The 144,179-nt window shown below is 48.3% G+C and overlaps 1 protein-coding gene across 1 annotated transcript; it reads right to left on the reverse strand.

Moving 5' to 3' along the window:
* Positions 1-2,001: 2,001 nt before the first annotated feature.
* On the reverse strand, positions 2,002-69,422 carry zbtb2b (zinc finger and BTB domain containing 2b). Its single transcript, XM_038805412.1, has 3 exons — positions 69,137-69,422; positions 7,095-7,276; positions 2,002-6,482 (listed from the first exon to the last, which is right to left on the reverse strand). The coding sequence occupies exons 2-3, from the start codon at positions 7,265-7,267 to the stop codon at positions 5,081-5,083; spliced, it is 1,575 nt and encodes a 524-aa protein (XP_038661340.1). The 5' UTR covers positions 7,268-7,276; positions 69,137-69,422; the 3' UTR covers positions 2,002-5,080.
* Between the last annotated feature and the right edge of the window lie 74,757 nt (positions 69,423-144,179).

The following is a 144,179-nucleotide window of genomic DNA, read 5'->3' on the forward strand; positions in this document are numbered from 1 at the left end:
AGAGTCTGCACGTTCTCCCTGTGTCTGTGTTCTAAGTCTTAAGAACCAAGGCAGTGCAGAACACCTTCATGATGGCAGTTTTAAATATCTTCACTGGACCAGTAGAAGACATTTCTAGACTTGAGTATCATCCTGTATTGTGCATTAGCTATAAGCTGATGGGGAAGTCTTACAGAGTTCAGGTGTCGTAGAGATGTTTTGGCAGAAGCTGTACATTCGAAGCAAGTACAAATATACACAAACAGGACTGTTCTATTTGAATGCGATTGAATATATGAATTATTAAACATACACTATTTATATAATTAATTTAAGATTAATTAAATGATATAGTTATGTTTAATAATTCATACATCTTAATCGCATTCAAATAGAGCAGTCCTATTTGTATATATTTGTACTTTCTTTACTTTAATAAATAATCTTTAATAATTTAATAATAACTAGGCTGTTTATTCTCACTGGAGATTCACATGTCTTGTCCAAAACAAAACTGTACACTCCCACAAATCGGTGTTCCAAGTTGGGTTACACTCACAGACAATATCAGCGTGCTTCATGACAGTAGCCAAGAGGATACAATCTTCAGGAGGTGTCCCCTCCAATCTGATGTTCGTACCAGCTTCAGGATCATCAGTGCAGCCCTTCTGCATTGGCAACTGAGAACACTTTAATGTTGAGGTGCCTGCCTCAGCGGCACCCACTTACCCACATGGCCTGCAGCATTAGGGGCCTGAACACCCTCCTTAATAGGAGAGCATGGTGGGGCAGTGGTTAGCATTGCTGCCTCACAATGCTGAGGTTCCGGGTTCGATCCCGGCCCCGGGTCACTGTCCATGTGGAGTTTGCACATACTCACCGTGTTTGTGTGGGTCTCGCCCCCACAACCCAAAAGATGTGCAGGCTGGATGGATTGGCCAGGCTAAATTGCCCCTTAATTGTGGAAAAAAAATAGAATGGTATTAATTAGAAGATTGCCTCCCAGATGATTGTGCTGGCGAGAATTGGACGATGTTAGGAATTAATAACTACGCAAGTGCAGGGTCAGGAAAAATGGTGTGGGGGCAGAGAAAAATTATGTAATGTGATAGGGCAGGAGTCACTAAATAACAAAATGGATCATGATGTAAAGGTTCCAAGTACATGAACAAAAGATAGGTCCAAAATAGATATCGATTCAACAAGATCACCAAGAGGCAGGAAGCATGGAATATCTGTCAAAGAGCACGATCACTCCAGAGTCTCTGGGAGTGGCAGTATGGATTGGTTCTTAGGGTGGCGTTTCCTCCAGTCATCTATCTGCCTTTCTTCTGCCACATTCCAAAGTCAGAGGATTGTTCTAGGATTATAAGAATTGATAAAAGAGTGGGCAATGAGCAGCTATTAAGAATAGGGAGCATTGGGCAGGGAACTGAGAACTCTCCAGTGATGTAGATTCAGAAACTCCAAGTAAAATGCGACAATTGCATTTGATAATAAATTAGGAAGGATAGTGGAAGCAGAAGAGGTAGCTCAAAATTATAGAGTGAGTTGGCCAAGTTATTTAAGTAGACAGAACAATGGGAGGTGAAAATTAATGCAAACAAAGGCAAGTGCTACACATAGGAAACAAAATAGACATGCACTTATCAAGATATTTAAGGATGAAGATGAAAGAGACCCAACAGTCTTAGTAGACCTGATGCTCAACATGTCCACCCATTGCACAACAGTACTTCATAAAACCAATAGGACATTAAGCACAAGTCAGACAAGGTATAGATCAAACTTAATTTTGCTCAATCAGATTGCATATTGAAGGTTTTGCCAATTTCGATGAGGCAGGGTGAGCATCTCTCTGGATGAATCAATCAAGATGAGCATCACCTATAATTATCTTGCGATCTTGTAATGCCATTCCAGCTGTTATTCATATTGTGGCAGCAGATGTATCAGCAATAATCAAGCTGTAATCAGTACAATGTACTGCAAAAAGATTTCAGCAAGACAGCACAACAATGGTTCCAGTTCCTACCAAGCTCGTTTTATTCAAGTCTTTGGTATTGGCAGCGTTATATTACACATTATACAGTTAGTAACTAACAAAATTTTTGATTTAACAGTAAAGTTGTGGCATGGAATCAAGACAAATACAGGTGCAGTGTGTATTCAGTTTGAGTATTTAGGACTAAACACAATGGCAAGTCATTGAAAAAAGTAAGGCTCAAATTTAGGCCCGCGGCTTAGTCAACAAGGCATACACAACATTTTCTAACTAATCTGTAGTCTATTACTGTATACAGCAAGGATAAGTAATCTGCATGTATGCTTTGTCAAATAAGGCCCCAATTATACGGGTGAACTGGCTAGCTTTTGAGCAGCAACTTAAAAGTTACACAAAGAAAGGCAACACTGTACAATGCATTTCAAATTTTGACAATGCTGGTAAGGAGCAGGTATCACAGAAAACAATGCTCTTAATCTCTGCAATTTAAAATTCATGTAAAGTTCGACTTTACTATTATAAACATATTTTAAAACACGATCGGGAAAATCTTAAAAGAGTCATTGTGGGACAAAGGAAAACGTTTATGTCCCCAATTAACCTGGCCAACCCTCGATTTATTTTGGTCAAGGGTACTACAGTGTATTACTCATTGCTAACTAGAACAAAAGGAATGTACTTTCCTCATCTGGGACTCATTTTACCAGACTGAACTACATTATATTCTCTCTTGAAACAAGCTTTACAAAATACTGATTAAACAAAAACTACACTTTATTTGAACCATAATTAATGCAAATAATAGGTTTGACACTGAACATCATGGTTATGCTTAAGTATTTTAAGGCAGTTGAGCTTTATTTCAAATATTTATTCTGTCATAATAAGTCTATATGAAACTTGTAACAATGGAATCAATTTACATCCATTATTTCTTGAAATTTCATTATCACGTTTTAGGAATTAAAGTTTGCAAGTAATACCTTTGTATATCTCTGGGGGCTTACTGAGCAACAAGTGGTTAAATAACTATATAGACACAAAACTACAAATAATAAACAGTAAAACAAAATATCATGGGAGTTCAATGCTTCTTGTATCACTAGCATTTATAAGTAACAGTTCCAAATGTACCAGTCAGGTGTACCCTTTCATAATGTATTGATAAAATTAGTAAATGTGTTTGAGAAAGTATTATGTTTGTTCATTCTGTGTACTTCAGATAGTGGTTTTTAGTGCATGTCTACAATAAGAGTACTCTAACACTATTGGTTCTAATGGACCCCACTAGTATAGTTATGAAGTTAGCATGTGTACTAATTAACAAATAAAAATAAGCTAGATGGAAAAATCAATTTTCACAAGCACAATTCTTAACATTTGCTCATCTTCAATTAATAGGGCATTAAAAAAATTGCCATTTTGTTCCAATCAGGGTCACTGTTTCGCACATGCCACTTTGTGGAGAAAATTTCTACACAGCTAATTAAATATCTACAGGACAAGTGCTAACATTTTTGGTACATGTGCACAGTTAGTAAGTAGTTTGAGCAAGAAACTAATTTATTTTCAGGGCAACGACCCACTTTTCCCTGTCATTTTCTTTTTGCAGATTGTGAATCTCCAATACAGTTAATCTGGAAATTATGAAAGATAGATTTTTTTCTTTAAGGGTTGCTTCAGCTTAGATTGTTTCCAGTATTTATCAAGAACTCTAAAATGTATAAGACATACAATACTGAATAAAGAATGCATCTAGTATTTCTGTAAAACAAGTTAAAGTTACAAATACTACTACTGTATTTTGAAGTCAGCATGCATAGATGTACTTTTAAATCCCCCCATCCCCATTCTTAAAAGCAAATTATACAGACATGTCAAACAGCAAATTGTAAATAAATGAGGTAAAAGTGATATTCAGATTTACACTGAACAGATTTAAAAAACAAGATTATACAAGTGAATAGAGAAAACATGGAGCACCAAAGCACTACTTTGTTCTATCCCACTGGAAAACAGGTCTCGAATATCTAAGAAACAAAATTTCCAAATGTGAGCAATTTTTATTTAATACCATATCAAACTAGTTTTATCTGGGAAATATTTTTCATACATATGATTCACTCATTAGAAGGGTATTCTAGTTGACGTAGGAATTACTGCAATACCTTCACCCTCCCAGGTTCATCCACTTTTCTTTGCCAATATATTGACTGAACTGTTGTTCCACTTTTGAGAGAATGAGTCATATGCTGACTTCACCCAGGGTATAACCATACTCTGGATTCATTACTGGTTCAGCAATGCCACATTCCGTCTACATATTGTTTATTTAGGCCGAATGGCCTGCTCCTATTTCCTCAAGTTCCTTATGATTCGTCATTTGCGGCATTATACTACCAACAGATGGGCTGTACTCAGTGATCAGCTGATAATTAATGAAGAATAAAAACATTTATCAACAGCTCTTGTGTCGCTTTTGAGAGAACAGGAATTTTGTTTAATCACAAAATGTCAACTGTTGCACTCTGACCTCTGGAAACTGTCAGTCACTAATGCTTCATTCAAACTGGGTACAGTTTAGTTTGAGTACAAATCCTAAGCTCAACGGGAGTTTTATTCACTTGTTCTGAGAGTGGACTTGGTTCAGGGAGGCGGAGCAAAAAATTGCTAGTGAGGCATATACATATCATGATATGATGACTTCCATGCATTTGGAACAATGTGATTTACTTTCCTACTTAATCCACTTTCCTACTCAATCCACTTTACAAGGGAGGTACTCATCAGGCAACACCAGTACAAGTAAAGAACAATATACATCAGTTTCCTTTGTACTAACCTGGTCCCAAAGCAGCTCATGATTGACAGGGGCGAGTGTGAATTCTAGTGCAAACACTGACTGATACAAATATGCCACCTGAATTTTCCTCTTAAAAGTAACAAGATCCTTGGATAATGAATGACATGCTATTACCAAAGAAAGCTCAGATCTAATTTAGAAAATAAATTTTTAACATCCTCATATCTAACGACTATTAGTTTTGAATTGTACATTATAAGAAACACATTGAAAAGTGAGTAAATGAAGAGTTTTCATTCCACTAAAACGGCCTGACCATCCTCCACATTATGCCCGGTTTCTGACAATGACTGGCTCACTTCTGTCACTTCACAAGCTTCTGAAGAGCCCTCCCCTTGAACTGTTGGTTGGCCTTCCATCAAAACAAAGGTATCAGAGTTCTGGTTTTGGCATGAATGCCGAACAGCTTCACTAGCAGTTGAGAAACCTTTATCACACAGATTGCACTTGTATGATTGGTTTGACTGGTTTGTTGCTAGGTACACTGGATCCATTAGAGATTGACTTGTTTCTTCTGAGGAACCTTCAGTGAGCATCGCTTGCTTATTATCCACCATCATATAGGTATCAGAGTTCTGGTTAAGGCACACATGCCTGGCAGCCTGGTTGGCCCTACAGAATGTTTTATCACAAGTACTACACTTGTATGGTTTGCCTGTATGAATATACATATGCTCTCGCCAGTGACTTTTCTGGATGAATTTACGTCCACAGATGGAGCATTCGTATTTTCGCCTTTTTACCTCCCTATCTTGATCCCCTAACTCTATGTTGTCAATGTCAGCAATGTCTGATGGAGGTGGTGTTTCGGCTTGTAGTTGGCCATCTGCCATTGGTGAATCATTTTTCTGTTGTAGTTCACCATCACTAATTACTTCGGCTTCAGGTATTTCTTCAGGATCTTTTGTAGGTTTTCCAGGCTCTACCAATTGTCCCAGCATATTCATTCCTGTTGGGTTAGTAACTGGAAGCGACATTCCTGTGTGGAGCTGCAGATGCTCACGCAGGCTGCTTCGTAGAGTGAATCTTCTGCCACAAAGATGACAGACATAAAACTTTGGAAAACCACTATTCCTTTTCATAATACTGGGCTTAACGTGAGCTATTGCATGTATTCCTGGCTGCCCATCTAATAGGGGGATATTCTCACATCGTTCTTCAGCTGTTGGGGGACCAGCTGGAGAAATCAAGCCTTGTTGTGCACCTAAAGGTGCCACAGATGACTGCCCAAAATGCTGAGAAGGTTGGAGAATCTGTGCACCCTGAGGATGCTGCTGGTTACTTTCTGCACCTCGTTCTTGTTCCATCCGAGAAGGATGAGTATGTGACCTAGACTCTCGTCCAGACTTTTCTGCTGCTGTCGATAACCTACTCTGAGGTGTGGTTTGATTATCTGCAATCTGGATGCCATAGAGTGAAGATGTCCATGCAAAAACCTGATCAGGACGAGGAATCGCTCCATGGCTGGCTAAGCTAGCTTCCTGAACCAATGGGTATGCATGCAAGAACTTAATTCCCTGCTCGAGTCGGACAGGATCAATAATCTGGGGAGCCATCTTGCCAGTGTACATTAAATGCAGGAGGTAGCTAAAGATATCTGGCTGAATATCCGTTGGTTTCAGTCGGACACAGTCACTGTGAAAAAAATATTTAAAAATATTTTCAGATTAGCAGAGGCATAAAATAGAACAAATAGAATTGAGTAAACATAAATCACTTTTTTAAAAATAAATTTAGAGTACCCAATTATTTTTCCCAATTAAGGGGCAATTTAAATTGGCCAATCTACCTATCCTGCACATCTTTTGGGTTGTGGGAGTGAAACCCACACATACACGGGGAGAATGTGCAAACTCCACACAGACAGTGACCCGGGGCCGGGATCGAACCCGGATCCTCAGCGCTGTAGGTAGCAGTGCTAACACTGCGCCACCGTGCCGCCCTCAAAAATCATTTTAGATGTTAAACAAAACAAAGCACAGTTGAAGAGGGAGAGCTTTGTCACTTGAGGAAAGTAGTCTGTGGCAGAACACACCTTTCATGCTACAGGTGAGGTGGGTTGCAATCACATGACTGACAAGTTAGTGCCATCAATGTCAAAACATATCTGTGAATTTACAGGTATTAAAACATTTTTGTTTTAGGAAGCCCATTGGGGTAAGAAGATGGAAAAGGAAGAAAAATACATTTGTGCAAATCACAACAGATGCAATTATTTTTAGTTTAACATCTGAGTCAATGCATTACCTGGTTTGATGGATAAAAAGCATTTTGAAGTAATTGGAGAAAGAGGCAAGGACTGCTTTATGTGCCTTGAAATAGACATCACCTATAGCCACTGTGCAGTCACACAGGAAGCCAAATTCTCGCTGGGCATTTAGTTGTTGTAGCAGGATTAAACCATGATTAGCCAGTTCCATATTTAAACCCTAGAAAGTACAAGAAAGGAGCTACATTAAACACAAAATATGTAATAGCTGAATTGATAACCCAAAGCTGCAATACCTTGCATTCATTAGGAGTAATTTAAAGTTTCACAGTCCTCGACTATATACCAAGATCATTCTTATATTTTAATATTTGTTTTGTTTACATTTGTTGATATAATCAGCTGGATATCAAGTTTAAAATGTTTTTTACAGCAATTAACTTATTACACATAAATACTCAGAATTCAACAACTTACATTTCTAGTACTTTTAGCAGAGAAATACTATTCTTGGTATCACACAATAAGAAAAAACTGAATTTTAAAACAGACAATGACTTACCTTGATGGACTATTCCTTACTCTTAAATAACATTACCGTGCATATACCATATTCTACCAAGGATAGTATTTCTGTGCTAAAAGTACCATAAATGCAAGTTATTGAATTCTTGAGGGAAGGAAAATATTTTCATTATGTATAATTATTATTAGGCAGAACTGTGACATAGTGATTAGCACTGCCGTCTCACGGCGCCGAGGTCCCAGATTCGACCCCGGCTCTGGATCACTGTCCATGTGGAGTTTGCGCATTCTCCCCGTGTCTGCGTGGGTCTCACCCCCACAATCCAAAAAGATGTGCAGGGCAGGTGAATTGGCCACACTAAATTGCCCCTTAATTGGGAAAAAAAAATTGGGTACTTCAAATTTATTAGAGAAAGAAATCTATAATTATTATTCAGTGTTAATAATCACGAATTTGAATACAACGGGAAAAATGGTTGGAAATAACAGGGCTGGTGACTGGCAGTTGATCTTCAGAGGAATACTAAAGCCCAACTTCAAAGGCGCTTCAATGCGCTCATCAATTCCATTAATCGTTGTTTAGCACAGGAATTGATCAGTACAGGCAGTCATGGACTTGCAACACAATTGGTTCTTGAAAACTGGGTTGTAAGTCAGAAATGATTTTCCCATAGGAACAATGTTATAAATGGGGGATTAGTTCCTGAACCAAGGTACAATGCCCTATTTTCACTGAATAGTGCACTTGCCAATGATGGAATTGACTCGGTTCACATGGCTGTTCCTGTTCCATCAACTTGTGGCTATGACACCATGAACAGAGGAATAGAATCAGCCCTTTGTTATTTTGTACATTTGCTTCACTCCCTAAGGTTTTTCAAATGCACTGTACTTTTATCAGTGAATGGTCATGATGAGGCTCAAGGTAAAATGATTGGCATGCATATTCTTTCTCTCTTCTTGAATAATAAATCAGAGAAATTGGATCACCCAACCATAGAAAGCCCATCAAAGGATATGTGGTAAGCAAACTCAAACCTTTTGTAAAACATGCATCCAACCCACTTAGTTTCCACTAGGTCAGTTAGGTTTAAACTGGGGTTTATGTCACGATAAAGTTTGAGAAATCTTGCTTCAGTAAAATTGCCATTTTTTCCCCATGATATAACAGTATCTACACTTTCAAAGGCACTTAAATACTGTATAATGAGACGTAATTGGCCCTTTGAAGGGGCACGGTGGTGCAGTGGTTAGCACTGCTGACTCACGGCGCTGAGGACCTGGGTCCGAACCCACCCCCGGGTCACTGTCCGAGTGGGGTTTGCACATTCCCCCCATGTCTGTAGGTCTCACGCCCACAACCCAAAGATGTCTAAGGTAGGTGGATTGACCACGCTAAATTGCCCCTTAATTTAGCACGGCAGCATAAGTGGATAGCACTGCGGCTTCACAGCGCCAGGGTCCCAAGTTCGATTCCCTGCTGGGTCACTGTCTGTGCGGAGTCTGCACGTTCTCCCCGTGTCTGGGTGGGTTTCTTCCCACAGTCCAAAGACGTGCAGGTTAGGTGGATTGGCCATGATAAATTGCCCTTAGTGACCAAAAAGGTTAGGAGGGGTTTTGGGTTACGAGGATAGGGTGGAAGTGAGGGCTTAAGTGGGTCGGTGCAGACTTGATGGGCTGAATGGCCTCCTTCTGCACTGTATGTTCTACGTTCCTATGTAATTGGAAAAAAAAGAAGAAAAAGTAATTGGCAATTTGAGGTTGCGAAAGGTGGAACATAAAAGAAACATAATAGTTGGTAATGACCAAGGCCAGAATTTAGCAGCAGTGCTAGCCGTTGGCGTAAATCCCATCATGGCTGCTAAATCTCACAAAAGGATTTGTGCCAGTGAGAATCCTGAGCGTGATCTTCCCTGCCCACACTAATGATGCAATCAGGTCCGCACCCTTATCATTAGCAGATTGCCTAATAAAGTTAAATCTGATTAGCAGGCTAAACGCCATTATTTTCACTCCCACCATATGTTCCAACCCACCCAGTATGACATCATGCCTTTGCAAATCACTATTGGTTTTCAAAAATGAAAACCAGTTGTGATAACCATACAGGGGCACATAGTGAGATATAGCCCCTGTGTGGCGCAGGACACAACCAGGGCAGTGCTCCCTGGCACGTCTAACCTGGCAGTGCCAAGATTGGGCCCTCTGGGGAGCCCTATTTGGTTGGGGGGGGGGGGGTTTCCATATGTGCGTATGGTGGGGGGTGATGTTCGTGAATGGGGATGGGTTTGGTAGTAGGAGGGGGGGAGATCCCGGTGCTTGGGGGCAGGCAGGTTGGGCCACAGCCAGTGATGAGGAGGGGGGATGCTCCGGTGCTTGGGGGCATGGTTAACTGAAGTCAGAGATCGGGGCACCCTTCGATCTAGGGATTCCTGGCCTCGCTGGCTTCTTTAAGTCCCGTCCATCCATCTGACTATCTGATCTCGCTTCACCTTTTAAAATGCAGAGTGTTGTTCAATATCGTGAGAAAAGCTTCAACTTCACACGGGTTTTCTCGCCTGAGCCAACACTCTGTATATTTTTGGGAAGATTCCACCCAAACTGTTCGCCTGTGTCACGTTGTAAATTCGAAACAGGCTGTCAATTTAGAAACGTCGTAAGTGCCGTTTGTTGTAACTTGAACGTTGTCAAGTCAAGGACTGCCTGTACAATGCACTGGTATGAATCAGCTAATGATCTAACCGAATAACTGAATAGCTTCAAAGGACTAAATGCTTGACTCCTATTATGTAGTTACAGGTTGCGATTTTGAAACTTATGGCAGCTTTAACTCTGGTAAAATAGTATGATTTTTTCAGACATTCACTTGCAGCCGTGGCACTACATCCTGTTACAACCCCATGGGCTAGTGCGTGGTCAATTCCAGTCCCACTTGAACCGGAGTCACAATACAATTGAAATTAATAAATAATTCTTCGAAAAACACCCGAAGTCTTTGGCCTTCGGCTGTCCAATAACTACAGTCAACAGATTTGTAAAGTTAAACACAATTAATTTTATTAGTAACAATAACTACAATTAAATATGCAGCAAATACAACAGGTTAACTATTATCTAATTCCTAACACTTAAATTCGCCCCCATTCTCTACACATACCCATATACATGGGAAAAGAGGGGTGTAAAAATAATAAGTTAAAGGATAAGAGTCTTGTTTCAGATGGTTGTCTTCTGACAACCTTCCATCAATCTAGGCTTTCAGTTCAAAGTTTCTGCTTTCAGCCTGTAATGATTTTCACTGCAGATTCATTTAGGTCTCTGCAGTTTCAGAGAAAACACGAGAGAGAGCAGCTACTTTCCTCTGTGTCCAGGACCCAGCTGTGCATTCCTCATTCCACTCAGGTCGGACCTATCGCCACCTATCAAAGGGCAGAATACGGTTTTTGGCCAATTCACCAGCCAACCAATCGAACCGGGTCCCACCAATCTCTTGGGTGCCAAAAGGTCTGACGTCTGCTGTCCGAAGGCTAGTTGTACTATGTTGTAACTTTTGAGTCCCCCACTTCCTCTGCTTGACTTAAAGATATGGGCGCAGTTGCACAGAAAAATGTCCCAAGTGTGATAGTGAGCGGGAATTGCGGCGAGCTTCCGGTGCTCGGCCCAGCAAGGCTGACAACGCATTTCAACATTAATGAGTCCACTTTTGGGCAGCACGGTAGCATGGTGGTTAGCATAAATGCTTCACAGCTCCAGGGTCCCAGGTTCGAATTCCCGGCTGGGTCACTGTCTGTGCGGAGGCTGCACGTCCTCCCCGTGTGTGCGTGGGTTTCCTCCGGGTGCTCCGGTTTCCTCCCACAGTCCAAAGATGTGCGGGTTAGGTGGATTGGCCATGCTAAATTGCCCGTAGTGTCCTAAAAGGTAATGTTAGGGGGGGGGTTGTTGGGTTACGGGTATAGGGTGGATACGTGGGTTTGAGGAGGGTGATAATTGCTCGGCACAACATCGAGGGCCGAAGGGCCTGTTCTGTGCTGTACTGTTCTATCTATCTATCTAACTTAACGAAGCCCCACGGGCCTCTTGTCGCAAATGAAGGTTCGCCAGCTGATTCACCAGGACTGCGCTCACCAGCCCCCCGTTAACGAGGTCGAGCAGCACTTAAGCTGCGCTTGCTCAGCCAACCCCAGCCAGCTCGCAATAATGGCACTGAGGAGACAAGCCCCAAGATTCGGGAACGCAGATCTGGGGAGGCTGCTAGACATCATAGAGGCCAGGAAATATATGTTATTCCCCTAAGGGTCCCGGAGAGTCAGTCACAAGGCAGCCAGTGCTGCCTGGGATGAGGTGGCTAGCAGTGTGTCAGCTCGGGCAGTGTGACCAGGAAGACTGGCCCTCCAATATCGTAAGAAGATCCACGACCTACACCGGGCAACACCGACGTCGAGTAGACACCAATGCCCCCCACCACCCCAAGGGGCAATCACGTCCCAAATCCCATGTGACCCCAACCTCTCCCTCCACCCTCTGCCCATTTAACCCCCCTCCACCCTCCCTTCATACTCCCCCCTCCCACCACTTGTGAACCATGTGTGTGGCTAACAATGCCCTCTCTGGGGGGACCTGAAGGTCATGCAGTCAGGTAAGCCCCGGGGCTGGACGGGTATCTGGTGGAGTTTTACAAAACATTTGCCGGGATAGTGGGGCCGGTGCTGGTCAGGGTCTTTAATGAGGCAAGAGACAAGAGGGAGTTTACCACTGACGATGTCGCAGGCCACCATCTCGCTCATTCTGAAACGGGATAAGGACCCGGAGGCCTGTGGGTCGTACAGGCCGATCTCCTTGATCAACGTAGACGCTAAGTTACTGGCCAAGATTTTGGCGACCAGAATTGAGGACTGTGTACTGGATGTAATTGTGGAGGACGAAACCGGGTTTGTAAAGGGGAGGCAGCTAGTGCCCAACATTAGAAGGCTGCTCAACGTGATTATGATGGCCCCGGAGAGTAGGGAGGTAGAGATAGTGGTAGCCATGGATGCTGAAAAGGCTTTTGACCGGGTCGAGTAGGGTTATCTGTGGGAGGTACTAGGACGGTTCGGGTTCGGGGTGGGGCTCATCGACTGGGTTAGGCTATTGTATCAGGCCCTGGAGGCAAGTGTAAGGACGAACAGGACGACATTGGACTACTTTAGACTGCACCGTGGGACAAGACAGGGCAGCGCCCTCTCCCCACTGCTGTTTGCGCTGGCCATAGAGCCGCTGGCAATTGCATTGAGAGTTTCTAGGGGCTGGAAAGGGCTGGTCCGGGGGGGGGGGGGGAGTGGAACATAGAGTCTCGTTATACGCGGATGATCTGCTGTTATGTATCGGACCCAATGGTGGGGATGGACGGTATTATGGCAACCCGGAGGGAATTTGGCCGGTTCTCCGGTTGCAAACTGAACATGGCTAAGAGCGAGTTGTTTGTAATTCAGGCGAGGGGGCAGGAGAGTACGCTGAAGGGGTTGACGTTCAGGCTAGTGGGGGAGAGTTTCCGATATTTGGGGATTCAGGTGGCACGGGACTGGGGCAGGTTGCATAAGCTCAACCTGTCCCGACTGGTGGAATGAGTGAGGGAGGAGGTCCGGAAGTGGGATGCACTCCCGCTGTCATTGGCAGGGAGGGTGCAGATTATTAAGATGATGATTCTCCCGCAGTTCTTGTTTGTTTTTCAGTGTCTCCCCATCTTTATCCCGCGGTCCTTCTTTAAGAGGCTGAATAAAATTACTTACTCTGGGATTTGTACGGGCAGGGAAGTCCCCACAGGTGAAGAGGGTGATGCTTGAAAGGAGCAGAGGAGAAGGAGGGCTGGCGTTGCCGAACTTCAGCAACTATTACTGGGCGGCCAACATAGCAATGATAAGGAAATGGATGGTGGGTGCAGGGTCGGTTTGAGAGCGGATGGAGGCTGCTTCGTTCAGGAGCACTAGCTTAGCAGCCCTGGTCATGGCGCCTCTGCCGCTTCCACCGGCACGGTACTCCACCAGCCCGATAGTGGTGGCGGCTCTTCATTTCTGGGGCCAGTGGAGGAGGCATGTAGGGGAGGTAGGAGCATCGGTGTGGACCCCAATCTGCAGCAACCACCGATTTGCCCCGGGGAACATGGACGGGGGGGGGGGGGGGGGGGGGGGGGTATCGGCTGTGGAGGAGGGCGGGGATTGTGAGGATGAGGGATCTGTTCCTGGAAGGGAGCTTTCCGAGTATGAGGGCGCTGGAGGAGAAGTTTGGGCTGGCGAGAAGGAACGACTTTAGATACTTGCAGGTGAGGGATCTTGTACACAGACTGGTGCCATCCTTCCCACGTCTCCTGCCGAAGGAGAGGCAGGATAGGGTAGTTTCTAGGGGAGAGGTGGGAGAGGGTAGAGTTTCAGGCGTCTACAAGGAACTAATGAGTACTGCGGATACGCAGACGAGGGCCTGAAGCTTAAGTGGGAGGAGGAGCTCAGAGGGGAGCTGGAGGACGGTATTTGGGCAGAAGCCCTGAGCAGAGTAAACACGACCGCAACATGCGCCAGGCTCAGCCTGATCCAGTTTAAGGTCGTGCACCGGACTCACATGACAGTGGCCCGGATGAGCAGATTCTTCGGGCTGGAGGAAAGTGTGCTAGATGCGCCGGAGGGCCGGCTAACCATGTACACATGTTCTGGTCGTGCCCTAAACTCAGGGGGTATTGGCAGGGATTCGCAGATGCCATGTCCTGGGTATTGAAAACTGGGGTGGTAATGAGCCCGGAGGTGGCAATCTTTGGAGTTTCGGAGGATCCGGGAGTCCAGGAAGAGAGAGAGGCTGACATTCTGGCCTTTGCTTCCCTGGTAGCCCGGCGACAAATACTGTTAATGAAATGAAATGAAAATCGCTTATTGTCACAAGTAGGCTTCAATGAAGTTACTGGACAATGTCACTTTTTCTATATGCCTAATAAAATTGTTTGTTAAAAAAAAAACGATACCCTCTCTGTATTCTCTCAGGAAAAGCTCTCCCATGATCGTCAGGAGAGGCCCATATTGGCGGAGGAGTGCAGGACTTAAGAATCCTCATCACCTTCGAGGAGCGGCCCTGGAGGTGACTGAGTTAGCCAAGGACAGATCGGTCACCCACATGGAGGCTGGCGCCCATGCAGAGGTGAGGAACCACCGGGCTCCACCCGGAGGACCTGTCAAACGTGAGTTGTTATTGCTTTACTGACTGACCCATCCCTCCAACTGACCACAAGTCCATTCTCCCGTATGTCCTCCAGTCGAAGACACCAACCCATCCCGGACGACATCCTCTCCAGCCTACCAGGAGAACACCTCGGAGGAGAGCTCCGAGGATGGAACCGTAATCATGGCACAGATATCACCCCACCCTCCACCAGTGCAGATACACACACCTAGGTGGGAAATGTTAGTGGTCAGGCTTCAGGGGCACAATCTGGAAGCACCACACTGCTGTTGATGCACATCAGGTGGAACCCCCAGGCGCTAGTGTTAGTGGCTAGGGCACAGGTATATATCGCAATCAACACCTCTGTAGACGAACGTTCTCATCTGCCTCGGTGCTCTGTCTGCAGGATGTGAAGGATGGGTTGGGCTGGGAGCAGAGGGTGTGCCAGGTGAAGGGGGGGGAGGAAGCCGCTGGTGGGGGGCAGGGGCATTGGAGGTGGGCATGGGTCATGGCCCCGCTTGGACGGTGGAATGTGCTAGCGGGGGCAGAAGTCAGACTCCGTCCAATGATGCAGAGCACCAGACCTCATCGTGGAGGGGTCATCATCATCGTCCATACCATGGGCTAGACCTGTTGATATTGCTAACCCAGGGCCAACACCATGTAATGAGACAGGTATGGAGCACAGAAAGGCTACGGGCGCAGGAGATGGCACCGGCAATGCGTAGCACTGAGGCCAACACTGCTAGGGTGGCGACTGCAGTAGAAAGCCTGGTGCACAACATTGTCACCATTAGTGAATGGTGTCCAAGGTGTCGTGCCATCGTTGACGGGGATGGCTGAGTGTCTCGGCAGAACGTCCATCTCGCTGGGGATGTCACCATTACCAGGCCGATCTTGATGAGGTTCTGTGGGGCATGCTCTGCTCTCAGATGGGCATGGCAGAGGCACAGCGGAGCTTGTCCCAGTCGCACGGGGACATTGCTGTGGCACTGCAGAGCATGTCCCAGCTGAGGGGCATCGCTGAGGGCGTCGACACGATGGTGCAGACCATGGGGAACCGACACGGCCGGCAGTGCCAGATGATTTAGGGGCAACCGGGGCTCTAAACAGCTGCCCCTCCGTCCCAAGGTGGGGCACTGGCCAGGAGGAGGTGGTGCTGACCGGCTCCTTGGGAGTGGCGATGGTGGCCACTAGCTGCCCCGAGTTCCACCCCTCTGATGAGGCTGTGTCTCAAAGTCATCACATGGGACACGATGGCCTGGCTGTGCAAATGCCGCCAATACGTGTACTGGGGCCCTCCGGTCTCAAGAGCCCCCAGAGGACACCCGCCAGGGGCATCGAAGGCCACGGGACGAGGTAAGCAACTGGCTGCCGCCACATCAGATGTGCATCCTGGGGATACAGCTAGATGTAGTGTTAGAGCTAAGAGGGCCAAGCACATTGAAGATCACCGAGGGCACCGCTACAGAGGGTCCCCCACTCCCCAGCCGAGGGTCCCTCATGCCCCACTAAGCACTTGGGTGGAAATCCCAGCAACCCCGGGTTCTTTGTTTGTGACCAAGAGACTCCCCACAGAAGTTCTTCCGCTAGGTTCACATTTTTCAAAAGGATTACAAATCGGCGCCAGTGTGACCACTTGCTGGGGAGTACGCTGAATGACAAGAGGCCGTTGGATATGGGGTGGCTCCCATTAATTGTATGGAAATTAGGCTTAAGTGGTGATAATTGTTTTCTTGCCTTGCTACGGCGTGGTCCCGATTTCGCCCATGGGAGCGAGGCCATTGCATTGCAGACTGTTTGGCGCCTAGCCCGGTTCTCGTTTTTGGCCTCTCTCGCTATTCACCAGCCTCATTTTGCTTGAGAGAGCGCAACGAGGCCGGAAGATTAAGCATCCATGAATCAAAATGATAACAGCAAAAATAAAGAAAGAGGAAATAAGGGAATCAACAGGAAGGGCCCTTGCAACCAATGCAGTTTGTATTAAGAGGCCAGTGAGTTGGCAGTGAGATGGTGGTGTGGTGGCGCAGTGGTTAGCACTGCTACCTCACAACACCGAAGACCCAGGTTTGATCCCGACCTCGGGTCACTGTCTATGTGGAGTTTGCACATTCTCCCAGTGTCAGTGTGAGTCTCACCCCCACAACCCAAAGATGTGCAGGGTAGGTTGATTGGCAATTCTAAATTGCCCCGTAATTGGGAAAAAAAAGAATTGGGTACTCTGAATTAACAAAGAGCCCAGTGATGCATGATTTAATATTAAGTTAAGGTCTTCGGGTACAAAGAATACTTTAACTAAATGAAGATAAAACAAAAAGATGGTCAAAGCACATGAAATCTAAAAATGAATGTAAATAACTAAATTAATTGGAAAAGTAACTACAGAACTAAGAATCATTTTCTCAAACAGCAGGTTATTACCAAAGCATTGGATTCACTTGTCTGTATTGTCTAAGTAAATTCTTACTGTAATAATGTGTTTAATGTATTTAATGTAAATAAAGCAGTACTAATAGATGTACAATGGCATGGTCAAGAACAGTAATGGATATGGAGTTCATTTTCTGATGTTTATTTCGACATTTTTACAGCTTGAACCTATCTTTAATTAAATTATTTATTACGTATCTGATGAAGAGGATAACTGTATTACATTTTGGTACTGAAAGATAAAGGTATCACAAGTATATTATAGTGCTGTTTATCTACTATTTTATATATTTTGTTTAATATAAAATGCAAATAATTTTCTTTTTCCCTCCTCAAACTCTTCTGTTCATATCATAAAATATATATATACATACATATAATGTACATATTTAGTCCTAACAACCAGGGCAAATTTTCTGAAGATACAAGTGCTTCAGCCTTGAAACCTTCCTTCTTTAGGTACTTAGATCACTATCAAGAATATTTTTTCTTTCCTGTTCATAACTCAATGGAGCACTCTTTCCTCTCCAGTCATAAGGTCTGGGTTGAAGTCCCACTCCAGGTCTTGAGCATAAAATTCAGGGCTGACACCGGCAGTGCTGTACTGAAGGAGCGCTGCATTAAGTGCTGTCTTTGAGATGAGACTTTAAACCGAGGCCCATCTCCCCTCCCAGATGGATGTAAAAGATCGCGAGCACTATTTTCAAGTACAGCAGTAGAGTCAATGGGCAGGATTCTCCGTTTCAGAGACTATGGGCGGGATTCTCTGCCTGCCAATGCCAGAATCAGGAAACAAGATTGGGTGGACAATCACGCATCAGCCAAAAATCATTCCGGGGCCGCGCACCAAACAGAATGCCCTGCTCCGGCCCCTTGACAGCGGTGTGAATTCGTTCTATGTCGCACATCAGCATGGCCATTAAATTCTAAATTGTACAGTAACCACCGTTGGCACTTCATTTTTTTTTCTTTTAAATTTAGAGTACCCAATTCATTTTTTTCCAATTTAGCGTGGCCAATCCACCTACCCTGCACATCTTTGGGTTGTGGGGGCGAAACTCACGCAAACACAGGAAGAAAGTGCAAATTCCACACGGACAGTGACCCAGAGCCGTGATCGAATCTCGGGGCTGTGAGGTAGCAATGTTAACCTGTTGCCACATAATTAACGGGCCCACCCTGGTATTCTCTGGGCCTCCAGCGGTGCTCTGCCTCCACCAGGAGGAATTACCGACGGCGAGATTCACTTATGGTATATAAAAAACTTTGGAACATGTCCTACCTCCTCCCTCTCCCTCAGTGCCTGGCTGCTGAGGGAGAGGGAGGAGGTAGGACATGTTCCAAAAGGCGCAACTGTGGGTTGCCGAAGGCCAGGGGTGCGTTGCAGAGGGCAAAGTGCCAGGGGGAAACGGCTGGGGGTGGATGTGGTGTTGGGACTGAAGGGGAGGGTGGGAGGGGGACATGTGGGGGCAAGGGCTGCAATACAGGCCATGGCTCAGTGTAGCCCTTTGGATCTGATCGGGCACCATGCTAACATGACCACACTTTACCCGCTGCAGACAATGGATTTCAGCATCTAACCAGGCATTGTTGCATCATCCTAGCTGCTGAAACCCTGGCATATGCACTTAGGCTGTACGGGCATCTTGGGAGGACCCTACAAAACCGGAGCCTCTCCCAGAGGAACAGGGGTCAGCCGGTGAGGGCAGAGAGCCAACTGCCCAACAGGCCAAGGAGGAGGTGTGCTGGAGACGCCGCATCATGCCCCGTGTATATCAGCAGCGCCTCTCGTTTGAGGGCCTGCGGGCCGAATGTGTCGCCGAAGACTCCGCCTGAGCAGGAGGACCATGCAACATTTCTGCCAGATCATGGCACATCTAGCACCGTGGGTGTATGGGGGAGGACACACGCTCCTGATGGCAGTCAAAGTGATGGTTGCCCTGAACATTTACGCCATGGGGTACTTCCAGGCACTGAGTGGGGACCCGTCCGGGATCTCAGAGACCTCGGTGCACAGGTGGCTTTGTATGCCTGGTCAGCACAATACATTACCTTCGGCTGGGACCGAACCCATGAGGTTGTCCGGGCAGCGTGATTCAGCGGCATCACCGGAATGCCCCAGGTCCAGAAGGTGATCGTCGGGACTCATGTCGCCCTACGAGCACCAGCATATGAGGGGGTGGTCTTCAAGAACTGAAAGGAGTTCCATTTCATGAACGTGCAGTTGGTGTGACCACGAGATGCACATCATGCACTTCTGCGCCCGATACCTGGGCTGTGCGCACAACGCCTTCATCCTGGCACACTCGACGATTCCCAACACCTTCGAGGCACATCCCCGGGTGAGGGGTTGACTCCTGAGTGACAGAGGTTATCTGCTGCGGTTATGGCTGATGATGCCTATCCAGAGGCCACAGATCAACACGGTGACCTGCTACAATGATGCCCCTGCAACGACCAGTAGCGTGATCGAGTGGTTCATCGGCATGCTCAAGATGCGGTTCAGGTGTCTGGTCTATTCTGGAGGGGCTCACCAGTGTAGCGCTAGGAGAGTCTCCACATCGTGATAGCCTGCTGCGTTCTCTACAACATTGCGCAGCAGAGGTGCTGACATGCTGAAGAAGGAGGACGCCAGGCCTCGTCGAACGAGGAGGATGCAGAGGAGGGCCAAGATGGGCAGGGCATAGGGGTGGTCTGATCGGTGGGTCTGATGGGGTGGACAGGATTTCCATTGTGGGGCCCTCCGATGGACTTTTTGGGCACCAACGTTAAATACTCACCCCCGTAATCTCCGCGAGGTCCATCGCGTCAGGTCATGCTTCAAAACACTTGCACTAACGCACACCTGTGTAAATCACGGCCGAGAGGGCCGGAGCATTATGGAGGCATGGAGAATCAGGTGACCAGCCCATTGATCAGAAAAAATGATTCAAACAATCCATTTGCATCCTCCTGCCTGCACGGGCTGTGTAGCTCGCTGCCGGAAGGGGACCAGAGCATCAGAACAGGAATGCCGGCAATTCCAATTTGCCCAACGCGCGATTCTCTGCCGCATTGGAAACTCCACTACCAGCGACAGAGAATTCACTCCTATATTTATCACAGAATTGTTACAGTGCAAGAGGAGACTATTCGGCCCATCATGTCTGTGCCATCTCTCCAAACAAGCATCATGACTTAGTGCCATTTCCCTGCTTTATCCCCCTACCTCTGCACATTATAAATAATCATCTCATGCCCTCTTGAATTCCTTGATTGAACCTGCCTAGACCACACTTCCAGGCAGTGCATTTCTGACCCAAACCAGTTTTTTCTCACATCACATTTGTTTCTTTTGCAAATCACTTTAAATTATTCTTGATTGTTTTAAGAGTGGGAACAGTTTCTCCCTATCCACTCTGTCCAGCCCCCTCTTGATTTTGGACATCTCTATCAAATCTCCTCTTAGCCTTCTTCTCTCCAAGGAGCACAGTCCCAACCTCTCCAATCTATCCTCATAACAGAAGTTTCTCACCGCGGAAACATTCTTGTAAACCTCTTCTGCACTCTCTCCAATGTGTTCACATCCTTCCTATAGTGTGGAACCCAGAACCTGTACACAATATTTAATCAAAATCACAAAAAACTAATAGAATGGTCATCATACTGCTGTTTGTGTGAACTTGCTGTGCACAAATTGGTTGACTTATACTTCAGGAGTACTTCATCGACTGCGCAGTGAGAGATGGCTGGTGGCCGTGAATAGCAATGTATAAATTTATGCCTTTTTTTTGTTTCATTTCCTCTTATTTCCCTTAGTGGATTTAGAACAGACTACAACCTGAGAAGCACGGGGGAGAAGAGAGAGCATGGGGGGGGGGGGGGGGGGGGGGGGGGAAGAGAGAGCACGGGGGGGGGGGGGGAAGCGAGAACACGGGGGGGGGGGAAGAGAGAGCACGGGGGGGGTGAGCACTGGGGGGGGAAGGGTGAGCACTGGGGGAGGGGGAAGAGAGAGCACTGGGGAGGGGGAAGAGAGAGAACTGGGGGAGGGGGACGAGAGAGCACTGGGGGAGGGGGAAGAGAGAGCACTGGGGGAGGGGGAAGAGAGAGAACTGGGGGAGGGGGACGATGAGAGCACTGGGGGAGGGGGAAGAGAGAGCACTGGGGGAGGGGGAAGAGAGAGCACTGGGGGGAAGAGGGGGCACTGGGGAGGGGGAAGAAGAGAGAGCACTGGGGGAGGGGGAAGAGAGAGCACTGGGGGAGGGGGAAAGAGAGAGCACTGGGGGAGGGGGACGAGAGAGCACTGGGGGAGGGGGAAGAGAGAGCACTGGGGGAGGGGGAAGAGAGAGCACTGGGGGGAAGAGAGGGCACTGGGGAGGGGGAAGAGAGAGCACTGGGGGAGGGGTAAGAGAGAGCACTGGGGGAGGGGGACGAGAGAGCACTGGGGAGGGGGAAGAGAGAGCACTGGGGGAGGGGGAAGAGAGAGCACTGAGGAAGGGGGAAGAGAGAGCACTGGGGAGGGGGAAGAGAGAGTACTGGGGGAGGGGGAAGAGAGAGCACTGGGGGAGGGGGAAGAGAGAGCACTGGGGGAGGGGGAAAGAGAGAGCACTGGGGGAGGGGGAAGAGAGAGCCTTGGGGGAGGGGGAAGAGAGACTCCTGGGGGAGGGGGAAGAGAGAGCACTGGGGGAGGGGGAAGAGAGAGCACTGGGGGAGGGGAAGAGAGAGAGCTGGGGGAGGGGGAAGAGAGAGAGCTGGGGGAGGGTGAAGATGAGAGCGCTGGGGAGGGTGAAGAGAGAGCACTGGGGGAGGGTGAAGAGAGAGCACTGGGGGAGGGTGAAGAGAGAGCACTGGGGGAGGGGGAAGAGAGAACACTGGCGGGGGGAAAGAGAGAGCACTGGCGGGGGGGATAGAGAGATCACTCGCGGGGGGGGGGAAGAGAGAGCACTGGAGCGGAAGAGAGTAAGCACTGGAGGGGAAGAGAGAGCACTGGGGGGAAGAGAGAGCACTGGGGGGAAGAGAGAGCACTGGGGGGGAAGAGACGGCACTGGGGGGGAAGAGAGGGCACTGGGGGGAAGAGAGGGCACTGGGGGGAAGAGAGGGCACTGGGGGAAGAGAGGGCACTGGGGGGGAAGAGAGGGCACTGGGGGGAAGAGAGGGCACTGGGGGGGAAGAGAGGGCACGGGGGGGTGGAGAGTGAGCACTGGGGGAGGGGGAGAGAGAGCACTGGGGGAGGGGGGAGAGAGAGCACTGGGGGAGGGGGAAGAGAGAGCACTGGGGTAGGGGAACGGAGAGCACTGGGGGAGGGGGGAGAAAGAGCACTGGGGGAGGGAAGAGAGAGCACTGGGTGGGGAAGAGAGAGCACTGGGGGGGGAAGAGAGAGCACGGGGGGGGGGGGGGACGCGAGAACACGGGGGGGGAAGAGAGAGCACGGGGGGGGTGAGCACTGGGGGGGAAGGGTGAGCACTGGGGGAGGGGAAGAGAGAGCACTGGGGAGGGGGAAGAGAGAGAACTGGGGGAGGGGGACGAGAGAGCACTGGGGGAGGGGGAAGAGAGAGCACTGGGGGAGGGGGAAGAGAGAGAACTGGGGGAGGGGGAAGAGAGAGCACTGGGGGAGGGGGAAGAGAGAGCACTGGGGGAGGGGGAAGAGAGAGCACTGGGGGGAAGAGAGGGCACTGGGGAGGGGGAAGAGAGAGCACTGGGGGAGGGGGAAGAGAGAGCACTGGGGGAGGGGGAAGAGAGAGAACTGGGGGAGGGGGACGAGAGAGCACTGGGGGAGGGGGAAGAGAGAGCACTGGGGGAGGGGGAAGAGAGAGCACTGGGGGGAAGAGAGGGCACTGGGGAGGGGGAAGAGAGAGCACTGGGGGAGGGGGAAGAGAGAGCACTGGGGGAGGGGGACGAGAGAGCACTGGGGAGGGGGAAGAGAGAGCACTGGGGGAGGGGGAAGAGAGAGCACTGAGGAAGGGGGAAGAGAGAGCACTGGGGAGGGGGAAGAGAGAGTACTGGGGGAGGGGGAAGAGAGAGCACTGGGGGAGGGGGAAGAGAGAGCACTGGGGGAGGGGGAAAGAGAGAGCACTGGGGGAGGGGGAAGAGAGAGCCTTGGGGGAGGGGGAAGAGAGACTCCTGGGGGAGGGGGAAGAGAGAGCACTGGGGGAGGGGGAAGAGAGAGCACTGGGGGAGGGGGAAGAGAGAGAGCTGGGGGAGGGGGAAGAGAGAGAGCTGGGGGAGGGTGAAGAGAGAGCGCTGGGGGAGGGTGAAGAGAGAGCACTGGGGGAGGGTGAAGAGAGAGCACTGGGGGAGGGTGAAGAGAGAGCACTGGGGGAGGGGGAAGAGAGAACACTGGCGGGGGGAAAGAGAGAGCACTGGCGGGGGGGATAGAGAGATCACTCGCGGGGGGGGGAAGAGAGAGCACTGGAGCGGAAGAGAGTGAGCACTGGAGGGGAAGAGAGAGCACTGGGGGGAAGAGAGAGCACTGGGGGGAAGAGAGAGCACTGGGGGGGGAAGAGACGGCACTGGGGGGAAGAGAGGGCACTGGGGGGAAGAGAGGGCACTGGGGGGAAGAGAGGGCACTGGGGGAAGAGAGGGCACTGGGGGGGAAGAGAGGGCACTGGGGGGAAGAGAGGGCACTGGGGGGGAAGAGAGGGCACGGGGGGGTGGAGAGTGAGCACTGGGGGAGGGGGAGAGAGAGCACTGGGGGAGGGGGGGAGAGAGAGCACTGGGGGAGGGGGAAGAGAGAGCACTGGGGTAGGGGAACGGAGAGCACTGGGGGAGGGGGGAGAAAGAGCACTGGGGGAGGGAAGAGAGAGCACTGGGTGGGGAAGAGAGAGCACTGGGGGGGGAAGAGAGAGCACTGGGGGAGGGGGGAGAGAGAGCACTGGGGGAGGGGGAGAGAGAGCACTGGGGGAGGGGGGAGAGAGAGCACTGGGGGAGGGGGAAGAGAGAGCACTGGGTGGGGGAAGAGAGAGCACTGGGTGGGGAAGAGAGAGCACTGGGGGGGGGAAGAGAGAGCACTGGGGGGGGGGAAGAGAGAGCACTGGGTGGGGAAGAGAGAGCACTGGGTGGGAAGAGAGAGCACTGGGGAGGGAACAGAGAGCACTGGGGAGGGAACAGAGAGCACTGGGGAGGGAACAGAGAGCACTGGGGAGGGAACAGAGAGCACTGGGGGGGGTGGAGAGAGAGCACTGGGGGGGAAGAGAGAGCACTGGGGATGGAACAGAGAGCACTGGGAGGGGAAGAGAGCACTGGGAGGTGGAGAGAGAGCACTGGGGGGGGGAGAGAGAGCACTGGGGGAGGGGGTAGAGAGAGCACTGGGGGAGGGGAAGAGAGAGCACTGGGGGAGGGGGAAGAGAGAGCACTGGCGGGGGGAAAGAGAGAGCACTGGGGGAGGGGGAAGTGAGAGCACTAGCGGGGGGAAAGAGAGAGCACTGGCGGGGGGATAGAGAGATCACTGGGGAGGGAACAGAGAGAGCACTGGGGTGGGGGGGGGGGAAGAGAGCACTGGGGGAGGGGGAAGAGAGAGCACTGGCGGGGGGAAAGAGAGAGCACTGGCGGGGGGGATAGAGAGATCACTGGCGGGGGGGAAAGAGAGAGCACTGGGGTGGGGGGGGGGGGGGGGGAGAGAGCACCGGAGCGGAAGAGAGTGAGCACTGGAGGGGAAGAGAGTGAGCACTGGAGGGGAAGAGAGTGAGCACGGGGAAGGGGAGAGGTCATGGGGTCCGGAGGAGATCAATGGGGGGGGGGGGGAGCAGAATAAATTGGTCAAACATGATTTCTCTGTCCACATATTGACCGAGTATTTATGCCTTCAATTTTGCATCATACATTTACAGTAGACAGATTTGAAAGGAAATTGATATTAAAATTCTGGGGTAAACAAATAAGACCGTATCCTGGACTCTCAATGGTGCCAGCCTGGCACTGCCATGGTGCCCAGGTGGCACTGCCAGGGTGATAAGCTGGCATTTTGTGCACGCATGCGATCGTGCTGGCGTTGCAGACCATGGGTTTTGGGGGGCCGGGGGTCCCCTCCCATATTGTGGTCGGGCTGGGTGGGGGAGGGAGGTCGGGGAAGGGGGCCGCCATTTACAATGGGGAGTTCCGGCGAGCAGAGTTCCCGGTGTAAAAAACGGGGCTATGTGCGGCCTCGGCTGTGCGTTCCCCATTTAGGCCCCTTATTCAAAGCAGCAAGGTGCACTGTGGTTAGCACAGTTGCTTCACAGCTACAGGGTCCCAGATTCAATTCCCTGCTTGGGTGACTGTCTGTGCGGAGTCTGCATGTTTGCTCCGTGTCTGCGTGGGTTTCCTCCGGGTGCTCAGGTTTCCTCCCACAGTCCAAAGATGTGCAGGTTGGGTGGATTGGCCATGCTAAATTGCCCTTGGTGGGATTAGCTGGGGTCCCTGGGTTACAGAGACAGGGTGGAGGCATGGGCTGAAGTGGGGTGCTCTTTCCAAGGGCCGGTGCAGACTCGATGGGCTGAAAGGCCTATTTCTGCACTGTAAATTCTATATGATTCTATGAGTCGCATTGAATAGCCATGTGCTTCTCGCCACTGGGAGTGCCGGGAAACACGCAGCTAAACGCGCTCGGTCGGGAACTTTGTTCCCTTTTGGGAAGATCGCGCCCATTACCTAATTGCATATTAATTATGAAAAATGAAAATGAAATGAAAATCGCTTGTCACAAGTAGGCTTCAATGAAGTTACTGTGAAAAGCCCCTAGTCGCCACATTCTGGCGCCTGTCTGGGGAGGCTGGTACGGGAATCGAACCATGCTGCTGGCCTGCCTGGGTCTGCTTTAAAAGCCAGCGATTTAGCCCAGTGAACTAAACCAGCGCCCATGTTTAGTTCCATACAGTTGGTGGGCATTAACTGCAGTTTTACTTGTGCTCTTATAAACAGGAACAAACTGAATTCTGATCACCAAGTTAGGGGTGCATTTTTGAAATGTGTATCTCCATAAAAAGCTTATAAATATGTGTAAAGATTGACTCCAGTTCTATCTTTCACCAGCTGGCTGAGAGTAGGTTGAACTGGCAAAGAAAAGGAGGTAAATCAGGAAGTGAAGAATGATTTTTGTTACCTCACTGAAGGCAATGGAGCATTTAAGATGCCATTTAAGCACAATGGTGCAAGAGGATCAAGTTAGTAATGAATTGAAAGTTTGAAAACTCAGCTGAGATGCAAGCACAATGGCTCAAGTATTATTATGTTTTTTCGAAAATTGAAATACAGGATATGAGAATAAATATAGCATCAAGGATATCAAAACAGATACAGAGCTTCCCTGTGGAGCCAGCCTCCACATTACTGGAGGAGGTGCTGACGACAGGGGGACTGGAGAAGGGGATAGTGTCGGCGGTTTACGGAGCTATTTTGGAAGAGGAGAAGGCACCACTGGAAGGGATCAAAGCAAAGTGGGAGGAAGAGTTGGGAGAGGATATGGAGGAGGGGTTCTGGTGTGAGGTGTTCCGGAGAGTGAATGCCTCCACCTCGTGCACGAGGTTGGGGCTGATACAGCTGAAGGTGGTATACAGAGCACATCTCATGAGCTGATTCTTTGAAGGAGTAGAAGATGTGTGTGAATGTTGCCGGGGGGGGGGGGGGGGGGGGGGGGGGGGGGGGGGCTAATCACGTTCCTATGTTTTGGTTCTGTCCAAAGCTGGAAGATTACTGGAAGGAGGTGTTTAGGGTCATTTCTAAAGTGGTGCACGTGAAACTGGACCCGATTCCCCAGGAGGCCATATTTGGGGTGTCGGACCAGCCAAGGTTGGAAGGCGGATCTTGATAGGTTGGAGAGCAACCTCTCCAACCCTGTGCCCTGGCGTGGCAGGGGGACCTGTTGGAATTCTTGACTCTTGAGAAGGTTAAGTTTGAACTGAGGGGAAGGATGGAGGGGTTCTACAATTCATGGGCATTATTCATTATGCACTTCCAAGAACTGAATAACACTGAACATTAGTTGGGGTGGGTGGGTGGGAGGGTTGGGGGTTGTGTGTGTTGATGGCGACTATGGGTGATCCCTAATTCATTTTTGTCATTTGTTTGTGTGAACATGCGGGCTAATGTTTGAGGTTTGGTGGGAGGATGGGATCGTTGTTATTGATATGGGGATTGACATATTTGTTACTGATTATAGTTTATGGGTGTAAATTTGGGAGAAAACGTGAAAAAGGAGAATAAAAATATTTTTTAAAAAAGAATATCAAAACAGTAGGGGCAACACGGTGACGCAGTGGTTAGCATAGCTGCCTCACGGCACGAGGACCGGGATTCGATCCTGGCCCCGGGTTACTGTCCCTGTGGAGTTTGTATTCTCCCAGTGTCTGCGTGGGCCTCACCCCTACAACTCAAAAAGATGTGCAGGGTAGGTGAATTGGCCATGCTAAATTGCCCCTTAATTGGAAAAAAAGAATTGGGTACTCTAAAAAAAAATTTTAAATATCAAAACAGTGGTCAAATTTACAAAAACTTGAATTGTTTCATGATGAATCAGGAAATTGAAAGAGAAATAACAAAATGTCCAAAAGAGCATTCGTAGAATTGTTAGGAATAAAAATAACACTGTCCAGTAAGAATGGAACCTTTCTAGTTGTAACTTGAATGATTTTATTTGACCAATTATTGTCTGTGATTGCACTAAACAAATTAAACATTGGGAGCCTGTCACAGAAATTCAACTTGAAGAATCGTACTTATTAGCATCAGTAATACAGTTGGAATCTTTAACAAGTCTGACTTTAAAGCATTTCAGAAAGTTTACATTGTATTGGATAAAGCAGGAAAATCCTTTTTTTTTTAAAGTAACAATTTTCCCAACACCAAAACAGCACACATTTATTTCCTCTTTCATTACATCCTACTATCTTAGCTTGCTTGTTAAACAAATGTCGACTATCCTTGCAGAATTAGCAAGTTTTTACTTTAAATGTTACAAAAAGTCTTCCGTTAGGCAATACATGAAAACAATCAGGTGGGAGTATATTATTAATTGTAACATGTAATCAGGCATTTCTGATAATGCTACATTGATGAGCTACTTGAAATACATGCAATTTAGAGTCATTAAGGCACAGGAGGGCGGCATTTGGCCCACCATGTCTATATCGGCTCTCTACAGAACCACCCAGTCAGTCCCATTTCCCCACTCAATCTTGCAGACCTGCAAATGTATTTCCCTCAAGTGGCCATCCAATTTCGGTTTGAAATTATAGTCTGTTTCCTCCACCCTCATAGGCAGTGAGTTCAGAGTCATTACCTCTTGCTGGGTATAAACGTTCTTCATCATGGCCCTGCTATATATTTTTTTTTTAATGTTTTTATTCCAAATTTTTCAATAATGTTTTACAAAACACTACAAAAATGAGAATAATACAAAGAAAACAAAGCAATATATCAACAAAAACCACTTAACCCTCTATCCAGCTAAGAATTTAACAAACAAAACAAAACAAAATAGGGCAACTGCCCCCAACAAAAAAACGTGAGAACAGCCCACCCACCCCCCCTCCCCTCTGGTTTGCTGCTGCTGCTGCTAACCTCCACCTATCGTTCCGCGACAAAGTCACGGAACAGTTGCCACTGCCTGGAGAACCCCTGCAGAGACCCTCGCAAGGCAAACTTTATCTTCTCCAACCTGAGAAATCCCGCCATGTCACTGACTCAAGCCTCCACGCTTGGGGGATTCGCGTCCCTCCACATTAACAAGAGCCTTTCCGGGCTACCAAGGAGGCAAAGGCCAGAACTACGGCCTCTTTCGACTCCTGCACTCCCGGATCTTCCGATACCCCAAATATCGTTGTCCCCCAACTCGGCTTTACCCGAGTGTCCAAGATCTTGGACATAGCCTTTGCAAAGCCCTTCCAAAATTCTGTAAGTGCCGGGCATGCCAAGAACATATGGGTGTGGTTTGCTGGGCTCCCCGAACACCTCACACACCTGTCCAATACCCCAAAAAACGTACTCATTCTCGCCCCTGTCATATGCACCCGATACACCACTTTAAACTGAATCAGGCTAACCCTGGTGCAAGATGAGGAGGAATTGACCCTGCCCAGGGCATTAGCCCACAGGCCCTCATCCAGTTCCTCGGCCAGCTCCTCCTCCCACTTGCCCCTCAGCTCTTCCACCGAGATCTCCTCCGCCGCCTGCAGCGCCTGGTATATTTCCGATATCTTACCATCCCCAACCCACACACCCGAGACCACCCTATCCTGTATCCTCTGAGCAGGCAGCCTTGGGAATTCCCGCACCTGCTTTTTCACGAACGCCCGAACCTTCATGTACCTAAAGGTATTCCCCGGGGGTAGCCCAAATTTCTCTTCGAGCGCCCTCTGACTAGCAAAGGTACCATCAATAAACAAGTCCCCCATTCTTTTGATTCCCGCCCTATGCCAACTTAGGAACTCATCATCGATCTTACCTGGAACGAACCTGTGGTTGTTCCGTATCGGGGTCCAAAAAGAGGACCCAACCTCCCTCCTATGCCGTCTCCACTGCACCCAGACCTTCAATGTCGCTGCCGCCACCGGGCTCGTGGTGTACCGCGTCGGCGGAAGCGGCAACGGTGCCGTCACCAGTGCCCCCAAGCTAGTGCCTATACAGGACGACGCTTCTAGCTGCTTCCACACCGCCCCCTCTCCCTCCATTACCCACTTCCGAATCGTAGACACATTCGCTGCCCAGTAATAGCTGCATAGGTTCGGCAGTGCCAACTCACACCCCTCATGACTGCGCTCCAAGAACAGTCTCTTATTTGCCCACACAAATCCCGTAATACTCCTATTTACCCGCTTAAAGAAGGACTTGGGGAATGAGAATAGGTAGGCACTGGAAGGCGAACAGGAACCTAGGGAGAACCGTCATTTTTACGGACTGCGCCCTACCCGCCAGGGAGAGTGGCAATACACCCCACCTCCTAAAGTCCTCCTCCATCTGATCCACCAGGCATGGTAAATTGAGCTTATGTAAAACCCCCCAACTCTTGGCTACCAGAATACCCAAGTACCGAAAGCTCCTCTCCACCATCTTAAGTGGTAGCTCCCCCAATCTCTTTCCCTTTTCCTTAGCCTCGTTAAAGGTTCTCTGCAACAGCGGGCCCAACAGCTCCGAGAACTTCCTGTAGAACTCAACGGGGAACCAATCCGGCCCCGGGGCCTTGCCCGCCTGCATACTCCCCAATCCCTTAGCCAACTCCTCCACCTGCTATTTTTCTTGACAATCTTAAAATTGGTGTTCCCTAGTTTTGTACCATCATCTAATGTGAACAACTTTTGTCTACCCTATCTAAAATTGACATAATCTTACACACCCTTATTAAATCTTCCTTCAGCCTCCTGTGCTTCAAAGAGAACAACCCCAATCAAAACTTGTAACTGAACCCCACCCCCAGCCCCGAGAACCATTCTGATAAATCTCCTCTGCAACCCATCAAGGACCTTCGATTCCTTCCAAATGTGGGGACCATAAATGGTTGCAATATTCTAGTTGTGGCCTAACCAGAGCTTCATATTTTAAAAATCAGCATAATCTCTCTGCTTTTGTTCTTAATATCTCTATTTATGAAGTCTAAGATCCCATATGCTTTGCTAGCTGTGTCCTCTCTCATTATGTTCTGCCACCTTTATAGATTTAGAAAGCCATTAGAAATTGTGTTTACTGTATCTCACATTCCTGGAGAGAAACTCTGTATAACACATACAATCTTCGAGCCCAATTATGTTTTCACTTCATCTTCCTTTCCACTCAAGATCCATAAATGTGTCAACTCATTCTCATCTCTTCCAAAACTCCAGTTGACTTCAGCCTACACTTAGCTGCAAGGCTGCGATAGTTAATGTTATGAATTACATATTTGTAACTATGGTACATTATCCCTTTTCACTGCAATACTCAATAAAGTTGGCTACAGCATTCTCTTTTAAAACCCCTGTTATGCATTACTGCACTTACTTGATTGCATTCTCAATTATGCCAGTAAAACCAAAGCATCTCCAAGAATTGACACTTCTTCCCTCCACCAAGGATCTATCTTCAACCCCCTTTTTCCTTGACAATATTATTAGCATTATGAAGTTAGTTTTCATACATGTTGCAGACACACAGCTCTATACTCCCCCACCCCTTACTCCCAACTCTTATGCAGCAGATACCTACTACAATATCAATTCCTGAATCATAGAATTTAAAGTGCAGAAGGAGACCGTTTAGCCCATTGAGTCTGCACCGGCCCTTGGAAAGAGCATCCCACTTAAGCCCACACCTCCACCCTAACGCCGTAACCCCACCTAACCCTTTGGACACTAAGGGGCAGTTTATCATGGCCAATCCACCTGACGTGCACATCTTTGGACAGTGGGAGAAAACTGGAGCACTCGGAGGAAACCCACGTAGATACGGCGGGAACGTGCAGACTCCGCACAGACAGTGACCCAAGCCGGGATACGAACCTGGGACCCTAATTTTCTCCACAGAACATCATCAAGACCAAAACTATCATTTTCAGTCTGTGCCATAAACTCTTCTCACTTGCTGCTCTGTATCCTTCTCTCCCACCACTCTCTTGGGTCGAACCAGGTTGTTTACAATCCTTTTTTTTTAATTTAGATTACCCAATTATTTTTTCCAATTAAGGGGCAATTTAGTGTGGCCAATCCACCTACTCTGCACATTTTTGGGTTGTGGGAGCGAAACCCACGCCGACACGGGGAGAATGTGCAAACTCCACACGGACAGTGACCCAGAGCAGGGTTGTTTACAATCCTGATGCCTCTTCTTTTTTTTAAAAATCATTTTTATTGAGAAATTTTGATTTTATACAACATTGACGCATCTTAGTAAAATACCGAAAATAACAATAATATTAACAATCATATACATTCGCCCCATCCCCATGAACAACCCAGCATTTTAACAACAACGCATATTAACACACTATAAAGTTACAGAATAAACACTACAATAATGCACCCCCCCCCCCCCCCGGGTTGCTGCTGCTATTGACCCAGTTACCTATCTCTGAGCCAGGAAGTCCAAAAAAGGCTGCCATCGTTTATAGAACCCTTGTATTGATCCTCTCAGGGCAAATTTGACCTTTTCCAATTTTATAAATCCCGCCATGTCACTGATCCAGGTCTCCACACTTGGAGGCCTTGCATCCTTCGATTGTAACAGAATCCTTCGACGGGCTACTAGGGACGCAAAGGCCAGGACACCGGCCTCTTTCGCCTCCTGCACTCCCGGCTCTACCGCAACTCCAAAAATCGCGAGTCCCCACCCTGGTTTGACCCTGGATCCAACCACCCTCGACACCGTCCCCGCCACCCCCTTCCAGAATTCTTCCAGTGCTGGGCATGCCCAGAACATATGGGCGTGGTTCGCAGGACTCCCCGAACATCTGGTGCACCTGTCCTCACCCCCGAAGAACCTACTCATCCTAGTCCCGGACATGTGGGCCCGGTCTGATGCCTCTTCTGATCTTAAACCAAACCTCAATCTTGCATCTGATTATCAACAGCTCACTTCCATCATCACATTACCCGCCTCGCCTCAATCTCCATCACCTTTGAAACCTTTTGTTACATCCACACAAGCTTTTGTTACATCCAGTCTGACTACTTTATATGAAGATGTATCCCCCTGTTAAGGCTAGGCCAATTGAATATTTCAAAACTGAAGTCAAATAGATTCATGCTAAGAGTATTGCTACAGAATCAAGGGGTTTGTAATCAAATTTCTGGGGGATTAGTTTCTCAGGTGAACTTGAAGTTCAAACAGATTGTGGGAGCCATTCTCTCTCTTAGGGTCACTCGCTTTCAAGGTATTGGTGTTAATTACCTTGATGACTTGCAGCTACAGTACTATGATAGCTTTCTGGTGGAATTCTGTCTGCAATACAGCTTCTGGCTTATTTTAAAAGCAGACAGTAAAATGACTCAATCATCATGTTAATTGTATGACTGTGTTGTTGTTTACACCCTGACAATGACCTGGCACGGTAGCACAGCGGTTAGCACTGTTGCTTCATAGCGCCAGGATCTGCATGGGTTTCCTCCAGGTGCTCCAGTTCCCTCCCACAAGTCCCAAAAGACGTGCTGTTAGGTAATTTGGACATACTGAATTCTCCCTCTGTGTACCCGAGCAAGCGCCAGAATGTGGCAACTAGGGGCTTTTCACGGTAACATCATTGCAGTGTTAATGTAAGCCTACTTGTGACAATAAAGATAATTATTTTTTTAAATTATTAACACAATGGAAAGTTGATAGGGTCCATTCACATCTGTCTTACACACATGGAATTTTGAGGTTTCAGTTTGCCCAGGGTGAAAGAGACACAAGCTGGCTGGAAATTTTGTAGTCTTTTTGTGCTGTATCTAGTTTTAAAAGTATTATCTTTCATGGGATGTATGTGTCACTGGCCAGGTCGACAATTGTTGCCCATCCCTAATTGCCGTTGAACTAAAAGATTTGCTCGGCCATTTCAGGGGACTGACTGTTAAGAGTCAACCACATTGTAGGCATACAAATAAGGATATCAGGGGTGGGATTCTCCCGTACCCGGTGGGGCGGGGGGGGGGGGTTCCCGGCGGGACGGAGTGGCGTGAACCACTCCGGCATCGGGCCGCCCCAAATGTGCGCCATGGAGTGTTTGGCGCCCCGCCAGCCGGCGTGGAAGGCCTTTGGCGCCGCAACAGCCAGGGCCGAAGGGACTCCGCTGGCCGGTGCGGGTCCATGCATGCGCGGGAGCGTCAGCGGCTGCTGACGTCATCCCCACACATGCGCGGGGGGGTCACTTATGGGCCGGCCATCGCGGAGGCCCACACGTCCGGCACGTAGGAAAAGAGTGCCCCCACGGCACAGGCCCGCCCGCGGATCGGTGGGCCCTGATCGTGGGCCAGGCCACGGTGGGGGCACCCCACGGGACCAGATCGCCCAGGCGCCCCCAGGACCCCGCCCACGCCGCCAGGTCCCATCGGTAAGGGACCAAGTCCAATTTACGCCGGCGGGACTGGCATAGAACATCCGGACTTCAGCCCATCACGGGCCGGAGAATCGCCGGGGGGGCCACTGCGAGCGGCTATCGACCGACGCGGCGTGATTCCCGCCCCCGCCAATTCTCCGGGGCCAGAGAATTCGGCGGCCGGCAGGGGCGGAATTCACGGCGCCCCCTAGCAATTCTCCGACCCGGCAGGGGGGGGCGGAGAATCCCGCCCAAGTTTTCCTTCCCTGAAGGACATTAGTTGGGTTTTTACAACAATTTATAAGTTTCATGGTCACCATTGTTGTGTTCTCTATTTTGCTTTACCTGAATGGCTTGGATGCGTAGTGTTGAATAAAGAACACTTTATTAAATGAAATAAGCTTTGCTAATGAACAAAACTATAAATTTATTACACTACTAAGATTCGTTCACATTCCTAAAGTAGAACGTTTCTATATTAAACTATGCTATCGCGAATTACAGAACTCTCAAGTACAACTGCTCCTTGCTTCACATCTTCTAACACCTTCTAACACCCAGAATCCCCAAAGTCACATGATATATATGACTGTTGAGGGCAGCACGGTGGCACAGTGGTTAGCACTGCTGCCTCACAGCGCCGAGGTCCCAGGTTCGATCCCGCTCTGGGTCACTGTCCGTGTGGAGTTTGTACATTCTCCCTGTGTCTGCGTGTGTTTCACCCCAACAGCCCAAAGATGTGCAGGGTAGGTGGATTGGCCATGCTAAATTGCCCCTTAATTGGGAAAAAATAAATTGGGTACACTAAATTTTTTTTAAAAGTGACTGTTCTGTGGTTCCCTCTAGTGGCAAGAAGCATTATCATTAACTTGTTAACTCTTTATATCCCAGTCAATATACATAGCATTACAACCATTACGGAGGCCAGCTTTCAATTCCAGATTTTACGAATTGAATTCAAATTCTACCAGCTGCCTTGATGGGATTTAACCCATATTCTCTTGGCATTAGCCTGGGCCTCTGGATTACTAGTTCAGCAACATTACAACTACGGGTGCAATTCTCCCCAAAATTTTCTAAGTTAATTTGTGGCGGGTTTTTCAGCGGGTTTCCTGCCGGCTCTGTCGGTGAGTTCCCCACCCCTATTTAATGATACTTAGTCACTTTTTTGGGCCCGGGGAGTTTCTCACCGGTTTAGCCCACATAAGCAGAATTTAAGGGGGACCAGCACAGATCCCTAGGGTGCAAGCCACACACATTCCACCAATCCAAAAAGCATCCATTCATGACACCATTTTGCTTTCTGCTCTTAGCCACTCCCCTATCTATGTTGTTGTATTTACTTTATACTTTGCAAGTAAACAATCAAATGTAGTCCATCAAACAATTGCTTAAAATTCATATATACAATACCCATCATGTTTCCTTTATTTGAGGTTTTTGATAAAATAACAAATGCAATTAGTCAAACTCTTTTAAAATCATGTTGAATGGCTCAGTTAGCTCATGCAATAGTTAGCTCATGCATTTCTGTGTGTTCATTAATTTAATCTCTGGTTATGGAGATGAGTTGTTTGTGCAGAAGCAACAAGTCAGTGAAAATAAACTATCAAATCCAATGTCAAAAGAGTTTTTTTTGTTTCAAATTCATTTTTATTTTTAAAAGTTTAAAAGCCTGCTGTGTCGGACCATGCCCTTCCTAAACATCTGCTAAAATTTCAGCATGCTAGAAGTTCAACATACAACAAACAATAATTTATTTGGATTTGTAGTGGAGAGCAAATCAACCACTTGGGGGCATTGGAGCACAGAGATTAGAATTACATAACCAATGTTTAAGCACAAATATGTTAAATCACAGCAGCATGGCAGGAAGATAACTATATTTTTTGTGTGGTGATAACCTATAGAGGGTTATCGCAGTTTACAGCCCTTTGTCCATTAAAGCTAAAATGCTCACATATATGATTGTTTGAATAAAGAAAGACAGACTAGACATCTCAAAGCACTTTACAGATACAAAGAACTTTGGGAAGGATAATCACTGTTGTAACGTATGAAATGCAGCAACCAATATGCACTCAGCAAACTCCCATGAACAGCAATGTAGCAGTGGCCAGATAATCTGTCCTTTGTGATGTTGATAAATATTGGGCAGGGATAACTCACCTGCTCTTCTTCAAAATAAAGCAAGGGGAGGGCGGTGCACAGTGGTTAACACTGTTGCTTCACAGCGCCAGGGCCCCAGGTTCGATTCTCGGCTTGGGTCACTGTCTGTGTGGATCTACACGTTTTCCCCGTGTCTGCGTGGGTTTCCTCCGGGTGCTCCCGTTTCCTCCCACAAGTCCCGAAAGACGTGCTGTTAGGTAATTTGGACATTCTGAATTCTCCCTCTATGTACCCGAGTAGGCGCCATAATGTGGTGACTAGGGGCTTTTCACAGTAACTTCATTGCAGTGTTAATGTAAGCGTACTTGTGACAATAAAGATTATTATTATTATATCCACCTGTCAAGGCAGAGGGGATACAGTTTGATGCCTCATCTAAAAGACAACACCTCAACAGTATAGTGCTCCCTCAGTACCGCACTGGAATATCAGCCTTGGAGTACTGAACTTGGATCTTTGTTATTCAGAGTGCAAGGAATTCTGAATGCAAGGAACTGAACAACAGTTGTTCCTCAAATTTACATGGATCAAGGGCAGCACGGTGGCGCAGTAGTTAGCATTGTGACCTCACGGCGCCGAGGTCCCAGTTTCGATCCCGGTTCTGGATCACTGTCTGTGTGGGGTTTGCACATTCTCCCTGTGTTTGCGTGGGTTTCACCCCCACAACCCAAAAAGATGAGCAGGGTAGATGGATTGGCCATGCTAAATTGCCCCTTAACTGGAAAAAAATGAATGAGGTATTCTAAATTTATTTATTTTTTTAAATTTACATGGAGCATATGGAGTCTTCCATGTAAATGCTTAAAAAGCTATACAATAAAAATGCAAATAGCTTATTCATTTTTCTATTAACTCATCTCAGCCAATAGGAAAAGAAAAAATATAATTTACACAGCTAACAACATTGTTCAAGTTACAGTTTTATCACACCACCAGCCCAGATAGTGATGAAACACACTAAACAAGCTGATGTCATTACGTCTCAAGGCCAGGGACACTACCAAAAGAAATACGTTTACTTACTGGAACCATTCCCTGGACATGTTCTGCAACAATGACGCAATGTGACTTCTATAGCAACCAGAGCATGAAATACACATTTGTGCTTGTGTTCACATGATTTGAAGTTACTATTTAGGATTATCTAACTGCGCTCCTTTCCAGAATGACTGGGGTATAACCACTTTGCTGATCCCTGGATGCAGTATAAAATATCCAGCCCATTAGCTGTAAAAATATAAGACTGCCTCTTCTTCCTGTCTTCTTGCTGCATCCATCTATTTGCAACCAAGACATTGTACTTGATTCAGAGAGGAGCTTCAAACCACATATCTCCACAAAATCGCTAAAGCATTTTATTTTCACCTCCATGACATCATCTGACTATGCCTCTGCTTCAGCTCATTTGTAGCTGAAAGCCGCAGCCATCCCGGTGTTACCTATAGACTTGACTATTCCAATGCACTCCTGGCTAGCCTCCACCTTTCACCCTCCATAATCTCTGCTGCTCATATCCTAATTCTCAACAATTCTTGTTTGCCTGCCACCCTAGTTCTTGCTGGCCTACACTGGCTCCCAATTAAGCAACATCTTGACTTTAAACTTCTTATCCTTGATTTCAAATCCCTTTAACAGCAAATTCACCATTTGGTGCCAACATCCAGAAAGCTAAGAAAGACATTTAAAAGTGGGTCTGAAATGGATCCTTCTGTGACCAATTGCTATGTATAAGGCTGTCAAATAACATGGGATTCACTGATGTTGGCCTGGTGGGAGAGATGTAACTCTACTATATGTATCAAATTCCTGGTACGTTTCAATCAAGGGCTTACGGTTTTGTTATGTAACAAGCAGAAGAAACCATCCTCTGGCATGTTTGCAGTTTATGCAAAAGGGTGGAGAGAATGTCATTTTTTTGAGTAATTTTATTGGCAGATTTTAACCATCTTTGTCGTACAAAAAACCCCCCATCAATACAAAAATCATTCCAACCAAACACAGTAGCGCCACTTCCTCCCTCTCAACACTCAACGGTAAACAACTCCCAAAAGTGCATGATGAACAAACCCCAACAATTGTAGAACCCCTCACTCGCCCCCCTCAGCGTAAACTTCACCTTCTCAGGGTCAAAACGTCCAGCAGGTCCCCCAGCCATGCCGAGGCACAGGGTGGAGATGCTGTCATCCACCCCAGAAGACCTGCTTACACGCGATCAGCAAGGCAACGGCTAAGATATCTGCCCCCACTCCTGCTTGCAAATCGGGCCGGTCTGACACTCCAAATATGGCTTCTAGGGAACTGGGCTCCACGTCCACATGCAAGACCCCCGATACTGTACTGAACATCGTCCTTCAAAACCTTTCCTGCTTCGGGCAGGAACAAAGCATATGAACATGGTTCGCAGGGCCCCTCCCACATCGCTCACTGACATCCCCTGCCCCTTGAACAGCCGGCTCATCCTAGATTTTGTGAGGTGCACCCTGTACACTACCTTCAGCTGTATCACCCCCAACCTCACACACAAAGTCGAGGCATTTACTCTCGGCAGCACCTCACACCACAATCTCTATTCCAGCGCCCCCCCACTCCCCGCTCCTTCTCCCACTTAAAAAAAAAAATTTAGAGTACCCAATAAATTTTTTCCAATTAAGGGTCAATTTAGCGTGGCCAATCCACCGAGCCTGCACATCTTTGGGCTGTGGGGGCGAAACCCATGCAAACACGGGGAGAATGTGCAAACTCCACACGGACAGTGACCCAGAGCTGGGAACGAACCTGGGACCTCAGCGCCGTGAGGCAGCAGGGCTAACCCACTGCACCACCGTGCTGCCCATTCCTCCTCCCACTTCACCTTAATCCCCTCCATGGACACCCTATCCTCCTGTAGATTGCCGAAACGACCCATCTCTCCAAACCTCCTCCCCGCCGACAAAACTGCCTCCAGCAACGAGGAAGGCTGTCACTATTGGGAAGGTCAGGTAAACCTTTCTTGCAAAGTTCTGAACCTGCACGTACCTAAACCCTTCCTCCTGCACCAACCCATACTTCTCTCCCAACTCCCCATGGCTCGCAAATCGCCCCCCCCCCCCAATCGGAACAAATCCTTCATTTCCTTAATCCCCCTCATCCCATCCCTGAAACCTCACATCCATGCCCCCCGGCTCCAATTCATGATTCCCCCTGATCAGCATCCCCTCTGAACTTAGTTTATGTTTCCCATTTGACAAACTCAAGAATAGTAACAAAAACTTGGATTTATGTATTTATTGTATTTATTAATGTTGTAAAACATCCCACGGTTCTTCACAGCAGCATTATCAAACAAAATTTGATATCAAACCAAATGATCAGATGAAAGGGACAGGTTTTAAAGAGGTGGCGAGATGGAGCTGTATAAGGAGCAAATTCCAAAGCTTGAGGTCTGTGGCCGATGCCAGTGGTGGAGAGATTAAAATTGGGGATGCTTACCAGACCAGAAATGGTGGAGTGCAGATATCTAGCAGGATAATATGTTTGCAGGAGGTTGCAATGATAGGTGGAGGGGAGGCCCATAAATAAACTGCAATCATGTCAGAGAATGGTTTCTTCTGCTTGTTACATCACAAAACCTAAGCCCTTGATTGAAACGTACCAGGAATTTGATACATATAGTAGAGTTACATCTCTCCCACCAGGCCAACATCAGTGAATCCCATGTTATTTGACAGCCTTAGACATAGCAATTGGTCACAGAAGGCTCCATTTCAGACCCACTTTCAAATGTTTTTCTTAGCTTTCTGGATGTTGGCACCAAATGGTGAATTTGCTGTTAATTACAATAACAACTGTCTGGACTAGGCCATTCACCCCCTTGAAATGAAATGAAATGAAAATCGCTTATTGTCGCAAGTAGGCTTCAATGAAGCTACTATGAAAAGCCCCTAGTCGCCACATTGCAGCGCCTGTTCGGGGAGGCTGGTACGGGAATTGAACCGTGCTGCTGGTCTGCCTTGGTCTGCTTTAAATTTAGCCCAGTGTGCTAAACAAGCGCCCTTGAGCACAATTCAACCAGGTCATGGTTGCTCTGTACTTTAAATCCACTTAGCTTCCTTTGATCCTTATCCCTCAGTACCCTGACCCAATTAATCACAGTTTACTTTCATTCTAACTTTTTAATAAAAGTTTCAAGGTGAATTTCTGGACTCATTTACTTGAGCAATGTCAACGGTGGGGAAATAAAAGACCTTTGGGTAACCAATTTAGATTCAAACACATGACTCAAGGAGAATTTTCTGCCGACTGTATGTCAACTAAACCTCAGGACTCGGCCAATTGCACCAGAAGATTTTTTTCTCATTCCCCAAACCAAGCTTCCCTTTGGCCAATTTGTACTGGATATTGGGCAGTGTTTTGCTTTGAACTGATTCTTTTTGTAAAGAAAATATTCAGTAAGGGCAATTTAGCGTGGCCAATGCACCAATCCTGCACATCTTTGGGTTGTAGGGGTGTGATCCACGCAGAAACTGGAAGAATGAAACACGGACAGTGACACGGGGCCGGGATCGAACCCGGATCCTCAGTGCCGTGAGGCAGCAGTGCTAACCACTGAGTCACCTATACTCATTCATTAGGAACTAAATTGAGAGTTCAGAATAAAAGGCTTCTCATAATACCTAAACGTATTTTCCATAGGACCCTTGATAGTCCAAATAGAAATGAATAAGTACAACCTGATAGCTATTACAGAGGCATGACTACAGGATGACATAGATTGGGATCTGAATATCGAAGGGGTGGCTCTGTTAATGATGGTGCTCGCACATTAGAGAGGGTTGACCTAAATTCAGGATGTAGAAGCACTTTGGGTTGAGATGAGAAATTATAAAGGCAAGAAGTCATTTGTGGGAGTGGTGTACCTAATTGTAAGTGCGCAGTAGGACAGAGTATAAAAAGAGATCATGGGAGCTTGTCAGAAAGGTACAGCAACAATCATGGGGGATTTTAATCTACATATATATTGGAAAAATCAGATGGGCGCGGTAGTGTAAATGAGGAGTTCACTGAGTGTTTGAGATAGTTTCATAGAATAATACATTCTGGGGCCAGCCAGAGGGCAGACTATACGTGAGCTAGTATTGTGCAATTAAATAGGATTAATTGATAACCCCACAATGAAGACACCCCTACATACAATGAGCATAATACAATTGAATGTTACATTCAAATGGGGGAGGGAAGACTGTATCCCGACAATTAATTTAAACTTGAACAATGTCAATTATGAAGGCCTGAAAGCAGTGCTTAAGGGATAGATCAACAGATGTTCAGTGATGGATAGTCAAAAGCATATTTCAGAATACGATTTCAGGGTGGCATGGTAGCACAATGGTTAGAACTGTCGCTTCACAGCTCCAGGGTCCCAGGTTCGTATCCTGGCTTGGGTCACTGTCTGCGCGGAGTCTGCACGTTCTCCCCGTGTCTACGTGGGTTTCCTCCAAGTGCTCCGGTTTCCTCCCAGTCCAAAGATGTGCAGGTTAGGTGGATTGGCCACACTAAATTGCCCTTAGGTGTCCAAAAAAAGGGTAGGTCGGATTACTGGGTTACAGGGATAGGGTGGAGGTGTGGGCTTAAGTAGGATGCTCTTTCCAAGCGCCAATGCAGACTCAATGGGCCGAATGGCCTCCTTCTGCACTGTAAATTCTATGTAAATCCTATGAATACACAGAATAGACCATTCCAGTGAGAAAGAAAAATGTTAAGGGGAGGGCCTGTCATCTGTGGTTGCCTATAAAAGTTAAGGGCAGTATTAAACTTTAAGAAAAAGCATATATTTGTGCAAAGACAAGTCAGGTCAGAAGATTGGAAATAATATAAAGATCAAACAATGAGAAAAGGATTGATGAGGAAGGAAAAAGCTGGAGTACTAGTGGAAGTTAGCCAGTAATATAAAGGAGGAGAGTAAGCGTTTCTGTATATATTTAAATAAGATAAGGTTAACCGAGTGAGCATTGGTCCTATAGAAAATGCATCCGGAGAATTGTAATAAGAGTCATAGAGGTCTACAGCACAGAAAAGGCCCTTTGGCCCATCACATCTGCGCCAGTCAAAAACATATCCTAATCCCATTTTCCAGCACTTGGCCCATACCCTTGGCATCATAAGTGCAAATCTAAATACTTCTTCAATGTCATGAATGTCTCTGCCTCCACCATGCTCCACCATTCAGGCAGTGAGTGGCAGATTCCTACCACCCTCTGGGTGGAAAGGGTTTTCCGCATATCCCCTCATCTTAAACCTATGCCCCCTGTCATTGATCCCTCCACCAAGGGAAAAAGGTTCTTCCTGTCCACTCTATCTATGCCCCTCAATTTTATACATCTCAATCATGACCCCTCTCAGTCTTCTCTGTTCCAAGGAAAACAACCCCAGTCTATCCAATCTCTTCATAATTAAAACTCTCGGGCAACACGGTGGCGCAGTGGTAGCACTGCAGTCTCACAGCACCGAGGTCCCAGGTTCGATTCTGGCTCTGGGTCACTGTCCGTGTGGAGCTTGCACATTCTCCCTGTGTTTACGTGGGTTTCGCCTCCACAACCCAAAACATGCGCAGGGTGGGTGGATTGGCCACACTAAATTGCCCCTTAATTGGAAAAAATGAATTGGGTACTCTAAATTTAAAAAAATAAAAAATAACTAAATCTCTGCAGCACAGGCAATATCCTGTAAATCTCTTCTCCACCCTTTCCAGTGCTGTCATATCCCTCCTATAATGTGGATTCCAGAACTGCACACAATACTCTAGTTGCGGCCTAACCAACATCTTATAAAGTTCCAGCATAACCTCCCTGCTCTTAAACTCTATGCATTGGCTAATAAAGGTACTCTTTTTTTAATCCACCTGCCCTGCTAACTTAAGGGATCAGTGTACATGCACACCAAGGTCCCTCTGATCCTCGGTACCTTCCAGGGTCCTGCTGTTTATCATTGCATTTCCTTGCCTTCTTTGTCCTGCCCAAGTGCATTACCTCACGCTTAGCCGCGACTGAATTCTATTAGTTCATGTGGGCAGCCCGTCTATATCTTCCTGTGATCTAAGGCTATTTACCACCCCACCAATTATCGTATCATGCTCAAACTTATTGATTAACGCTCCTACATTCAAGTCTAATAACTTATATAAAGCACAAACAGCTGATCCCTGCGGGACCCCACTGGACATAGACATCAAGTCAGGAAAACACCCCTTGACCTTCCTGCCACTCAGTTAATTCTGGCTCCAATTTGTCAAATTTCTTTGGATCCTGTGGGCTCTTACCTTCGCTATCAGTCTCCCATTTGGGACCTTATCAAACGCCTTGCTGAAGTCCAAGTAGCCGTGGACTCATTGCCCACATCTACACACCTGGTCACCTCTTTGAAAAATTCAATACCATGCTGACTGTTCTTGATTAATCTCAGCCTCTCCAAATGCAGATTAATTCTGTCTCTCAGAATTGCTTGCAATAGTTTCCCCACCACTGAGGTTAGACTAATTGGCCTGTAGTTTCCTGGTTTATCCCTTTTTCCCTTCTTGAATAATGGTACAACATTGGTTATCCTCCAGGACCTCGCCTACGGTGAGAGAGGAAGTGAAAATTATTGTCAGCTCCCCTGCTATTGTTCCCTTGCCTCACTCAACAGCCTAGGATATATTTCACCCGTGCCAGAGATTTGTCAACTTTTGAGCCTGCCAGACCACTCTGAACCTACTCTTTGTCTATGTTAATTTCGTTAATTTTATCACAGTCCTTCTCCCTGATCACTCTACCCACATCATCCCTCTCACTAGTGAACACCGCCACCAAGTATTCATTTAGAACTTACCCAATCCCTCCGGCACCACGCACAAATGACCATTGTGGTCTTTAAGCGGCCCTACTTTTCCCCGAGCTATCTTTTTACCCTTAATATACTTGCAAAACAACTTAAGATTGTCCTTTATTTTACCTGCCAGTATTCATGTCTCCTTTTGCTCTCCTAATTTTGTTTTTAAGTTTCCCTCTTGCACATTCTATACTCCTCTAGGGTTTCTGCTGTTTTGAGCCATTGATATCTTCCATAAGCCTCTCTTTTTCTTTTTATCCAATGCTATATATCCCTTGATACCCAGTGTTCGCTGGATTTGTCAGTCCCACCCTTTTTACTTTGTTGGAACATGCTGGCCCTGTACTTTCTCTGTTTCCTTCTTGAACGTGGTTATTGGATAGGCACATGGAGTACACCAGAATGACTAGGAGTGGGATAGCTTGATCTTGGTTTCGGACAATGCTCGGCACAACATCGAGGGCCGAAGGGCCTGTTCTGTGCTGTACTGTTCTATGTCTATATTACTGTTTTGTCACAAATTTTTCAAATTAATATTTTTTAATTTTTTTAATTTTAGAGTACTGGCTGGCACGGTGGTGCAGTGGTTAGCACTGCTGCCTCATGCCGCTGAGGACCAGGGTTCGATCCCAGTCACGGGTCACTGTCCGTGTGGTGTTTGCACATTCTCCCTGGGTCTGCATGGGTCTGACCCCACAACCCAAAAAGATGTGCACGGAAGGTGAACTGGCACACTAAACTGCCCGTTAATTGGAAAAAAAAAATTGGGTACTCTAATTTTTTTTTTCAAAAAGAGTACCCGATTATTTATTTCCTATTAAGGGACAATTTAATGTGGCCAATCCACCTACTCTGCACATCTTTGGGTTGCAGGGGTGAGACCCACGCAGACATGGTGAGAATGTGCTTCTGTCACAGATTTACCCAAAAGTGTCTGCTCCCCGGTTCACTCTGGCCAAATCATATCTGATCTTTTAAAATCAGCCTTCCCCCAGTTTAGACCCTTCATTTGAGGACCATCCACGTCCTTTTCCATAAGTAATAGAAAATAGGGTTATGGCAAATTAGTTAAACAGGTATTTTGCATCGGTCTTCCTGCACAGAACACAAGTAATATCCCAGAAATAGCTGTAAATCAGGAACAGGATAGGAACTCAGGAAAATCGCAATCGACAGGAAAGTGGTTTGTTTTTTTTAAATTTAGAGTACCCAATTATTATTTTTTTCCAATTATGTCGGATAAGGCTCCCATCTGCAACAACCATAGGTTCACACCAGCACTGACTGACGCCACCTTCAAGAGGTGGAGGCAGGACGGGGGGACCTATACCCCCCGTCAGGGACCTATACACGGACGACAGGATCGCAACACTGGACGAACTGACAGAGAAATTTTGGCTAGCCGGGGGGAACGAGCTACGGTACCTGCAGCTCAAAAACTTCTTACGAAAGGAGACAAGGACGTACCCACAACCACCACGACAGACACTACTGGAAGACCTACTAGACGCAAGTATCCTAGAGAAAGGGAACTGTAGCGACATGTATGACCAACTGGTAGAAAGGGACGACGCCGTACTGGACGCAACAAGAATGAAATGGGAGGATGACCTGGGGATTGAGATAGGGTGGGGACTCTGGAGCGAAGCACTGCATAGGGTCAACTCCACCTCCACGTGCGCAAGGCTCAGCCTGATGCAACTAAAAGTGGTACATAGAGCCCACTTAAAAAACCGTATGAGTAGGTTCTTCCCAGAGGTGGAGGACAGATGTGAACGGTGCCAAAGAGGCCCGGCCAACCATGCCCACATGTTCTGGTCTTGCCCCAGACTTGTGGAGTACTGGACAGCCTTCTTCGAGGCTATGTCCAAAGTGCTGGGGGTGAGGGTGGAGCCATGCCCGATAGTGGCGGTCTTCGGGGTTTCAGACCAGCCAGATCTATTCCTGGGGAGGAGGGCGGACGCCCTTGCCTTTGCCTCCCTGATCGCCCGCCGTAGAATCCTGTTTGGCTGGCAGTCAGCAGCACCACCCAGAGCTGCAAACTGGCTGTCCGACCTCTCGGAATCTCTCCAAATGGAGAAAATGAAATTCGCCATCAGAGGGTCAGACGACGGCTTCCACAGAACGTGGGAGCCATTCGTACAATTGTTCCGGGACCTGTTTGTGGCCAACGAACAAGAGGAAGAATAGTCGGGTGGCCAAGAATCAGGGGAAAATGGACGGGAATCGGGGGAAGGTAGCCGGGGGGGGCTACGGGTTCGTTATGGGGGTTTGATGGCAAGCTAAGGCCCAAAACTAAACTGTAAATAAATGCCTATAAACATGCGCCTCGGCCATATTGGGGAATGTAAAATATGTATGCCGGCTAAAGGGGGCAGCCACAGTTGTTATTATGAAGATGCTTACCTGTAAATATACATGTTAATTTTTGTGTGTTTTTTTTCCTAATAATTTGTAATTTGTTGGATATAAAATATGAAAACTCAATAAAAAACATTTTTAAAAAAAATCTTTGGGCTGTGGGGGCGAAACCCACGCAGACACGGGGAGAATGTGAAAACTCCACACGGAAAGTGACCCAGGGCCGGGATTCGAACCCGGGTCCTCAGCGCTGTAGGCAGCAATGCTAACCACTGTGCCACCGTGCTGCCCGTGGAAAGTGGTATTGAGCAAATTGTTGGGTCTGCGGACTGACAAATCCCCTGGTCCAGATGGACTTTACCCTAAGGTCTTAAAAGAAGTGCCTAATGAGATAGTTAATGCACTGATTTAAATTTCCAAAGTTCCCTATGTTCTGGGAAAGTTCAAAAAGATTGGAAAATAGCAAATTTTTTATTCAAAAAGGGAGAGAGAGGCAGCATGGTGGCGCAATGGTTAGCATTGCTGCCTCACAGTGCCGAGGTCCCAGGTTCGATCCCGTCTCTGGGTCACTGTCCGTGTGGAATTTGCACATTCTCCCCGTGTTTGCGTGGAGTTCGCCCCCACAACCCAAAGATGTGCAGGGTACATGGATTGGACATGCTAAATTGCCCCTTATTTGGAAAAAATGAATTGGGTACTCTAAATTTATTTTTAAAAAGGGAGAGAGACAGAAAGCAAGAAACTATATTATCCTAACATCGGTCTTGAGAAAATATTAGAGGTCATTATTAAAGATGTTATAGCACACCATGTCAGCGATCTTGCACTTGGATTTGGAGCCTAGTCCCCTGGGGGCCATATTTGAAATGAAATGAAAATGAAAATCGCTTATTGTCACGAGTAGGCTTCAATGAAGTTACTGTGAAAAGCCCCTAGTCGCCACATTCCGGCGCCTGTCCAGGGAGGCTGGTACGGGAATCGAACCGTGCTGCTGGCCTGCTTTAAAAGTCAGCGATTTAGCTGAGTGAGCTAAACCAGCCCCTCTTGAGTGGTGTCGGACTTGCCAGAGCTGCTGTTAGGAGCAGATTGTTTGCAGGCGGATCCTGTTGGGGTGGAGGTCAGCCTCTCCGCCCAATGCCTCAGTATGGCATGCGGACCTGATGGAGTTCCTGTATTTGGAGAAGGTTACGTTTACCTTGAGGGGGGGGATTGACGTGTTCCACAAGAGATGGGGTCTGTTTATTCTTCACTTTAAAGAGTTGGTTACTGTCACATGCTCGGGGGTGGGTGGGTTAGGGATGGGGGCGCTACTCGCAGTTATTGGGTGAAGTTGGTAGAGTGGGGAGGGGTTTCTGTTGTTCTTGTTGTTTTGCATCGTTTTATTTTATGTATAAAATGTTAGAATCTGAATAAAAATATTTTCAAAAAAATGTTACAGCAGAGCACTTGGAAGAATGCAAGGCTATCGGGACGAGTCAACATAGTTTTGTGAAAGGGAAATCATGTTTAATCCGTTTATTGGAGTTCTTTGAAGATGTGGGAACCAGTGTATGTACTGTACTTAGATTTCCAGAAGGCATTTGATAAGCTGCAACATCAAATGTTATTGTGGAAAGTAAAAGCTCATGGTGCTAGCTGCAGTGAGCGACACTGTGGAGTCTCACTCAAAAGTGTGGGTGTTTAGGGAAGTAGGAGAGGGAGGTACTGCTGCATCTTGTTTCCCTTGATGCGTCCACAGTTCAGTGGGGGCAGGAACAGACCAAAGCCGGAGCGCTGGGAGATAAATTTCAGATGTCCTACAACACTGAGTGAAAATGCCTGTGTACTATCACAGGTAGGTTTTTGTGAGGTGAGTATTTCTCTCTTCGACCTTTTCGTACTTGCTTTGAAATTGAAGGCTAGGCTGAAAAGGTTAGTGTGAAAACTAAAGATCAGCGGTAAAATTAAAAACAAATTGAAAATCTAATTAAATAAAATAGGGATGGAGGAAAAGACGATGTGTTGTATCTGTTGGAGATGGTGGGCTCCATTGTGGTTCATAGTGACCACGTCTATAGCAAATATTGGTTGCTCGAAGAACTTCAGCTCAGGGTTAATGAGCTGGAGTCTGAGCTTCAGACACTGAGGGAGGGGAAGAGTTACCTGGACACTGTGTTTCAGGAGGCCTTCACATCCCTTAGATTAACTACGTTGAATTTGTTAGTGATCAAGGAACAGAAGGGTAACTACAAGCGAGAAAGGTAGAGGGATACAAGTAGCAGCACTGCAGGAGCCTTAGTCCCTGTCTTTGTCCGTCCGACAGTTTCGAGGTTCTTGTCCCCAGTGTGGACGAGAGCAAGGACCGAAGGGAGGATGAGAAAACTGACCATAGCACCATGGTAAAGGGAGCCATTCAAATGGGGAGATAAAAGAGAAAGATAGTCGAGGATAGTATAGTTAGGGAAATAGAAACTGTTCTCTGTAGTCAGGATCGAGAGTCCCAATGGCTGTGTTGCCTGCAGTTCCAGGGTTCGAGACATCAGCTCCGGGCTGGAGAGGAACTTGCAATGGGAGGAGGATCCCGTTGTCTTTTTTTAAAAAAAAGAGTACCCAATTATTTTATTTTTCCAATGAAGTGGTAATTTAGCATGGCCAATCCACCTAACCTGCACATCTTTGGGTTGTGGGGGTGAAACCCCCATGAGCAAATTGGCATTGGGTACATAAAATTAGAGAGATGAATATGTGCCACAATGGCTGGTATGGGAGCAGTGGATTTTGGTTTGTGGGACAGTGGCATCAGTACTGGGCTAAGTGGGGGCTATGCTGTTGGGACAGACAAAATCTGAACTGTGCTGGGACCAGTGTTATTGAAAACTGCATAACTCGGGAAGTAGAGAGAGTTTAAAAAACTAAACAGAGGAGGGCCCAGTTCTGTAGAGGGGATATGTAGGCTTACAAAGCAAAAGGATATGACAGCATTACAAGGAAGCTATTTAGGTAATGATACACAGGGTGTGACAGGAAGGGACAGAGTGTACAAACATAAAAAAATGCAATAGGGCCAAAAAGGGAAAAAATGGTCACACGGCAAAATTAATAGTTCTTTACTTAAATGCACGTAGAATTCGGCACAAAATAAATGAATTAATGGCACAAATTGAGGTTAATGGGTGTTATCTTCTAACCGGGTCGGAGAATCGCCGGGAGGCATGAGAATCGCGCCACGCTGCTCCGTCGCCGGGCCGTCGATTCTCCGGTCACCGGAGAATCACCGGTCCCCGACCGGTGCCCGCGAGGTCGTCACGGCGCCGGTCGGGGGCCGTTGAAAGCACCCCCCCCCCGGGGCGATTCTCCACGCCTCGACGGGCCAAGTGCCCGCCGGCGTGGGTTACATATGGTTCTACCCGGCGGGACCTCAGAGTTCTGGCTGCGGGGGCTGTCCTGGTGGGATCCGACTCCGGGGTGGGAGGAGGGTTCCACGGTGGCCAGGCCCGCGATCGGGGCCTACCGATCGGCAGGTGGGCTAATTCCGGAGGAGGCCTATGTTCCTCCACGCCGGGCCCCTGTAGGGCTCCGCCATCTTGCCCGGGGGCCAACGCGGAGACGGCAACCCACGTGCAAGCGCGGACCCTCGCCGGGCATGGCCCGCATGCGTGGACCTGCGCCGGCCGTGGCGCACCGGCTTTTGAGCGCCGGAGCAGCGGACAGCACTCTGGTGCTGTACTAGCCCCTTCGGAAAGGGTGAATGCCTGGGCCTGGAGGCCCGTTAACGCCAGAGTCGCTCACGCCGGTTTTGACGCCGGTGTCAACACTTGGCCAGGATTTCGGAGAATCCCGGCCATGGTTGCAGGGAGATAAAAACTGGGAACTAAATATTCAGGGGTATGTGACTTTTCACAAGGACAGACAGGAAGGAAAGGGTGGTGGGGTAGCTTTGTCAGTACAAGATTTAATAAGTAAACTGGGAGGAAATGATCTTGGGTCGGAAGATGTAGAATCCTTATGGGTGGAATTAAGAAATAACAAGAAGAAGAAGACACTGGCGAGAGTAGTCTATATGGCCCCAAACAGTAGCTGAAGGAGGACAAAGAATAAATCAGGAGTCAATAAAAGCTGCAAAAAAAGCTTTAATCATGGGTGACTTTAATCTTCATGCAGATTGGGAAAATTAAATAGAAAAGGTAGCCATGAGGAAGAATTCATAGGGTATTCGGAGTTTCCCAGAACAATATGTGTTGATCCAACAAGGGATCAGGTTATTTTGGATTTGGTAATGTGTAATGAGGCAGGTTTAATGTACTATCTCAAAAGTAAAATATCCCTTAGGAAGCAGTGACCATAACATGGTATAATTTGGCATTCAATTTGAGAGCAAGAAATTTGGGGAAGAAACAACTGTGCTACATTTAAATAAAGGTAATTTTTATTTTTTCTTTATAGATTTAGAGTACCCAATTATTTTTTTCCAATTGAAAATGAAAATCGCTTATTGTCACGAGTAGGCTTCAAATGAAGTTACTGTGAATTGGTGTGGCCAATCCACCTAACCTACACATCTTTGGGTTGTGGGGGTGAAACCCACACAGACACTGGGAGAATGTACGAACTCCACACAGACAGTGACCCGGGGCCGGGATCAAACCCGGGTCCTCAGTGGCGTAGGCAGCAGTGCTAACCACTGTGCCACCATAAAATAAAGGTAATTATAAAGGAATGAGGGGTGAGTTGCCTGGAGCGGACTGGGGAAGGAATTTAGCAGGAAAAATGGTTGATCAGAAATGGCAGACATTTCTGAAAATAGTTTATGACTCGCATCAGAAATATATCCCAGTGAGGAAGAATTCGAGAAAGGGGAAAAAAATCAACTATGGTTTACCAAGAAAATCAATGATAGTATTAAACGAAAAGAAAAAACATGTCATGTGGCAAAGATTAGTCGTAAGCCAGAATATTGTGAAAGTTTTAAAAACCAGCAAAAGATGACCAAAAAATAAATAAAGAGGGAGAAGATAAACTATGAGGGTAAAATATTATGTAAAAACGGACAGCAAGAGAAAAAACATGTCATGTGGCAAAGATTAGTGGTAAGCCAGGGTATTGTGAAAGTTTTAAAAACCAGCAAAACATGACCAAAAAAATAAATAAAGATAAACTATGAGGGTAAACTAGGATGTAAAAACAGACAGCAAGAACTTCTTTAAATATATAAAAAAGAAGAGAGAGACCAAAGTGAACATTGGCCCCTTAAAGAATGAGATTGGGGAGAGAATGAGACAGGGGAGAGAATAATGGAGAACCAGGAAATGGAAGACGGGTTAAACAAATACTTTGCATTAGACCATAAGACATAGGAGCAGAATTAGGTCACTCGGCCCATCGAGTCTGCTCCGCCATTCAATCATAGCTGATATTTTTCTCGTCTCCATTCTCCTGCCTTCTCCCCATAACCCCTGATTAATCAAGAACCTATCTATCTGTGTCTTAAAGACACACTGTGATTTTGGCCTCCACAACCTTCTGCGGCAGAGTTCCACAGATTCACCACCCTCTCACTGAAGAAATTCCTCCTCATCTCTGTTTTAAAGGATCATCCCTTTAGTCTGAGATTGTGCCTTCTGGTTCTACTTTTGCCTGTAGTCGAAACATCCTCTCCATGTCCACTCTATCCAGGCCTCACAGTATTCTGTAAGTTTCAATAAGATCTCCCCCTCATCATTCTGAACTCCAAGAGTGCAGAGTCCTCAACCGTTCCTCATATGACAAGCTCGTCATTCCAGGGATCATTCTTGTGAACTTCAGGACCCTTTTCAAGACCAGCACATCCTTCTTTAGATACGGGCCCAAAACTGCTCACATTACTCCATATGGGGTCCGACCAGATCCTTATACAGCCTCAGAAGTACATCCCTGCGCTTGTATTCTAGCCCTCTCGACATGAATGCTAACATTGCATTAGCCTTCTTAACTGCCGACTGAACCTGCACATTAACCATAAGAGAATCTTGAACAAGGGCTCCTGGGTCCCTTTGTACTTCTGATTTCCTAAACATTTCCCCATTTAGAAAATAGTCTATGCCTCCATTCCTCCTTCCAAAGTGCATAATCTCTCACTTTTCCACATTGTATTCCATCTGCCACTTCTTTGCCCATTCTGCTAGCCTGTCCAAGTCCTTCTACAGCCCCCCCCCCCCCCACCGCTTCCTGAATACTACCTGTCCCTCTGCATATCTTTGTATCATCTGCGAACTTAGCACCAATGCCTTCAATTCCTTCTTCCAGATCGTAAATGTATATTGTGAAAAGTTGTGGTCCCTGCACAGACCCCTGAGGCACATCACTAGTCACTGGCTGCCATCTGAAAAAGACCCCTTTATCTCCACTCTCTGCCTTCTGCCAGTCAGCCAATCCTCTATCCATGCCAGGATCGTACCCTTAACACAATGGGCTCTTAAATTATTAAAAAATCTCCTATGATGCACCTCGTCAAAGGCCTTCTGGAAATCTAAATAAATCACGTGCACTGGTTCTCCTTTGTCTAACTTCCTTGTTACCTCCTCAAAGAAAAACAGATTTTTTTTTAGACATGACCTCCCGTTGATGAAGCCGTGCTGACTCAGTCCTATTTTATCATGCACTTCCAAGTACTTCGCAATCTCATCTTTAATAATGGACTGAAATTCTTACCAATGACCGAAGTCAGGCTAACCAGCCTATAATTTCCCATCTTCTGCCTCCCTCCCTTCTTTAACAGGGGTGTTACACTGGCTACTTTCCAGTCCTCTGGGACCCTCCCTGCCTCCAGTGATTCCTGAAAGATCACCACCAATGCCTCCACAATCTCCTCAGCCATCTCTTTTAGAACCCTGGGGTGTAATTCATCTGGTCCAGGTGATTTATCCACCTTCGGACCTTCCAGAATCTTCTCCTTAGTGATGGCCACTGCACTCATCTGTGCCCCTTGATTCTCCTGGAGCTCTGGCATCCCACTGGTGTCTTCCACCGTGAAGACTGATGCAAAGTAACTATTCAGTTCCTCTGCCATTTCATTGTTTCCTATTACTACTTCTCCAGCCTCATTTTCCAGTGGTCCAATGTCTATTTTTGTCTCTCTCTTACTTTTATATATTGAAAAAAACTCTTATCATCTTCTACAGTGAAAGATATGAATAACATTCCAAAAATAAATAACCAGGGAGCAGAAAGGGGGGCAGGAATAAATGCAATAGAAATTACTGGGGAAACTAATGGGGCAGGCCAGTTAGCTTAACTTCTGTCGTTGGAAATATGTTAAATTCCATTATAAAGGATTTAATAGCAGAGCATTTAGAAATGCATAATAGGGCAGCACGGTGGCGCAGTGGGTTAGCCCTGCTGCCTCACGATGCCGAGGTCCCAGGTTCAATCCCGGCTCTGGGTCACTGTCCGTGTGGAGTTTGCACATTCTCCCCGTGTTTGTGTGGGTTTTGCCCCCACAACCCAAAGATGTGCAAGATAGGTGGATTGGGGCGGCATGGTGGCACAGCGAGTTTGCCCTGCTGCCTCACGGCACCGAGGTCCCAGGTTCGATCACGGCTCTGGGTCACTGTCGGTGTGGAGTTTGCACATTCTCCCCGTATTTGAGTGGGTTTCTCTAAATTTATAAAAAGAAAAAAAAATAACTAAAACTCTGCAGCACAGGCAATATCCTGTAAATCTCTTCTCCACCCTTTCCAGTGCTGTCATATCCCTCCTATAATGTGGATTCCAGAACTGCACACAATACTCTAGTTGCGGCCTAACCAACATTTTATAAAGTGCATAATATAATCAAGCAGTCAGCACGGCTTCATAAAGAGAAAATAATGTCTGATAAATTCATTAGAATTTGTTGAGATTTTCTCCCCCACAACCCAAAAATGTGCTGGGCAGGTGGATTGGCCACACTAAATTGTCCCTTAATTTGAAAAAAATGAATTGGGTACTCTGGGCGAAATTCTCCGCCCCCCACGACGGGTGGGAGAATAGCGGGAGGGCCTTCCCGACATTTTTGCCGCCCTCCCGCTATTCTCCCCCCCCCCCGCCGAAGTCCCGACCCGAATCGCTGCCGCCGTTTTTTTACGGCCGGCAGCGATTCTCAGCTGTTAGATGGGCCGAAGTCCCAGCCCTTTCCGCCGTTTTTACGAACGGCAAACACACCTGGTCTTGCCGTTCGTAAAACCGGCGTCACAAACTCGCTATTAATAACCATGGCACCGATTGGCACGGCCGTACCACGGCCGTGCCAAGGGCCCGCGATCGGTGGGCACCGATCGCGGGCAGCGGGCCCGATGCCCGCGCACTACTTGTCCTTCCGCCGCCCCGCAGTATCCATTCGCGGGGCGGCTGAGGGGCAACCCGGCCCGCGCATGCGTGGGTTTCGCGCAAAAACACGATGACGTCACACGCGCATGCGCGGGTTGGAGTCTTCCAAACTGCGCATGCGCGGCTGACGTCATATGACGCGTCAGCCGGCGCTAACTCCGGCAAGCGGGCTTAACGATTTTCGTTAAGCCCGTCTTGCCGGAGCCTACGGCGTCGGGCTGCTAGCCCCGACCGGGGACCAGAATCGGTCCCCGGTCGGGAAGGGGCGCGTTGCCGTAAAACCCGCCCGGGTTTTACGGCAGCTTTACGATTTCTCCCGTTTTGGGAGAATCTCGCCCTCTAAGTTTTTTTTTAAAGAATGTGTTGAGATCATTCCCATCCACACCAGTCCAGCACTCAACAGGCTTGAGTGGTAATAGCCACTCTCTGAACGTGGAACGAGTTAAGGCAAAACTTCGGCCTGACCAAAATTTCCACTATCTGCAACAATCACAGGTTTGCGCCAGCCAGGGCAGCACGGTGGCACAGTGGTTAGCATTGCTGCCTCACGCGCAGAGGTCCCAGGTATGATCGCGGCTCTGGGTCACTGTCCGTGTGGAGTTTGCACATTCTCCCCGTGTTTGTGTGGGTTCGCCCCCACAACCCAAAGATGTGCAAATAGGTGGATTGGTCACACTAAATTGCCCCTTAATTGGGAAAAAATTGGATACTCTAAATTTAAGAAAAAAAAAGGTTTGCGCCAGCCACAATGGACGCCATCTTTAAAAGGTGGAGACAGGGCACGGGGAGGGGGTCATTCACAGTCAGTGACTTTTACATGGACGATAGACTACCGGCTAGAAGTGCTGACGGAGAGTTTTCAACGCCCAAAGGGAACAAACTATGGCACATACAGATCAAAACCTTTCTCCGTAGGGAAATGGCGACATACCCAAGGACACATGGACACTCACTGACAGAAGACCTATTGGACGCGGGCAACTTAGGGAGGGGGCACTGCGGGAAATGTATAGGCGACTGTTGGAGGAGGCACGCTCTCCACTAGACGAGACAAGGAAAAGATGGGAGGAAGAACGAGGGATAGAAATAGGGTAGGGACTCTGTAGCGAAGCACTGAACAGGGCAAACTCCACCTCCACAAGGCTAAGCCTATCGCAGCTAAAGGTGGTGAGAGCGCACCTAACCAGAACCAGAATGAGCAGGTTCTTCCCAGAGGTGGAGGAAATACGTGAACGGTGCCAGGGATTCTCATTCAACCACACGCATATGTTCTGGGCATGCCCCAGACTTGTCGGGTTCTGGACAGCATTCTTCAAGGCAATGTCCAAGGTTGTGGGGGTGAGGGCGGAGCCAAGCCCAAATGTGGCAGGGTTCGGGGTATCAGACCAGCCAGAACTCTTTATGGGGGGGGCGGGGGGGCTAATCTTTGCCTCCCCAATCACCCGCCAAAGAATCCTGCTCGGCTGGCAATCAGCAGCACCACCCAAAGCTGCAGACCAGCTGTCCGACCCGTCAGAATTTCTCCAACTGGAGAAAATCAAATTTGCAATCCCGGGGGTCAGAAGAGTGCTTCCACAAGACGTGGAAATGTTCACCAACCTGTTCCAGGACCTTTTTGCAGCCACCAGTAAATGGGGGGGGGGGGGAAGAACCAACAAGGCAGGCAGCGGAAGACAGGAAATCCAACTACAAAGGAAGGACCCAAAAGCAGGGTCAAAAGGCTCCAGGGCAGAACAACGGTATATATACCCCAATAGAAATTTGTAAATATGCTTGGTAGATTAGGGTTGGACTATTGTTATGTACTATATGTTACCGTATGACCATGCTCTTCACAGTGTCACAGTGTGTTCCATACACATTGATGTAAAATAACAAAAAGCCAATAAAACATTCAAAAAAAAGAATTTGTTGAGATGGTAACGAGCAGGGTAGACGAAGGTGAACCAGTCAATGTAATATACTTTGATTTCCAAAAAGCATTTGATATGGTATCGCACAAAAGGCTACTTTATAATAGCCCATGGTGTTGGGGGTAGTATATTAGCATAGAGGATAGACTAACTAATAAAAGACAAAGTTGGGATAAGAGGAGCATCTTTAGGATGGCAACCTGTAACTAGTGGAGTGCCTCAGGGATCCGTGCTGGTGCCACAATTATTCACAATATACATTAATGACTTGGACGAGGGAAATGAATGCACCATTGCCAAGTTTGCATTTGACACAAAAAGAGGTAGAGTGGGATATAGACAGGTTAGGTGAGTGGGCAAAAACTTGGCAGATGGAATATAATGTCGTAAAATGTGAAGTTAGGCACTTTGGTAGGAAGAATAATGGAGCTGAATGTTATTTAAATGGTGGAAGATTTTGGGGTCCTCATGCATAAATCGCAAAAAGCTAGCATGCATGTTCAGCAGGTAATTGGGAAGGTAAATAATGTTGGCCTTTATTTCAAAGCGAATGGAGAATAAAAATAGGGAAGTCTTGCTAAAACTATCCAGGTTACAGCACACCTGGAATTCTGTGAACAGTTTTGGTTCCCTTATCTAAGGAAAGATATAATGGCATTGGAGGCAGTCCAGAGATGGTTCATTAGGTTGATCCCGGGTATGGAGGGATTTTCTTATGAAGAGGGGTTGAGTAGAATCGGCCTGTACTCGTTGGGAGTTTAGAAGAATGAGAGGTGACCTTATAGAGACATACATGATTCTCAGGGGGGTTGACAGGGTAGATGTTGAAAGGATTTTTCTTCTTGTGGGAGAGTCTAGAACCAGAGTGCATAATCAAAGAGTATGGGGTCGCTCATTTAAGATAGAAGTGGGAGGAGTTTCTTCTCTCAGAGGGTGGTGAATCTGTGGAATTACTTATGGCAGTGGGTTGTAGAGGCTGGATTGTTCAAGGTTGAGATAGACAGATTTTTAAATTGGTAAATGAATCAAAGATTGTCTTGATAAGGCGGGAAAGTGGAGTTGAGGATTATGTCAGATCAGCCATGACCTCACTGAATGGTGGAGCAGACTCGATGGGACGAGTGGCCTACTTCTGCTCCTATGTCTCACGAGGTAACATATTGTCATGGATTGATGATTAGCTAGATAACTGGAAACAAAGTTTGCAAAAATGGGTCTTTTTCTGGTTGGCAGGATAAGACAAGTGTGTATCACAGGGATCAGTGCTGGGGCCTCAGCTTTTTACAATTTATATAAATGACTTGCCTGAAGGGTATGGCTACTAAATTTGCTGATGACACAAAAGATAGTCAGAAAAGTAAATTGTGAAGAGGACGTAAGGAGGCTACAAAAGGACATACATAGATGGGGCTGTTTAGCACACTGGGCCAAATTGCTGGCTTTGATAGCAGACCAAGGCAGGCCAGCAGCACGGTTCGATTCCCGTAACAGCCTCCCCGAACAGGCGCTGGAAAGTGGCGACTAGGGGCTTTTCACAGTAACTTCATTGAAGCCTACTCGTGACAATAAGCGATTTTCATTTTTCAGATAGGTTAAGTGAGTAGTCAGAGGGGCAGCACGGTGATGCAGTGGTTAGCATTGCAGCCTCACGCCGCCAAAGTCCCAGGTTCGATCCCGGCTCTGGGTCACTGTCCGTGTGGAGTTTGCACATTGTCCCCGTGTTTGCATGGGTTTCACCCCCACAACCCAAAGATGTGCAGGGTAGGTGGATTGGCCACGCTAAATTGTCCCTTAATTGGAATAAATGAATTAGGTACTCTAAATTTATTTTTTAAAAGTGTGTAGTCAGAAATCTGACAAATTAGTATAATGTGGCATTGTCCATTTTGGCAGGCAGAATAAAAATGCTTATCTAAATAGTGCAAATTTAGAGCTCTGATGTGCAGAGGGATCTGGGTGTACTGGTGAATGAATTACAAAAGGCTAGTATACAGGTACAGCAAGTAATTAGGAAAGTTAATAGAATGTTGTAATAAATTATAAAACAGGGACTATGTGCTTCAGTTGTACAGGGCACTGATGAGACCACATCTGGATTATTGTGTACAGTATTGGTCTCCTTATTTAAGGAAAGACGTAAATGTGTTTTGCAGTTCAGAGATGGTTTACTGGACTAATACCTGAAATGGGCAGGTTGTTTTATGAGGAAAGATTGGAAAGGTTAGGTTTGGTAAGAGGCAGCTTAATCCTGAGGGGTATTGACATGGTGGATGTGGATAGGATGTTTTCTCTTGTCGGTGAATTGAAATACTTGTCACTGTTTAATATGAGGGGTCGCTCATTTAAGACAGTGGAGATTTTTTTTTTCTCAAAAGGGTACCGAGTCTCTGGAACTCTCTTTCTCAAAAGACAGTGGAAGCAGAGTCTTTTAATATTTTGATGGCAGTGTTAGATAGATTCTTGATTAACAAAGAGGTGAAAGATTTATCGGGGGAGGCAGGAATGTGGGGTTAAAGTTACAATCATGATCTTACTGAATGACTGAGTAAGATCGAGGGGCCAAGTGACCTACTCCTAATTCGTATGTGAAAGAACAAAGAAAGGTACAGCACAGGAGCAAGCCCTTCGGCCCTCCAAGCCTGAGCCAACCGTGCTGCTCATCTAACCGGCAGCACAGTAGCACAGTGGTTAGCATGTTGCTTCGCAGAGCCAGGGTCCCAGGTTCGATTCCCGGCTTGGGTCACTGTCTGTGCGCAGTCTGCACGTTCTCCCCGTGTCTGCATGGGGTACTCCGGTTTCCTCCCACAAGTCCCAAAAGACATGCTTGTGAAGTGATTTGAACATTCTCAATTCTCTCTCAGCGTACACGAACTGGCGCCAGAGTGTGGAGACTAGGGGATTTTCACAGTAACTTCACTGTAGTGATAATGTGAGTCTACTTGTGACAATAATAAAGATTATTATTACCTAAAACCTTTTACACTTCTGGGGCCCATATCCCTTTATTCCCATGCTATTCATGTATTTGTCAAGACGTCCCTTAAACGTCACTATCATATCTGCTTCCACCAACTTCTCCGGCAGCGATTACCAGGCACCCACTTACCTCGCACATCTCCTCTAAACTTTGCTCCTCGCACCTTAAACCTATGTTCCCTAGTAATTGACTCTTCAACCCTGGGAAAAAGCTTCTGACTATCCACTCGGTCCGTGCCCTCATAATTGTGTAGACTTCTATCAGGTCCTCCGTCGTTCCAGTGAGAACAAACCAAGTTTATCCAACCTCCCTTCATAGTTAATGCCCTTCATACCAGTCAAAATCCTGGTAAACCTCTTCTGTACCCCCTCCAAAGCCTCCACATCCTTCTGATAGTGTGGTGACCTGAATTGAATTATATTCCAAGTGTGGCCTAACGAAGGTTCTATACAGCTGCAGCATGACATATCAATTTTTATGCTCAATACACCGTCCAATGAAGGCAAGCACGCCGTATGCCTTAACTATCGTCTTCACCTGCGCTGCCACTTTGTGACCTGTGCACCTGTACACCTAGATCCCTTTGCCTGTCAATACTCCTAAGGGTTCACGCGGTGGACGAAGCCATCCCCTTTCAAATAGAAAGCGATGCATCAGACGTCGCCCTGGCTGCTACCCTCAACCAAGCGGGCAGACCAGTAGCGTTCTTCTCCCGAACCCTCAACGCCTCGGAAATTCGACACTCTGCAGTCGAGAAGGAGGCACAAGCCATAGTGGAGGCCGTGCGACACTGGAGGCACTACCTAGCTGGTAGGAGGTTCACCCTCATCACCGACCAGCGGTCGGTCGCCTTTATGTTCGATAACGCACAACGGGGCAAAATAAAGAACGACAAGATTCTGAGGTGGAGAATAGAGCTCTCCACCTATACGTACGATATTAAATATCGCCCGGGGAAGCTCAACGAGTCCCCAGATGCCCTGTCTCGCGGCACGTGCGCCAACGCGCAATTGGACCGCCTGAGAGCCATCCACGATGACCTCTGCCACCCGGGGGTCACCCGGCTTGCCCACTTCATCAAGTCCCGCAACCTGCCCTACTCCACAGGGGAGGTCAAGACCATGACTAAGGCATGCCAGATCTGTGCAGAATGCAAACCGCAGTTCTATCGACCAGACAAGGCCCGCCTGATAAAAGCCTCTGGGCCCTTTGAGCGACTAAGCGTGGACTTCAAAGGGCCTCTCCCGTCCAACAACCGCAACATCTATTTCCTCACCGTCATCGATGAATTCTCCCGCTTCCCTTTTGCTGTCCCCTGCCCCGATACTACCTCGGCCTCCGTGATCAAGGCACTGCGCAGCATCTTCGCTCTGTTTGGTTTCCCCGCTTATATCCACAGCGACCGGGGTACATCGTTCATGAGCGATGAGCTGCGTCGGTACCTGCTCAGCAAGGCCATCGCCTCGAGCAGGACGACGAGCTATAACCCGCGGGGAAACGGGCAAGTGGAGAGGGAGAACGCGACAGTTTGGAAGGCTGTCCTCCTAGCCCTACGGTCAAGGAGTCTCCCTATCGCCCGCTGGCAGGAGGTCCTACCCGATGCCCTGCACTCCATTAGGTCGCTCCTCTGTACGGCCACGAACGAGACCCCTCACAATCGTTTGTTTGTCTTCCCCAGGAAGTCCACCTCTGGAGTCTCGCTTCCACCGTGGCTGACGACTCCGGGTCCAGTCCTACTCCGGAGGCATGTGAGGAGCCATAAAACGGATCCCATAGTCGAGAGGGTCCACCTGCTGCACGCAAACCCTCGTTATGCCTACGTCGAGCACCCCGATGGCAGGCAGGATACTGTCTCCCTGCGAGACCTGGCACCCGCTGGCTCTCCCACCGACTCCACCGATCCTCCCACCGACCCCCCCCCCTTCTACCGACGCTCCCGGCCCTACACTGAACGCCGACTTCGACAGCACCCCCTCCATAGCGCCCCCTGCCCCCCAGCCGACACCGACCACCCTAATCACTCCTGATACCCCCCCCATCTCCAAGGCGGACAAAGCTTCAGTCAACCGTGCTCCAGGATAGACCACCATCGGAACCGACCGCATCCACGGCGCCACCACCGGAGCGGCGAAAGTCAGCACGGACTATCAGACCACCACAAAGACTGAACTTATAATTTAAAAACACTTCATCCCCGACGGACTATGTTTTTTTTAAACAGGGGGTGAATGTGATGATCGGAATACATTGCCCCTTTAAGAGGCTTGGAACCCTGGGGGACTCCGCCTCTGGCTACGCCCCCTGGGAAACAGTACTTAAGAGGAGACTCCATTTTGCGAGCACACTTCTCATGGAGGCTGCCATTGTTCACTGCTTATTAAAGCCTTTGATTACTGACCTAAAAAAAAATACTCCTAAGGGTTCTGCCATTTATTTTACATTAGATCTTCCAAAATGCATTACCTCACATTTATCTGGATTAAACTCTATCTGCCATCTCTGCACCCAAGTCTCTAACCGATCCATATCCTGCTGTATACTCTTGACAGTCGTCATCGCTATCCGCAATTCCACCAAACTTTGTGTCGCTGCTAACTTACTAGTCAGACCAGTTCTATTTTCCTCCAAATCATTTATATATACTACAAACAGCAATGGTCCTAGCGCTGATCCCTAATCACAGCCCTCCATTCAGAAAAGCACCCTTCCACTGCTACCCAGTCTTCTGTGACCAGGCCAGTTCTGTATCCATCTTGTCAGCACACCTCTGATCTCATGTGACTTTACCTTCTGTACCATGCTAACATGAAGGACCCTGTCAAAGGTCTTACTGAAGTCCATGTAGACAACATCCACTGCCCTACCTTCATCAATCATCTTCGTCACTTCCTCAAAAACTCAATCAAGTTAGTGAGACACGACCTCCCCTTCACAAAACCATGCTGTTTCTCACTAATATGACCACTTTCTTCCAAACGTGAGTAAATCCTGTCTCGGAAAATCCTTTCCAATAATTTCCCAACCCCTGATGTAAGGCTCACCGGCCTGTAATTTCCTGAATTATCCTTGCTACCTTTCTTAAACAAAGGAACAACATTAGCTATTCTCCAGTCCACTGGGACCTTACCTGTAGCCAGTGAGGATACAAAGATTCCTGTCAAGACCCCAGCAATATCCTTCCTTGTCTCCCTCAGTATTCTGGGGTAGATCCCATCAGGCCTGGGAACTTATCCACCTCAATGTTTTTCAAAATGCTCAACACCTCCTCCTTTTTGATCTCAATGTGATCCAGAACATCTACACATCCTTCTCCAGACTCATCATCCACCAAGTCCTTCTCTTTGATGAATACTGATGCAAAGTACTCATTTAGTACATCGCCCATTTACTCTGGTTCCACGCATAGATTCCCTCCCCTATCCTTGAGTAGGCCAACCCTTTCCCTGGATACCCTCTTGCTCTTTATATATGTATAAAAAGCTTTGGGTTTTTCCTTAATCCTGTTTGCTAACGACTTTTTGTGACCCCTTTTAGTCCACCTGACTCCTTTTTAAGTTCCTTCCTACTTTCCTCATGGGCTTCTTCTGTTCCCAACCTTCTAGCCCTTACAAATGCTTTATTTTTCTTTTTGACTAGACTCACAATATCCCTTGTTATCCAAGGTTCCCGAAACTTGCCATATTTATCCTTCTTCCTCACAGGAATTCCTATCAACTGACATTTGAAAGCCTCCCACATGCCAGATGTTGATGTAGCCTCAAACATCCTCCCCCAATCTAGATTTTTCAGTTCCTAATATTGTTATAATTAGCCTTCCCCCAATTTAGCATCTTCACCCGGGGACTACTCTTATTTTTATTCAACAGTACCTTAAAACTTACTTAATTGTGGTCACTGTTCCCGAAATGCTCCCCTACTGAAATTTTGACCACCTGGCCAGGCTCATTCCCCAATACCAGGTTCAGTACGGCCCCTTTAGTTGGACTATTTACATATTGTCTCAAGAAACCCTCATGGATGCTCCTTAAAAACTCTGCCCCATCCAAGCCCCCAGCACTACACAAGTCCATGTCAATATTGGGGAAGTTAAAATCACCCACAGCAACTCTGTTACACCGTTCCAAAATCTGTCTACATATATGCTCCTCTATCTCCCGCTGGCTGTTAGGAGACCTGTAGCAAATCTCCACATTGTGTCTGCACCCTTCCTATTCCTGAGCTCTACCCATATTGCCTCGTTGTATGAGCCCTCTGAGGTGTCCTCCCGCACGGTACAGCTGTGATATTCTCCTTAACCAGTAGTGCAACTCCCCCACCCCTTTTACATCCCCCCCATCTCTCCTGAAACATCTAAAGTCTGGTACGTTTAGCTGCTAATCCTGTCCCTCCCTCAACCAAGTCTCTGTAATGCAACAACACCATAGTTCCAACTACTATTGTTCTTTCGGGTTTGGGCCAATGGTGACATCATAGCCGGTACAGACATGGAGGGCCGAAGGGCCTGTTTCTGTGCTGTATTCTTCTTTGTACTAATCCAAGCTCTAAGTTCAACTAACTGCCTTACCAGTTATACTTCTTGCATTGAAACACATGCACTTCAGACCACCAGTCCTGCTGTGGTTCAGCAACATCTCCCTGCCTGCTCTTCCTCGGTGTCTTACTGGCCCTATCTTCTAGTTCCCCCTCAATTATTTCACCTTCTGACCTATTGCTCTAGTTCCCACCACCCTGCCAACTAGTTTAAACCCTCCTGTGTGACAGTAGCAAACCTGGTGGCCAGGATATTTATGCCCCTCCAGTTTAGATGCAACCTGCCCTTCTTGTACAGGTCCCACCTGCCAGGAAAGAGATCCCAATGGTCCAGATATCTGAAACACTCACTCCTACACCAGCTGTTTAGCCACATGTTTAGCTTTACGATCGCCTCACTGGCACATGGCACAGGGAGCAATTCCAAGATTACAAACCTAGAGGTCCTCATTTTTAACTTCCTATGTAACTCCCTGAAGAACGTTGTCACTCTTCCTGCCTATGTCATTAGTACCAATATATACTATGACCTCTGGCTGTCCCCTTTAGAATGCCCCCTGCCCGTTCATGGACATCCTAGAACCTGGCACCAAGGAGGCAACATACCATCCTGAGTCTCTTTCACATCCACAGAAGTACCCATCTGTGCCTCTGACTAGAGTACCCTATAACTATTCCTCTCCTGTGATTTGTCCCTCCCTGCTTAACAACAGAGACAGCCATGATGCCATTGCTACGGCTGCTGCTGCTGTTTTCCCCCGATAGGCCATACCACCCCTCACCCCAAAAATATCCAAAACAGTATACTTGTTAGGGGGGCAGTCACAGGGGATTCCTGCACTGACTGCCTGCCCCGTCTAGCAGTCACCCATCTACCTTCCATATATCTTCTATATATCACAAGGATATTCCCCTTTATTTTTGAAAACATGACCTTTCAATTTTTAGCTGACTAGAAATTTGGCAATTTGAAATGAAATGAATGAAAATGAAATGAAATCAAAAATTAAAATCGCTTATTGTCACGAGCAGGCTTCAATGAAGTTACTGTGAAAAGCCCCTAGTCGCGACATTCCGGCGCCTGTCCGGGGAGGCTGGTACGGGAATCGAACCGTGCTGCTGGCCTGCTTTAAAAACCAGTGATTTAGCCTGGTGAGCTAAACCAGCCCCTTTGTAATAATTGTAATTTGTAATAAGACAGAGCAAATCTACTTAAAAAGGCACGGCCACCTGTCATGGTGAAGGTGAAAAAGCAAGCAAAACACCCCAGGAGTATGAAGGGAGGGACATTTCCTATAATTCCAAAACCCATTGGAATCTGTCACTAAGGAAGAAACATTAATATGCAAAACGCTCATGCTGTCTCCAGCCCTGAGAACTCGGGTTCGATCCAGGCCCTGGGCCACTGTCCGTGTCGTGTTTGCACATGTCTGCGTGGGTTTCACCCCCACAACCCAAAGATGTGCAGGGTAGATGGATTGACCATGCTAAATCACCCCTTAATTGGAAAAAAAAATTGGGTACTCTAAGATTTAAAGAAAAGAAAATTATGCAAAATGCTGGATATTGGAACAATGACTGTCACACACTGACCCACTCAAAGCCCCATGGGAATACACAATGAATGAAGTACAACAGGCCAGTCTGCAACCACTGTAGAGAGATTGCAAGTGACACAGTGAGTATCTAAAAAGTATTTTCATCAGCAGAAACAGGCTAAATAGCTGCGCTCTCTTCCTCTCTGGGGCTGGTTTAGCTCACAAGGCTAAATCGCTGGCTTATAAAGCAGACCAAGCAGGCCAGCAGCACGGTTCGTATTCCCGTACCAGCCTCCCCGGACAGGCGCCGGAATGTGGCGACTAGGGGCTTTTCACAGTAACTTCATTGAAGCCTACTCGTGACAATAAGCGATTTTCATTTCATTTCATGTGCGTCATCCAGTTCGAGAAGTGACCCATCAGAAACCTACCAGTGAACAGGGCCGGGATTCTCCCCTACCCAGCGGGGTGGTGGGGTCCCACACCTTTAGGGGCCAAGCCCTAACATTGAGGGGCTAGGCCCGCGTGGGAGTGGTTGACACCCCACCGGCTGGCGGGAACGGCCTTTGGTGCCACACCAGCCAGGGCTGAAGGGACATCGTCAGCAGCTGCTGACGTCATCCCCGCGCATGCGCAGGGGAGGGGGTCACTTCCGCCTCCGCTATGGTGAAGACTATGGCGAAGGCGGAAGGAAAAGAGTGCCCGCACGGCAGAGGCCTGCCCGCCGATCGGTGGGCCTCGATCACGCGCCAGGCCACCGTGGGGGCACCCCCTGGGGCCAGATCGCCCCGTGCTCCCCAGGACCCCGCCCACGCCGCCTGGTCCCGCCGAAGGTAGGTGGTCTGATCCACGCCAGCGGGAGAGGCATGACAGCAGCGGGACTTTGGCCCATTGCGGGCCAGAAAATCGCCGGGGGGGGGGGGGGGGGCGCGCCGATCGGCGCAATGCTATTCCCGCCCCCGCCGAATCTCTGGTGCCGGAGACTTCGGGACACGCCGGTCCCCGGCGGTTCTCCGACCTGGCGGGGGGTCGGAGAATCCCGCCCCAGGTATCTTACAATAATTGCCTCTTCTACATCTGACAGCATCCATGAAACCAGCTAATCCAGATCAGCTGCAATATTTAAACAATTGATGCCTCAAGGACAAGCAAATTACACTTCTAACTGTATATTCTTTTAATTTTTTTTATTGTACACTAATGTCCCTTCTATAAAAATAAAGCAAATTACTGTGGTCAGTCTGTGCGCATTCAGGATCCTGACCTTCCTGTTGCTTGCCATTTTAACAAAAGACCCTGAAATCCAATCCAATCCATGCCCACATGTCTGTTCTTGGCCTGCTGCAATGTTCCAGTGAAGCGCAACGCAAACTGGAGGAATATCTTATCTTCCGGTTAGGCACGCTACAGCCTTCCGGCCTGAACATCGAATTCAATAACTTCAGATGATCAGCCCCACCTCGACCCATTTGTTTTCATTTAATTTTAACTATCTTTTACCATTTCTTTCTTTCTTAATATACATTTAATTCCCCCTCCCAATCTTATCCACCTTTCCTGACCTTTCTCCTCTTTACTTCCCCCTTCCCCTCCCCCCACACCTACAGTTCATCCTCTGATTTTAGTTTCCCTGCTGTTTGACTTTTCACATCTTTTGTCCTCTCTGGGGACTGCCAGGACTCTTTCCCCATTGTACTTGTGGCCATTAGTACCCTGTTTCCCTGGGTTTCTGTGGCTATGACTCATCTTTCATTCTCACTCCACAGTATAAATGTTTCCCACTTTCTCTTTCTGTTAGCTTTGACAGAGTCATCGGACTCGAAACATTAGCTCTTTTCTCTCCCTACAGATGCTGCCAGACTTGCTGAGATTTTCCACCATTTTCCCCAATGTCCCTTCTGATACCCAAGAGTGTTTGACGTGTTTATTTACTTTTTCCTTGGGTTGGGAATAACGACCGAGGTTGAATAGGGGGGAGCCAGTTCAATCCTTTTCACCTTCTTATAACAGTATCCACAACTTTTACTGGCGTTTTCAGGGACTAAGTTTGATTTCATGGACATTTAATAAAATCAAAACAATGCTTTCTGATTGTATACAAAGGGCTGCTAAGCCCTTATAATCATGGTGATTCTGTCAAATGTTATTATCGCATGGAATTTATACCATATTTTTGGATTAACATCGTGATTTTCCATGATTGGGTGTGATCCTCTCCAATTTATCTGCCTACTGGTAATCTAATGTGGATCACTAAATACCGATTATTTGGCTTGGCGGCAATAGCAACTTGAATGTGAATAAGATGAGAAACATTAGGCACTGTGCGCCGTCAGAATACAATCTACAACCAATGTGTTAAGAGTGGCTTTCCTTCAAGGAAGTAACCATTGATTTAGAGAAAGAAAATCGAGTCAAATCCGCCCAGTCGCCAGTCAACTAGATCAAAGGTGATGATCATAGCTCCAGCTGTTATATTTGCTACATATGGGGGGGGGGGGGGGGGGAAATAATCAAATACCAAAGAGTACATTCACTGTTCAATGTACTTCTGCAATTTGTACTACATGAATCCATCACAGGCTGTGTTTATACTTCATTCAAACTAACATCGCAGTGGCGCTCACCAGCACGAATTAAAGCCCCAGCTTGCCTCATTAACGGTGCTAAAAATCCTGCAACCAGAAGACAGGGAAGCGTTAAGGGGAGCAAGTCGGCAAACTCCTAGGATGATAGATCCTCAAAACACATTCAACAAAACCACCAGCGAAAAGTCAAGTTTGGAAACCTTACTCATCACACGCATTTACGATACTATCGATAAAATAAAGCACCCATCCGACTGAAAGTAAAAAAAGATAGGATGTAAAAGAGAACCAGCTGATGCGGAGGGGGAAGAGGGAGGTTAGAAATCTGTCCGTAGAAAGGCGCGACGAGAGGGAGGTGTTGGCCGCCATTCGCTGTGACTGTCTCCCCTCCCCCACTCGGCCCCTCACGCTGGCTGCAGTTCCCCGGGAGGCCGGGCCGTGTTGCTGGTGGCGCTGTGGGGCCGCCACACTGTCTCTCTCTCTCTCTCTCTCCGTGTGACCGGATGAGTGTCTCTGATCAGGAGGCCGCCACTTCCGCACCTCGAGGGGAGGTGGGGGAGGACATGGCGGACGAGCGGGACAAAAGAGAACCGGGGTTGGGTTGTGGGGGTCGAGACCGACCGGGATTGCCGGCCGCGGGGCTTGAGCCGACCCTCCTGCTGGTGCAAGGAAGCTCCGACCCCGCCAAACCCCCCTCTCCTCCCCCCAACCCAACCCTTTCCCAACTCCCGGTCTCCCTTCCCTCAGAGAGAAAAAAAAAATCTCCCGGTACCGACCTGCCTCCTCCAACTCCGTGCCGGTTACGGGTTTATTGTTTTATTTTAAAATCCGTCCTTCCTCTCCTTCCCGCCCCTTTCTCGCTCTCGGTTTTCTGCAGCTTTTTTTTTCCGCCGCGCACCGACCGACCGACCGAAGCTCCGCGCCGCCGCCGCCGCCTTCCTCCCAACCAACCAAACTGCCAAACGGTTGCTGCACGTTCCGTTACGTTCGCCGGTCACATGACCGGAGTGGGCTGAGAGCTCCCGGGGCGCTGAGGCGGCGCGAGGGCGGCCGGGCAGGACAGCAGCGGGGGCGCCGGCCGAACGGCCTCTGCGGCCACACACACCGCACCAAACACACACACATACACTAAACAGACACAGCCCCGCTTTACAACCGGCACCATTTACCGCACCCCTACCCTTTCCCCCGGTAACAGGATAAAATAACACCAATGCAAACAAAGCACCGTCTTCCCGGCGCTTAAACAAAAATGCAACCCCCCCCCCCCCAATACCCCATTCTCTCCTTTTAATATGTAACTTCTAATTAAATATAATCGTCCACCGGGAATCGTCAAGTTAAAAGAACAAATGAATACACCGACAGAGCCACGTTATTGCTGCACGGTTGCAACCTCTTGTAACTTTTAATCAAAACTTTCTATTGTTGGTTCCGATGGGGTGGGAGTTAAATGGCTCTGTACTTCTGCCCCCTTTCATACTAATCTTTTAAAAATATAGATTCTAGCAATACATTCCCCCCAAGGTCTCCCCCATCCCCCCAGGTCCGTAGCAACAATCCAAGGTCATTTTGGTAGCACGATGTCCAAATATGGTAGTGAGGCGATTACATTTTCAACGAGGCAGGGGAAAATGAATGGGGTCAGGCAGTCACTGAATGCTCTGATTGCAGCTCGCCTTTTGTTTTAACACGGTCGCGATCGATTTTTAAAAATTCCCCGCCCGCCCATACATTAATTTGTGGAGATAATTTCGGGTCAGGGTTGGAGGATTTTGCCCGCTCCATTCACTGGTGTTTCGAGGTCGCTTTTTATAATTGCAGCAAAGTAGGGTATCCCGAACGTATTAACGTGGAGTCCTCTTGCTGTACGGTCACTTTTTGTTTTGTTTGCTGTGCCTTTAAGAGAGGAGCCGCTTTTTTTTATTTGTGCGCTGGGTTCCCTTCATTTAAATGAAAGGCCAGAGGTAATTGTTTATCAGAAATACGTCCTCGCACTCCATGGCCTTGTGTGCTTTTAGCCCCCGCCCCTAAGCTCTGGTCTTTCAAATTGCTGGTTGGAGGCGGCTTGGAGGAGACATTTTGTGGAAAATCTGCTCTTCAGTGGCTGCAGGAATTGTGTGTGCTGACCATAACCCTCTTATCTCATTGCTGATGTCATTAAGGGACTATGCACAAAATGTCTGCTTTTTCAGGATGCCTTTGACCAGCAGCTTGAAAGCACAGACAGGCACCAGAGAGCTCTTGGAAGCTGTCATTATGAAGCGCGTAGCTTATCTGGCTGGGTGATTATTGCGGATAATTCACTGGTACAACTTTTAATCGTTTAAAAATAAATGAACTCCCGCTGGGCTGCACTGTGCAATGGCATGTGGCCACTCACCCACGTGCCCTTTCATTCTCAACCCACAGACTATGTTTCCAGTCCTGAGCTGAAGCATTGCTCCCTTTGATCTGCACGTTAATTCAAAGGTCTGGACAGTGTGGTATAACAGAGCAGACCTACATCTTTACCTACAAGCATTATCTTGCTTGTGGTACCTTTTATTGGCACAATATATTGAGCAATGAGTGAGCAGTCACACAACCTACTCAACATTTTTTGGGGGGTGGCTAGTGAGAGGTAGACTCTGGTGGACCTGTTAACATGGCAGTGCAAGCAGTGTGATTTTTATACATTAACTGTACCCAAAGTGATTGGCAGTACAACAACTGTACCCAAAGTGATTGGCAGTACAACATAAACGGCAACTTTTATAAAGATGGCAATAGGAGGCCTTTTCCTTTTCTCTCTTTCCCCTTGTCAATTTTGTCTCTATATTTCTCTGTTTTATTTTCTTTCACAGATCTAAGGCTGTATTAGATGCAAGTCTTTACACTGCATGAGAGAGTGCTATCCCAGCATTCATAACTGTAAGTGAAAGCCTTCTATTAAAACTGTACATCCTGCAGTTTTAATAGAGGCCTTTCACTACCACTAGGAATGCTGGGATAAGCCTGTATTCAATGAAAGAAAGGCAAATCTCAGAGATTACGAATGCAACCTATACAGGTGTGAGGCTGCAACTCAATGGCATAAGGGCAGGAGTATGCACAATATGAATTACCAACCTGCTGTATTGACACAATGTGATTTACCAACCCCCTGTATTAGCGCACTGTGATTTACCAACCACCTGTACTGTCACAATTTTATTTACTAACCTCCTGTAATAGTACAGTGTGACTTACCAACCTTCTATACTGGCACAGTGTGATTCACCAACTTCCTGTACTATCATAGTGTCACTACCAACCTCTTGTATGGCACAGTGTAATTCACCAATCTGCTGTTGGCACTGGATGTCTGATTGCCCTTCAATCAGTTCTCACATCACACATATGTTGCAGGTCATTTGCTTTGCAAGGATCTAACGGTTTTGCTCACCATACAGAGACAGGGGCAGCTGTTCAAGTTTACAACCTGTTTCCCACTATTTGAAGGGGCTACTCGTTGATTTCTGACTCAATTTCTCACTTATAATGCTTACCTTTGGCCAAGTTGTACAAAAGACAAGCAGGTGGTAGGAACTCCCAGTAGATCCACTCCTGCTCCCAGTGAAAAGTTTCTCTAAGTGTGCTGGTTGAGAATGCACAGGATCATCATTCTCTCTGTCCACTTGCTCCAGTTCATGGGCCTCTCATGACAAATGGGTATAAGCAAGCAGTGTCCACTCGTAGATTTCCATTGCCAGTCAGCTCCTTAAGAGATTTATTAGATTGCGATCTGACTGACACCCAGCAATAGCCCAGTCATGATTTTATTATAGAGTTGGTGGTTCAATTGTATTTTATTAGCGGCACCCACTCAAAGGAGAGCACTTGATGAATGATTGGTGGTGTTTGGCATAAACTCACTGGCCCGACTAAAATAGAGCTCCTTAAAGGAGTAATTTTCACCCCTATTTTTAGATTTGCCAAGTTGCAGTGATACTTGCTTTGGGCGCATTTCTAATTATCTGGCACAGTTCTCTTTGTGACCAGTGGGCAGGGCAGAGCATAACGCTGTTTAATTGACATGCCATAATAATATTATGATTTTGCTTCAACATAAGCTTCTCATAGTTTGATTGGATCTCCTGTTCGGATCATTACATTATCCAAACAGTCACTTGGTGGTACAGAACGTGAATATTGCTGAACAAAGAGGCATGTTGATAAATCTTTTTGTCTTTCACTTATCAGGACAAATGCAAGAATTGCAAATTTCAAATGATATCACAATTCATACTACAGAGGGAGAAAATGAATGATTGGCAAGTCAAATTTGATTGGCTGAGGTGTTGCCATGGAGAAAGAAAGGGGAAGCTATAAGCAATGTTGTGTATGAATTTCAATGCTGGTGGGATACCAGATATGTAGTAGGCTATCTGTGCCAATGATTGGCTGATCAAATTATCATAGAATTTACAGTGCAGAAGGAGGCCATTCGGCCCATCAAGTCTGCACCAGCTCTTGGAAAGAGCACACTACCCAAGGTCAACACCTCCCCCTAACCCAGTAACCCCACCCAACACTAAGGGCAATTTTGGACATTAATGGCAATTTATCAAGGCCAATCCACCTAACCTGCACATCTTTGGACTGTGGGAGGAAACCGGAGCACCCGGTGGAAACCCACGCACACACGGGGAGGATGATTAAACCACATGTTCCTCTGGCTGTTTGTAATAGGCAGAATACAGACTGTACTCAATTAGCTGGCACTTGCAAAACCAAAACAAAACATCTACTGTTCATTGTGATTCTGCAATTGGGCAGCACTTGCTGAACAATCCTGAGAGTGCTCATAGCTACACTAACAACCAATTTAAGATAATCAGTTGAGCTCGTAACCTGACTGCCTGCTCGAAGTGACATACATTACAGGGATGTGTTCTCTACAAATAAAAGGAATATGGACAAGCATTTTTTAAAAATTGCCCAGAAGCATTAGGACCCTAATTCCCTGTTGCCTTCTCCAAGGTAACACCTCAGCCAATCAGAGTTGACTTGCCAACTAATCAGCATCCCTTTTCTCCTGCGGTATAAGTTGTGATCGTTTGAAATTTGTAATTTTTGCATTTGTCCAGAGTGCAGGACTAATAACTTCAGCAACATGTCTCTTTTTTAGAAATATTCATCATAATGTCAGTTCTTTACACAACTTTCCAATTAGTCCCATACCCCAGCTATTTCTCCATACCCTGCAAAACTTTCTTTTCCAAGTTTAAATCTAATTCCCTTTTGAAAATGAAATCTGCTCCAACCGCTCTTTAAGATAAACATTAGAAAGATGTGTCCTCATTCAGCAGGGTTTAGTATTTACAACTAATTACAAGCATAATGACTTGTTATGTAAAACCAATTCTCATCTCCCCTTTTGCTGTCTCCTCAGAAAAGCGGTAAAAAATACATTACCCCCATTACTATGAGCTTTAATTGTGCTCACTAGCCCCACACAAGAGATTAGCGAGCAAAATTAAAGCTCATGGTTTGGGGGTAATGTGTTGATGCGGATAGAGAACTGATTGGCAGACAGGAAGCAGAGAGTGGGAATAAACAGATTCTTTTCAGAGTGGCAGGCAGTGACTAGTGGGGTACCGCAGGGTTCAGTGCTGGAACCCCAGCTGTTCACTATATACTTTAATGATTTGGATGAAGGAATTGCGTGCAATATCTCCAAATTTGTAGACAACCCTAAGCTGAGTGGCAGTGTGTGCTGTGAGGAGGATGCCAAGAGGCTGCAGGGTGTCTTGGACAGGCTGGCTGAGTGGGCAAATACTTGGCAAATGCAATATAATGTGGATAAATGTGAGGTTATCGACTTTGGTGGGAAAAACAAGAGGCAGATTATTATCTGAATGGTGGCAGTTTCGGAAAAGAGGAAGTGCAACGAGACCAGGGTGTCATGGTGGAACAGTTGAAGGTTGGCACGTAGGTACAGCAAGCGGTGAGGATAGCAACTGGTATGCTGGCCTTCATGGCAAAAGGATTTGAGTATAGTAGGGATTTCTTGCTGCAGTTGTACAGGCCCTTGGTGAGGCCACACCTTTAGTATTGTGTGCAGTTTTGGTTTCCTAGTTTGAAGAAGGACATTCTTGCTATTGAGGGTGTCCAGCAAAGGTTCACCAGACTAATTCCCAGGATGGCAGGATTGACATATGAAGAAAGACTGAATGGACTGGGCTTGTACTCTGAAGTTTAGAAGAATGAGAGGGGATCTCATAGAAACATATAAAATCCTGATGGGACTGGAAAGGCTAGATGCGGGAAGAATTTTCCCGATGTTGGGGACATCCAGAACTAGGGGTCACAGCCTAAGAATAAGGGGTAAGCCATTCAGGACTGAGATGAGGAAGAACTTCACTCAGAGAGTTTCAACTTGTGGAATTCTCTACCACAGAAAGCTGTTGGGTAAGTTCGTTGGATATATTGTTGAGGGAGCTGGATGTGGCCCTTGTGGCTAAAGTGATTAAGGGGTTTGGAAAGAAAGCAGGAGTGGGATACCGAATTTGCATGACCAGCCATGATCATATTAAATGGTGGTTCAGTCTCGAAGGTCCAAATGGTCTACTCCTGCACCTATTTTCTATGTTTCTACCGGGATTAGTGTGACAGGTGCTGAAGGACATATTGGTGACTTCAAGGCTTCTGCACAAACCAATTGCTCTCAGATATGGATGCACCAGTAGCTATTCCCATTGAAACATAGCATGGTTTGCAGGTTACACAGAGCAGGACAAACTACTGGAAGAGGGAGGGTGAAGAGTAGTGAAGGGTTCTCAGCAGAAGGTTACCACCGTGGTAAGGGCACAATTCTCCTATGTGAACTTCATTCACCTGAGCAAGGAGCAGTGCTCCAAAAGCCACTGTTTGAAACGAACATGTTGGACTTTAACCTGGTGTTGTAAGACTTCTTACTGTGCTCACCCCAGTCTAACGCCGGCATCTCCCCATCAACCTCAATGAAGAACAATGTGTGCAAGATCTGTGCTTTAGTACGAAATCCTCACTGAAATATGTCACCCTTTACAGCCACAACAGGAACGCCAGAGCTGGGCAGTGCCTGTGAAGGCGACCGCAGAAATGAACTTTTACACATCTCGTTCCTTCCAAGATGGAGCTGGAAATATTTGCTACACTTTCCGGTTTGCTGTCCTGCTTGTGGCACAGCAGAGGTCACTGAGGCCCTCTATTCAATAAGAAGTATTTTATTTTATTCTATCTTGCCAAAGAGAAACAGGCAGAGCAAACATAAAGCTTTGCTATGTTTTCAGGCTTCCCCATGGGACATGGTGTCAGAGCTGTACAAATCCCTTTGCAGACGCAGCATCTGAAGTCTGCGTATACTGAAACCGAAAGGAATTCTACTCCCTCAACATCTAGCTGGTGTATGACTATGGATAGAGAATCATACACATCAATGCCCAGTATCCTGGCAGTCGTCATACCTTTATTCTGCAGCAGTCCACCGTACCAGGAGCATTTCAGCCACAATGGCAAACCAAAGGATGGCTATACTGGGCTATCCTTGTTGGCTGTTTACTCAAGTAGGCAGCTCAAGCACATATAAGGAGCACAAATAAAATGAACGTTATGATGCCCCATGAAATGCTGGACAAATACTTTTGCTTCCTGGATGCTCTGAAGGAGCCCTGCAGTAGGCGGCATGGGCTGCCGCAATTCGTTGTGGTATACTGCACAACATTGTTATTATGAGGGGACATCATTGTGACCAGCTAAACAAAAATCAGGTTGGAGCAGAGGAAAACGTAACGTGTAAGTACCATGTAAACTGTTGTCATGTTTGAATAGCTGGCCATGTGAGCAAGCTGTGAAATGTGGATGTGAGGCTTGCACCAGCATTCGGTGTGTGAGGGTTGTTACATGGATCCAGAAATTAGACTCAATATGGCAAGCAATTTAGGGGTTAAGCCGACCGAGGGAAAATACTGCTAGAACAGAGTCAGAAGGTACGCCCACACCTTGCCAAGTTACGTTGTCCCAGTCTGACCTAACCTCGTTAGTGGGCATACACAGGATGCCCCAGATCTATTGTTCTTTGGGACACTCCTGTCTGACCAGCTATTAGCCCATTACAGAGTCTGATGACTTCTTTGTTGGTCAATGGGAGGTTAGTTGCATATCAATAGCATGGCTCTGTTCATTTGTGTAAATGGCAGTGGGCCGTCAAACAGCCAAGATAACATTGATAGGTTCAAGTCTGGAAACCTTAGAGAACCTTTGTTTGAGGGACTGGGCGGAGCTTAGAGAGAGAGAGAGATAAAGAATGCTGCTTTGAACAGGCTTTAGAAATCAACTCGAAAGGTCATGAAAGTTGCCAGAGAGAGGGCTTCCAGTGGCAGCCATGGAGTGAGTGATCGCGCACAGAGCAGCTCCGGCTTCAAGGTGTTGGTTTGAGCTCTTTTTACCCGAAAGCAAGGGAATTCCGACAGGATAATGTAGCTGAAGGTGTGGAGGAGAAGTTCACCCCATGGCATGTCTGCTGGTTATCAGACCCGGCAGAAGAAGGTTAAAGACCTGGCCAAGGAACTGGAGGGGACTGTGGAGCAGTAGCAATTGGGAAGATGGCGGAGGGGGAATGGTTGTCACAAGTTGGAAAACCCCAGATGGAGCAGCTGATGGTGTTTATTAGCGAGGAGTTCCGCCAGCAATGGAATTAGATGCAGGAAGATCGGTCGAAGGCCATCGAGGGAGTGGTAGCTCCCCTAAAGGATTGATGGAGAGAGTGGAGCAGTGCCTGGAGCACAGAGGCCAAGATCCAGGAGATAGAGAAGGTGATGTGCGATCACACTGATTGGGTGTGGCGTTGGAAACAAAGGTGGGGCTTCTGGGGGACCTCTACAAGTTATTAAGAGCAAAAGAGCAGGAAAACAGATCCAGAAGGCATAACCTGTGTATCGTTGGCTTGCCAGCGTGTGGAAGGAATGAGTGCCACAAGATATGTGTCAAAGATGCTGGTGGAGGAGAGAGTGCTGGACAAGACCCCATAGGTGGATAGGGTGTACAGGTCTCTAAGGCAGAAGCCAAGAGTGTGAGAGCCACCACGGGTGGAGATCGTGAGGCTCCATATGTTTGTGGAGAAGGAGAGGATCCTGCGATGGGTCAGGGAGAAGCTGAATTGCAAATGGGAGGGGAACAGGTTCCAAATCTATCAGGACATTCGAGAAGTGTTGGCAAAAAGGCATACCGGGTTCAACAAGGCCAAAGTGGTTCTATACTGAAGGCTGATCCGGTTTCAGGTACTGTACACGGAGAAACTGTAGGTGATGTTTGAAGGTCGGGAGTCCTATTCTAAATCCCAGAGGAAGCCAATGACTTAATCAGAGACCATAAACTGGGAACTGAACGTTGATGGAAGACAGAGGAGCTGGAACAGCAGAGATCGGAAGATGTAGGTAATGTGGGGACCGGAGGGTGGGGTCTTTTTCTCGGGTGGGGTGATTTTGCCGTTATAATTGTTTGTTCAGGGGCAACAAGTTTGTAAGGAGGCAACTGCCCCCCGCCCCCCCCCCCCTCCCTCCCACCATTTGTGGCATTTTCTTTTTGGAGGGGGTGACCTGTGGTTTTTGATCTGTTTTTGTTTGTGTGGAGGAGGGTGGGGTCCACGGGGACCTAATTGCTCAGACCAAGGAGGCAACGGTAGATAGGAGGAGCCTTACAGCAGGAGCTGCCACGCTGGCAGGTAATGCTGGTGAACGGAAGTGAGGTTGGGGAGGTGGCCAAAGGGGGAAGTTTGGCCAAGTTGGGGAGGGGGGGATGCGAAGTGGCAGTGCTGGAAAATTAGTGGGGTCATGAGCAGAGAAGGGCCATCTTGGATGGGCCTGGTTTGGGGTGAAATTAACGGAGGCAGAATTGGAAGGAGAGGATGGTGGACAGTAGAGGGGAATGGAGGTGCAAGCCTCCGGTTAGGTTTCTAATGGGGACTGAATGGGCCGGTGAACAGGTCTCGGGTCTTCGCGCACTGAGGAGCTTGAAGGCAAGGGTTGGCTTTCTGCAGGAGACGCAATCAGGTTTGGCTGAGAAAGCGATGGGTGGGTCAGGTATTTCACTCGGGGTTTGATTCAGTGTCGCAGGGAGTGGCCAACCTGCTGAGCAAAAGGATGGGGTTGTAGGTGCCAGGGAAATGCAGGACCCGGGTGGCCGGTGATAGTGAGTGGGGTGTTGGAGGGGACGCCGATGGCGTTAGTGAACGTTTATGCGCCAAATTGGGATCATGTGGGATTTGTGAACGAATTGCTGGGAACGATTCCGGACCTGGACACGCACCGGTTCATTACGGGTGATAATTTTAATTGTGTGCTGGAACCGAGGATGGACAGGTCGATTCCCAGGTCAATGGGAAGGTTGAGGATAGTGGGCTGTACGGTGGCGCAGTGCTTAGCACTGCTGCCTCACTGTGCCAAGGACCCAGATTCAATCCCAGCCCCGGGTCACTATCCATGTGGAGTTTACACATTCTACACGTGTCTGCGTGGGTCTCACCCTCACAACTGAAAGATATGCAGGGTGGATGGATTGACCACGCTAAATTGCCCCTTAGAAAAAAAAAGGTTGAGGATGGCATAGGAGCTGGGAGGGTTTATGGAAAGGATGGAAATGGTGGGTCCGTGGAGGGTTAAGACCCGAGGGAGAGGGAGTACCCCTTCTTCTCGCACGTGTACAAGGTATTCTCCAGAATTGGCTTTTCCTGGTGAGCCAAGCGGTTTTGATGGAGGCGATTATGCGGGAATCATGATCTCAGACCATGCATTCACTGGCTAGATGTCTGGCTGAGTTCGAGGCAGGAGCAGAGGCCGAGATGGAGGTTAGATTTGGGGCTTCTGGTAGACAAGGGGTTCTGTGAGAAGGTGCGATAGGTGATCAAAGACTTTGTGGAGTTGAATCAGAATGTGAAGTTATCGGCGGACTCATTTTGGGAGGCATTGAAGCGGTGGATTGGCGGGGGGAGATTTTCTCGTTCAAGGTGCACAGAGATAGGAGGAAGAGGGAAGGGTATAGACGTTTGTTGGAAAAGATAGTCGAGGTGGACAGGAAATATGCGAGTGCCCCCACTAAGGAGGGGTTGGTGGAGAGAAAGAGGTTACAAGGGGCAGTTCTATAGGTTGCCGATGGGGAAGACAATGGGGCAGCTCTGAAGGTCGAGGGGGCTGCAGTATGAATATGGAGAGAAGGCGAGCCGTATGTTAGCCCATCAGCTACAGAGGCAGGCCGCGTCCAGAGAAATTCTTTTTTTTATTTTTAAAAAAAAAATTTAGATTAGCCAATTATTTTTTCCAATTAAGGGGCAATTTAGCGTGGCCAATCCACCTACTCTGCACATTTTTGGGTTGTGGGGGCGAAACCCACGCAGACACAGGGAGAACGTGCAAACTCCACACGGACAGTGACCCAGAGCCGGGATCGAACCTGGGACCTCAGCGCCGTGAGGCGGTTGTGCTAACCACTAGGCCACCGTGCTGCCCGTCCAGAGAAATTCTGAGGAAACGGACAAGGAAGTGGGAGGTAGTGTCAGAGCTGCAGAAGATTTTTTTTTCTAATCTTTTTATTGCCATTTTCAAAATTATATACATTGTCGTTCATTTTCATTTATTGTACAGTCACAAAGGTTTCTTCTTAGGTTTCTCTAATTACTGTCTGTCGCTCTCTGGCTCAGCATACAGTCCAATCCTCCCTAACCACCCCCCCCCCTAGCTCCCCTCTCCTTGACCCCCCTACCCTTCCCCCCTATTTCACTGCTGCTCCCCATTTTGTCTTGCTGGGTTTTGCTACCTCACCATGTCACCCCCCCCCCCCCCCCCCCCCCCCCCCGCCCCCCAAACCTCCGGTCCTCCCTCACTTTCTTCTTTCTCCTGGCTATTTCACTCTGGCTACTGGCTATTTATTTATTTGTGTATAGGCCACAAACAGGTCTCGGAACAGTTGGGTGAACGGCTCCCATGTTTTGTGGGACCCACCATCTTCGACCCACAGATGGTGAATTTGATTTTCTCCATTTGGAGAAATTCTGATAGGTCGGACAGCCGGTCTGCAGCTTTGGGTGGTGCTGCTGATTGCCAACTGAGCAGGATTCTACTGTGGGCGATCAGGGAGGCAAAGGCAAGGGCGCCAACTTCCTCCCCATGAAGAATTCTGGCTGGTCTGATACCCCGAAGACTGCCACTTTTGGGCATGGCTCCACCCTCATCCCCACAGTACCCAGCAAGTCTGGGGCAAGACCAGAACAATGGGTGTGGTTGGCCGGGCTTCCTTGACACCATTCACATCTATCCTCCACCTCCAGGAAGAACCTGCTCATTCAGGTTCTGGTCAAGTGGGCTCTATGTACCACTTTTAGCTGCGTTTCGTTGAGCCTCACATATGTGGAGGTAGAGTTGACCCTGTGCAATGCTTCCCTCCAGGGTCCCCACCCTAGTTCGAACCCCAAATCTACCTCCCATTTCCTCCTTGTCGTGTCCAGTTCAGTGTCGGCCCTCTCTAGCAGTCGTTCGTACATGTCACTACAGTTCCCTATGCCTAGGATGTCTGCATCCAGTAGCTCTTCTGATAGTGTGAACGTTAGGGACCTTCAAGCGGCTATTAGATAGGCACATGGATTATGGTAGAATAATGGAGTGTAGATTAATTTGTTCTTAAGGGCAGCACAGTAGCACTGTGGATAGCACAATTGCTTCACAGCTCCAAGGTCCCAGGTTCGATTCCGGCTTGAGTCACTGTCTGTGTGGAGTCTGCACATCCTCCCCGTTTAGGGCAGCAGGGTAGCATGGTGGTTAGCATAAATGCTTCACAGCTCCAGGGTCCCAGGTTCGATTCCCGGCTGGGTCACTGTCTGTGTGGAGTCTGCACGTCCTCCCCCTGTGTGCGTGGGTTTCCTCCGGGTGCTCCGGTTTCCTCCACAGTCCAAAGATGTGCGGGTTAGGTTGGATTGGCCATGCTAAATTGCCCGTAGTGTCCTAATAAAAGTAAGGTTAAGGGGGGGGTTGTTGGGTTACGGGTATAGGGTGGATACGTGGGTTTGAGTAGGGTGATCATGGCTCGGCACAACATTGAGGGCTGAAGGGCCTGTTCTGTGCTGTACTGTTCTATGTTCTCTATGTTCTATGTGTGTGGGTTTCCTCCGGGTGCTCCGGTTTCCTCCCACAGTCCAAAGATGTGCGGGTTAGGTGGATTGGCCATGCTAAATTGCCCGTAGTGTCCTAATAAAAGTAAGGTTAAGGGGGGGTTGTTGGGTTACGGGTATAGGGTGGATACGTGGGTTTTGAGTAGGGTGATCATGGCTCGGCACAACATTGAGGGCTGAAGGGCCTGTTCTGTGCTGTACTGTTCTATGTTCTCTATGTTCTATGTGTGTGCGTGGGTTTCCTCCGGGTGCTCCGGTTTCCTCCCACAGTCCAAAGATGTGCAGGTTGGGTGGATTGGCCATGATAAATTGCCCTTAGTGTCCAAAATTCTATAATCTATGATTAACCTAGGACAAAAGTTCGGCACAACATCGTGGGCCGAAAGGCCTGTTCTGTGCTGTATTTCTCTATGTTCTATGTGTCTGTCGTGGTGGTTGCGGGTATGTCCTTGTCTCCTTCCTCGGAAGATTTTAAGCTTCAGGTATCTGAGTTTGTTGCCTTTAGCTAGTTAGAATCTCTGCATCAGTTCTGCCAGTGTTGTGACCTACCGTCAGTGTATAGGTCCCTGACTGTCAATGTTTCCCCCATCCTGTCTCCACTTTTTGAAGGTGGTATCGGTGAGTGCTGGTGTGAATCTGTGGATATTGCAGATGGGGGCTTTGTCGGACATTTTGGTCAGTCCGAATTGCTGCTGTAGTTGGTTCCACGTCTTGAGGGTGGCTATCACCACTGGACTGCTGGAGTGTTTCTTGGGCGGGGGTGGGAGTCCCGCGTGGCGAGGGCCCGAAGAGAGGTTATATCGGGCTGATCCGGGCAGTGAGGAAAGGGATACGGGGCTGTTTTGGATGAGCTGGAATTCATAAGGCTGGATGAGGAGAGGAGGCAGGCGCTGGAGGAGCCACTAGGGCTGGGAGAGGTGGTGGATAGCATAAAAGGAATGAAGTCAGGGAAGGCCCCGGGGCCGGACAGTTTCCCGGCGGAGTTTTATAAGGACTTTGCGATTGAGTTGGCACCACATTTACTGGGGATGTTTAGCGAGGCGCTGGAAAAGGGGAGCAACCAGAAACACTGACCCAGGCGTTGTCACGCTAATCCCGAAGAAGGGGAAGGATCTGTTGGACTGTGGGCCACACAGGCCCATATCACTGTTAAACATGGATGTGAAAGTGTTGGCTAAGTTAGTGGCGGGGAGGATGGAAGGATGCTTTCTGGGGGTGGTCACAGATGACCAAGCGTGTTTCATAAAGGGCAGACAGTTTTCCATCAACATTAATGAAATGCAGGTGGGAGCGGGGCCGGGAGGAGGGCCTGGGAACGGGGCCGGGGAGGAGGGCCTGGGAGCGGGGCCGGGGAGGAGGAGGTGGGAGCGGGGAAGAGGGCGTGAGCCCGGGGCCGGGGAGCGGGGCCGGGGAGGAGGGCCGGGGAGGGGGGCCGGGGAGCGGGGCCAGGGAGCGGGACCGGGGAGGAGGGCCGGGGAGCGGGGCCGGGGAGAAAAAAAAGAGAAATAAAAAACATTAATGAAATGAAATGAAAATCGCTTATTGTCACGAGTAGGCTTCAATGAAGTTACTGTGAAAAGCCCCTAGTCGCCACATTCCAGCGCCTGTCCGGGGAGGCTGGTACGGGAATTGAACCGTGCTGCTGGCCTGCTTGGTCTGCTTTAAAGGCCAGCGATTTAGCCCAGTGAGCTAAACCAGCCCCATTAGGTGGTTATTAAATGTGATCATGACCCAGTCCAAGGGATGGGTATCATAGAATTTACAGTGCAGAAGGAGGCCATTCGGTCCATCGAGTCTGCACTGGCCCTTGGAAAGAGCACCCCACCTAAGCCCACACCTCCGCCCTATCCCTGTAAACCAGTAACCCCACCGGAGGTAGTGGTCTCTATGGACGTGGAGATGGCTTTTGACCGGGTGAAGTGGCGATGGCCCTTAAGGGGTCAGTAGAATGGCATGGAATTGTGAGGGGTGGTATGGAACACGGTTGTCATTGTAGGCAGACGATCTGCTGTTGTTCGTATCGGGCCCTTTGGAGAGTACGGGGAGAATTATGGACATATGTGAGAGGTTCGGGGCCTTCTTGGGTGATAAGCTGAATGTCGGAAAGAGTGAGGAGTTTCTGCTGAATATGGCGAGTCAGTTGGTGGAGGAGGTTCGGTAGGACTTTAGGAAATGGGACACGTTATACCTGACATTGGCGGGGAGGGTCCAGGTGGTAAAAATGAATGTTCTGCCAAGGTTCCAGTTATTCCAGTCTCTCAATCTTTATTCCGAAGGCCTTTTTCCGGAAACTGGATGCAGCGTTTTTGGAGTTTATATGGGCGGGGTGGTACCTAGGGTGAAGAGAGCTCTGCTACAGAGTCAGAGGCAGAAAGGGGGGTTGGCTATCAAATCTGTTGCATTACTACTTGGCGGCAAATGCAGAGAAGGTGATGCGGTGGTGGGAAGGAGAGGAGTTAGAGTGGCTCCTGTCAGGAGTCCAGCCTGAGGGCCATAGTGACAGTGGCGCTTCCACTGGCACCGAGGAGGAACACATGAGGCCAGTGGTACAGTCCATGATTCGGGTGTGGAGCCAGTCGAGGATATACTTTAGAATGGAGGGGATGTCGGTGCTAACACCGCTATGTGGGAACCATGGGTTTCAGCCAGGGAAGACGGATGACATGTATAGAAGGTGGAAAGAGGTGGGGCTGGTGAGGGCGAAGGATTTTCCAATTAAGTGGCAATTTAGCGTGGCCAATCTTTGGGCTGTGGGGGGTGAGACACACGTAGACACGGGGAAAATGTGAAAACTCCACACGGACAGTGACCCAGGGCTGGGATCGAACCTGGGTCCTCCGTGCTATGAGGTAGCAGTGCTAACCATTGCACCACTGTGATATCCTAAGGCACAGGGATTTATAACTGGAGGAGAGATTTGAAAATCTAGAAGAGGGCCGATATTCTAAATGGTGAACAGGGATTCTCACTCCCTGACTCCGATGCAGGCTTCGGTGGGTGCTATTCAGGTCAAACTATATTTTCAGTTATTCCCTGGTATAACCCATACCTTCACCGAAGAATTTTACCTACTTACCCCTTAGTAGCATCGATGTCCTGGGTCCTGCGTTGTTAAGTAAGTAAAGTAGGCTAATAACCACTGTTTCAGGTTAAAACTTTAAAGTTATTTTATTATTATAATTTTTTTTTAAAGCTGTAAACACTTTCTTAACAGAAAGGTAAAAAGATATTGCTTCTGGATCCTTCCTGTTGGTTGAAGGGACTTTCAGGCCCACCTTGACAATCAATCTTCTTTAAGATCTGGTCTTCTTGAGATGTATTCGCTGGTGAACTCGGTTGCTGTGTCCTATCCTTCCCATGCACCGAGCTGTGAGAGCTGGCTCTGGCTCAGCTGGCTGTCCCCTTTCTTCAGGTTTATATTCTCTTTCGAAGAGTTATTAAGTTTTAACGACTTTATTGTAAATGAGCTTGTTTCACTTTGATAGTTAAAAAGTATCTTTGATGTAAACATGTTAATACAACTAATTATTCATTTTGGGCATAACGTCACCTCTCAGATCTGATTAAAAAATGCTTTGGTTTCAATAGGTGTTACTTTTATTTCTGTGATTTCTAATCGTTTAATTTTCCAATTGTCCCCAGCTCATAACTTTGCCTTTGATTTTGACTTTAAATTATGTTTCTTGTAGACAGGTCGTCTCCAATTTTCTTTTAATTGACTTGATGTTAGTAGAATTTTACACTTAGAATTGACACAAAATTCGACTGAGCATCATCCATCCTTTCCAGCTGTTTACTAAGAGAGTTTATTTCAATTAGGGTGTGAAACTTTGCTTTTAGCTGTATGCTAAAATTTAACTTGGTTATGACTTGAAAGACCTGCCTGTTTTAAACATTTGTCACTTAATTCAATTGAAACTCTCATCCATGCTTTTCCAGATGCTTCCTGAGATAGTTACATTCCATGAAGGTGTGAGCCATTGTTTTAGCTTATTACATGAAACCTGTGTGTTTGCTAAACCTGCTTGTGAGAAAGAATCTGCATTTTAACGGTGTTCATGGCACTGTGCCTGGCTCTGCTGCACAGGAGGGCAGGAAGAAAAATGGCAGGGCTATAGTGATAGGGGACTCGATCGTAAGGGGAATAGACAGGCGGTTCTGTGGGCGCAATTGAGACTCCAGGATGGTATGTTGCCTCCCTGGTGCAAGGGTCAAGGATGTCTCGGAGCGGCTGCAGGGACATTCTGGGGGGGGGGGGGGGGGGGGGGGGGAGGGTGAACAGCCAGCTGTCGTGGTGCACATTGGCACCAACGATATAGTAAAAAACGGGATGAGGTCCGACAAGCGGAATTCAGGGAGTTAGGAGTTAAACTAAAAAGTAGGACCTCAAAGGTAGTAATCTCAGGCTACCAGTGCCACGAGCTAGTCAGAGTAGGAATGTCAGGATAGATAGGATGAATGCATGGCTCGAGAGATGGTGCAAGAGGGAGGGATTCAAATTCCTGGGGCATTGGGACCGGTTCTGGGGGAGGTGGGACCAGTACAAACCGGACGGTCTGCACCTGGGCAGGACTGGAACCGATGTCCTAGAGCTGTTGGGGAGGGTTTAAACTAATGTGGCAGGGGGATGGGAACCGATGCAGGAAGTTGGAAGGTAGTAAAACAGGGACAGAAGCAAAAGGAAGTAAGGGGAAAAGTGCAAGGCAGAGAAGACATAGTCAAAAATCTAAAAGGGCGACAGTACAAGGTACAGTGACTGATGGGAGCTCAGTGAATAGGCCCAGTAATAACAAAAGGAATAAAACTGGAGATGTTAAGATTCAAAACAGAGGTAAAAAAACCAACATAAGTGTACTTTACCTGAATAATGCTCGTAGTATTCGGAATAAAGTAAATGAGTTGATGGCACAAATCATCGTAAATGACTATGATTTAGTGGCCATTACTGAAACATGGTCAAAGGATGGTCACGACTGGGAGTTAAATATCCGAGGGTATCAAACTATTCGGAAGGACAGAGTGGATGGTAAGGGAGGTGGTGTTGCTCTGTTATTTAAGGATGGCATCCGGGCAATAGTAAGGGATGACATCGATGCTATGGAGGATAAGGTTGAATCCATTTGGGTGGAAATCAGGAATAGTAAGGCGAAAAAGTCACTGATAGGAGTAGTCTATCGGCCACCAAATAGTAACGATATGGTGGGGCAGGCAATAAACAAAGAAATAACTGATGCATGTAGAAATGGTACAGCAGTTATCATGGGGGATTTTAATCTACATGTCGATTGGTTTAACCAGGTCGGTCAAGGCAACCTTGAGGAGGAGTTTATAGAATGTATCCGCAATAGTTTCCTAGAACAGTATGTAATGGAACCTACGAGGGAACAAGCGGTCCTAGATCTTGTCCTGTGTAATGAGACAGGATTTTTTTTTTTTTTTTTTAATTTAGAGTACCCAATTAATTTTTTCCAATTAAGGGGCAATTTAGCGTGTTCAATCCACCTACCTTGCACATCTTTGGGTTGTGGGGGCGAAACCCACGCAAACACGGGGAGAATGTGCAAACTCCACACGGACAGTGACCCAGAGCCGGGATCGAACCTGGGACCTCAGCGCCGTGAGACTGCAGTGCTAACCTACTGAGCCACCGTGCTGCCCCTGAGACAGGATTGATTCATGATCTCATAGTTAGGGATCCTCTCGGAAGGAGCGATCACACTATGGTGGAATTTAAAATACAGATGGAGGGTGAGAAAGTAAAATCAAATACTAGTGTTTTGTGTTTAAACAAAGGAGATTACAAGGGGATGAGAGAAGAACTAGCTAAGGTAGACTGGGAGCTAAGACTTTATGGTGGAACAGTTGAGGAACAGTGGAGAACCTTCCAAGCGATTTTTCACAGTGCTCAGCAAAGGTTTATACCAACAAAAAGGAAGGACGGAAGAAAGAGGGAAAACCGACCGTGGATATCTAAGGAAATAAGGGAGAGTATCAAATTGAAGGAAAAAGCATATAAAGTGGCAAAGATTGCTGGGAGATTAGAGGACCGGGAAATCTTTAGGGGGCAACAGAAAGCTACTAAAAAAGCTATAAAGAAGAGTAAGATAGAGTATGAGAGTAAACTTGCTCAGAATATAAAAACAGACAGTAAAAGTTTTTACAAATATATAAGACAAAAAAGAGTGGCTAAGGTAAATATTGGTCCTTTAGAGGATGAGAAGGGAGTTTTAATAATGGGAAATGAGGAAATGGCTGAGGAACTGAACAGGTTTTTTGGGTCGGTCTTCACAGTGGAAGACACAAATAACATGCCAGCGACTGATAGAAATGAGGCTATGACAGGTGAGGACCTTGAGAGGATTGTTATCACTAAGGAGGGAGTGATGGGCAAGCTAATGGGGCTAAAGGTAGACAAGTCTCCTGGCCCTGATGGAATGCATCCCAGAGTGCTAAAAGAGATGGCTAGGGAAATTGCAGATGCACTAGTGATAATTCACCGAAATTCACTAGACACTGGGGTGGTCCCGGTGGATTGGAAATTAGCAAACGAAACGCCACTGTTTAAAAAAGGAGGTAGGCAGAAAGCAGGAAATTATAGGCCAGTGAGCTTAACTTCGGTAGTAGGGAAGATGCTGGAATCTATCATCAAGGAAGAAATTGCGAGGCATCTGGATAGAAATTGTCCCATTGGGCAGACGCAGCATGGGTTCATAAAGGGCAGGTCATGCCTAACTAATTTAGTGGAATTTTTTGAGGACATTACCAGTGCAGTAGATAACGGGGAGCCGATGGATGTGGTATATCTGGATTTCCAGAAAGCCTTTGACAAGGTGCCACACAAAAGGTTGCTGCATAAGATAAAGATGCATGGCATTAAGGGTAAAGTAGTAGCATGGATAGAGGATTGGTTAATTAATAGAAAGCAAAGAGTTGGGATAAATGGGTGTTTCTCTGGTTGGCAATCAGTAGCTAGTGGTGTCCCTCAGGGATCCGTGTTGGGCCCACAATTGTTCACAATTTACATAGATGATTTGGAGTTGAGGACCAAGGGCAATGTGTCCAAGTTTGCAGATGACACTAAGATGAGTGGTAAAGCGAAAAGTGCAGAGGATACTGGAAGTCTGCAGAGGGATTTGGATAGGTTAAGTGAATGGGCTAGGGTCTGGCAGATGGAATACAATGTTGACAAATGTGAGGTTATCCATTTTGGTAGGAATAACAGCAAACGGGATTATTATTTAAACGATAAAATATTAAAGCATGCCACTGTTCAGAGAGACTTGGGTGTGCTAGTGCATGAGTCACAGAAGGTTGGTTTACAAGTGCAACAGGTGATTAAGAAGGCAAATGGAATTTTGTCCTTCATTGCTAGAGGGATGGAGTTTAAGACTAGGGAGGTTATGTTGCAATTGTATAAGGTGTTAGTGCGGCCACACCTGGAGTATTGTGTTCAGTTTTGGTCTCCTTACTTGAGAAAGGACGTACTGGCGCTGGAGGGTGTGCAGAGGAGATTCACTAGGTTAATCCCAGAGCTGAAGGGGTTGGATTATGAGGAGAGGTTGAGTAGACTGGGACTGTACTCGTTGGAATTTAGAAGGATGAGGGGGGATCTTATAGAAACATTTAATATTATGAAGGGAATAGATAGGATAGATGCGGGCAGGTTGTTTCCACTGGCGGGTGACAGCAGAACTAGGGGACATAGCCTCAAAATAAGGGGAAGTAGATTTAGGACTGAGTTTAGGAGGAACTTCTTCACCCAAAGGGTTGTGAATCTATGGAATTCCTTGCCCAGTGAAGCAGTTAAGGCTCCTTCATTACATGTTTTTAAGGTAAAGATAGATAGTTTTTTGAAGAATAAAGGGATTAAGGGTTATGGTGTTCGGGCCGGAAAGTGGAGCTGAGTCCACAAAAGATCAGCCATGATCTAATTGAATGGCGGAGCAGGCTCGAGGGGCCAGATGGCCTACTCCTGCTCCTAGTTCTTATGTTCTTTGCAGCTGCTATTAACCTTTTGTGGGATCTTTCCCTGTATCCTCTCAGACCAGATATTGCCAGACTTCCATGTTTCAAATGACACATTTTTCTGTATTTTCAATTACAGGCTTGATGCAGAAGGAAAGGAGAGGTTTCCCGAGCTGCCGAAGTATACCTCGTTGGAGCAGTTACTGTCCCCGGATATGGAAGGGGAGGGCAGGATTGGTTATATATATGGGTGGCTGGGGGAGCAGGAGGGAGCGCAGGTGGTGAGGATGAGGAAAAATGGAAGGAGGAGCTGGGGGGGGGGGGGGGGGAAGATAGGATGTGGACTCTGGAGTGAGGTGATGCGCAGGGTGAATTCGACCTCCTCCTTTGCGAGGATGTTTGATTCAGTTTAAAGTGGTGCATAGAGTGCATATTACTCAGAGGAGGATGAGTGGGTTCTTCAGGAGGTGGCAGACGAGTGTGACAAGTGTGGGCGAGGACCAGCAAATCACGTGCATATATTCTGGGGTTGTGAGATGTTGGAGAGATACTGGGAGGTGGAGTTTGTGATGTTATCAAAGATTGTGGGGGAAGAGGCCGGGCCGGACCCTATGGTGGCGACTTTTGGGGTATCAAATATCCTTGGGCTAATGAAGGGGAGGAAGGCCGACGTTGTGACCTTCGCCTCTCTTGTTGCCTGGTGGAGGATTCTGCTGGAATGGCGGCCAACAACACCACCGGGGACGGCGGCCTGGCTGGGAGACCTGTACGACTTTCTCCGGCTGGAAAAGATCAAGTTTGAATTGAGGGGATCAGCAGAGGGCTTTGAGATACGGTGAGATACGGTGGGTACTGTTCACGACCATATTTGAGGAACTGCTTGTCACAAGAGAGGGGGGTGGTAAGGAAGGAAGGGAGGGAGGGAGGGGGTGAAAAGGGAGGAAAACCTGCACAAACTGTGAACTGTGAGGCGGAGAGAATGATTTTTGTTTTATTTATGTTTTCGTACCTTTGAATATGTTTGGAATAAAATACATTAAGAAATGAAATTGACCGAGAGAGGTCTTGAAAGTTGCCACCGAGATAGGCTTTGAAAAAGAGTTCTGAACAAATGTACCTAACAGAAGAAAAATTGCTTTGTAAATGAAAGTATTGCTTTTTCCTGTCGGTGCAAGTGGCATGAGAGCAGCATGTTTATTTAAAGTGTAGCACTGCTGCCTCACAGACCTAAGGACCCCTTCCGGGCCGGGTCACTGTCCGTGTGGAGTTTGCGCATTCTCCCCATGTCCGCGTGGGTCTTATCCCCACAACCCAAAAGGATGTGCAGTGTAGGTGGACTAGCCATGCTAAATTGCCCCTTAATTGGGAAAAAAAAAATTAGGATCTGTCCTTTTGCATAGCTGTTAGCTCCTGGCTTATTGGTAACAGCCAAGTTGCTCTTGGTTACCTGAGGGCATAGGGGTATTCTATCCCTCCCAATGGCTTCGCCTTCAGGCTGCTTAGCATGATGGCTCTTAATCTGCAAATCTTCCTAAATATCCGCCTGGTCAGCTCTAATCAGTTTTTTGAAAATATATTTTTATTGGAGCTTTTCAATTTTTACAAATAACGGAACAAACACTCAAAACTGTTGCAGTACATCATGAATATTTCTTCTCTTACGAATCAGAAAAAGACCAAAACTATTGGTTCAGCTTACTCATTATGCCCAGTGTCTCCGTTTATACAAAAATACACGTTGAAAGGACAAGCAAGAGGATAGAGGAAAAGAGGATAAAGCCATGAAAACACAGCAAAATAGTACACCCCCTTGCATACAGCATGTTAACAGTAGTGTTACTGGGCAGCACGGAGGTGCAGTGGGTTAGCCTTGCAGCCTCACGGTGCCGAGGTCTCAGGTTCGATCCCGGCTCCGGGTCACTATCTGTGTGGAGTTTGCACATTCATAAGAACATAAGAACATAAGAACTAGGAGCAGGAGTAGGCCATCTGGCCCCTCGAGCCTGCTCCTCCATTCAATTAGATCATGGCTGATCTTTTGTGGACTCAGCTCCACTTTCCGGCCCGAACACCATAACCCTTAATCCCTTTATTCTTCAAAAAACTATCTATCTTTACCTTAAAAACATGTAATGAAGGAGCCTCAACTGCTTCACTGGGCAAGGAATTCCATAGATTCACAACCCTTTGGGTGAAGAAGTTCCTCCTAAACTCAGTTCTAAATCTACTTCCCCTTATTTTGAGGCTATGCCCCCTAGTTCTGCTGTCACCCGCCAGTGGAAACAACCTGCCCGCATCTATCCTATCTATTCCCTTCATAATTTTAAATGTTTCTATAAGATCCCCCCTCATCCTTCTAAATTCCAACGAGTACAGTCCCAGTCTACTCAACCTCTCCTCATAATCCAACCCCTTCAGCTCTGGGATTAACCTAGTGAATCTCCTCTGCACACCCTCCAGCGCCAGTACGTCCTTTCTCAAGTAAGGAGACCAAAACTGAACACAATACTCCAGGTGTGGCCGCACTAACACCTTATACAATTGCAACATAACCTCCCTAGTCTTAAACTCCATCCCTCTAGCAATGAAGGACAAAATTCCATTTGCCTTCTTAATCACCTGTTGCACTTGTAAACCAACCTTCTGTGACTCATGCACTAGCACACCCAAGTCTCTCTGAACAGCGGCATGCTTTAATATTTTATCGTTTAAATAATAATCCCGTTTGCTGTTATTCCTACCAAAATGGATAACCTCACATTTGTCAACATTGTATTCCATCTGCCAGACCCGAGCCCATTCACTTAACCTATCCAAATCCCTCTGCAGACTTCCAGTATCCTCTGCACTTTTCGCTTTACCACTCATCTTAGTGTCATCTGCAAACTTGGACACATTGCCCTTGGTCCCCAACTCCAAATCATCAATGTAAATTGTGAACAATTGTGGGCCCAACACGGATCCCTGAAGGACACCACTAGCTACTGATTGCCAACCAGAGAAACACCCATTTATCCCAACTCTTTGCTTTCTATTAATTAACCAATCCTCTATCCATGCTACTACTTTACCCTTAATGCCATGCATCTTTATCTTATGCAGCAACCTTTTGTGTGGCACCTTGTCAAAGGCTTTCTGGAAATCCAGATATACCACATCCATCGGCTCCCCGTTATCTACTGCACTGGTAATGTCCTCAAAAAATTCCACTAAATTAGTTAGGCACAACCTGCCTTTTACGAAGCCATGCTGCGTCTGCCCAATGGGACAATTTCTATCCAGATGCCTTGCAATTTCTTCCTTGATGATAGATTCCAGCATCTTCCCTATTACCGAAGTTAAACTCACTGGCCTATAATTTCCTGCTTTCTGCCTACCTCCTTTTTTAAACAGTGGCGTCACGTTTGCTAATTTCCAATCCACCGGGACCACCCCAGAGTCTAGTGAATTTCGGTGAATTATCACTAGTGCATCTGCAATTTCCCTAGCCATCTCTTTTAGCACTCTGGGATGCATTCCATCAGGGCCAGGAGACTTGTCTACCTTTAGCCCCATTAGCTTGCCCATCACTCCCTCCTTAGTGATAACAATCCTCTCAAGGTCCTCACCTGTCATAGCCTCATTTCTATCAGTCGCTGGCATGTTATTTGTGTCTTCCACTGTGAAGACCGACCCAAAAAACCTGTTCAGTTCCTCAGCCATTTCCTCATTTCCCATTATTAAAACTCCCTTCTCATCCTCTAAAGGACCAATATTTACCTTAGCCACTCTTTTTTGTCTTATATATTTGTAAAAACTTTTACTGTCTGTTTTTATATTCTGAGCAAGTTTACTATCATACTCTATCTTACTCTTCTTTATAGCTTTTTTAGTAGCTTTCTGTTGCCCCCTGTTTGCATGGGTTTCGCCCCCCCCCCCAACTCAAAGATGTGCGGGCTAGGTGGATTGGCCATATACATTTTTTTCCCTTAGGGAGGGAAAATTCCCCAGCCACAAGCTGATAGAGGCTTTGGAGCTGTTTAGAAAGGCAATGTTTGAACCGTTGGCAGCAGTGCATTTTTTTTTTTGAAAATCTTTTTATTGGCTTTTCTCATATTTATACACAGTTGTTGCTTATATACATTACAGTTTTCTTGCCCGCGCTAATTTCTTTATTTTACAGAGAGTTTTGTTTTGTCCTTCATTTGACTAACTGTACATACGTTTTGCTGCCCTCTGGATTGGTCTATGATATCCCCCCTTGGTTTCAGCACCCTTCCTCTTCTCTTGTGGTTTCCCTATTTTCCTCCCCCCCCCCCCCCCCCCCGCTGGTTGTGCAGTCTTTTGGTTACCCCTCGATGTTGGCCTCGAACAGGTTTTGGAACAGGCCGACGAACTGACCCCAAGTTACCCTCGGATGGCGTACTTAATCTTCTCCAGGTGGAGAAATTCCGAGAGGTCAGCGAGCCAGTCTGCAGCTTTGGGTGGTGCTGCCGATCGCCAGCCAAGCAGGATTCTCTGGCGTGCGATTAGGGAAATGAAAGCAAGCGCGTTAGCCCCCTTCCCCATGTGTAGCTCTGGCTGCTCCGATACCCCGAAGATTGCCACAATTGGGCATGGCTTCACCCTCACCCCCACAACCTTGGACATTGCCTCGGAGAAGGCTGTCCAGAACCCAGCAAGCTTGGGGCCAGCCCAAACCATGTGGGTGTGGTTGGCCAGGCCCCTCTGGCACCGTTCACATTTGTCCTCCACCTCCTGGAAGAACCTGCTCATTCGGGTCTGGTCAGGTGCATGGCCATGTTAAATTGCCCCTTAATTGGAAAAAACAAATTGGGTACTCTAAATTTATTTTAAAAAACAGTAGTGTTACCTAGCTTATGGAAAACCTTGTAGGAGCAAGTCAGACATTATGGAACCTACTCCTTATCCTCAATTAATGACCCCTAGTTCTGGACTCCACCATCATCATGAACATTCTTTCTGAATTTATCCTATTTATTCCTGTTAGAATTTTCTATGTTTCTGTGTGATTGCCTCTCACTCTCTAAACTCCAACTGACTCCAACTCCTCATATGACAGTCCTCGGAATCAGCCTGGTAATTTCCTCCATAACAAGAACATCCTTTCTCAGATAAGGACACCAAAACTGCACACAATACTCCAGGTGTGGCCTCACCAACACTCTATATATCCCTATTTCTATACAAATTCTCTCATTATGAAGGCCAACATACCATTTGGGATCAGGAAGAGATCAGCCATGATCTGATTGAGTGGCGCAGCAGGCTTGAAGGGCTGAATTGCCTATTTCTGCTCCTAATTCCCATGTTCCTATTTGCCTTCTTTACTGCCTGCTGTACCTGTGCGCTTACTTTCAGCGATTGCTGCATGAGGACAGCAAGGCCTCACTGAGTATCAATTTACACACATACAAATAATAATCTGCACCCCTATTTTTGCTACCAAAGTGGATAACCTCACATTTATCCACATTAGACTGCATCTGCCAGGCATCTGCCCATTCACTCAGTCTGTCCAAATCATGCTGAAGCATTTCTGCATCCTCCTTACAGCTCACACCCCACCCAACTTTGTATCATCTGCAGATTTGGAGATAATACATTTAGTTCAGCCATCCAAATCATTAATATAGAATGTGAACAGCTGGGGTCTTAGCACAGACCACTGCAGTACCCTACTAGTCACTGCCTGCCAGTTGGAAAAGGCTCCATTTATTCCAACTCTTTGCTTTCTGTCTGCTAATCAGATTTCTATCCATCTCAAGGCACCACCTACAATCCCATGAGCTTTAACTTCACATAGTAATCTATTATGTGAGACCTTGTTGAAAGCCTTCTGAAAGTCTAAATAAACATCTGTAGTTACCACACAATGCAGGAATGATACTCAAATCTTGGAACTGTCGTTTTCCGCGTCCGGTGAAGTTATTTTAGAACTGCTGGTACAAAGATTTTCTGCACTGCCTTGGTTCTAAAACTTAGAAGCTTGTTTGCTGTAAACATGGCCTTCAGGCTTGGTGGCTGGAAACTGGCCTGTCCATTTTCTGAGACTGTGAGATGGTAACTGCTTCTCCTGCCTTCTCAGCGTCTGGGTAATTGTACCTTTGTCATTCTTTGATTATGCCTTTTGTGTATCGGTTGTCTGAAGTGCTCTGACCACAAGGTTTATAAACATCAACCACTACAAAGGTAGGTAAGTGCATTCCAATCACCCCACTTCATGCTTGAGTGACTTTGAAGTGCTCAGATGGAAATTAACAGTACTTAACTCTCTTTATGAATCATTAAGACCCATTTACATCCATTTGCATCCTCCCGCTGACATGCAGGCACGAACCCCGATCCCACCGCCAGTGGGGTGCCGGAGGCAAGGGGAATGGAGCATCGCAAACAGACGCCGATTCCAATTTTTCCCCAATGCCCGATTCTCTGCCGCATTGGGAACCTCGTTACCGGCAGCGGACGGCGGAGAATTTTGCCCATTGTGCATTACCTGGCACAACACAGAAATAATCCCTTCCTCACTGCACGTCAGTACGACTTAACTCTGCGTTGGGCTGGCTGATTGCTGAGCAGGCTGACCCCCTCCCAGCCAAAGCCAAGCTCATGGATTTCTGGGTCAAACTGCACACTGATCCATGGATGGAATCAGTAGTGCCAGTGTAGAGACATTTCATATTTGAAATGAGCTGGAATAACAACTTGGCAATCTGGCGAAGAAAAGACATCATTGAAAAGTATGGGCAGACCAATTTAAATATTAATGATCCTTTACTAAGAATCTAGGTAAATATGCTGTGTGCCAAAATGTATTTTCCGAACAGATTGTACTGAGAAAATGACTTATCCCACCTATAGCAGGAGTTCAAAATTCTCAAAACATGATGTCAGCATCGGACACCATCTACTAGCATGTAGTCTGAATCAAAGCATGCGATGATTTTTTTTCTGTTCACTTTGTGAATTCAGTGCACCAAATGAATGACCTTTAACAGCTTGTCTGGCACAGATGAGTGCCAAATTGTACCTAGCAAGCAGTTTCAGGGTGTGAGAGGGACTGTTATCGAACGTCCAGGATTGTTCTGAAATCGCCAGAAATTGCAATTTAACCTCCAGGAGAAAAATCATCGGGACATTAAAATAAAACTATTTTCTTTCAATGTTAATATTTATTGGGTATAAAAATGTTGGAGTTGGACCAGAAAAGGCTATATAATAGATAATTGTGAATCGACTAACCAGGTATTGAAGTCTGGCTGCTTTCCAGCTGGTGTTGCCGGGTGTTGCGCTATGAGAATAGATAATTTGGGTGGCTAATTGACTGTAATTGGGGAGGGGCGGGGGGGGGGGGGGGGGGGGGTCAATGGCAGTGGTAGGGAGGAGGGCATGTGAGGAAACCTCTGAGATTTCCCCTGGTAGAGTTGGAAATCCAAGGAAGAGATGTGCAAAATGTCAGCAACAGGATTCATCTATTGCGACTTACGGTGACGGTGATGTGCGGAGACGTCACACATCAGGGGGCTCTCCTCCAGAATACAATCAAATAGGCACATTTAGACAAATTTAGCCCAAAGATTCGGACTTATTTCACCCACAAGTAAGAAAGGGAGAGAATAGGTACAGCATGCCAGCAAATGGGAACTCGAGAGGCCACTGAGAAGGCAGAAGTGGAGGAAAAGACCAAGAGCAGCGGGTGGGAGAGTCGGCAAACCCACAAGGCAAGGGATCCCCAGCCACCCTGGAGAGAGGGAGACTGATGACCCGAACAAGAGGCCCCCCCCTCCCCCCCCCCACCCACCCCACACACGACCACACCACCTGGAGATGGATGGAAGACATTCCTGGCAAAGGAATTGATAGGGATGAGAGTGGCGATAAAAAGTGGAGATCCAGGTGGCGGTCAAGGTGGCAGTGATGGAGGCATTAGTCGCCATGCAGACGGCGATAGATAGAATGGGGAAGAAACTGGAAGCTCAGGCGAAGGCGATCCTAGAGCTAGAAAATACATCGATGGACTACAGTGACAGGATTGTTGCTCTGGAGGCCGAAATAAAAAGGTTGGTGGCGACCCAGGGGTGCCTGAAGGGAAAGGTCGGGGACCAGGAGAATCGATCTTAGTGCCAAAATATCCCGATCGTGAACCTGCCAGAGGGGATTGAGGGTAGGGACTCAATGGACTATGTGGCCCAGATGCTGGGCCACTTGGTTGGGAGGGACAGCTTCCCCAAAACCGCCAGAGATCGACAGCAATGTAATGGGCTTGGGAAAGGGGTAAGATCAGCCCCGGGAGGGGAGCCACCACAATACCAGGGAAAGCTAGTGCTAGGAAGCACAAAAGCAAGGGAGGGGGCATTGGGCACCTCCCGGTAGGGAGGGAGCATCTGGCAGGTGGGGGGGGGGGGGGAAACCACAGGGGCAGGGATGGGGAATATAAGGGGGGAGGTAGGGAGGGGGGACATGAGGGTTGGGGAGGGTAGAAGGGGGACACAGGGGAAATACAACAATAAGAATGGGATGGGTTTCAGATTGGTTTCAGCGGGTAAGGTGCAGGTTGAGGGAACAAGAAGGAAACCCGAGTGCAGGGGCACATCCACGTGACATACACACAGTTGGCAGCCATGTTGGGTGCCCACTGGGCAAAGGGAAACCCCAGAATATGGGGGCCGACCTCATGGTGAGAACGGCGATTGTGGCCATTTTGGACGACCCCCTAACAAAGGGAAACCCCGGAGCACAGGAACACGTCCACCATGTAAGTATGGTTGATCCCGCAGGAAGAAGGTGTGTGGGGGAAACTAAAACCTCCCAGCAGGATTATCACCTGGAAAGTTAGGGGACTTAATGGCCCAGTGAAAAGATCCAGAATCTTTGCCCATTTGAGAAGTTTGAAAGCCAACAAAATCTTCCTTCAAGATACACTCCTGAGGGAGAAGAACCAACTGCGGGTAAGGACAAACGTACCACTCATGTTACGGGATGAGGTGTAGCTATCTTGATTAGCAAGAGGACAGTGTTTACGGTGACAAGGATGGTTACAGACCAACGGGGACGGTACGTCATGGTCAGCAGTGTCCTAGACGAGGCACCAGTAGTCCTGGTAAATGTGTACATACCCAACTGGGATGACATGGATTTTATAAACAAAACCATGGCGGAAATCCATGACATCAACACAAATCGACTGATAATGGGAGGGTGACTTTAACTGTGTACATGACCCAGTAACGGACCGATCGAACCCCAGAACGGGCAAAAGACAGGCATGGCTAGGGAACTGGGAACGTTCATGGAGCAGATGGGGACAGTGGACCCATGGCGGCTCCTGCATACAGATGAGAAGGAATTCTCGTTCTTCTCGCCAGTACACAAACCTGTATCAACTTCTTTGCAGTGGGGAAATCGGTGCTTCCAGAAATAGTAAGGGCGGAATACTCCGCGATTGTAATCTCACACCAAGCTCCACATTACATGGATGTGAAGTTGGAGACACACCATGCCCAACGCCCCACATGGAGGTTGGACATGGACCTCTTGGCAGGCAAGGTTTTCTGCCAGAAAACATCACAGACCATAGGGGGTACACTACTAACAACCGGAATGGGAAAGTCTCACCTTCCACGTTTTGGGAGGCACTGAAGCTGATGATTAGGGAAGAGATTATAGCCTATAAGGCACATAGAGATAGGGAAGAGCGGGAGACTAGGCGACAACTGATCGACTCCATCCTAGAAATCGACACAAGGTACTCTGGGGCCCTGACCATAAAGCTTTTTGCGGAGAGGAAAAAGCTACAAATGGCCTTTAACCTGCTATCCACCAGGAAGGCAGTGCACCAACTCCGCCAGACACAGGGAATCTTTTATGAACATGGAGAGAAGGCAGCCACCTGTTGGCTCACCAGATGAGAAAGCAGGCAGCCATGAGGGAGATAGCCCAGGTAAAAGACAGCGGAGGTGGACTGTTAGCCAAACCAAAAAAGGTCAACCAAGCATTTGAGGCCTTCTACTGGGGACATACACCTCCGAGCCCCTCGACGGGGATGCGGAGACAAAAAAGTTATCGATGGTCTGGATATGCTAGTTGTGGGTGGGGGGGGGGGGAATAGACCGAGGGAATGGAAGCAGCAATAGGACTGCATGAGGTCATGGAGAGTATCAACTCGATGCAGGCGGGGAAGGTACCACGACCCGATGGGTTCCCGGCGGACTTCTATGGGAGATGTTCGCAGACTCGCCAGCAAGGGGCACTTGGCCTTCTATGCTGACACAGGCCACCATATCATTGATACCCAAAAAAGACAAAGACCTGACGGACTGCGGATCATATAGACCCATTTCACTGCTTAACGTAGATACGAAAATACTCGCGAAAGTTCTGACCAAGAGACTGGAGAACTGCGAACCATAGGTGGTTGCGGATGGGCTTTGTCAAGGGTAGACAGTTAACTATGAACGTTAGACAGCTACTGAATGTGATACTGACTCCATCCAGTGAGAGAGCATTGGAGGTGATCGTCTGCCTGGTCGTAGAAAAGGCCTTCGACAGAGTCAAATTAAAGTACCCCACTGAGGTACTGGAATGGTTTAGGCTAGGGACGGGTTCACCTCGTGGGTGAAACTTCTGTACAACGCCATCAAGGTGAGCATTTGGACCAACACCACCAGCTCTGAATACTTCCAGTTGCACAGAGGCACCAGGCAGGGACGCCCACTGTCCCTGTTCCTGTTCACCCTGGCAATTGAGTCCCTGCCGATCGCCATGCGAGACGCGAGAGGTTGGAAGGGTATCCGAAGAGGAGGCAGAGAGCACAGAGTCTCACTCTATGTAGATGACCTGCTCCTCTTTATCTCTGACCCACAGAACGGCTTGAAGGAAATCATGAAGCTCCTGGAAGAGTTTGGGGCTCCCGGGCTACAAACTCAACCTGGGCAAAGGTGATGTATTCCCGGTGAACCCGAACAGGGGAGGGACAGAGCTGGAAGGTCTACCATTTAAATAGCCCAAATCAAATTCCGCTACCTGGGGATCCAGATAGCCACCACAGGTCACGGATCCACAAGTGGAACCTCACCAGTCTGGCGGAGGAAGTTAAAAAGGACCTACAGATATGGGATGCACTCCCGCTTTCCCTGGCAGGGAGGGTGCAGACAATCAAGATGAACCCCTGTACTGTGCTGTACTGTTCTATGATTCTATCGTTCTATGGTACTGCCAAGGCTCTTCTTCCTGTTTAGATCCATACCGATCTACATCCCCAAGGCCTCTTTCCAAAGAATAGATACCAGCCATGCTAGACGCCAATTTTAAGAGGTGGAGACCAGGATGAGACGGTGCTGGCAATTAGGGCTTTCCACACGGGGGACAGACTTGCAACCTTGGACGAGCTGATGGAAAGACTGGAACTACCGAACGGACAGGAGCTCCGACATTTACAAATCAAAAACTTTTTCCGCAACAAGACGATGAGGTACTCTAGGGCCCCGAGGGACACAATGCTGGAGGAACTGCTGGACGCGGACAGTAAGCAGAAGGGGGGCTGTGGGGACATTTACGGACGACTGTTAGAAAAGCGGAGAACACCATTAGACGGAGCAAGACAGAAATGGGAAAATAAACTTGGGACTAAAGTAAGGTGGGGACTCTGGAGTGAAGCACTAAGTAGGGCCAACTCCACTTCCTCCTGTGCAAGGCTAAGCCTCATGCAGTTCAAACTGGTCCTCGGAGCGCACCTAACCAGACCCCAAATGAGCAGGTTCTTCCCGGAGGTGGAGGACACGTGGTTAGCCAGGGAGGCCCGGCTAACCACCTCCACATGTTCTAGGCCTGCCCCAGACTTGTCGGGTTCTGGACAGCCTTCTCCGAGGTGATGTCCAAGGTTGTGGGGGTGAGGGCGGAGCCGTGCCCGAAAGTAGCAGTCTTTGGGGTGAGAGACCAGCTAGAACTACATATGGAGAAGAAGGCCAATGCCCCTGCTTTTGCTTCCTTAATTGCCCGCTCGAGGATCCTGCTCAACTAGTGATCAGCAGCACCACTCGCAGCTGCAGACTGGCTGTCAGATCTGTCAGAGTTTCTCCACCTGGAGAAGATCAAGTACACCATCCGAGGGTCAGATGAGAGCTTCAACAAAGCGTGGGGGCCATTCATCAGCCTGTTCCAGGACCTGTTTGAAGCCAATAAAGAATAGGAAGGGAGGTGGGAGGGGGGACAAATAAGAGCCAGCAGGACCACACAAAGCAGACAGGAACAAGGGAGGAACCCAGGGAAATACCAAGAGTATACCCAGGGAAAGATCGAAGAGGGGGCCAGAAGGCACCCCAACAAAGCCATAGGAACAAAAACAAGATGAACGATAGATTACAACATCTACGGCAGATGGAAGGGCCTAAGATGGAGCCCAAATAACAGAAAAAGGGAGGGGGAATGAGGGGGGAGATGGAACGTGGGGGGGTCAGGGTAGAGATAATGCCTAAGAAAGAAAAACATGTACATTGTAAAACATAACCGTTTCAATCATATCCTGTACAGTGTAAAAATGTAACATTCAATAAAAATATTTATTAAAAAAAGGATTGATCTATTGCCCTACAATGGAGAGCCACATTGAAAACTGCACTCCAAGAGACTTCCTTCATTAAATGAAGGAAGGTGTGAATATAACTAAGCCACTGTTGGAACCAACAATTCTACGGACACGTGCTTGTAGGATTAGAATAGCGGTTTTAATATACTCACAACAGAGCCAGCCGGTTAGCCATTGAACTTTCGGTGAACTGGCCGGCTGACCATGTGGCACTGATCTTTATACAGCAGCTCCAGGGGGAGGAGTCCTGGGTGGAACCAAGGGAGAAGCCCAGTATAATTCTCGAGCATTCCCAGAGCTACTCCCCCTGGTGGTCAGGAAGTGCAACTGCCCTTACAATATAGGCACATGTATATACAGATTATAATCCGGTGTAAATCACATTCACCACAGCCACATTTAAGCTTTGTGCATAAAAGAGGACATCCATGAAGAACAAGCATGTCCTGGAAACCCAAGTGAGACCAGCAGCCTACTAGGAACAAGAAATCATTGTGCTGGATTCATACCAAATTTGCCACTGACACAAAGCCAGAATGGGAGCCAACCAGAAAGAATGTGCAGTTGAAGGGGAAATAGTTCAGTGCTCAAATTAACGGGGGACATGATCATTTAGTCAATGTTATTTCTGTTCATTGATTCCCCTTGCAGCCCACTGTGGAACAAATGACAACAACCAGAACAATTCGCATTTATAAAGCATCTTTGACACAGAAAAACGTTCATGGGCAATTTCCCAAGGTGTAATGAGAGGCAAGAGCTCTACCATTGACGGAAGAGAGACACTTCGGGCAACCTCTCCCAATGTGCAGTATTAGCAACATAAAGCTACTTATTTTTTTGTACAATAATTCAGATATAACAAACTAATATGTACGTTTCCCCAAATGTGAGCACTGGTGCTCGCACAGAACCAGCTAACAAGGGCGCAAGTATTGCTGCTTATTTATACTTCCGTCTTTTTCATTTGTTTAATTTTACTGCCAAGTTGCGGTAAGAGCAGATGGAAGCTGATCTTACCACTGCCAATTTCCAAAAGCTATTCACTGAAGTAATTGTTTCCATCTGGAATCTTCTGTGTAACAGGATGGGCCTTGACCCATTTTTCATTATTATATAGAATAATCAGTTGTCTCCTGGACTAGTTTTGGTCACCTAAGGCGATGGGAGAGGAATTTCCCAAATTGGTCTGTTGTTTTTTTCCCTCTGCTAGGAATGACTTGGTTTCAGATGCATTAGGGCGAGTGTATGTATTGTGGTGCATTGTTTGTTTATTTGTATAAGTGTGCCTTTATCTGGTACAGTCTCCATTAATGAGTCTTGGTTTTTATTCTAGTGTCAGCCTTGGCTTAGTGATACAACTCTCACCTCTGACTCTGAGGGTTCAAGCCCAACTCCAAAGTTTTGGGTGTATCAAGTTGACTACCATGTAAGTCCATTACTGAAGGAAACTGCTTCAACTGAACAACGCTTGAACCCACCATGCTGCATTACAATTTAATTTCCTTTCCACTCTGACAGCCTGGTAACTTGCACCCTCATCTCTAATGTAATCAACAACAACTTGCAATTATATAGTTCCATTAATGTAGAAAAACACCCAGAGATGTGTAATCAGGCAAATTTGTCACCAAGGCAAAGACAATATTGGATAGGTATTCCCTAAAATTTAAGCAACTTTAAAAAAATGTAAAATGACTGACACCATGTCTAGTTGTGACTTTCTATCAAAGGAACTGACATCTTGTTATCCCAGAAGATATGCTAATGACCCCCTGAACTGCAGAAAGCAAATTCAAAGGGAATTATACAAAAGATCTACACTTACTGAGACAGACCTGGTCAGCAGAGACTACCAGTCTGCTAGGACAAAGGACCCCTGTACCTTTCCTTTAAAATTCCTAATGGTTGAAGTATTTGATGTGTTAGGCGGGTTGGTTTGACGTTGACTGCAACTGGACACAGGGAAGCTAGAAACAAACGTCTAACACCGGAGATGATCCAACACGGTTTTATTTAAACTATGGACGGCTGTACATGTTCAGCTGTGGGTTGACACTCTACTAATCCTACTGACAACCTCTTACTGGTTCGACCAGATTTACTAGCTACCACATGGCAATAATGTCCACTGACTTGTGCACTCTGACTGTCTCAGTGTCGGGGTCCCGAAAAGAGCGGGAGTCTTAATGCCCTGTGAGCTTTATAGTGGTGGTGTCTTGTCTGGTGATTGGTTGTTCTGTGTTGTGTGTTCATTGGTCATCCTATGTGTCAATCACTGCCTGTCTGCATCTCATTATAAACATGAGTGGATATTATGACAGTATTAACAATCCCAAGAATGCAAACAAAATAATATATATATTTTGTCAAAGACAAAATGAACAAGTGGGAGTCATGTGACATGATCCCGAGCTAGAGGATCCTATAACCCTGTCCTACTGTACTGCTAATCAGTCTGATATCTTCCAAGTAGCAAACAGTAGCTCAGGACAAGGGCTCAGTCCACATGGATGCCTGGTCCTCAACTATACTGTTTCTACTGAAACTTCTGAACAATCGCCTACTAGATGAATTCATCATTGCATTCCTTTCTTATCATAGAAGTCATCTATACTCGAAAAGTGAATTATCCAGCATCAGTTTTCAACTTACCAACCCCTTTGAAGCAATACTTTGATTCAGAAATCTGGTCACATGGAAAACAATAATTCTGTGCTCTGTGGTCATTGCCCCATAAGCCTTTCTTTCTTCAACTTCCTCCTTTCTTGTTAGATTGAAAGCAGGCAACATTGTTACCCTGCTCCTGAGCTTGAGTGTGTGCAAAACAAACTTACTCTCTGATTTTACCATATCTCATGTTAACTATGGGGTTATTAATAGAAATTGGATCGTACCAAAACTGAGGAATTGAAAACTTTTCCACCATTATAAAGGGGTAAATCAAATCAAAACACCTTTCAGATTGGGGGTGAGAGGAGAAATAAGAGCTGCTTAAATTAAATCCCCTCCTTTCTGTAACAAATGATAAAGCTCATCAGACAAGATAGGTCGAAGAGGTAATGTTGGAGAAACTGGCAATGCTGAAAACTCACAATTAAAAAAAAGTTGAGTTAGATAAGTGAGAAGGTGATTATAACATGGATGTCTGGGCTGGATAGAGCCGTAATATTGAAACTGGAATAAATTGATCACAAATATAAACTCTGAAAAACAACATCTAACAATTGTCTGGGTCAGTAGAAGTTTTGTTACAATAACTGGAATCTCTGTAGGACCAGTGACCCAGGTAGAATCATGGAATCATAAAACCCGTACAGTACAGAAGGAGACCATTCAGCCCATTGCGTCTGCATGACCCTCAGAAAGAGCACCCTATCCCCGGAACCCCACCTAACCTTTTGGACATGTGGTGAACGTATTCACCATAATATAAGTTGTCTGTATAGTACTGTGGCCTATGGCCAGGGAATGGTAATACGATCTCCATCCATGTGTTGTACTGGAACCTGGTGGGCTCCTCCTCTGGCTCCGCCCCCCTGGACGGTATATAGACCGGCCGCCTGTGGGCGGCGCTTAGTTGTTACAGCAGTCATAGGCAGGCAAGTTCTTAGATAATAAAGCATATGTTCGCTCACTCTCATCGTCTTGTAGTGAATTGATGGTACATCAGGACACTAAAGGGTAATTTAGCGTGCACATCTTTGGACTGTGAGAGGAAACCAGAGTACCTGGAGGAAACCTACACAGACACAGGAAGAAAATGCAAACCACGCAGACAGTGGCCCAAGGTCAGAATTGAACCCAGGCCCCTGGCGCAGTGAGGCAGCTGTGCTAACCACCACGCTGCCCTCTGCCACTGTGCCGCCCTCTGCTACTGTGCCGCCCTCTGCTACTGTGCCGCCCTCTGCTACTGTGCCGCTCTCCCTCTGCCACCATGCTGCCTCTGTGGAGAGTAACTGAATTCTATATCTTCCGAAAGACAGACATCAAAAACCTGTTTTCTATCCTGGGGGGAGCAGAGCATTAAGAAGGCTTTTTGTGGGGCAGCACGGTGGCACAGTGGTTAGCATTGCTGCCTACTGTGCTGAGGACCCGGGTTCGAATCCCGGCTCTGGGTCACTGTCCGTCAGGAGTTTGCACATTCTCCCCGTGTCTGTGTGCGTTTCTCCCCCACAACCCAAAAGATGTGCAAGATAGGTGGATTGGCCACGCTAAATTGCCCCTTAATTGGGAAAAATAATTGGGTACTCTAAATTTATTTTTTTAAAAGAAGGCTTTTTGTTTATTAGTTTGCAAGTGTACCTCCTGAGGAATCTGTAGCAGTAAGAGTGTTTTATATGGATGTTAGCTATGGCTCAGTGGTAGAGCTCCACTCGTAAGTTAGAAGTTCATGAATGTAAATCCCATTCTAGAGACTTGACATGTAATCTAGGCTGATGCTTCAGTGCAGCAAATAAGGAGTGCTGCACTGTCAGAGGTGATTTTGTCATTAAACCAATATCTCAGATTCCATCCCAGGTGAATGCAAAAGGTCCCATGGCACTATCTGAAGAAGTGCAGTGAAGTTCTGACAGTGTCCTGGCCAATATATATCTCTCAGGCAGCATTGGACCTAGAAAGTTCATCTCTTCATTGAAGCCTGGGGGCTTGTATTTCATAGTTCTACAGGTGATACAGCAGAGATAATCAAATGTAAATAAATTAGGCAGGCAACCTCACCAAAATGGGCTCACCTTGGAAAACCACTAGAGGGGGTGTGGCAGTAAAAATCTTGGGTGAGAAGTTTGCGTGAACAGCTGAAAATGCACTGAACTTTAGAAAGTAGTCCCCTACAGAAGAAGGAAGAATTAATTTTTGTTGCCCAACTGTATTTCAGACTAAGATAGACCTGGAGTTCATGGTGGACTCCATGTGTTTTCTTCCATTGACATGGACCTTGGCATTGTCCTGATGTCTAAGTTACTGGATGATCAAGAAACAGGAGTAGATCTAGACGATGATATCATCCACTTACTTTTCAAATACTCAACCATTACACCCTTGCCTCCCCACCAGCGGAGTGCCATTGTACACCCTGTGCAGACCACATGCCTCCATATCTTGATCTATTTCTTGCTTCTCTACTGCTTTAATGCTGCATCTCCAACCCTGGTCCCAAGGAAATTTGAGAACCTATAATCCCCGACAATCACAATACTGTTAGTGCTTGTCTCATGCCAGGTCTTAATCTGAAACCCTTTCAGCCTGTTTAAATTGATGTAAAAGTTCTCATGGCATTATTTATAGAAAAGCAGGGTGTCCAGCTGATGTCCTGTCCATCATTCCTTCCTCAACCACCATCATCATGTTACAGACAGGGTGAGAGAGAACTACTGCAATCCCTGCCTCTTCCCTACTATCCATAATCAGTAAGTTTTTCAGAGGAAGATGTAAGCATGTTTTTTCAACCCCAAACTTCTTTGGCGATCACTCGCTAACGAGTATGATTGTTCATGAAGAAACTTTGTGTTACTGGCCATGCGTTCTGGGTTTTCTTGCATGACAGTCGAGCCTGATCCTAGAGCCGAATCTTCGACCGCACACTTAGCAGATGTTTCTGGGAATGGGATCAGTCCTTGGTCTCTAGATCGTGGGTATTTGTTTCTCAGGGTCCTTTTCCGGGCCTCCTCTTGCCATCAGGTGTCGTCAAAGAATTGTGTCCCTTCAATCAGGAGATTCCTCCAAGTAGGCCTCTTCTAAGCAAGGGTCACCCAGACGTTGACATCAATGTTGCATTTCTTGAAGTAAGCTTTCAGGGTGACTTTGAAGCAGTTCCTTTGTCCTCCTCTTGTTTGGAAGCCTTCCTTGTGCTGGGCAAAGAAAATTTGCTTTTCCAGTCAGGACTCTGACATCCTAAGCAAATGGCCGGCCCAACTGAGGTGGTTTCGGATAATCATGGCCTCAATGCTGGTGCTCTTGGCTCCTTCAAAGACACTGATACCTGTCCTTCCAGCTGATGTGGAGATCCATCTCAGACAGCATTGATGGTACCTCTTCAGGGCCTTGAGGTGGCGTCTGTACGTAGTCCAAGTTTCTGAGCCGTATGGAAGAGTGGGAAGATGGCTACCTTGTACGTGAGGATCTTGGTGTCAGCACGGATGTCGCGGTCATCAAACACTCTCGTCCTTAGGCATCCGAAGGAGGTGCTCGCGGATTGAATATGGTGTTGGATCTCCGCATCAATGTCAGCCTTAGAGGAGCGGGGGCTCCCCAGGTATGGGAAATGTTTCATGTTTGGTAGGATTTACACATTGATCTTGATGGAGGAAGAGACCGAATCTTTCCCTGGGGCGGGTTGGTAAAGCACTTGAGTCTTCTTGCGGTTGAGGCTGAGACCGATTCTTTGGTATGCTTCTGCGAAGACATCGAGCATGGCTTGGAGATTTTCTTCTAAGAGTGGAGATGGCAATGTCATCCACATACTGAAGTCCCATGAGAGATGTCAATGTGTTTTCTTCTTGGATTTCAACTGGTTGAGGTTGAAACTTTTCCGTGTATCCTGTAGACGATGTCCACTCCACTAGGAAGCTTGCTTTTGACAAGGTGAAGGCTGAAGATGACACATCCCTGCTTGACTTCAGTCTTGACCTCAAAGGTTTCTGTCTTATTTCTGTTGGTGAGGAATGCTGCCGACGTTGGTGAGGAATGTTGCTGACATCCTGTCTTGAAGGAGTCAGAGGATGTTGATGAATTTCTCTGGACAGCTGGCCTTTGACAGGGTCTTCCATAGCACTTCCTGATTGACTGAGTCAAAGCCTTTGTCACATCGATGAAGGCCATGTAGAGTGGTCAATGTTACTCCTGGCATTTCTCACCGGGTTGAGGGCAAATTATTGACATGGTTAGGAAATTGGTTGAGTGGCAGGTGACAGAGAATGGGAATAAATTACTCTAATTGGCAGGAGGTCTAATGGTGTACCACAGGGATCTGTGTTGGGGCCTCAATTATTCACATTATTCATTAATGTCTCGGATGATGGCATAAAAGGTAATATATACAAATTTGCTGATGACACAAAATTAGGTGACATTGTAAACAGCCTAAAATTGCAAGGAGATGGTGACAGGCTAGGTGAATGGGCAAAATTGTGGCAGATGGAATTCAATGCAGGCAAGTGTGAGGTTATCCATTTTGGACCAAAAAAGGATAGAGCGGAGTACTTTCTAAATGGAAAGAGGTTAGGTACAGTGGATGTCCAAAGAGATTTGGGGTTCAGGTGTATTGATCCTTAAAATGCCTCAAACAAGTGCAGAAAATAATCAAAAAGGCGAATGAAATGCTAGCCTTTCTATCTAGAGGATTGGAATATAAAGATACAGAAATTATGCTGCAGCTGTACAAAACCCTGGCTATACTCCACTTGGAGTACTGTGAGCAGTTGTGGGCACCACACCTTAGGAAGGATATTTTGGCCTTGGAGGGAGTACAACATATGTTTACTAAAATGCTATCTGGACTACAGTGGTTAAGTTACAAGGAGAGATTACACAAATTAGGCCTATTTTCACGAGAATTTAGAAGGTTATGGCCTGATCTGATCGAAATTTTAAGAAATTTATAGGGAAAGTCAGGGTAGATAAAGATAAATTATTTCCACTGATTGGAGATTCTAAAACTAGTCAACATTGGGGCTAGACCATTTAGGAGAGATGTTAGGAAGCTCTTCTTCACTCAAAGGGTGCTGGAGGTTTGGAACTCTCTCCCACAAACAGCAGTTGAAGCTAGATCAATTGTTAATTTTAAAACTGACATTGATAGGTATTTGTTAACATAGAACATAGAACAGTACAGCACAGAACAGGCCCTTCGGCCCTCAATGTTGTGCCGAGCCATGATCACCCTACTCAAACCCACGTATCCACCCTATACCCGTAACCCAACAACCCCCCCCCCCCCTTAACCTTACTTTTATTAGGACACTACGGGCAATTTAGCATGGCCAATCCACCTAACCCGCACAGCTTTGGACTGTGGGAGGAAACCGGAGCACCCGGAGGAAACCCACGCACACAGGGGGAGGACGTGCAGACTCCACACAGACAGTGACCCAGCCGGGAATCGAACCTGGGACCCTGGAGCTGTGAAGCATTTATGCTAACCACCATGCTACCCTGCTGCCCATGCCCTGCTGCCTTAAGCGAAGGTATTAAGGGATATGGGCCAAAGGCAGGTATATAGAGTTCGGTCGCAGATCAGCCATGAATGGCAGGAGAGGCTCAAGGGGCTGAATGGCCTCCTCCTGTTCCTATGTTCTTGAACTGGCCGAGCAGTGAAAATCATGTCCACTGTCCCATGGTTTGGTTGGAAGCCACACTAGCTTTCTGGAAGGATTTCTTCAGAGACTTGTAGAAAGCGGCTAGCGAGGATTCGGGTGATATCTTCCTGGCGATGGAGAGTAGGGAGTTTCCTCGGTACTCCCACAGTCCATTTTGTCTCCTTTCTTGAAGATGGTGGGAATGATCGCATCCCAGAGGTCGGCAGGAATTTCTCCTCTGTCCCAGATTTTCAGAAACAGTTGATGGAGATGATGGGTGATATCTTCTCCAAGTTTGAAAATCTCGGCTGGGATCCCATCCACTCCTACAGCTTTTCCATGCTTCATGCCTTCAATGGTGGCTTCAACTTCATCCATGCTTGGTGGAAGTCCAAAATCATCTTGGTGGGAAGTTGGGGGAATTCATCAAAAAGGACCTCATCTGTGGATGTATCCTGGTTTAGGAGTTCTTTGAAGTGTTCTCTCCACCGTGCCACTCGAGATTTTGGAGAATGCATTGTTGGAGGTTCACTAGCATGCTTGGCTCTTGAAGCCGCTCAACATTAATTTATTTTTCTGAGCTGCTTCTTCATCTTTGTCTCCTTCTGGTGGGGTCTGATGGACAAAGAGGAGCAGAAGAGTCAGTAGTCTGTCCAGCAGTCATCTGCACTGGTCATCGCTTTAGTGATGAGGGCATCCTTTTGGTCTTGGGATCAGACGATGATGAAGTCTATCATGTGCCAGTGCTTTGATCGTAGACGTCTCCAGGAAGTCTTGAACTTGTCTTTTTGGCAGAACAATGTGTTTGTGATAGTTACATGTTACAGACAGGAGCTGGATTCTCTGCAGCCCCGCGGCGAAATCGTGGCCGGTGCGGGGGCGGAGATCCACTTTCACGACGGAATTGGGCCTGGCGCTCGTCAGGCAATTCTCTGGGCCCCGAAAATCGGCGTGTCCACGGAGTACTCCGCGCGGCCGGGGGCCCATTGCCAGAGGCCCGCCCAGCAATCCTCCGCTCCTGACCAGCCGAGTTTCCGTGGAACTAACCACCTATTGCCGGTCGGGATGCTGGCGTGGCGGCTGCGGACTCAGTTTGCGGCCGCCCTGGTCGGGGGCGGGGGATAGGACACCAGGGGGGCCTTATAGGCAGCTGGGGGTTAGATCAGCGCTGTTTGATGCTCGGGCGCACGGCCGATCAGGGGGATCTCATTTTTCCGTCTGGCTCCGCGGTCCGAGTCCGCCATGGAGCTCGGCGCGGCCGCTGGAGGCCGCAGCATGAGCATGCGCGGACTCCGAACCGGCAGTGTGGGGGCCGGTATCCACAGCGAAAGTTACGAGATTTACTTCAGGTCTCTGCTAGCCCCCTGCAGGGCACTGAATTAGCTCAACTTGTTTCTCGGAATTTCTGGAGTAAAATTCCACCGTTTTTACGACGGCGTGGGGACAATAGTCCCATTTTGGGAGAATCCAGCCCAGGGTGAGAGAGAACAACTGAAATCCCTGTCTTCTTCCCTACTATCCATAATCAGTAAGTTTTTCAGAGAAAGATGTGAGCGGGTTTTTTCAACCCCAGTGTGGACAATTTGAAGAACCTGCAGCAAAGCTTTTTGTTTGTATAAATAAAGAGGACTGCTTATTCATGAACTCATGCAAAATCTAACACTACGGCACTCCCTCACAGTCACAGAAACACAATCAAGGAACATACAGTTAAAGAGAACAGTGAACTTTTACAAGTTATAAACTAGAAGGAATAGTTCAAAATTCACATGATTGTCCTATTCTGGGAAACATGCATTGCAGGTCGAATGGAGTGTAGTTGAGATATGTCCAACAGCTGGGGTCACAAACCAAAGTGATTTTCAGGATTCTTTTAACAAGATGGACTCTTGGACGGTATGACGGCACAGTGGTTAGCACTACTGTCTCACAACGCCGAGGACCCGGGTTCGATACCAGTCCTGGGTCACTGTCCGAGTGGAGTTTGCACATTCTGCCCATGTCTGTGTGGGTTTCACCCCCACCACCCAAGGGTAGGTTGATTGGCCACACTAAATTGTCCCTTATTTGAAAAAAAAATGGATTGGGTACTTTAAATTTATTCAAAAAAGCGATGGACTCTTTGCAGATAGCAAAATTAGTTGCTTGTACCAGTAGGTCAGTTTATAGTATTGGTTGGCCTGGAAAGGAACAGGCTTGGAGATCTCTGACGTTATAGTTTCTGGTTCTTCAGGCATATATGTGACTTTCCATTCTGCTGCGGCTGTGTCTCTGCAGTCAACACTTAAAGATTAAAGACCAATGTAGCTGTCCTACCATGCTACATCTCACAGTTCCTTTTTCCAAATATGGCCTTAGGTTGCATAGCCACAACGGGATTTATAGTTTGAAGACATTCACCTTGAGGGGGGACTGAGATAATCACCGTCGTTGTTTCAAGAAGACCCATTCAATTCAGGAATGTCTTTTCAATAGTTCCAGTATTGATACCTCTTAGTTTCAAATGTTTCCTTTTGCCCTTGTGAGATAGGCTGGCAGTTTTTGAATTCATGTCAGATTTCCTTTGGCAGCTATTTTTGCAGCTCACATTGCCCATTTTTAAAAAGTCAGTTCCATAAGGTTCCACATTAAGTAAAGTTTGTACTTTAAATTGAATTTGACATGCCTTTACTGGGCGTGACAATCAATAGCATATTATTTGTTATTCTCAGTAGTTTATTTTACTGGGATCTTGCCCGAGCACAAACTGATTGCTACATCTACCCACTTATCAACGATGATTGTACTTAAAAAGTACTTCAATTACTATTGAAATGTTCTGGGAATTCATGAGGATGTGATAAGTTGGTATATTTTTGCAAGTTCTTCCTTTAAATGATATACAGTATTAGTTTCCATTAAAAACTATCACCTGTTATATATTTCCCTCAGGAACTATGATTAATGTATTTCTAGTGCAAGAAAGAATGCGTTGAATAGAACTCTGTTTTTGTATTGGGTGTGATTTTTCATGCTGTGCCTTATACTTTTGAAGACAAGCTATATTTGTGGCATGGGTACAACAATTGGGGGGTACTTATGATACCAAATTCCATTTCACATAGAGTCTCCCTACATTTTCAAAGCACAAATCGTTGCCACTATTAACACCTAATGTTTAATTGCAAACAAAAAAATCATATTCAGATGGTGGCATGGTGGCACAGTGGTTAGCACTGCTGCCTCACACCGCCAAGTACCTGGGTTGGATCCCGGACCCAGGTCACTGTCCATGTGGAGTTTTCACATTCTCCCCGTGTCTGTGTGGGTCTCACCCCCAAAGATGTGCAGGGTAGGTGGGTTGGCCACGCTAAATTGTCCCTTAATTGGAAACAAAAAGAATTGGGTATTTTAAATTTAAAAAGAAAAAAAACAGATTAAGGTACAGAAACTACTGAACAGAGTTTGTTTTCCAGGGCGTGTAGAGAGAAGAAGTAGTGGGCCTATATATTTTTGGAAAAAATGTCATATTTTATTTTATCATTTTATTTTATTTTTTATCTTAAAAATTTTTTTATTAGGGTATTTGTAGTTTTTATAATACCAATAACAGTAACATAAACATGGTACATAAAACATTTCCATCCCTGTCCCCTGCTTCGTACCTCCAATAATGAAACAATAGCCTAAACCCCCCTGCCCCACTTCTAGATTTCTGCCTCTGCTGACATTTTAATTTTCTCCGAGAAAGTCAACGAACGGCTGCCACCAACCCCAACATTGACCCCTTAAGGCGAACTTTATTTTCTCAAGACTAAGAAACACAGCCATGTCGCTAACCCAGGTCTCTAATTTTAGGGGCTTCGAGTCCCTCCACATTAACAGTCTCCGTCTCTGGGCTACCAGGGAGTCAAAGGCCAAGATGTCAGCCTCTTTCGTCCCCTGGACTCCCGGTTCTTCCGACACTCCAAAGATCGTCACTTCTGGACTCAGCACCACCCGTGTTTTAAGTACCGTGGACATGACATCAGTGAAAAAATCCTCTAAGCTTCGGGCATACCCAAAAGATGTGGACATGATTTGCTGGGCCTCGCACGCACCTCGCACTCCTGTCCCCTACCCCAAAGAACTTGCTCATCCGGACCCCCGTCATGTGTGCCCAGTGGACTATCTTGAATTGTATTAGGCTAAGCCTGGCACATTATGAGGATGTGTCAACCCTGCTTAGGGCATCTGCCCACAGACCCACCTCTATCTCTCCCCTTAGCTCATCTTCCCACTTGCCTTTTAGTTCCTCTATCGGAGTTTCCTCCGCCTCCATAAGTACTTGGTAGATATCTGACACCTTCCCCTCTCCCACCCATGTTCTGGAAAGCTGTATACCCCATGGTGGCAGGAGCGGAAAGGTCGGAACCTGCCTTCTCAAAAAATCTCGTACCTGCAGATAGGTAAACCCATTCCCTACTGGCAATTAAAATTTCTCCTCGAAAGCCTTCAAGCTAGGGACGCTCCCGTCTATGAATAAATCTCCCATCTTCACAATTTCTGCTCTCCGCCATCCCCGGAACCCACCATCCAGTCTACCCGGAACAAGCTGATGGTTGTTGTTTATCGGGGCTCAAACCGATGTTCCCTCCGCTCTCCTGTATTTCCTCCATTGCCCCCAGATTCTCAGAGCCACTACTACCACTGGGCTTGTAGAGTATCGGGCGGGCGAGAACAGAAGAGGAGCCGTTATCAGTGCCCCCAAACTTGTGTTTTTACACGATGCCGCCTCTACTCGTTCCCACACCGACTCCCCCCCTCGAATTCCACTCCACCCGGTCAAATGCCTTCTCCGCATCCATCGCTACCACCACCTCCGTCCCCCCCCCCCCCCCCCCCCCCCCGAGGGCATCATGATAACATTTAAGAGCCTTCTAACATTGGCCATGAGTTGCCTGCCCTTTACAAATCTCGTCTGGTCTTCCCCTATCACCCCCGGGACACAGTCCTCTATCCTTGTGGCCAGTATCTTAACCAACAGTTTGCCGTCCACATCCAGTAGGGAGACCCGCATTGCTCAGGGTCCTTCTCCCGTTTCAGAATGAGTGAAATCAAGGCCTGTGACATTGTTGGGGGAAGGATTCCCTTCTCCCTTGCCTCATTAAATGTCCTCACCAGCAGTGGGCCCAAATACCTCGAAAAATATCTTGTAGAATTCCACCGGGTAGCCGTCCGGCCCCGGGGCCTTGCGCGACTGCATGCCCTTGTTGCTATCTTTTAATGGCCATAAATATAGCGATTAATAATGTCGCCTTTCTTAATCTTAATTATGAATACGCTTTCAGAGTCAACAGGTATCTCTTGATACCGCCACAAGGTTCAACCGAATACCAATCAAAGAGCCAATACACCAGTTAGTTCAAAGTCAATGCTACTTTATTTACACACAGTATGATTTACTCATGCACAATAACATTACAAGCTAAACTGTATCTATCACTAACACCTATACTTAACTTTGGGTGCCCACTTAGGTCAGAGGAACAGTGGCCGTTGTTTGGATCTGAGGTTGTTGGGTTCGAAGAGGTAACAGGAGTACAGCTAAGGTCGTCCGTTTGGTAGCGAGCGTTGAACTTGAACTTACCTGCTTCTGGTGATGCTGGTGGAAGGGTCTCTCCGGTTGAGAGCCAATTCCAAGAGAGGGAAAACATGGTGAGGGTTCCTTCTTATACTTGGCAGCTTTGCGTGCTTTTAGGCGGGCCTTAAACTTGGTCCCAATTAATTGGGCAGCTTCTCGATCACTGCCATCGATCTGAGCCAATAAAGGGGCAGGTGCCTTGATGGCTGGGCGTGTCCTAAGTGGCCGTTGGCCTTGCTTTGTTTGTGTCTTCTTGCTGGGGTAGTGGCGCCGGATTGTCTGGGACAATATCGGCTACCTGAGTACTCGTTCTTTGTTTATCGGAGATGGGCCATCAATATGCAAATCGGCCAAGAGTTTCAGTTCCGTCTGCAGTCTGTTTTCCAAATACACATTCAGGCTCTGTGCCTACTTGTTTACTTTGCATTGTCCATTTTTCCCAGTATGCTCTGCGCGTGTCCATTTTATATGCTGAAAGTAGCCATCCCAGATGGCTACAGCCTCCAGCCCTCTAGGTAGAGCTAGAGAGAATGACTGCCTTGGGTGTCATTAAGCCCCTACGTACTGGGTTAATTTGATGGTATGTAGAAAGAAGCGCAATAAAGAATCTCCACAATGGATGACCTGTGTTGACGATGTCAAATTAAAAGAAGAAAATAAGAAAGAACCAATATTGCAGAAGGTGAGAAGATATCTTTGCAAGGAATGGCCGAGAGAATCCTTCTTCAGTTTCAGCAACGTGAGAGCAGTGTTGAGTGAGCACAGTTTTTTAAAAAGTGCAAAAACAAAGCCGAAGTCACGGTCTATTGGCCGGGCATCCTCAGGAACATTAACACAATGGTACAAAACTGCACACAGTGCAGGAGAGTGAAACGCTTCAGTTCCAAGTGTTGGAGAACTCTGCTAATCCGGAAGCAGAGAAGCAACCACTCTATAAAAAAGAAGAAAAAGGGGGCAAGGGTGAGATTTCAAGCCAAATCCACAAAGAGGTTTGCCGATGAGTCTACAAAATGCCTCAAACAATGTGTGATGCAACCGCTAGAAGAAGCATGCAACAGTCCTAAAACATCTGAAGAGCATATGGAACAAACACAACAAGAAGATGATACGTCAATAAATCAAGAACAGTAAACGTAAGCAACAAATTTTCTTTTTTTAAATGATTTTTATTGAAATTTTTTTACAAAATATATAACAACAAACAGTAAAAAACAACAATAAAACAACATAATAAGCATAACACCCCCAAGACCGTAACAGCGCATATATCGAGCCCCCCCACCCCCCCAAACCCGGTAAACAACAAGAGAACTTGAAAATAAATTAAATTAAATAAACATAGTCAACAGCCGCCCCCCCCCCCCCCCCCCCCCGTTTCTGCTGCTGCTGACCTAGTTCCCTATCGTTGAGCCAAAAAGTCGAGGAAAGGCTGCCACCGCCTAAAGAACCCTTGTACCGATCCCCTCAGGGCGAATTTAACCTACTCCAGCTTAATAAAACCCGCCATGTCACTGATCTAGGTCTCCACGCTTGGGGGTCTCGCATCCTTCCACTGTAGCAAGATCCTCCGCCGGCTACGAGGGACGCAAAGGTCAAACACCGGCCTCTCTCACCTCCTGCACTCCCGGCTCCACCCCAACCCCAAATATTGCGAGTCCCTAGCTTGGCTTGACCCTGGATCCTACCACCCTCGACACCGTCCTCGCCACCCCCTTCCAGAACTCCTCCAGTGCCGGGCATGCCCAGAACATATGGGCATGGTTCGCTAGACTCCCTGAACACCTGACACACCTGTCTTCGCCCCCAAAGAACCTACTCATCCTAGTCCCGGACATATGGGCCCGGTGCAGCACCTTGAATTGGATGAGGCTAAGCGCACACATGAGGAGGAAGAGTTAACCCTCTCCAGGGCATCCGCCCATGTCCCATCCTCGATCTGCTCCCCCAGCTCCCCCTCCCACTTAGCCTTTAGCTCCTCTACTGACACCTCCTCCACCTCCTGCATTCCCTTGTAGATATCAGATACCTTCTCATCCCCGACCCAGACCCCCGAAAGCACCCTGTCCCTCACCCCCCTCGCGGGCAGCAAAGGGAATCCCTCCACCTGCCGCCTAGCAAACGCCTTTACCTGCAGGTACCTGAACATGTTCCCCGAGAGGAGCTCAAATTTCTCCTCCAACTCTCCCAGGCTCGCAAACCTCCCGTCAATGAACAGGTCCCTCAGCTTACTGATGCCCGCCCTGTGCCAGCCCAGGAACCCCCCATCAATGTTCCCAGGGACGAACCGATGGTTCCCCCTTAGCGGAGCCTTCATAGAGCCCCCCACTTCCCCCCTCTGTCGCCTCCACTGCCGCCAAATCTTGAGGGTAGCCGCCACCACCGGGCTCGTGGTATACCTCGTAGGAGGGAGTGGCAACGGCGCCGTTACCAGGGCCCCCAGTGTAAGCAACAAATATTAAAGAACATGAAGAACCTGTGCCAGTTCAGCAGACACTGAGAAAATCCACAAGAAGAAGGCACAAGCCAGAAACACTGAACTTGTAACAGACTGTAAAATTAAAAAAAAAACAAATCCTGAACATGTATATAGTTACAAATATCATGATAAAATGTTAAAAGTAATTTAATGCATGTAAATAATTTTCTTTTACAAAAGAAAGAGGATGTGATGATATGCATAGGCAAGTTTATAAACCCATCACGCGACCCTGTGGTCTGGGAGTTGGGGGTAGGTCGTGCTGGAGGATACATATATTTGCAGCAGTTCTACAATAGTTGATTAGTGTTAGTTGTTTATTATTTTATTTATCCTGAGACTACCGGTGCTGGCCATGGTGTGAGTGTTCACATACAGGGCAGTTCCTGCTTGAAGGCACAGAAAAGAGCTCTTTTTATCCGATACTGGGTGGAAATTTGATGAAAAGGCGAAGCTGAATATTGGAGGAGTAGTTCCCCTTGGGAGTGGTATGTCTGCTGGCTATCATACCCGGCAGAACACATTCTCCCCGTGTCTGCGTGGGTTTCACCCCCACAACCCAAAAAGATGTGCAGGATAGGTGGATTGGCCACGCTAAATTGCCCCTTAATTGGAAAAAATAATTGGGTACTCTAAATTTATATATTTTTAAAAAATAATCATACCCGGCAGAAAACAGTGAGAGACCAGGCTAAAGAGTTGGAGCAGGTCTGTACTGCAGCAACAGCCACTGTACGCATGGCTGCGAGGAAGGGCTGATGCAGGCTGGAAGGCCCCAGATGGAGCAGCTGATGGCATTTATTAAAGAGGAATTCCGGCAGCAGAGGAAGGAAATGCTTGAGGATCGCTCAAAGGCCATCGAAGGAGCAGCCGCACCCCTGAAGAGTTTATTGGAACAGGTGGAGAAGTGTTTGGAGGCGCAGGGGGTCGCAGATTCGGGAGATCAATAGAGTGATCTCAGATCACAGCAATTGTGTGGTGGCTCTGGAGGCAGAGCTGAGGTTCCTAGGGGACCTGTGTAAAATGTTGAGGGCAAAGATGGAGGAGCAGGAGAATACCTCGAGAAGACAGAACCTGCGAATAGTGGGCCTGCCTGAAGGAGTGGAAGGTGTGAGTGCCACGAGATACTTCTCGAAGATGCTGGCAGGGCTGGTGGCAGAAGGGGGTGCTAGATAAGGCGCCTGATGTGGAGCGAGCGCATAGGTGCCTGAGGCAGAAGCCTAGAGCTGGGGAGACACCGCGGGCGGTGATAATGAGACTCCACAAATTTGTGGAGAAAGAGAAGATTTTGCGATGGGCAAGACAGAAGCATACCTGCGACTGGGAGGGGAATAAGGGCCGAATTTATCAGGTCATCTGAGCCGAGTTGGCAAAGCGGTGGGCAGGCTTCAACAAGGCCAAGGCAGTGTTGTACCGGCGGCCGATCAGGTTTGGGGAGCTCTACCCGGCGAAATTATAGGTGACGTTAAGAGGCCGGGAGTATTATTGCGAGACCCCAGATGCGGCCGAATACTTCATTAAGGAGCATAAACTGGGGGAGAACTGAGCGGACAATGCTTGGGAACAGGATGCTGGCACTTTCTAATGGTTGGGAGCATGTTTGAAGTGGGGGTAGGGATTGGGGGATTTTTGTCTTTTGTTGTTGTTTAGTGTTGGGATTGATGCGACATGGCAGGGAGTGAGAGACGACATGGTCAGGGGTGGAGAAAGGGGCCAACTGGGATGGGCTAGGTATAGGGTGGAACTAAGGGGGCAGAGGTTAAGTGGGGAAGATGACGGACGGTAGAGGGGATTAGAGGCATAAGCCTCTGGTAAGGCTGGTAACGTGGAACATCCGGGGACTGAATGAGCCGATTAAAAGATTGCAGGTGTTCACACACCTCAGGAGCTTGAAAGCGGGGTGGTCTTTCTGCAGGAGATACACCTCCATATGAAGGACCAGGTTAGGTTAAGGAAGGGGTGGGTCAGACAGGTTTTTCACTCGGGGTTTGATTTGAAGTTGAGGGGAGTGGTGATTTTAATGAGCACAAAAATTAGGGGCGCGATTCTCCGGACTCACGACGGTTCGGAGAATAGCGGGCGTCGGAAATTTTTACGGCGACGCTGTTCCGACGCCCTCCCGCTATTCTCCGAACCCCGCAAAATGTCGGAGTCGCGTTTCCCGACAAACGCCTCCTTCCCGCCCCTGACACGACCAGAATCGCCACTGATAGCCCCCCCGCTATTCACCGGCCCGGATGGGCCGAAGTCCCGACGTCATGGCGCCCTGTTTGGACGTCGTGAAACACACCTGCTTTTTAAATTCGTCAACCAGTCGGCCTGGCTGACGACTGCTTGGAGGAGGTCAGGGCACCACTCTGCGCACCGCTCAGCGCACCGCTCAGCGCACCGCTCGAGTCTGGCCACAACGGGGAAGGCATCCCTGGGAACGGGAGGGGGTCCAGAGCGGGGGCAGTGGGGGGGAGACGGGGGAGGCAGTGGGGGAGACGGGGGAGGCAGTGGGGGAGACGGGGGAGGCAGTGGGGGAGACGGAGGGGGCAGTGGGGGGGAGACGGAGGGGGCAGTGGGGGGGAGACGGGGGAGGCAGTGGGGGTGACGGAGGGGGCAGTGGGGGAGACGGAGGGGGCAGTGGGGGGGAGACGGAGGGGGCAGTGGGGGGGAGACGGAGGGGGCAGTGGGGGGGGAGACGGGGGAGGCAGTGGGGGGCAACGGAGGGGGGGGTTAGGTAGAGAGTGAGCCGTCCAACCCCGTAACAAAATGTCTGCCAGCATGCCATGGTGTGCCGGTGACGAGGACACGGCCGCTGGTTCCCCTGTGGCTTCCGGCCACAGGCCACTGACGCACCCGTGAGGAGGCCATAGTTTACTGGCCGTTGGATGCAGAAAGTGACCAGGGGTTAGGCTGACCGCGTGTCAGCAGTGCGACCAGGCCACCGGGACACACTGGTATCCCATGGCTGGCGGCTGCCGAGGTGTCGACTAACGTCCGTCTAACATGTCCCGTTTCTCTGCCTCCCACCACCCTTCTGTAGGTTAGCACGATGCATGGGAACAGAACGGCTATGTTCTGCGCAGTGGTTGGGGCCGCTCTACTGGATTTGGAGATGCAGCAGCATCCACAGCCACAACCCGCAGTGGCTGCAGGGCCAGCTGCAGCAGCAGAGGGAAGGGCCGAGGAGTTGCCAGTCGTCGAGCAGCATGTGGGGGGGGGGGGGGGGGGGGGGGGGGGGGGGGGGGGGGGGGGGGGGGGGGGGGGGGAGAGGAGGAGGAGGAGGAAGAGGAGGAAGAGGAAGAGGAGAGAGTGAGGGTGCAGCCACGGCGTCAGAGGCGACGACCAAAGCCGAGGGTGTACCGTGTCCGGGTCTCTTTCCTAACAATGCCGGACATCACCTGAAGGAGAAGACTCCGGCTGAGTAGGCAGACGGTGATACATATCTGCGAACTCCTGTCGCACCTCGCCCCACGTGGAACGGGGGGAGGACACGCGATCCCGGTAGCCATCAAGGTGACGGTCGCTCTGAACTTCTATGCTACCGGCTCCTTCCAGTCTCCGAGCGGGGACGTCTCTGGGATCTCCCAGTCATCGGTGCACAGGTGCATCCGGGATGTGACCGACGCCCTCTATGCCATCGCCGATCGCTACATCACCTTTCCCGAGGACCAAGCAAGTCAAGACTCACGAGCCCGTGGATTTGCCAGTGTGGCCGGGATACCGAGGGTTCAGGGGTCAATCGACTGTGTTCACGTCCCCATGCGCCCGCCTGCTGTGGACAAGGAAGTGTTCACAAACAGGAGGGGGACATACTCCATTAATGTCCAGGTGGTATGCGACCCCCACATGAGGTTCATGAACGTCTGTGCAAGGTTCCCAGGGAGTGTGCATGACTCCTACATACTGGCGCAGTCGTTCATCCCTGCGATGTTTGAGGGACGTCCCCCCCGGCTGAGGGGCTGGTTGCTAGGTGACAGGGGTTATCCGCTGAGGTCTTGGCTGATGATGCCTATACGGAGGCCTCAGACCAATGCGGAAACACGATACAACGAGGCCCATGCAGCAACCAGGGGTGTGGTGGAGCGCTGCCTTGGCCTCCTGAAGATGAGATTCAGGTGCCTGGACCGCTCCGGAGGGGCCCTGCAGTACCAGGCCGACAGGGTCGCTCGCATTGTAGTGGTCTGCTGTGCGCTGCACAACATGGCGATGCAGAGGGGAGATGACCTGTTGCAGGAGGCGGAGGGAGAAGCTAGTGGCAGTGGTGCCAGCACGGAGGAGGAGGAGGAGGAGGAGGAGGAGGAGGAGGAGGAGGAGGAGGAGGACGCTGGCGGAGTGGCGGGCGCAGCACGCAGACACGACCCAGGTGCTGGTGATGTCCAGGAGGCGGCACGACGGACCCGGCAAGGACGGCGGGCACACGACGCCATGGTGGCAGCACGGTTCACGCATTGCATGTGACGTCCCCGATGAACACCAAACCACCACCTGCATCGCTAGTCATGCAGAGGGTCACCACACAACTGCCACCACCACAACCCCCCCCCCCCCCCCCCCCCCCCCCCTCAGTGTACACTGCTCCACTTCGACATGACGCTTATCACTGGGTACAGACGGAATGGCACAACATTGATGGCTGTGTCAGCGGGTGTGATCAGTGCCATGTGGAATGATGACAGCCCGCTCTGCGAAGAGCTGTGAGCTCAGAATCGTTAGAGAGAGTCTGACCCATGGCAATAGCTGAACCATCCACCTTCGTGGCCGCTGAGTTCGTCACTGACACTCCATCACGTGCCCGCGTGGGCTAGCTGTGGGAGGGGGGTAGGGGCAGGGACTGCACACCCGGCACCGAGGTTTCACCACCCGTCACCCCCAGCGACACTCGGTCACCATCACGATTCCTGTGGCTGTGGAACAATCACATGGTATTACAAGTAAGGTGGAACAGTGCGTTTAATATTAACAATTATTTACAGGTGCCCTAGCCCCTACAACTAAACTGTGCCCTTCACCCGTGCCAACTTACTCAGTGTCTATCTTAGTTGCCTTATGGGCCCTACCACTACGTCTAAGTGAATCCCCAGATGATACAGCAGGAGTGGAGGAGGATTGCTGCGAATCGCCCCCCTCGACTCGTTTCTCCTTGGCTATGCGTTTCCTGGGGCGACCCGGCCTTGATGGGCCAGGCTGCTCTGCGGGCGTCTCGGGTGACATTGTGCCACCCTGCTCTGCCTGCTGCCCACCCGATGCACCAGGGATGGGACGGGGGGAGGCCGAGAATTCCGGGACGTCCCGTGATGGAGTTAATGGGACGGGCCCCGAAACCTCCTCCTCCCTCGGGGAGCCCGGTGGCCCCCGGGCCTCACTTTGGGACAGAGGTGCGAGCGGGGAGGTTCCCCGTCGCACCACCGACACCTGGCGCTGCCAGTCCTGGAGGCCTGCAACGGTATCCACCAGGATCCGAAGGTTTGCAGAGACGGAGTCCAGGGAGTTAGACATTCCCGCCAGGGACTGTGCGATCTCAACCTGTGTGTGCACAACGCCATCCAGCACATGTGTCAGGCGGTTGATGGTCTCCGTGACCGATTGCTGCGACTGTGCTATCGACTGCTGGGACTGTGCCATGGCCCGCAGGGCGCCGGCAATGTCGGTTTGGCTCTGGCACATTGCTGCCTGTGAGAGGGCAACCCTGTCCAGGGCCGAGGATGACGCGTGCACATTAACCCCAACGTCTTGCATAACCTGACCCATTGCCTCCACCGTGGATGCCACCCGTGCGGTGTCGGACTGGGTCTCTGCCATGAGCGGCACCACTCCCTGCTCTTGGACGCGGTTCGACTCCTCTAACAGCGTCTGCAGAGCCAGGAAGGCTGCCCTCCTCCCGCCATTGTTTCCCTGGGTTTCCTGAGGCATCGGCTGTGCGGGTGGGTTGAGAAACTCCAGGAACTCTGAAAACGTCTGGGAGCCAGCTGCATCCTGGGCATGGTCTGGCCTCCGCGAGTCCGGGCCCTCTGTTGCTCCGACCTCCACCTGCTGTACCTGCTCAGCTGTGATGTGCCAACCAGACTGTGCCCCAGGAGACTCATCACTAAATAGGCCCGCCGGGGTGTGTGTCTCTGGGATGATGGATGTGGTGGGAGAAAGCAGTGCCGCAAGCCCGACGCTCTCAATGCTTAGGGCCTCGTCCATGGTGTGGGGCTGCTCAGCGACAGGAGGGTTGTCCCTGGCCATTTCTGGTGGTGGTGGTGGACTTCGAACCCTCTGTACGTCCTGGTCCGCAAATTGGGTTGGGGCGGATAGGGCTGCCCGCTGATCGGGCACCCTCTGTTGTGAGGCCCCGGGTGAGGTGGCGGCAGATTCCTGTCTCCGTCTGGAGGCAGACGGCCCTGGTCGTTCGGCATCACGTCCTAGGGAAGAGAATGAGACGGGTTATTTCGATTTGCTCGGCAGGCCGCTGGACGGTCCCAGTGGGCAGGGTGTGTGAAGGGACAGAGGATGGGGGAGGTGTCTCAGTGGGCAGGGTTTGTGATGGGACAGAGGATGGGGGAGGTGTCCCAGTGGGCAGGGTTTGTGAAGGGACAGAGGATGGGGGAGGGGTGAGTGTTTGTCAGGGAGGGTTGTCTCACTTGCTGCAGTTCCGCCAACCTCGCATTGCGCGATATCGCGGGTGGCAGACCCCCCAACAAGGTCCAGTGCCCTCTGTTCAAAGGTGCTGAGGGGGTGCATGTTGGGCGAACCCCCTCCAGTCTTGTGCCGCTCACGGTGGTTATGAGCGGCCTTGGCCTGTTGGGGGAGGGAACATAGGTAGATCATTACAAAACGGTAGGTATCAGCAGTCCGTTCAGATACTGGCACAGTTTGGGGGGGGGCAAGTTGTCATCAGACGATTGCATCTCTCCTCGGGGCCAGAGCGCTGGGTCTGTGACAACTTTGTGAACCACCCTCAAATAACTCGGCCCCAATCCCTCTCCCCCCCCCCCCCCCGGGCAGTTAAGGGGGAGGGATGGTTGTGACTAGGGGGCACCCTCATGGCACTTACCCTGGCAGACCTAGTGAGGTCGTGTAGCTTCTTCCTACATTGCTCTGCTGAGCGAGGGGTCTGCCCCACAGCACTGACGGCAGCAGCCACATCACGCCAGGCCTGGCGTACCGTGCTGGCAGGTTGGCGATGCCCTCTCCGCGGGCGGATGATGCCCCTCCTCTGCTCCACGGCATCGAGCAGCGCCTCGACGTCTGCATCTACAAAGCGAGGAGCAGCTCTCCTCGGCTCCGACATCCTGCCCGACAGATTCTGTGGTCGCCCGCGCCTTTTTACGGCGTCGGGCGGCGTCACATGGGCGGGTTCGTGTCGTCGTCGCGTTCCGTTGTCATCACGCACGTAATTGACGCGGCCGCGCTACTAGCCCATTTCCAGGATGTGAATCCGTCGGGAAATGAAGCCTTCGCGACCGTCGTAAAACGGTCCCGATTTTTACGACGGTTTTGCGACTTTCCGCGGGTGCGGAGAATTTCGCCCCGGGATTTGTGAGTGTGCAGGAGGTGAGGGATCTGGATGGGAGATATGCGATTGTGAGTGGGGTATTGGAAGGGGCACCGGTGGTGTTGGTAAATGTGTATGCCCCAAATTGGGATGATGTGGGTTTTATGAGGGGGTTACTGGCAGCGATCCCTGATTTGGCAACGCACCAGTTGACCAGATTTTAACTGTGTCCCAGAGTCGATGGTGGATATGTCGAGCTCTAGGTCGATCGTAGGGTACGAATGGCAAGGGAGCTGGGTGGGGGTTTATGGAGAGGATGGGTATGGTGGATCCATGGCGCTTTCAGAACCCAGGGGGAAGGGAGTATTCCTTTTTTAAAATAAATTTAGAGTACCCAATTAATTTTTTCCAATTAAGGAGCAATTTAGCGTGGCCAATCCCCCTAGCTTGCACATTTTTGGGTTGTGGGGGAAAAACCCACGCAAACACGGGGAGAATGTGCAAACTCCACACGGACAGTGACCCAGAGCCAGGATCGAACCTGGGACCACGGCGCCGTGAAACTGCAGTGCTACTCACTGCGCCACCGTGCTGCCCTGGAAGGGAGTATTCCTTCTTTTCACAAGTCTATACGGTGTATTCGAGGATTGATTACTTTGTAGTGAATCGGGAGATTTTGGTTGGGGTGCAGGGGGCAGAGTATGCGAGGATAGTTATCTTGGACCATGCGCCCCACTGGTTGGAGATTCAGTTTAGATCGGTACAAGAGCAGAGGCCGGGGTGGAGGTTTGACTTGGGGTTGTTGGCAGATGGAGGTTTTTGTGATAAGGTGCAAGCGGTGATTAGAGAGTATGTGGAGTTGAATCAGGGCTGAGGGAGGTGCTGGATAGTATCAGGGGTATGAAGTTGGGGAAGGCTCCTGGGCTGGATGGGTACCTGGTGGAATTTTATAAGGAATTTGTGACGGCACCATATCTTTTGGGGGCGTTTAATTAAGCACTAGAGAAGGGGGAATTACTAGATACGATGATGGAGGCAGTTATCACACTAATCCTGAAAAAGGGGAATGACCTGGTGGAATGTGGGTCATATAGGTCATATCACTATTGAAGGAGGTGCCGGCGGCCATTTTCTGGGAAGCACTGAAGGCAGTGGTCTGGGGGGGAATTATTTTGTTTAAGGCTCATGTGGATAAGGAAAGGAGGGCGGAACATGACCGTCTAGAGAGCGAGATAGTGGAGGCGCACAGGGAATATTTGAGGGTGCCCACCGTGGAGGGATTAGCGAGGAGGAAAACATTGCAGGGGCAGTTTGACAGGCTGACAATGGGGAGGGCGGTAGGGCAACTGCGTAGGACAAGAGGGGTGCAATACGAGTATGGGGAGAAGGCGAGCCACACGCTGGCACATGCGTAGGCAGGCTGCGTCCAGGGAAATATTAAAGATACGGACTGGGGCTGGGAATGTGGTGTCGGAGCTAGGGAGGATAAACAAGGCATTTAGGGAGTACTACCAGGGACTGTACGAGGAAGACCAGGAGGGAGAGGAGGGATACATGGGGCGGTTTGTGGATGAGTCGGAATTTTCCCAGGTGGAGGAAGCAAAGAGGCAGTCATTGGAGGAATCCCTGTGGCTGAGGGAGGTGCTGGATAGTTTCAGAGGTATGAAGTTGGGGAAGGCTCCTGGGCTGGATGGGTACCTGGTGGAATTTTATAAAGAATTTATGACGGCATCATATCTTTTGGGGGCGTTTAATTAAGCACTGGAAAAGGGGGAATTACCGGATACGATGATGGAGGCAGTTATCACACTAATCCTGAAAAAGGGGAAGGACCTGGTGGAATGTGGGTCATATAGCCCATATCACTATTGAACACGGGCGTGAAAGTATTGGCTAAGTTCTTGGTGGGGAGGATGGAGGATTGTGTCCCGTGGGTGGTTGTAGACGGTCAAACAGGCTTTATGAAGGGCAGGCAGCTCACGAGTAATATAAGACGGCTGTTGAATGCGGTGATGAATCCGTCAGGAGCTCTGGTACCGGAGCTGGTGGTGTCCTTGGTCACAGAGAAGGCATTTGATCGGGTGGAGTGTCGGGACTTGTTTGAGGTTTTGGGAATGTTTGGGTTTGGGCCGAGATTTGTGGCATGGTTACGGTTACTGTGTGTGGCACCAAGAGTGATGGTGAGGTCAAATGATATGAGCTCATAAAGCTTTGACTTACACAGGGGTACGAGGCAGGGGTGCCCGCTGTCGCCGTTGCTGTTTACGCTGGCCATAGAGCCATTGGCGATGGCTCTGAGGGGGCCGGCGGAGTGGTAGGGGATTATGAGGGGACAGAGGGAGCATTGGGTGTCGCTCTATGCCGATGACCTCTTGCTGTATGTTTTGGATCCGTTGGAGAGTACGGGAAGGATTATGGGCCTGCAGGGGAGGTTTGCGGTTTCCCGAGGTACAAACTGAATGTAGGGAAAAGCAAGGTTTTCCCGGTGAATGAGCTGGGACAGCGGGCTAATTTAGTGGGGTGATGCACTATCAATTACGACAAAGACGAGAGTAGTGAATAAACGAGGCTTTATTGAGCAAAGATGTGTGGCCTTCTGTAGCTGCTACCAGAATGGGAGCAGCACCAGCGAGCACAAACATTTATACGCCGCCTATTGGGTGGAGCCAGCAGGCAGGGATTTACCCATGTACTTTTAGTATATGAGTCTTACCGTACTACATCTAATACACATCTAATACAGTTAGTGGTGACTGCTACATTCACCCCCTGTTAAAAAAAAAGAGTCCGCAGAGTGGTGTAAAACATTACAAGTTCAGTCTGTCGGGGGCCTTGACCCTCCTCTGCGATTGCCTCAGTCTTGGTGGTGATGTGGGCGCCTACTTGGTCACCTGTGACTCCGGGAGCGTGTTGTCCTCATCTTCATCGCCCAAGTGGAACCAGTGGGAGGATGGATCCTCCTGGGGCAGGGGCTGCGGTGAGGTGCGCTGTGGGAGGGTGAGTGGCGCAGGGTTGAATGGGGCAACCGGAGGGGGGGGGGGGGGGGGGGGGTCGAGGGGGGGGCCATGGGTGGGGATCTAGCGGGTGTCAGGTCCCGGAGGGAGACTTTGTCCTGGCGTCCGTTGGGGTTTGCCACGTAGGCGTACTGTGGGTTTGCGTGCAGGAGGTGGACTCTTTCGACCAACAGGTCTGACGTATGGGCCCGCACGTGTTTGCGAAGGAGGATGGGTCCAGGAACTGTCAGCCATTTTGGGAGCGAGGCCCCGGAGGTGGACTTTCTGGGGAAGGCAAAGAGACATTCATGGAGGGTTTTGTTAGTTGCGGTGCAGAGGAGCGATCGGATGGAGTGGAGCACGTTGGGGAGGACATCCTGCCAGCGGGAGATTTTTAGACCGCAGGGCCAGTAGGACGGCTTTCCAGACCGTCCCATTCTCCCTCTCCATCTGCCCGTTTCCCCGGGGGTTGTAACTGGTCATCCTGCTCGAGGCAATGCCCTTGCTGAGCAGGAACTGACGCAGCTCATCGCTCATAAAGGAGGATTCCCGATCGCTGTGGACGTAAGTGGGGAAACCGACAGAGTGAAGATGCTGTGGAGGGCTTTAATGACCGTGGCAGAAGTCATATCGGGGCATGGGATGGCGAAGGGAAACCGGGAGTACTGAATGAATGAAATGAAAATCGCTTATTGTCACGAGTAGGCTTCAAATGAAGTTACTGTGAAAAACCCCTAGTCGCCACATTCCGGCGCCTGTCCGGGGAGGCTGTTACGGGAATCGAACCGTGCTGCTGGCTTGCCTTGGTTTGCTTTCAAAGCCAGCGATTAAACCTGTGAGCTAAACAGCCCCTCATCGACCACGTTCAGAAAGTACGTGTTGCGGTCGGTGGAGGGGAGGGGCCCTTTGAAGTCCACGCTGAGGCATTCAAAGGGGCGGGAGGCCATCACCAGGTGCGCTCGATCTGGCCGGTAGAAGTGCGGTTTGCACTCCGCACAGACCTGGCAGTCTCTGGTGATGGCCCTGACCTCCTCAATGGAGTAGGGCAGATTGCGGGCCTTGATGAAGTGGAAGAACAGGGTGACCCCCGGGTGACAGAGGCCATCGTGTAGAGCCCGGAGTCGGTCCACTTGTGCGCTGGCACATGTACCGCGGGACAGGGCATCGGCGGGCTCATTGAGCTTCCCAGGGTGATACAAAATCTCGTAATTATAGTTAGAGAGCTTAATCCTCCTCCACCTCAAGACCTTATTGTTTTTGATCTTGCCCTGCTGTGTATTATTGAACATAAAGGCAATCGACCGTTGGTCAGTGAGGAGAGTGAATCTCCTGCCGGCCAGGTAATGCCTCCAATGCCGCACAGCTTTCACAATGACTTGGGCCTCCTTTTCGACAGAGGAGTGCCGAATTTCGGAGGCATGGAGGGTGCGGGAAAAGAAGGCCACTGGTCTGCCCGCTTGGTTGAGGGTGGCAGCCAGAACTACGTCTGATGCATTGTTCTCGACCTGGAAGGGGAGGGACTCATCAACCGCGTGCATCGTGGCCTTGCCGATGTCTGCCTTGATGCGGTTAAAGGCCTGGCGGGCCTCAGCCATCAGGGGAAAAACTGTGGACTGAATGAGTGGGCGGGCCTTGTCCGCATAGTTAGGGACCCACTGGGCATAATAGGAGAAGAACCCCAGGCATCGTTTCAGGGACTTAGGGCAGTGGGAGAGAGGGAGTTCCATGAGGGGGAGCATGCGGCCAGGGTCTAGGTACGTGAAGGTGGCCCGCAGTCCGTACTGGTCAACCATTCGGTCCATCTCACGTTGGAAGACCGAGACCCCATTAGCGACGCCGAAGGGAACCCTAAGGAAGTGATAGAGGCGGCCTCTGCTTTGAACGCAGTGTATTGATGGTCCTCCGTGCGAATGGGGAGCTGGTGGTAGGCGGACTTCAGGTCCACTGTGGAAAAGACCCGGTACTGTGCAATCTGATTGACCACATCAGATATGCGTGGGAGGGGGTACGCGTCGAGCTGCGTGTCCCAATTAATGGTCTGACTGTAGTCAATGACCATCCTGTGCTTTTCCCCAGTCTTTGCTACTACCACTTGGCCTCTCCAGGGGCTGTTGCTGGCCTCAATGATGCCTTCCCGCAGAAGCCGCTGGACCTCCGGCCTGATGAAGGTCCTGTCCTGGGCACTGTACCGTCTGCTCCTGGTGGCCATGGGTTTGCAATCCAGGGTGAGGTTTGCAAACAAGGAAGGTGGATCGACCTTAAGGGTCGTGAGGCCGCATATGTTGAGGGGGGTAGGGGTCCGCCGAATTTTAAAGTTAAGCTTTGGAGGTGGCACTGGAAATCCAGGCCGAGTAACAGGGCAGCACAGAGGTGGGGGAGGACGTAGAGCTGGAAGTTGCTGAACTCTACGCCTTGGACAGTGAGAGCCGCGATGCAGTACCCCCAGATTTCCGCGGAATGGGATCCGGAGGCCAAAGAGAATTTCTGGGTAATGGGGTGTACTGTGAGGGAGCAGCGTCTTACCGTCGTGGGGTGGATGAAGCTTTCCGTGCTCCCGGAATCAAAAAGGCAGGACGTCTTGTGCCCATCAATTTTCACCTTTGTCGTTGTGGGTGAGAGGTTGTGGGGCCAGGACTGGCCCAGGGTGATCGAGGCGAGCTGCGGCTGATGCTGGGAGGCCCCGGGCTGGTCAGCTGTGGTGGCAGGCGATGAACGGCCAGACGAGCTTCCCGACGAGCAGGGGTCCTGAAGCGCCGTCCAAAATGGCGCCGAAGATGGCGGTGCACATGGCGGGCGGCATTAAAGATGGCGGCGCCCACGGGCCGCACGTGGCTTGCGAGGAGGAAAACGGCGGTGCCCGTGGGTCGCACGTGGGGGGTGTAGGCACGCTGGGCCTAGAAACAGCAGCGACCGACCGGGCCTGGCACACAGCAGCAAAATGTCCCTTCTTTCTGCATCCATTGCAGGTTGCGCTCTGCGCTGGGCGGCGCTGCTGGGGGTGTTTGTTCTGCCCGCAGAAGTAGCATTGGGCCCCCCAGGGTTGGCTGGCTGCCGCACGGTGCAGGCTTGCGGTGGGCTGGGGTCGGCAGCTGGTGGGGTCCACAATGCCCATGAAGGTGCCGTGCGGTCGGGAGCGTACGACTGGACGTTACGGGAGGCCACTTTTTAAAAAATAATAAATTTAGTGTACCCAATTAATTTTTTCCAATTAAGGGGCAATTTAGCGTGGTCAATCCACCTAACCTGCACATCTTTGGGCTGTGGGGGTGAAACCCACGCAAACACGGGGAGAATGTGCAAACTCCACACGGACAGTGACCCAGAGCCGGGATCGAACCTGGGACCTCGTCGCTGTGAGGTTGCAGGGCATGGGAGGCCTCTGTTAATGAATTGGCGAGCTGCCTGGTTCCAGCAAGATCATGTGTACCCCCTTCCAATAGGTGCTGGCAGACTCACGCCGACCCCATGCCCGTAACAAAGGCGTCTGATTAAAAGTTCTGTATGCTGGACTGCTGAAACTGCCTGGCAATCACAGTTCCTCCTCAGGATGTGCAGGGCACGCCAGAAATCGTCTAGGGACTCACCAGTGAGTTGCTGTCTCATGGACAGGAGGTGTCTGGCGTATAGTTTGTTGACTGGCCGAACATAATGTCCCTTCAGGAGCTCCATTGCTTCAGAGTAAGTGGGCGCATCCCGCATGAGAGGAAAAATGTCAGGGCTCACCTGTGAATAAAGGACTTGGAGCTTCTGTGCGTCTGAGGGTTCCTCAGCGGATGTTCGGAGGTAGCTTTCGAAGCAGGCTAGCCAGTGGTCAAAAGCGGACGTAGCGTTGGCTGCTTGAGGGTTCAGCTGTAGGCGATCAGGCTTGATGTGAAGTTCTATCATTTTAAAAATCTTTGCTCAATAAATCGATGCACTATCAATTACTACAAAGATGAGAGTAGTGAATATTCGAGGCTTTATTGAGCAAAGGTGTTGTGCCTCCTGTAGCTGGAACCAGAATGGCTGCAGCACCGGCGAGCACACACATTTATACGCCGCCTACTGGGCGGAGCCAGCAGGCAGGGATTTACCCATGTACCTCTAGTATATGAGTCTTACCGTACTACATCTAATACACATCTAATACAGTTAGTGGTGACTACTACATGGGGATGACATTTACGATAGCATGGGGTAGGTTTAGGTATTTGGGGATTCAGGTAGTGAGGGAATAGATGGGGCTCCATAAGTGAAACTTAACAAAGCTGGTGGAGGAGGCCAGGGAACATCTTAGGAGGTGGGATACATTACACTTAACGTTGGCGGGGAGGATCCAAGTGGTAAAAATGAATATTCTGCCGAGGTACTTGTTTATCTTTCAGACTCTTCCGATCTTTATATCAAAGGCCTTTTTTCGGAAAGTGGACACAATCATTTTGGACTTTGTAATGGCGGGGAAGGTGCCAAGGATCAGGAGGACCCTGCTACAGAGGCAGCATGGGGGGTTGGCGTTGTGGAATTTGCTTCATTATTATTGGGCGGCGAATGTAGACAAGGTGCGGCGATGGTGGGTAGGAGAAGGGTAGAGTGGGTTAGGATGGAAGAGGAATCTTGGAAGGGTTCTAGTTTGAGGACTATGGTGATGGCAGTGTTGCCAATGGCTCCGAGTATGTAGTCAGGGAGCCCGGTGGTGCAGTCCAAGGTGAAGATATGAAATCAGTTGAGGAGGCATTTTAGGGTGGAAGGGATGTCGGTGTTAACACCGCTGTGCAAGAATCATAGGTTTGAGTGGGGGAGATGGACAGTGTATACAGGAGGTGGAGGGAAGTGGGGCTGGTCAAGGTGAGGGATCTGTATTTGGAAAAAGGCTTCACCAGGCTGGAGGAGCTAAGGGAGAGGTAAGAGCAGTCGATGGGGAAGGAGTTCAGGTATCTGCAGGTCAGAGACTTTGCGCGAAAGGTCTGGAGGGGGTTCCCTAGGTTGCTGCATACACCCTGCTGCTTCCGGATGTGGAAGGGGAGGGAAGAATTGGGCATATCTACAACTGGCTGGGGGAGCAGGGAGGCGAGCGAGTGGTGAATATCAAGGAGAAATGGGAAGCGGCATTGGGAGGGGAGATCAATTGGGGAGTATGGAGTGAGGCACTGTGTAGGGTAAACTGGACCTCCTCTTGTGCAAGGATGAGCCTGATACAGTTTAAGGTGGTGACCAGGGTGCATATGACTCGGGTGAGAATGAGTGGGTTCTTTAGGGGGTAGCAGATGAGTATGAGTGGTGTTTGCGGGGCGGGGGGGCCAGCAAATCATGCACACGTGTTTAGGTGTTGCGAAAAATTGGGAAAATTCTGGGCGGGAGTGTTCGCTGTCTTAGCCAGGATAGTGGAGGAGGAGGTGGACCCGGACCCTTTGGTGGCGATATTTGGGGTTTCAGAGAAGACGGAGCTCATGAAGAGGAGGAAGGCCGATGTCGTGGCCTTCGCCTCTCTGATTGCCCGGCAGCGAATTGTACTGGAGTGGCGGTCGGCATCGCTACCGGGGGTAGCGGCTTGGTTGGGTGAACTGTACGACTTCCTGTGGTTGGAGAAGATAAAGTATGAGTTTAGGGACTCTACAGGAGGGTTTGAGGAAAGCTGGAGAATGTTTGTGACCGTGTTTGAGGAGCTGTTCGCCATGGGGTGGGGTATGTGAAAAAGGAAAAGAATGTGTAGATTGCTGGGAAGTATGCTTCGCGGGGTGTTTATTTGCTGTAAAAGGGCACGTTATCGGCACAAGCTTGGAGGGCCGAAGGACCTGTTCCTGTGCTGTATTGTTCTTTGTTCTTTATTTTGTTCTTTATCCTAATTATTTTAGCGCGCAGTTGTTCTATAATAAATTATTTAAACTACATGTGTTGTAGTTCATCATTCACTTCGGCCAGTCTACAGAACATGACATCACTAGAAAATGATCCAGAAGCATGCCTGCTACGTTTGCTCACCAGGGTATGTGTCTCTGCGATGGTGGATTGTGATAGTTATGACGCTTCATCTGCGTCCTCCTCCGAGATCTCTCCTGAGGTACTTTCAGGGGTGCAGTGAGCACTGCTGGTCAATGGGCCAGGCTCTTTGGTTGATGTTCACAAGGCAAGGGATATGGTTTTAGTACATGGCCTGGTCAAGGGTTTGGCAACAAAGCACTCACTTGAGACTGGTCATCTGGATGAAGGTGCATTGGCTCCTCTTTTCTCCCGCAGGCCAACCTTGCTCGCAGTGGAGGCCTACCCCTGCTCCTCCCCTGCGAGCTCCATGGTCCTCTCCTCAAATGGAGTCAGGGTCTTCAGTTCCGGCAATCCAATGCCTGTTTCTTCTCTCTCTCTCATTGCAGTTGTGAACAATCTTCTGCTGCAGGGACTCAAAAAGGGATAATGTGAGTTGGACGCCTGGCAAATGGTAGACTGGTGACAACTGGTGTGTGTGGGCACTGCACCTAATCAGTAAGGGGTTCTGATTATCATAGAATTTACAGTGCAGAAGGAGGCCATTAGTCCCATCGAGTCTGCATCGGCTCTTGGAAAGAGCACCCTACCTAAGATCAACACCCCATAACCCAGTAACGCCACCCAACACTACGGGCAATTTTGGACACTAAGGGCAATTTATCATGGCCAATCCACCTAACCTGCACATCTTTGGACTGTGGGAGGAAACTTGGAGCACCCGGAGGAAACCCACGCACACAGGAAGCCGGAATCAAACCTGGGACCCTGGAGCTGTGAAGCAATTGTGCTATCCACAATGCTACCGTGCTGCCCTTAATGAGGAGGAGTGCCGGGCGGTTTGAGGGTGATGCTTGGAGCTCGGGTGCTGGGAATATTTGAGGTGGCCGCTTGTGGATTTCAGGTGACATTCTGGGGGTGACGGAAGGGTGAGTGCCAAGAGGAGACAGGGAGAATTTACTCTGGCTGATTACAGTACCTCATTCACCTTCTTCCGACACTGCACTCCCGTCCTCGTAGTCAGGCCACTGGCACTGACCAATGCTGCCTCCATCTCCCAGGCGGATTTGTGACTATCCTGGGAGCCTGAGGGCAGATAGTTGCCCTTCTCTCATGCATGGCATCCAACATTCTTGTGAGGGCCTCCTTGTTGAATCGTGGAGCTGGCTTCTTGGCTGCCATCCTCCTAGCTTAACTATGAGCAACTGCTGTGGAGCCTTTTAAACGCAACGCCCCTTGACTGAAGTGCTCTGATGACTCCTGGGACGGGCGAATCAGGAGCTCCATGCCTCAGCCGTGGCTTTTTCATGTGGGGAAATTATTTTTTCAAAGTGCCTAACCATTGCAATCCAGATTCTGCCAAAGGGGCCGGCAGGAATGGCAACAATTTTCTCATCAAAAATGCCACTTTGCCATCTTTTGAAAAGATTCCACCCAATGTGCTTGTTTAACACTGCAGGTGTAACCACAGGCATCAGTCAATCTATCATGTATATTGCTTGTCAGATTTTATCATTATGTTGTTATTGTTGTCGAGGTTGAGAGAACAGGTTGTTAAATCTGTTTGGTTTAACTCACAAGCAGTAAAAACACATGTCTTTTGGAGAATGTAGTATTGCTGGTTTCTAAAGATTGGTAGCCACTAAATAGTCTTTGAAGGGGCAGAAGTACTTTCATTTACAGCAGAGAGGCCTTTCAGCCCATTGTGTTTGTGCCATCTCTTTGCTAGAACAGCCCAAAATTAATCTCATTGCTCTCGCCATACCCCTGTACCTTCCTTTCCCTCAAATACTGTACTTTTTAAAACTTCCCCAAATCATTCTGCATCAACCACTTCCTATGGCAAAAGTCACATTTGTTTGGTGACATTTGTGCATGATGCAATGACTCTTGCCATGGGGTATTGCAACCACATTTTAAAATCCTGCCTTGATTCACTCGCTATAAAATATGTGAGGAGACTCTTGGGACTGGCTGGTATGTTTCTATGCCCCCCTCAAAAGGTTTATTATTTTTACTGGCCTTCATTCTGTATTCATTTGTTCACTATTCATTTCAAAGGCAATTTATATTTAGTTTTTGTTGTTTGTGCCTGAGCTATAATTGTATTATTTATACCAATGGTACACCATACAGCAGAAATTTCAGAATATAAATTCACAAATGTAGGCAATGTAGTGTTTTTGAACTATATGGATGTATTTTACAGCCCCTGACTGGGCACGTTTTCAGCACCAAGGGCAAGGGTAAAATATGCCGGCTGACATGGCCACTGCCTTCCCGCCCACCCCCGACTCAGTCCCTGGGTGCGGTCCACTCTAAGGTTGTACAGCTTCCTTTGAGCTTCCCTGCCTGGTCTCCAACCCCCCCCCCCCCCCCCCCCCCCCCCCCCACACACTCACACACATAGAGGATGCTCAATTGGCTGGCAGCTCTCGAGGGGGGACTTCCTTCCACCGAGGGTGGAATTCCGACGCTCAGCTTGTTACGGTCACTTGCAGCATATTATTGCTGTGGAGCAGCCAATTTGAGTAGAAATAGACTTTTCTTCCGGGAAGTCGAGGAGTCGCATACTCATAAAATTCAACCCATAACTAAATGGAAAGAATGGTGGGATTTCCCACCTTCCCCAGAGGCGTAATTTCCAGTGTGGCCTGCGGGATCTTCTGGTCCTGCCGATGTCTAAGGATTTTGGGTGCCATGCACCCTCCGCCGCTGGGAAATATGCCATGCAGGGCTGCCATTGGCGAGGCTGGAAGATCCTGCTGGCAGCATTTCATACCCGTTGAACACCCCAATGAAGTAGTCTCCCTCGTCTCTTCTCTCCTCCTTCTTAGACAATTCCTTGGGATCAAGGGTGACTTTCTTCCATTCTGGTTCAATGGGGTCTGAGATGGCTGATTAAGTCCAATGTGCGGCCTGCAGACTCTGTCGTGTGTGGGGCAGGTGGTGCTTTAAGAGCTGGGTAGATAGGTTGTTTGGAAGTTTTTGAGTTCTCATCCATGCCTCGGTTTTCCCCCTGCACATTCCCGAAATCTCTCAAGGTGTTCAGTGACTTTCTCCAGTTTGGTTGGTCACGAGCCAGGGCCTCCCATGAATCACTCTTGTAACATAGGAAATACAGCAGCTAATTTTCACACTGGTTCCCATAAACAACAATAAAATAAACAACAAAGTTATCTGTTTTAGTGAGGTTGGCTGAGAGATAAATGTTGGCCAGGACATCGGGGACCACTTCCCTTTTCTTCCACAAAATAATGCCTGAGGATCTTTTATAACCATCAAAGAGGGCAAATCAAGACTCGGTTTCACATCTGATTTGAAAACCAGCATTCCCACACAGCTGATGTGCATTATATTCTCAAATTGGTTTGGAATTTGAACCCATGACCTTCTGACTCAGAGGTGAGAATGCTACACTGAGCCGCAGCTGACACTGACATGTGGAATCTTTAACTCTTACCATATTGCAAAGTTGTGGATTCTTATTACATTGAGAGGATTCTTCTATTTCCAATGTTAAACAGTGGAAGCCAAATACTGTCTCAAATGGGAGAAATATGTTGGGCTTTATGTAGGTTAGATTGTAGCCTTAAAAAAAACAGTTCTAACTAAAGATTGCAGTAGCAGTCTGGGTGAGCAGCAGGGAAGTAAGAAACAGCGCTGGGCCCAGTCAGTTGATTTGTCGGTGAGCCTCACTGGAAATCAATCTTTTTCTGCCACTTTCCAAGCATGTCTACCACAGGGCAGCTCGCGCACACAGCAGGCACAAAGGCATGGTGCACAGATGCAGAAGAAGGTTCCATAATTTCAAAAGCCTCAAAGTTACTGCTCCAATAGGCAGAAACCAGGATGGGGGAGGGGAGGCAGCAGTTAAAGTAAGGTCAGTGATTTACCCCCACCCCCATGATTCTGCTGTTCTCCTGGCGGAAAACCTGCAGCGTCCTGCTTTGAATATGTAAATCTGTTCCCGAGAACATTATCATGATAATATGAATGCAAGTCCCTTCGCATCCATTTCTGCACATTTATAAAATTTGCTTTTGTGACGAGTGTCAGCATATATTCTACAATCAAACTTCAATCTTCCTGTTGCACACAAAAAATACTCCCTGGTGGGCAGGCGTCCCTATCTGGCTATATGATCCGAATTGGGATCCAATCTGGGATAGCATTAGGGATGCCAACTCTGCTTGGATGTAGCCCTGGAGGTTGCATCACATGACTTTCTTCCTTCACTTGCCCTGACTCCCATGTTCTCTGTGTTGGTTGGCCAACATCTCCAATCCCACTGGAAAGTGAACAGACTTCATTGCCCATATGGATGCTTCATGATGCAGTCAAACAGCTTTTTCTTGCCAATTGCAGCAGTTTTATAACTGATAGACAAAAGTATACAATGAATTAAAAGAAGTACCCCTCTGATTGTTTGCTCCCAGTCAAAGATGTTTACAACATGGAAACAGGCCCTTCGGCCCAACTTGTCCATTCCGCCCAGTTTCTATCACTAAGCGAGTCCCACTTGCCCACATTTGGCCCATATCCCTGTACACCCACCCTGCCCATGTAACTGTCTAACTGCTTTTTAAAGGACAAAATTGTACCTGCCTCTACCACTGCCTATTGGGCAGCACAGTAGCACACGTGGCTAGCACTGTGGCCTCACAGTGCCAGGGTCCCAGGCCCAATTCCCTGCCGGGCCACTGTCCGTGCGGAGTCCGCACGCTCCCCCCGCGTCCGTCAATTCCGGGAAACACCAGGGCTACCCTGGAGGGTTGGCAACCATCAATATTGTCCTGTGGTTTCTGGATTTCATCTATGCAACCGTTCTACCTCTCCAGGTGTTGGAGATCAGAGACCTCTGTATTTGTCTGAATTACCGAACAGGTTTATTCGCAGATGAAGCATTTTGCAATAAAATACAGCTGGATGTCAAAGTTGGTTCAATTCACCTGGTAATTTCAAATTAGACCATGAGTTAAAAGTCAAACCATTGATTGATTTGATTGATTTATTGATTGATTTATTGTCACGTGTACCGAAGTACAGTGAAAAGTATTTTTCAGCGGCCAAGGGAACGGACACAGTACATACATAGCAGACAAAAAGAATAATAATTGATAACTGAGTGCCTTTGAATGGTATCCCTTTATAGGTTGTTCAATTCACATTGAAGTCTTTTGCCAGGCTTATTGCCACAAATTACGGTCTTATTCAAAAGAACAGGAGCCTTCCCACCTTCCCTCGCGTGACATAGTTCAAAGTTGTAACTAGCTGGAATATCAGGCATAACCAACCTGCACCTTCCTTGCTCCCTTTCACATACAAAATTACCTGCTGCAAATTAATCTGCGAGGAATTCAGCTGCCGGATTCTCCGTTGGTGGGATCCTCTGCTCCACTGGCAGCACACCCACGCCCGTGCATTTCCCAACGGCGTGGGGTGGCCCACAATGGGAAACTCCATTGGCCGGCTGCGGGAACGGAGAATCCCACTGCTGGCGAAGACGCGCCATGCAGGAAAAGGCGGCTGGCGGGATGTACAATCCCACCCAGATTTCTTAACATATGGGGTGGAATTTCAAATAAACACATTACCATAAACTAATCTACGCAACCGCCCCTCGAAACGATCACCCCCAAATACACCCCCCCTAGCAGATAACAGTGACCAATTCCTTGAAATAAACGGTTGTAATCTCTGGTAGAATCCTTCAATTGACCCCTCACGGTGTATTTCACCTTCTCGAGTGGCAAAAACTCCATTAAGTTACCTAGCCATGCCAAGGCACTATGTGGCGTTGCCAACCTCCAACTCAACAGGACTCGGCCCAAACAACCAACGAGGTGAAGGCAAGGCCATCTGCTCCGCACCCCTCCGCAGCTCCGGCACATCCAACACCCCAAATTTAGCTGCTTACGGACATGGCTCCAGCTCAATATTCAGGATCGCCGACATGGTGCTAAAAAAAGGAGACCAAAAACCCACAGGCTTGGGGACAGGACCAAAACATATGTGTGTGATTAGCGGGCTCCCTCGAGCAGCGTTAGACCCTATCCTCATCCCCTGCAAAGAAACAACTCATTCTGGCTTTAGTAAGGTGTGCCCTAAACACCACGTTGAGCTGGATCAGGCTCAACCTTGCACATGGTGATGTGGCATTCACACTACAAAGGGTCTCACTCCACACCTCTTCCTCCAATATAGGCCCCAGCACCTCTTCCCATTTGGCTGTCACCTCCGTCGAATCCTCCCCCAAAATCTGTCCATATATGCTGGATGCACCTTCCTTCTTTACCAGATGTGGGCATCACTGGCTCAGCCAGCATTTATTGTTCATCCCTAATTGCCTTCAGAATTGCTGCAGTCCTTGTGATGTAGGCACATCCACAGTGCTGTGAGGGGGAGAATTCCAGGAATTTAGGAAGGAACTGCAATGTATTTAGAGGTCAGGATGGTTAGTGGCTTTAAGGGGAGCTTCCAGTGATGGTGTTCCCACATGTCTGCTGTCCTTGTCCTTCTAGATGGTAGCAATCATGGGTTTGGAAAGTGCTATCTAAGAAGCCTTGCTGTGTTCTTGCAGTGCATCTTATAGATGATACATACAGCTGCCACTGTGCATCAGTGTTAGAGGGAGTGAATGTATTTGGATGGGGTGCAAATCAAGCAGATTGCTTTGTTCTGGATGATGTCATGTATCTTGGGTGTTGTTGGAGCAGCACTCATCCAGGCAAGTGGAATACATTCCATCACACTCCTGACTTGTGACTTGTAGATAATAGACAGGCTAAGGAGCCTCAGGAGGGGAGTTGCTTGCTGCAGGATTCCCGGCCTCTGACCAACTCTTGTAGCCACAGTATTTATATGGCTAGTCCAGGTCAGTTCTGGTCAATGGTCAACATCTCCAGGGTGTTGATAGTGGAGGAATCATTGACGGTAAAGCCATTGAATGTCAAGGGACATAGGTTAGATCCTCTTTTGTTGAAGATGGTTATTGCCTGGCACTTGTGTTACGCGAATGTTACTTGCCACTTATTCACCCAAGCTGAATGTTGTTCAGGTCTTGCTGCATATAGAAATGGACTTCTTCTGCAGCTAAGGAGTCATGAATGGTGCTGAACATTGTGCAGTCATCAGCAAACATACCCACTTCTGACCTCATGGTGGAAGGAAGGAAGGTCATTGCTGAAGATAATTGGGCTAAGGACACTACCCTGAGGAACTCCAGAGATGATGCCCTGGAGCTGAGATGATTGACCTCAAACAACCACAACCTCCTTCCTTTGCACCAGATATGACTCCAATCAGCGGATAGTGTCCCATTGATTCCCATTGACACCAGTTTTGTTAGGGCTCCTTGATGCCACATCCAGTCAAATGCTGCCTTGACATCAAAGGCAGTGATTCCTGTCTCACTTCCGCTCAGTTAATAGCCACTAAGGGCCTCATTCTGATGTTGCTGGTACTTACACACTGGTGGGGGGGAGGTTCGCCCTGTGAGGAGCATGACAGAAACCCAGTGCTGGCCAGCTCTTGGGGGATTCCTCATTCAAAGTATTCAGTGCCTGATCAATGGACCTGGCTTCAGGAAGGTGGGTGGGGACCTACTGAGGGATAATCCTTGCTCTTGCTGCTCACTCTTCTCTCTGTCATGACTTCCAACCTGTGACCCCTCCTCCCAGCGTCACTCACCTGTACCTGGATCCTTTCGTGATCCTCGGCTCTAGTGGGTTTAGTACCGGCAGCAGGCACTGCTTCCCTGGTAACGCTGAATAGGGATCCGGGCTCTGATTGGTCGGCAGTTCCTGGTGGGCAGGACTTCTACCACAGGATCCTTATTCCCAGGGTATGTGAGTGGCACTTAAATTGACAGGCCTTCCAATATAGTAGCAAAGGGGCTTTTCACAGTAGCTTCATTGAAGCCTACTTGTGACAATAAGCGATTATTATAATAATAATAATTATTATTATTAAGGGGGTCTTTTGCCTGCTTTTCAGTGAGCATTTGAGACCTACAATGCCTCCTTTAAATATTGTCCATACAATCAACATGTCAAAAATCACCTTTGGTGCGTGGGTGGACAGAAAGTCAATGAAAGCTGGGGCTGGATTCTCCATTCTGGAGACTCAGTGCTCCCACCTGAGTAAAATTGCTCGTGGTCTCTGCTGGTGCTAGGAGCCAAGTTTGACTTCCTCTTTTTCATAGCAAAAAGCACTTAACAAGGGCAGCACGGTGGCCTAGTGGTTAGCACAACCGCCTCACGGCGCTGAGGTCCCAGGTTCGATCCCGGCTCTGGGTCACTGTCCGTGTGGAGTTTGCACATTCTCCCCGTGTCTGCGTGGGTTTCGCCCCCACAACCCAAAAAAAATGTGCAGAGTAGGTGGATTGGCCACGCTAAATTGCCCCTTAATTGGAAAAAATAATTGGGTAATCTAAATTTAGAAAAAAAAAGCACTTAACTGCTTTTGATGTGGTGAGAACCTGTCAATCATAACATGTGTTTATAAATATTATGGTTAGCTTCAAAGCAGGGTAATGGAGATGCATTCAAGCGCAAACGGAAAGATAGGTAAACAATCCATCAAGCAGCAATCTCTGTAGTAATAAAACTGTTGATCACTGGCTAATGCAATGTATTGTGTGAAATTAAATGGAATATTTGCATTTCAATGGCTGTCAAGGGATTTCAAGCCCTTTGAAGTGTACTGGGCTTTCAAGGAAGTCTCTGTAACAGCTGCTACTTTAAACACTTTCGTCTGAGGTAGCTGATGGAAGGAAAGTAAAAATGTAATTATTTTTCGCCTGGACTGCTTTTCAGCTTTCAGTCAGGGATCTCTGATGGGGAGGTCTGATGGGGGTCTAATTGGGGAGGGTTCTGATGGGGGTGTCATGACATCCTGGGATAGTGCGCAGTCAATTCTAGCCCCACTTGACTTGGAATCACAACACAATTGAATTAGCCAATCATTTTTAGAAAAATACCCTTTGGTCTTGACTGCCCAATAATTACGATTACCAGGTTTGTAAATTTAAACACAATTACTTTTTATTTGTAACAAGAACTATAATGAAATATGCAGCAAATACAATTAGTTAACTATTTTTTAATTCCCAAACCCCCACTTTAACTTGCCCCTACCTTCTACACACCCACACAAGACAGACAAACACAGAGGGAAAATAATAAGGGCAGCACGGTAGCACAGCGGTTAGCACAGTTGCTTCACAGCTCCAGGGTCCCAGGTTTAGTTCCCTGCTTGGGTCACTGTCTGTGCAGAGTCTGCACGTTCTCCCCGTGTCTGCGTGGGTTTCCTCCG

Source organism: Scyliorhinus canicula, chromosome 1 (assembly GCF_902713615.1).
Source record: "Scyliorhinus canicula chromosome 1, sScyCan1.1, whole genome shotgun sequence".
Classification (NCBI taxonomy): Eukaryota; Metazoa; Chordata; class Chondrichthyes; order Carcharhiniformes; family Scyliorhinidae; genus Scyliorhinus; species Scyliorhinus canicula.

Excerpts from the sequence above, each read along its gene's own strand:
- zbtb2b (XM_038805412.1), bottom strand. The coding sequence starts at position 7,267 with ATGGAACTGGCTAATCATGGTTTAATCCTGCTACAACAACTAAATGCC. Across the intron at positions 6,483-7,094 it reads CTTTTTATCCATCAAACCAG|TGACTGTGTCCGACTGAAAC; the intron begins GTAATGCATTGA and ends TTTTTTTCACAG.